The 137,184-nt window shown below is 45.6% G+C and overlaps 4 protein-coding genes, 1 non-coding gene and 1 pseudogene across 7 annotated transcripts; 2 read left to right on the plus strand and 4 right to left on the minus strand.

Annotated features, from left to right (window-relative positions):
• Positions 1 to 353: 353 nt before the first annotated feature.
• FAHD1 (fumarylacetoacetate hydrolase domain containing 1) lies at positions 354 to 1,769 on the plus strand (the record flags this gene model as incomplete). Its single annotated transcript, XM_024553421.4, is given in 1 exon segment — positions 354 to 1,769. A coding segment is annotated over 1 exon segment (666 nt). The 3' UTR covers positions 1,063 to 1,769.
• A 12,995-nt stretch (positions 1,770 to 14,764) lies between these two features.
• MEIOB (meiosis specific with OB-fold) lies at positions 14,765 to 55,408 on the minus strand. 2 transcript variants are annotated; one of them, XM_053927877.2, is made up of 14 exons: positions 54,710 to 55,406; positions 48,092 to 48,165; positions 45,996 to 46,053; positions 39,650 to 39,781; positions 37,405 to 37,477; positions 35,425 to 35,620; positions 32,961 to 33,061; positions 31,557 to 31,609; positions 31,375 to 31,470; positions 26,849 to 26,950; positions 23,423 to 23,576; positions 20,754 to 20,937; positions 19,911 to 19,997; positions 14,765 to 15,150 (listed from the first exon to the last, which is right to left on the minus strand). In XM_053927877.2, the coding sequence occupies exons 2-14, from the start codon at positions 48,155 to 48,157 to the stop codon at positions 15,040 to 15,042; spliced, it is 1,413 nt and encodes a 470-aa protein (XP_053783852.1). In that variant the 5' UTR covers positions 48,158 to 48,165; positions 54,710 to 55,406; the 3' UTR covers positions 14,765 to 15,039. The 2 variants fall into 2 exon arrangements, with proteins under 2 accessions (XP_053783852.1, XP_053783856.1); XM_053927881.2 differs by lacking the exon at positions 14,765 to 15,150 and adding an exon at positions 16,526 to 18,482 and having other exon boundaries at positions 54,710 to 55,408.
• A 10,734-nt stretch (positions 55,409 to 66,142) lies between these two features.
• On the minus strand, positions 66,143 to 66,300 carry LOC112298522 (U1 spliceosomal RNA). The gene has a single exon (XR_008425901.1). It is a non-coding gene; the product is annotated as a U1 spliceosomal RNA (small nuclear RNA).
• Positions 66,301 to 98,653: 32,353 nt separating this feature from the next.
• LOC112298243 (transcription elongation factor A protein-like 8) lies at positions 98,654 to 99,019 on the plus strand (annotated as a pseudogene).
• Positions 99,020 to 115,578: 16,559 nt separating this feature from the next.
• HS3ST6 (heparan sulfate-glucosamine 3-sulfotransferase 6) lies at positions 115,579 to 122,511 on the minus strand. The gene is made up of 2 exons (XM_053927887.2): positions 121,684 to 122,511; positions 115,579 to 116,275 (listed from the first exon to the last, which is right to left on the minus strand). The coding sequence occupies exons 1-2, from the start codon at positions 122,094 to 122,096 to the stop codon at positions 115,660 to 115,662; spliced, it is 1,029 nt and encodes a 342-aa protein (XP_053783862.1). The 5' UTR covers positions 122,097 to 122,511; the 3' UTR covers positions 115,579 to 115,659.
• A 10,435-nt stretch (positions 122,512 to 132,946) lies between these two features.
• Positions 132,947 to 137,172, minus strand: MSRB1 (methionine sulfoxide reductase B1). Of its 2 annotated transcripts, XM_024553425.4 has the most exons (4): positions 137,022 to 137,172; positions 135,211 to 135,359; positions 134,769 to 134,883; positions 133,673 to 133,843 (listed from the first exon to the last, which is right to left on the minus strand). In XM_024553425.4, exons 1-4 carry the CDS (start codon positions 137,074 to 137,076, stop codon positions 133,812 to 133,814), a joined length of 351 nt encoding a protein of 116 aa, XP_024409193.1. In that variant the 5' UTR covers positions 137,077 to 137,172; the 3' UTR covers positions 133,673 to 133,811. The 2 variants fall into 2 exon arrangements, with proteins under 2 accessions (XP_045045828.2, XP_024409193.1); XM_045189893.2 differs by lacking the exon at positions 134,769 to 134,883 and having other exon boundaries at positions 132,947 to 133,843.
• Positions 137,173 to 137,184: the final 12 nt, after the last annotated feature.

The following is a 137,184-nucleotide window of genomic DNA, read 5'->3' on the forward strand; positions in this document are numbered from 1 at the left end:
CAGGGGAGGCGGACCGCAAGGCGCGGGCGGGCTTAGCGTCACCTCCCCGCCCACCTCCCGACCAATCAGCGCTCGCGCCCGAAGCCGCGCCCCTTCCCCCCTCGCAGGTTGGAAGCAAGGAATTGGCTGCAGTCGGAGAACAACACTAGAGCCTCCGCCTCTTTCCCGGGACCTGACGGGCGTCCTAGTGCCGGGTCCCCCAGACGCAGCCGCTAGAGGGCGGCTCCCAGGCGGCTGTGCGCTGCGACCCCGGCGCACCGCCGGGAGCACCAGCGGAGCGGGCGGTCGCGGTCGGGATTGAGCTCTGAGATAGTTCGTCCTCTCGGGGTAGCCGTAGGCATCAGGGGATCAGCCCGGACCGAATCCACGTGACTCTAGGGGCAGTCGGCTGGAGCCATGGCGGCTTCCAGGCAGCTGTCTCGCTTCTGGGAGTGGGGGAAGAACATCGTCTGTGTGGGCAGGAACTACGCGGACCACGCCAGGGAGATGCAGAGCGCGGTGCTCAGCGAGCCGGTGCTCTTCCTGAAACCGTCCACCGCCTATGCCCCCGAGGGCTCGCCCATTCTCATGCCAGCCTACACCCGGAACTTGCACCACGAGCTCGAGCTGGGCGTGGTGCTGGGCAAGCGCTGCTGCGCCGTCCCGGAGGCAGGGGCCATGGACTACGTGGCCGGTTATGCCCTGTGCCTGGACATGACCGCAAGGGACGTACAGGAAGAGTGCAAGAAGAAGGGGCTGCCCTGGACGCTGGCCAAGAGCTTCACAACCTCCTGCCCTGTCAGCGCGTTCGTACCCAAAGAGAAGGTCCCAGACCCTCACAACCTGAAGCTCTGGCTCAAGGTCAATGGCGAACTCCGGCAGGAGGGTGAGACATCCGCCATGATCTTTACCATCCCCTACATCATCAGCTACGTTTCTAGGATAATAGCCTTGGAAGAAGGAGATATTATCCTGACCGGGACGCCAAAGGGAGTTGGCCCTGTGAAAGTAAACGATGAGATCCAGGCTGGCATACACGGGGTCGTCAGTATGAAATTTAAGGTGGAAAGGCCAGAATATTGATTCTAGACAAAACACTGTAACATCTTACTTTTCAGAAGAGAAGGGAGCTGGACAGAAACAAGCCAAGGTTATTAAAAGTGATAATCTTTTAATAAGGAACCGATTTTTAAAGATGATTTGATTGGATTGCTATACCTCAACTCAGGAAAGATGGAAACTCCAAGAAAAACATAACCTAGAAGAGCTGGGTCAGAAATGGAAAGGAGAAAAGAGTCCCTGTCTTCGGAAACCAACAGAATAAAGCATTTGTGATGTCTCCAGTGAAGAGAATTTATCAAACCAAATGTCCAGAAGACTTACTTTTGTTTCCTAAAATTGAACTGGTTAAGATTTTTCAGCGAGTCATTCTGGGATCAGTAGTTCAAGAATTGAAATACGCAAAGGAAGTTGAAAAAGCATGCTTCAAATCAATGTGTCTGGAATTTCCTCGGTCATGGTAATCAGCTGGAGGTGTTTGTAAAAAGATATTTCCAAATTGCTGGTCCATACAAGGCCCACTGTATTATTAGCAGAATTAATCTCCAGCACTCCCAGTGATTCTTATGAAGTGTAGAAAAATATTACTCCACATAATCAGTTAATTTAAAATTTTCTTTAATAAGTTAACAATCAATGATGACCTCACTTGTTTGTACCCTGGCTCATAGATTCTGAATTTAAGAGATAATTTTGAAACTATTGTTTCCAAATAAATACGCTGTATTTTGTGTGGCTTAAGAGTGTGCTTCTCCCCCCACCTCCCCCCAATAGCGGCTAGGAGGGATATTTCCTTATTAAGCAGCTTCAGAACTTGGTCACTGACCTTTGGTCTGGTGAGCACTGTGCTTTATTAACATAGTTAATCAGCATCTCTACCTTCTGACCAGAACGAGGCTTTAGGGAAGTTGAGTGGCCTGGGAGTAATACTTTTGCTTTCACCTACTTCCCCCTCTAAAAAAAAGGCTAGGCAATCCCTGGCCAGGTCACTCACTTGGTTGGTGCCTCATCCCCGTTACAGGTTCAATCTCCAGTCAGGACACATACCTAGGTTTTGGGTTCCATTCCCTGTCAGGGCGTGTATGGGAGGCAACTGTTCGATATTTCTCTCATAATGATATTTCTCCCTTTCCCTCCCTCCCTCTCTCTCTCTCTCTTTCCTCCCCCTCCTTGCTCTCTCTCTTAATTCAATGAGCATGGACCCTTGGGTGAGATTTTTTTTTTAAAAAAAAAGGCTGGGGAAGCTGCAGAGCTCCCAGGCTGCTGTATGGAGTCCTTTAGGCTTGGGCAGGGACCCCTGCCATTAGTGGAAACAGAAGACATTTGCTGACTCTTGAAAGCTTCTGTAAGGTAATAACAGCTGACATTAAGCCCCTAGTACTGCTAGGTACTGTCCCAAGAGTTTTCCATGTGTTATTTAACCCTCAACAAGGCTGTGAGGTTGGTATTGCTACCTTCTCTGTTACACAGATGAAGGTGTAGATTTAGAGGCTAGCCAGCCAGGCTCCCCAGCCACTCAGCTGAGTGACAGAGCCAAGATGTAACCCCAAAATCCCAAGACCAGAACCTGAAGTCTTGACCACAATGCTGGCTGTATCTTTCAAGTAGACATATAAAAAGACGCAAATGTTTAGATATTATGCAACCCCCATATTTAAATTATAATTTCCTATGAGGCACTCCCAAGGTTGCATTGATTAAATGTTGTGCTATCTTAATATTTTTATCTTTTAATCAAGTTTCTTTTTTTAATTGCTTAAGTAATACATGTTTATTATAGAAGAGTTAAAAATTACAGATAAGCAAAAAACAAAAACAAAATTTCATCTACCCAGAGATAGCCAAAGTTAAGCATGTGATGTATATTCTTCCAAATATGGATGTAATTGTAATTTTTTGCACATCCCTTGCTCATGTAACTTTATAACCTAGTTTTTTCACCATATATTGTGACTATGTTAGTCTGCACATTTCTATAGCACTATTTTCAGTGATTGCATAAGACTCTGAAGTCAGTCCATGTTTGGTATAGAGATTGTTTCTACTTACTGGCTAGTAGAATCAGCCCACTGTTACTTCCTTTGGCTAGGTTCCCAGAAGTAGAAGAGTTGAATCAAGGGTGTACTCATATTGAAAGTGTATTAGTCCAGTTAGCAGGTACAAGATTCAGCTGAGATAAGTCTGCCAAACCGACAGAGTTGAAAACAGGCTAAAGGTAAAGGCACATAGCTCCTTGGGTGGCAGAAGCCAGCACCCAGGGAGTGTACAGTGCCCCTGAGGTCAATGTTCACCACAGTGGTTCACAAGCTTTGTCACAAACAGCTGACCACAGCATTTCAGGCGTAGCACACAAAGTCCTTGGCTGCAAGAATAAAAAACCGAGAGAATCACCAATTCCCACGAATCCTGACGTCCCTAAAACACATTAATGCTAGCACCTGGGACGTACATTCCCCCCTTTTTATTTCTAATAAATTTAAACTTACTTAAAAAGTTGAAAGAATAATAGCACAAACTCCATGTACCCTTCACTACACACACACACACAGATGGGCAAAAGCAGGTTTACAGTTGTAAGTACCCGAAACAATTTATCCTTGTTTTACTACGTATTAATTATTGTATTATTTTCCGTGTGAACAACTGTAACCCCAGAGCCTTCCTAAAAGCTTAGTTAAACCGTCATTTCCAATGTGGTCCTGTGTTACAAAAAGATCTCGATGGACAAGGAAGAGCTTTCAGTATTAAACAAATGAAAGTTAACTTACACAGCCCTCCCTGCCGTATCAGACGTTCCTCAAGTTGAGTAAAGGTGTCTGAGGGGAAAGTGACTGACCGCCAGCACAGCCAGTAAAGTTAGTCTGCTTTCAAGTTTTTCTTTCCTTTAGATGGGGAGGTTGGCCTCTTTGAGACTATTGAATTTAAAATTTTTCCTTTATAGGTTACAGAAATTGTAAGAAATGTTATGACTCGGAAATTAAGTCTATTTTTATCTGTAGCAAGCCTTGCATTTTCTTTTTAGTGTGCGAGTACGGCATTTTCTGCGTAGGCATCATCTTGGGCAGGCTAACAGTTTGAGGGTGAAATTAGTATGAAATAACTTAAATTTTTCATTGAAGATAAGTATATCAACCTCTGAGAATCTACCTTTGATACTGGATAACTTAAGGTTTTGTATGAATTTTCAGGCATCTCGGGGGGGGGTGCTGTAACAGCATTAAATTATTGCTTATGGCATAAACATGAGGTTAGTTAATTATGAAATGTTCTACTTCATTGTCTAGAATTTGCCTTCATGTCAGAATACAACCTTCTAACGGAATAGGACGCATTTAATTTCCTGTCCAATTTTACCCCCACCAGACTTTTTCTTTGCTGGTCACTAGAGAGTTTGAACTGTTAGAAACTTCTGATACAAGTGGCAGGAACAGCCTTCCAGGGCAGAGGTGGTTTGGCTGTAAGTGTGTGTGTTACCGATTATCCCGTCTATCCCTTATTATAACCGTCAGTGGTGCTCAAACCTTTTGGCCTCAGGACCTTGCTATCGTCTTCGAAGTTATTGGGATCCCAAAGAGCTTTTGCGTACGTGCGTTGAACCTACCTATACTGACCTTAATAGAAATTAAACTGGGAAATTAAAAAAACTTACTTGTGATTCATTTTTTAAAAACCTATTTGTTAATCTAAATAACATTTCTTATGAAAATAACTATTCTCCAAAAGAATGAAAAGCTTGGTGGGAAGAGCGGCGTTGCTTTACATTTTTGCAACTCTCTTTGACATCTGGCTTCATAAACGACAGTGGGCTTCTTAGCGATTCTGCATTCAGTCTATTACGGTGTTACACACACAGCCTCTGGAAAACATAGTAAGTGAAAAAGACAAATAACCTTTAAAATTATTATGAAAATAGTTTTGACCTGGCAAGGTCCTTTTAGGGGATTAGGGCCTCAGGTGCCCCTGGACCGCACTATGAGAATCGCCGCGTTAATCGTCCCTACACATGGAATGTCCGAGACTTTCTTTTGTCAATAGTCAGTTACAAGTTTGTGAAATAAGACAAACGCTTCAGTATTTCTTTCCTAGTACTATAACGATGCCTTGTTATTTAGTTTAGTTTGATTTGGTTTCTCTTTTTAAAATCCTATCATTTCAAATTTTGAAGGCCAAGTATAGAATGCATACACATACAAGTTTATAAACCATGATTTCCCTTAATCTGATGATCTATTTTGAACAGTGAAGGTACAGAATTTCTGTACATTGAACATTTTGTGTTAGTAAATATTTTTTTTCTCAAAGTCCCTTAATGGATCCCCACCCCAGCCCTCTTTGATTTATAGAGTTCTTATCTGAGTTTTGATTCAATTTACAATTAGTTTTTATAATTATTTATTTCTTAAGTTGCTATAACTATCTAGAGAATTCTTATGCATAAGGTTTTGTATTTTTTCTTTTTGTATTCTTACAGTTTCCTTTTTCTAGCTATCTTTTTATTTGCTTATAGGTGCGTTTTTGTGTTATTTTAACTTAAGCTTCACTTTCTTTTCTTTGTCGCTCCCGGGGTGTGTACTGTGAGCAAGCTGGCTTTGGGTCTTACGTTCATTTACCAGTTCGGTTGTCTGACATCTCAAACGTCGGCGTGAGAGATCCGTGCTGTCCCATAGAATACAGTGCAAGCCACACATGTAATTGAAAATTTTCTCATAGCCACAGTTTTAAAAAAGTAAAAAAGTGATTCATTTTAATATATTTTATTTAACCTAGTATGTCCAAAATATTATTTCAACATGTGTTCAGTATAAACGTTTGTAGAATGAGATAATTTCACATTTTTCGGGACGGGGACTAAGTCTTCAAGACCCGTTGCCCGTTTTCCACTGACAGCGCATTTCAACTTGGACAGGCTACACTGGCCTCCGTGCTGACAGCGCTGATGCAGAGGGGAGCAGCACTCTGGTTAGGGCAAAAAAGCCCAGAAAAGCTAGAAAATTGTGCTTGTGCAGTGAGAAAAATGGAAAACGATGTCACTGCAAAATGAGGCTGTATTCTGACTACCAGCACCCCTGATGTCTGACAGAATTGCTTTGTGATAAACCCTGGGAGGTGTGGTTCCTGTAGAGGAGAGCAGGAGGGGTGTCGGGTTCCTGTCCTCTTGTGTGTGAGAAGCAGCATCGGGCAAGGGTTGGACAGCACTGACTGACCTCTGGTGGGTAGACATTTCACTTAGTGTTAATTCATTTAATCACCTCCCCAGCTCAAGGTGATGATTATTATTCCTAATATACACATGGAAACTGAGGTCAGGAAGTTAAATTTCTCCAGGTTACACAGGTAGTAAGAACTAGCAACCTCTCTGACTTCAAAGGTTTTGCTCTAACCACAGTATTGTGGGGGTTTTTGCAAATCAAATTCTAGTTGTAACTCTATTGCTAACTACTTGTATGACCCGGAAGAAAAATTTCACCTGTGGACCTTAGTATCTTCGTTAGATACTAAGTTTCTTCTGGTTAGATTTGACCTGGGTCCCGAGAGACTTTTCTGAGAAGGTGGGCTAGGGTTCTAAAGCTGTTGCTAGGGAAAAGTGTTTCTGCAGAGTTTGCTGAACTGTTAAAGGGTTAGGTTTATTATATTGGTTCCAGTAGCACCATGAAGGGGTTGAAAAATAAGCCCTGATGTTATGGTGTACTTCAGGGCTGTGTTCTGTTCTAAGTCTTTCTATGTATTAACTCACTTAATCCTCACAGTCACCTATGAAGTAGATTCTATTCATATTAATACTTCCTTTTCATAGATGAGGGCAGCAGAACACAGGGAGGCAAAATACCTTGTCCCAAGGTCACAAAGTTAGGAAGAAGTAGAACCAGGATTCAAACGCGGGTATCTGACTGACTCCAGGCCTGTACTGTTATCTCACTACTTGCATTTAGGGACTTATATCGTGTTGGTCAGTTAATCGCTGAGCATTTTATCACTTTCTGCTTGAACATCTGCTTCCCATAAAAGTTTAAAATACTGCGGCTGCTCTAAATCTCTTAGTGCTATTGATAGACGCACCGCGCTTTTTCACGTAGAGAAGTCACTGCGTGTGTCCCGGCTACCACAAATTAGTTTTGGAAATCAATTCGGATCACATACACTTCACAAATGCATTGCTCAGACTTGAAAATAGCCATAGTTCATTTATTCTGTGTATCTCTATAAGTGCACTATACATCTGTAAAACCATATAAGAATAGAACAAATGAGAATTTTATGATTAAAAAATTTTAAAGATCATGCTGAATGCTCTCATTTTACAGACGCAGAGAGAAGACCAAGAAAGTTCAAATAACTTAAAGTATAGCCATTTCAGTCCTAAAACTATTAGTTAGGGACCTTGCTTATACGCAGGGAAAACCTACCTAAGGTAGTAAAAAGGGAGAACTTATACTAGGAATGTAAGGATTTCTCTCAGAACCCAAGGGCAGGAGTAGAGCTAGGCCTAGGAACTGGAAAAATGAAGGGCTTAACGAGCGCTCCCTACCCTCTCAACCTGGCTTTACTCTTCTTTCTCAGTTGACTGACTTTCTTTTTTTTTTCCTTCTTTCTTTTCTTTTTTTTGGGGGGGGCTATTAAAATTATTTTATTAACTCAACAGAAAGAAAACTAACAACCCATTTTTAAATGGGCATTCTTACCACACACACATAAACCCATACACAGATGGTCTCCAACTTACGATGAGTTGATGTATGATTTTTCAGTTTTATGATGGTGCGAAGTGATGTCACCCAGATCTTGGTTTCTAATACCACTCCCCAATAAAAAGAACTAGGGCTCTTGGGGAATGGGGAAGAAGTAGGCACCTTGGGACCTCACACAGTTCTGCCAATAGACATCAGCTGCCCCATCATATTTTCCTTAATCTCTTCAACACTGTGAAATCTCTTTCCTCTCAAAGATGTTTTTAATTTTGCGAAAAGCCAGAAGTCGTAGGGGGCCAAGTCTGGGCTATAGGGATCTGAGTCACCTGGGTGGTTTGAGGTTTCACCAAAGAACTCTGCACAAGACATGATGCATGAGCGGGCACATTGTCATGACGAAGCTGCCAATCACCAGCTGCCCACAGCTGCGGCCTTCTGAATCACCCGAACAGTTTCTTCAGAGGAATGTTCAAGCTTAATTTGATGCAGATTCGTTGCTCTACTCATTCAGTCATTTTGAATGTGACAGCCACACAGTACACAGGCTCACTCAATGGCATCTACCGCCCTCACTGACTAGTACAGTGAAGTCGCCATTGTTCACACATGTGCATTCCAGTCCACCTGCCTTGGCCGCCAGGTTACATCAATGGTGTGCAAACTGTTCTCATATTAGCAAAGGCTGGACTTTTTCCAGACAGACCTCATGTAAGTAAAGGGGATCTGGATGGGGCCCAACATTCCCGTGGAGGTTGCACAGGTTTCAAATGTTTTTCTATTAGAAGCAGTGATGTAAGGAACATCCTCCATACACACCATTTGGCATTTGTTTCCTTAGGGAAGATCTTAGAAGTGAAATTAATGACATGGTTTGGCCTCTACAATTTTAATACATTTCTGGGGCCAAATTGTGGAGGAAAAAATATAATAATTTGCGCCTGACAAGGGTGTCTAAGAACACCTTTTAGTCATACCCTCGCCAACACTGGGTATCCAGCTATGGGTCATTTTGATTTGCATTTTGATGTCGTGAGGCTGACATCTTTTCATATGTTTATACCCACTTTCTTTTTTGTTTTTTTTTTTTTAGGAAGACTACTGGACACATTTGTGGTATAAATGTTGGTGTAGTATCTTTGGTTTCAGGTTTTACACTTCTTTTCAATACAATTAATTCAAATATGCTAAAACCATATATTTTAAAGGAAAACAGTAAAGAAATTATATGTGATATAATGTACTGGAAAATTCAAACTATAAAAGCAGAATAGAATTCATACAACAAAAATATTAATAGCCAAGTATGAGTGCCAATGAAACTGCTATACGTCAACATTGACAATAACTGATAATTATTGATCACGTACTAAGTGCAGGAATCTAAGCACTTTATATGTGTTAAGTTGTCATGTAGTCTCCAGGAGAAGTGGCCAGGAGAAGTTGGCATCGTTTTCACCATAAACAAAGGGGAAACTGCAAAGGAAGAAGCTCAGAGCTGGAGACCGTTCTGGGAGCAGCAGGTGGGTTAGAGCTTGCGGCCACGGAGCCTGCCCGCGCAACCATCTCCAACCCCACCTCCTCCAGCCGGGCCGTCACGTCCCACCTGTGCGGCGGCCACACTGGCAGGACTTAGATAAACCAGACGCCGTAATAAAGTACTTATTACAGCGTCTGTCACATAAGAAGCGCTTAATACGGTTAGCTGTTACTGCCTAGAAACTTATCCCGAGGAAATAAAAATGTGGACAAAAATTTAGCTACAGCTGTTGTTTATAATAGCAAAAAGTGGGAGACATCTTAACTCTGTAACAATACTGGATTGAGTATATTCACTACCCTATACTCATATAATGGCATGTAGCCATTAAAGTTATGTGGAATGTTTAATGATGTGAAAAAGCTCGTTACAAATTAAGCGTAAAAGCAGATTATAGTATAACCTGTACTTGTAAATTGTATATTTTACCACTGAGAGATGGATAGGTAGACGGCAGAGAGTCAGCAAAGACATGAAAAAGTGTGGGATGCTTGTGCATGCACATTCATAGCAGCTCTGATGGCTAATCACAGCAGCCAAAAGGTAGATACAGCCAAGGGTCATTAACAGATGAGTGGATGATGACGTGGTCCACACATACAATGGGACAGTACTCAGTCACAAGACGGACTGAAATTCTGTCCCACACTGTAACATGTGTGGACCTTGAAAACATTATGCTCAAAGAAATGAGCCAGACACAAAAAGGACAGACACCTTTATTGTATGATTCCACTTACATGAAGTGCGTAGAGCAGTCAGCAGAGAGTACTCATAGAGAGGAAGGACATCGCAGGTTGCCGGGGACTGGAGGAGTGGCAATGGGGAGCTGCCTAATAGGTACGGAGTTTCCATTTGGAAGGATGAAAAAGTTCTGGAAGTAGAGGTGATGGTTGCACAACAGAGTGTACTTATGCCACTCAATTGTACGCTTCAAAATAGTTAAAATGGTAAACTTTATGTGATGTATGTTTTACCACAAGAAAAAGCCACAAAACAACAACAAAAACATATACAAGAAAAGGATATATTAGCTGTCAGGTAGAAAAACTGAGATGGGAGATTATGAGCTTTCCTTTTTATTTGTTATCTATTATTTTCTAGTTTTTCTATAATGAACATGTAATATTTTATAATAAAATATTTAAAAAGCAAAAATAACCCCAGTGTTTCTCAAGATTAATAATGAATGGACAGAAGAAACAAGATGGCTGCGTAGGTAGACACACTGCGCCTCCTCGCACAACCAGAACTGACAGAAAATCAAACGACAAGGAAGTCTGACACCAAGGAGATAAAAAAAGAAACACATCCAGACCGGTAGGAGGGGCGGAGACCGGCATCGGGGCGGAGAGGACTCGCGTGGCCGTGGCGGGACCGAGACTGGTGGAGTGGGACGAACGGGGCAGTCTGACCACTAGCAGACCCTGCAGCCCCGCACTCGCGCACAGATAAACCTGGATGAACGGCAGGGAGTGAGGCAGACCACGCAACCCAGGGCTCCAGCGCGGGGAAATAAAGCCTCAAACCTCTGATTGAAAATGCCCGTGGGGGTTGGGGCAGCAGCAGGAGAGACTCCCAGCCTCACAGGAGAGGTCGTTGGAGAGACCCACGGGGGCCTGGAGTTTGCACAAGCCCACCCACTGGGGAACCAGCACCAGAGGGGCCCAATTTGATTGTGGGTAGCAGAGGGAGTGGCTGAAATCCGGAGGAGAGTGGAGTGGGCGCCATTGCTCCCTCTCGGCCCCTCCCCCACATACAGTGTCAAAGCGCAGCGACCAGCATTACTCCGCCCCAGGGAACACCTAAGGCTCCTCCCCATTAAGTAACAGATGCGCCAAGACAAAAAAAAAAAAAATGACCCAAATGACAGAACACTTCAAAGCTCCAGAAAAAATACAACTAAGCGAGGAAGAGATAGCCAACCTATCAGATGCACAGTTCAAAACACTGGTTATTAAGACGCTCACAGAATTGCTTGAATTTCATCGAAAACTAGATGAAAAAATGAAGGCTATGCTAAGAGAAACAAAGGAAAATGTACAGGGAACCAATAGTGATGTGAAGGAAACTGGGACTCAAATCAATGGTGTGGACCAGAAGGAAGAAAGAAACATCCACCAGAAAAGAATGAAGCAACAAGAATTCAGAAAAATGAGGAGAGGCTTAGGAACCTCCAGGACATCTTGAAACGTTCCAACAACCGAATTATAGGGGTGCCAGAAGGAGAAGAGGAAGAGCAACAAATTGAAAACTTATTTGAACAAATAATGAAGGAGAACTTCCCCAATCTGGCAAAGAAAATAGACTTCCAGGAAGTCCAGGAAGCTCAGAGAGTCCCAAAGAAGCTGGACCCAAGGAGGAACACACCAAGGCACATCATAATTACATTACCCAAGATGAAAAGAAGGAGAGAATCTTAGAAGCAGCAAGAGAAAAGGACACAGTTACCTACAAAGGGGTTCCCATAAGACTGTCAGCTGATTTCTCCAAAGAGACCTTACAGGCAAGAAGGGACTGGCAAGAAGTATTCCAAGTCATGAAAGGCAAGGGCCTACATCCAACATTACTGTATCCAGCAAAGCTATCATTTAGAATGAAAGGGCAGATAAAGTGCTTCTCAGATAAGGTCAAGTTAAAGGAGTTCATCATCACCAAGCCCTTATTATATGAAATGTTAAAGGGACTTATCTAAGAAAAAGAAGATAAAAAATATGAACAGTAAAAATGACAGCAAACTCACAGTTATTAACAACCACACCTAAAACCAAAAACAAAAGAAAACTAAGCAAACAACTAGAACAGAAACAGAACCACAGAAATGGAGATCACATGGAGAGTTATCAACAGGGGAGTGGGAGGGGGAGAAAGGGGGGAAAGGTACAGAAAATAAATAGCATAAATGATAGGTGGAAAATAGGGGGAGGGTAAGAATAGTGTAGGAAATGTAGAAGCCAAAGAACTTATAAGTATGACCCATGGACATGAACTATAGGGGGGAATGTGGGAGGGAGGGGGTGGGCAGGATGGAGTTGAGTGAAGGGGTGGAAATGGGACAACTGTAATAGCATAATCAATAAATATATCAAACAAAAAAATGTTTATGTGGAAACAGTAATTATAAAAGTGTACAGAATGTATGATAGGGAAAATATTCTGTGATTGTTTTAAATGTTTCCATTGTTCCAAATATGTAGTTCATGGGAAATTGTTAATGGGATTTATAATATATGTCTACTTTGAATTGAGTACTCTTGCTATTACTAAATGCATGTCCCTTTAGTGCTTTGAATGACAAATGTTTGTGGTCTTTGACCAACATCAAATTAAATACTGGATTTTTATCATTAAGATTTGCTATGATAATAAAATTTGTTTTATACTTTCAAAAAAATAATGAATGGACAAATATACATATACATATATATACATATATTTGTATAGTGTTTCTGCCATGTGCAGTGTGTTGAATGGAAAAACTCACCGAAGCAGAATCAGGAAAGGAAAATAATATTGAAATGAACCACTATTATGAAAATTATATAGCACCAAAACATTGATATAAAGTAGTATAAAAATTGTATATCTACATACACTAGGACCAGGCAAAACAGCTCCCAGAGAATCACAGGGAAATGGAGATCCCACACAGGGGGTTGTATATTTTGTATTTTTAAAATTTTATTTATTTTTAGAGAGAGAAGAAGGGAGGGAGAGAGGGAGAGAAACATGGATGTGAGAGAGAAACGTCAATTGGTTGCCTCTCACACGCCCCCATCCAAGGACCTGGCCTGCAGCACCACTATGTGCCCTGACTGGGAATCAAACCGGTGGCCTTTCAGTTTGTGGGTCGACACCCAAGTCCCTGAACCCCACCAGTCAGGGCATGGGAGGTTGCATATTTTTCATTGATAGGGGGGATGCTTCTTTTTTTTTTTTTATCTCTCTGAGTGCCTGCCTCTGACTAATCTACAACCAAATTTTATGTTTAAATCAATTTGTAATCATTTTGTAAATGTGTAATTTAGATTTTGAATTGGCATCTCTGATTCAGTGTGGCCTGACACCTACCCCTGTAGATTCCTGTGTCACCAGATGAAATAAGCAATTGGGTGTCCCTACAGTGACAGGCAAGGGGTCTCCTCCTAGTTAAATGTCACACTGAGAGGTCACCAGGGTAGCAGTAAGGAGGTCAGTCCGAGCCCCCTGCCACCCCACTAGGGCTCTGTGGTTGGGGAACACCGGTCACTGCATATGCACCTACTTCAAGGGCACCGGTATTGCGCACCAGTATCATGCAGGTAAAACTACTTGTGGAAGAGCCAGAGCAGCTGCGGCCCGTGGACTGTAGGAGCCCGAACAGTTGGTTCTGGAACTCCTAGCCCAAACACTCGTACTCTGAGGCCTGTGGCCAGAGGTCAGGGCACCAGGAGGCCTGGCACAGCAGCTCCTGCCACACCCTCTGGGCCAGGCCTCCTTGTCTCCCGTGCTCTTGAACACCCGCTCTTGCTTAACTAACAGGGGATGGGAATGTGGCTGCCAGTAGGTGCCCTCACTTCTTTCGCCTCCCCAACCTGACCACTCCCCACTCCCAATGGGAAGAGCATTGTCCTCAAACCTCCACCACTTTCCCTCCTTCCTTCCCTGTCCATCCTCCTTGCTTAACATACCCATTCCCCAACACAAGGGAGAAAGAAACGAAGCTCTTCATTGGGCACATTTGCTGTTTGCAGTAAAATCCTTTACTACCTTGCTCATAACCACAATTTGGACACACTAGAGGTCATCTCATACCCTTCCTCCATGGCTTCCTATGGTAAAAGCCAGAGAAAGCATTACTGACAAGGTAAGTTTATCTCCCAACACCAGCTGTATAAAGAGTTTCACATGCTTTTCTTTTTCACTCCTGCAGTGGGTGAAGTGCCACCTTCTGAAGCGCCAGCCCCAAAATATGTCTGCCAAACCTCCCAGACTATGGATCAAGGCTGACGGTGTAGGTGGGTCGTGGCCTCAAGTAAATAACTCAGAATGGGGGGAGCTGAGGAGAGTGCTTTGGGGCTCCTGCAGGGATGACTGAGGTAGAAGGGAGGGTGTTGTCCTTCTGTCCAAGCAGACCTCTCATGGTGCCAAGTTCCTGAGACTCGGCGTCGTTCATATAACTTTTGAAGTTGGTCCCCTCCCAGTTGATTTAGACTCATAAATGTCAGCCCTGAGTCAGCAAGTCTTCAAAAGCACTGGGTAACTCCAATGCATTAGGTATCATTGGAGGAGGCAAGGGATTCACAAAGCTCTAGGGCGTTCAAAGCAGTTGCACACTGCCCACAGAACCCCGCTGCTCCCACCTGGCGCTGAGCGAGCCTCTCGTTGGGGCCCTTTCAGCTACAGGAAAGCAGAGTGAGCCATTGCCAAGCTCTAGTTAAGCTGGTTTTAGAGGTTCAGATCTTTCACAGAGAAGTAAGACAAAGAGGAAAGGGGCTTATAAAAGAAACCAATCTGTGGGAAATTTTAAATTTGTTTATTGTTCACACAAATATTTTCCAACTTGGGAAGAGAGAGGGCAAAGCCAGCAGAAATGGCCCTCCAAGAATTGAGCTCGGGTGAGATAGCAATTTAAGACTCACCCCCAAACCAACACTAAGAGAAAACATAACAATTTATAAAAACATTTCTACCATATTTGAACAAAATACAATTTTATCAATAGTTTTCAAACTCATTTTCCACTTTAAAGGTAGTTAAAGCTCATATTCTTTTCCAGAGTTTACACTGATATCTGGTTTAGATATTTCCTTGTGCAGACAAGTTCCTACTTGCTTCAAAAGGATCTGCAGGCTGACATGAGAGCACACTGATTCTCAGTCCACCCCTTGCTCTGTCTGACAAAAAGAACTGTAGGGAGAGAAAGAGTGAATTAGTTTTAAAAATCTCCATGTATACAAAGTTGAAAGCCAATGACCAGGACAGAGAACACGACAGAGAACGGCAGTGAGTTTTGCTTACAGATGTTAACATGTCAATTAAAGCTCTAAGACAAAAAGAGTGCAAGTCTCAGGCAGAGTTCAAAAGAGAAATTACAAATCTGGCTTTTGTAAAAATCCGTCATTTTTCTCCAGTAGGAAAGTTGGGATTTCAAATCCAACACGTAGAAAAAAAGCGCTTAATATGTGTTTAAACTACCGGTTGAACAGAAGTTAACCTGTAGTAGTAACATAATCTATTAGGCTCTAAGAATACGATGAAGTTTATTAATAATGATATCTTAATTTTTACAATTAACAAAGCACTTTCATCAACACTTTATTTAATATACAGTGGAAGGACACATTAGCCAGCCATTTGAATTTCAAAGACTAATAGGAAAAGTGTACTAATGTCAGGAAACACTCTGAAAGACCGAAATGGGCAGCCAAGATCAGCGGGCAGTGTTCCGTGGAGTGCTCCTCCACGGTCTCACGTCGGCTAGCGCACCGTCCTAGCTGCCTGAGTCCGCAATGGTCTGCACCTCTCATTGCATTGGCTGCACATTGTAAAAAAACACCCAAACTGATAGTGATACAGATGATGTTGCTCATAGAAATCCAAATGAATTTGGTCTGGGTGAAGATGCAAGTGATTTTGTACAATAGAAGAGGCCAGTTTTACATCTATAAGCAAACTCATTTCAGCATTTCCGATTGTCTGCCTGCGTCTATTCTTCCAATTCTCCTTTGAACTCATTTTTAAAAAACACCTGATTGATTCCTTTATTAATTAATGAATTAACTTAAATCTTTGACATGTTCATTTTACTTTTCTATGAGAGTCATGGTTTTACCCTTTTTTTGGAAACATTTCTTAACACAAATAGTGGACTTACAAGTCTACTATTGTGTAAGTCTAATAACACAATACGTTTGAAACATTAAAATACCTCACTTTGAAATCCATCCAACAGAATTTTAAGTAGCCATTTAAAAAATTGAAATATGATAAATATAGTGTCCAATCTATATAGAATATTTTGTTTTTGTAATATTAGCATAGTAATGTTATTATTTTTAAAATTAACTTTTATTTTAACTAATTTATAACTGAAATTGTGTTTGATTCTCATGATCTTTACTATTTTCTGATATATCATTTATATCTGACAAATCTTTTTATTTTTATTAAATATATTTTATTGATTATGCTACTACAGTTGTCCCATTTTTCCCCCGTCATTCCCCTCCACCCTGCACACCCCCTCCCACCCACATTCCCCCCTTTAGTTCATGTCCATGGATCATACATACAAGTTCTTTGGCTTCTACATTTCCTACACTATTCTAAACTACCTCCCTGTCTATTTTCTACCTACCATTTATGCTACTTATTCTCTGTACCTTTCCCCCCTCTCTCCCCCTCCCACTCCCCTGCTGATAACCCTCCATGTGATCTCCATTTCTGTGATTCTGTTCTTGTTCTAGTTGTTTGCTTCGTTTATTTTTGTTTTAGGCTTGGTTGTTAATAACTGTGAGTTTGTTGTCATTTTACTGTTCATATTTTTTATCTTCTTGTTCTTAGGTAAGTCCCTTTAACATTTCATATAAGGGCTTGGTGATGATGAACTCCTTTAACTTGACCTTATCTGGGAAGCACTTTATCTGCCCTTCCATTCTAAATGATAGCTTTGCTGGATACAGCAATCTTGGATGTAGGTCCTTGCCTTTCATGACTTGGAATACTTCTTTCCAGCCCATTCTTGCCTGTAAGGTCTCTTTTGAGAAATCAGTGGACAGTCTTATGGGAACTCCTTTGTAGGTAACTGTCTCCTTTTTTTCTTGCTGTTTTTAAGATTCTCTCCTTATCTTTAATCTTGGCTAATGTGATTATGATGTGCCTTGATGTGTTCCTCCTTGGGTCCAACTTCTTGGGGACTCTCTGAGCTTCCTGGACTTCCTGGAAGTCTATTTTCTTTGCCAGATTGGGGAAGTTCTCCTTCATTATTTGTTCAAATAAGTTTTCAATTTTTTGTTCTTCCTCTTCTCCTTCTGGCACCTGTATGATTTGGATGTTGGAACATTTAAAGAAGTCCTGGAAGTTCCTAAGCCTCTCCTCATTTTTTTTGAATTCTCATTTCTTCATTCTATTCTGGTTGAATGTTTCTTTCTTCCTTCTGGTCCACACCATTGATTTGAGTCCTGGTTTTCTTCCCTTCACTGTTGGTTCCTTGTACATTTTCCTTTATTTCACTTAGCATAGCCTTCATTTTTTTCCTCTAATTTGCGACTATATTCAACCAATTCTGTGAGCATCCTGTTTACCAGTGTTTTGAACTGTGCATCTGATACATTGGCTCTTTGTCTCTTAGTTGTATATTTTCTGGAGCTTTGATCTGTTCTTTCATTTGGGCCTTTTTTTTTTTTTTGTCTCGTGTGCCTGTTATGTAGTAAGGGGTGGAACCTTAGGTGTTCACCAGGGTGGGGCAACCCACGTGCTGCTGCGTTGTGACACTGCATGTGGGGGAGGGTTCAGAGAGGGAACAATGCTGCTTGCTCTGCTCTCTGCCAGTTTCCAGTCACTCTTGCTGCTACCCACAATAAAATTGGGCCCTTCTGGTGCTGATTCCCAGGTGGGTGGGTTTGTGTACGTACAAGGACCCTGGCTGTGGGTCTCTCCAATGAACTCTTCCTGTGAGGCTGGGAGGTTCTCCCACTGCTGCCTCAACCCCTACGGGTGTTTTCAGTCAGAGACTTTGAGGCTTTATTTCCCCATGCTGGAACCCTGGGTTTCGAGGTCTGTCTTTCTCCCCAGTTGTTCCTCTTGGTTTATCTGCAGGCAAATGTGGGACCGCCCACTTTGCCAGCTGCCACCTCAGTGGGTCCTCTAGCCACTGCCTTGCTGCAAGTCCTCTCCACCAGGCTGCCTATCTCCACCCCTCCTACCAGTCTGGATGAAAGTTTCTTCAACTCCTTGGTGGTCGGACTTTCATACAGTTCAATTTTCTGTCAGTTCTGGTTGTTTTTTTGTTTTTAAATTTGTTGTTGTCCTTCTTTTGGTTGTGCGAGGAGGCACAGTGTATCTACCTATGCCTCCATCTTGGCCAGAAGTCCTGACTTAAATATCTTTTAACATTGTCTTTGGGAAGGTACAATGTCCTTTTACTTGAGAGAAATTTGTTGTTACATTTGAGTTAAGTTTGGAAAACTCTCAGTTGCCATATACGTAAATTGATCAAGCTCATTAGCAAGTTGTATCTCCTGTTTGGAGGAAAAATGAAATTGGTCAATGATCTGAGTACATTATGATTTGGGAATAGATAGTAGTTATGTCTAATGGTGGAAGAGAAACAGGGTATTACTGTAATTTCCCTCCTTCAGCCTAGTAATGAAGAACCTCAAACCAAGGTCCTAGAAATATTGGTGAAGCCACTGGTGACTCCATGTCTGAAACCTATTCAGATATACTAGAAGCCACAAGGAAGGAAGACACTGGAAAATGGAAAAACCTACTTATGAGGCTGAGATGGAGTGACGCAGTATTCATGAAGACTCTCTCAGGTATCCATGAAATCACAACTCCAGGGTCAAATAATAACTACAGGGGCACAAATAATGCCCCTTTTTATTACAAAATCTTTTATTAAAAATCATAAGCATTTAATTCTGTAATATAACAATATCACACTCAAGAATACCATATGACACTTTAGGTGAAATGTTCAAATTAAAACTATAAATTATTACACCCATATTATTACCCTATGAACCACACTCAAGCAGGCCTTACTTCTGCCGGACCCTGTATTTTCCTAATAATACTAAGACACTATTTGCCTTTTTTATTCTCATTCTTTCATCAGAATGCACTGTAGTTTTATTGAGGCTACGTGACATGGGATGATATCACCACAGCTAATAAAATGCATGATCAGAAATATATTTTACATTTTTCTCAATGTTAAGTTCTAGTATAGTAAATATAACCGGATTTAACTCACTTAAACAAGAGCTTCCAACTGTTAAAGAGTGTAAAGGAGAAAACATCTGAGAACAATTAGAGGAGAGAAATCTCACCTGTGACTTGAGGCTAGTGGCAACATTTCTCTGTCTCATTTTCCTCATTTGCAAAACAAGGGAAGTTTGTCTCTCTCCCCTTTTTACACCTTTAACACTAAGGTTCTATGATCCTCCAAAACTGTAATGTTACTGGTGCTGCAGGAGGATCACAGAATTTTAGAGGCTTAGAGAAGTTAATTAACCTCCCCAGGATCACATAGGCAGAGGAATGGTGGAGTCGAGATTCTTACCTGAGTCTGTCTTACCCCAGCAACTAGGCATTTATATGCTTTTGTATCCTGCTCACTGAAGTGAGGAGAGCACTTCATGGGTTGCCACATGGGTTGTGGGGGTGGGGAGACCCAGCTTGACTCTAAAGCCAGATGCCTAGTCTTGGAGTTAAGACTACTGGATATTTTCTTTGTATTTCTGTGGTATCATTTGTGACTACTTTATGCTATATGAAAAAACCCGATTACTTCCATTGTTTGTACAGTAGCCAGATCCTTCTGCACACCTGGGAATTGGGCATTAGTAAAAATAACAAATTCCCTAATTTATTATGTTACACTGTAGGACTTTATTTTGTTTGAATATATAGAAAAACATAGTACTGTAAAACACACTAACTTTTAAATAAATTTTGCTTCTTTCCAAAAGAAACTGCCACTTCAATGCTGTCTTCTGTTCATCGGTCATTGCAAGGAACTCATTTACCTGGTTAAAGCAAACAAACAAACAAACAAACAAAGATTTCCCAAGTACATATAGATAATTCATCTTGACAACAAGGTGAAATTTCAATTTGCTCACTAGAAGCAGAATTTTATTTACAGTAATTACAGCTCATTTCTCTTGATGGAGGAGATAAGGCCAGAGACCTGCTCGAAACTGAATCTCTGAAGCTAATCAGGTGGCTTGGCACAGAACACTCCCCTTGACAAACTGGGAATCACTTGGAACTGAGGTTTAATGGTAAACGTCAGAAGCTGGTTTTAACAATAAAAAACAAATGCTCATCAACAAGTGCATAACCTAATCTCTAAGTATCTGCTTCTGTCCTATGGCGCAGAAGGAGGAGAATACTCGTGGCTGACTTTATACAGCTGGATAGGTGAAATATTGCCAAATCCTCCTTTTGGAAGAGCCGCCTCATAGCTGATCAACACCTCCAATGTGTTGTTTTACCCATTGTTACTTGACTATAGAAATGTCTTGTTTATTCTTCATTATGGTCCAGGACCTCTGTCATTATCCCTAATAGTTAATATTAGCTATGATTTCAGTATACATATATGTAATTTTCTGTTCATTAAAGAAAGCAATGTATATTTAAATCACGATTGATTTTTCACAGACCTCTTTATTAATAAATTAATGTCTATCAAATGTTTACCAAAATCACCTATATTTTGGAGGAAGAGAATCCAATTTGGAAATATTTCTAAACATGGTTTCCTTTTTGCTATTTACCGTGCAGCCCAAAGTCTCCTCAGCGACACTTCCGGTGAGACTACAGGAATGGAGGGTCCCTGTGTGATCTGTAAGATCAATTAGCATATCGAAGCTGAGAAAACCAGATTTAAACTCTGAAGAGTCTTTATTGCAAGTTGTACAAACGCCGGATGCTTCATGTATATTGTAGCCACAGGCTGAACTGAAAAGAAACAAAGGGCAATGATAGAATGTGAAGGCCCTAAATGACAAATCTGCTTTCTAGCAGGATTGCCACTTAAAATTCCAAATCAAAGTAAGTAATTTCAGAGTGCTCAGCACTGAGCCGTATACAAGACAAATATACAAAATTACCAGGAATAATGAAACGTGTGTTCCCAGTCAGTCTTATTTTCAGTATTTGCAATTCATCTAAAAATGGCGTAAGCTCACTATCCTGCTTCCACTGTGCGGGATCCTGCCCAGGCTCATTTCCCTACTGGGGCCTTCCTTTCCTGCACCCCAGCCTTCACCCTTCCTTTCTCTGAACAGTTGCATAACTTATATTTCAGCACTGACTGTATCCAGTCACATGCTCTTCCTTGTTACTGCAGGTATGTCCATACTAGCTCCCCGGCTCAGTGTTCCTAAGGCAGGAACTGTGTCTTGCCTAGAAAGCCTAGGTTCCACAAACGCTCACTTGGTGGTACTGCAGTAGGTCATGTGCACACCTACAGAAAACCCGCGGGCTGGGCAGGTTCACACCCTAAATGTTAGAACTGCTAGTGACAGATTCTCCTCTCTTTAAGTGGTAATTACATGCTATTCCATATTTTTAAGCAGGTCTTATTTTAGCCAATTTGAAAAGAACTAATTCAAATTCCTCAGAAAGAAGGGGGTGATCTGAGGATAGTGAGTTCTTATCTAGCTACAAATCACTTTTAAAGTAAATTTTAGATGCTTTTCTTCACATATCAGTATTAAAAATGTAGAAAAATGAGACAAAAATTATTTAAATTTGTGAAAAATATTTTTCAAAAAACAAACAAACAAACCTGCGTTACCAGCAGCCTTCACATTAGTTTTTTTCAACTTTAATACCAAATCATAAAGTGCTTAAAAACCCATAGGTCAGCCCTGGCCAGGTGGCTCAGTTAGTTGGTTGGAGCATCTTCTTTACACCAGAAAGTTTGCAGGCTTGATTCCCGGTCAGGACACATACCTAGGTTGTGAGTTCAGTCCCTGGTTGGGGCATGTGCAGGAGGCAACCAATTAATATTTCTCTCTCATATGGATGTTTTTCTCTCTCTCCCTTCCTTTCTTTCTAAAAAAATCAATAAGCATATCCTCAGGTAAGGATTAAAAAATTCCATAGGTCACTGTCTTGCCTGTGGTGGTAGGTACACAAACCTACATATGTGATAAAACTATATAGAACTTAATACACGCATATGTACACAATGCACACAAATGACTGCATGTCAATCTGGGAAAATAAGTGAATTGCATTAATATCAATATGGCTATGTTGTGATATTACAGATTTTTAAAATGTCACCAATGGAGGATACTGGACAAAGTGCCCATGGGCTCTCTCTGGTTATTTCTTAAATTCCATGTTAATCTAGAACTATCCCAATAAAAACTTCAATAACAAAAACCCATAGGGAAATTTTCACAATAAAATTTTAGATGTTTCTTTTGAATAAGATTATTAAAACTATTGGGGTCTACTTTTCTATGCAAGTAGATATTTTGAACTATAAGTGGTTGAAAATCATTTATCATGCAGTTGAAAATAATTTTTTATTTTTTTAAAGATTTTATTTATTTATTTTAGCCAGAGGGGACAGTAGGGAGAAAGAGAGGGAGAGAAACGTCAGTGTGTGGTTGCCATTTGTGTACCCACTACTGGGGACCTGATCTGGCCTGCAACCCAGGCATGCGCCCTAACTTGGAATAGAACGGCGGCGACCCTTTGGTTCTCAGGCTGGCATTCAATCCACTGAGCCACACCAGCCAGGGCCTGAAAATAATTTTTTAAAATGCTGTTACTTGCTATATAGAATGTGGCAACCAAAATAATTTTCTAATACAATATAAAACAACGGTTTCTCATTCCAGTTAAAAGTTTCTGGCAAGAACAGACTCATAGATAGCAAGCTGAGAGCTGTGGGGGATGGGGTGGGGTTGGGGTGAGGGGCTTGATGGGGGTGGAGGAATTAAGCAAAAAAGAAAAAAAGTCATGGACATGGACAACAGTGTGGTGACTACCTGGGTGGTAGTGGGGAGGAGGGTAGGTGGAGGAGAGTGTGGGGGAGATAAATGGTGATGGACAAAGACTTGACTTGGGGGGATGAGAAGATGTGTTGTAGAACTGTGCACCTGAAACCTGTATAATTTTGTTAACCAGTGTCACCCAATAAATTCAATAAAAAGGAAAAAAAGTTTCAAGTAGTATCATATCTTTATAGGACTGCAGAAACAGTAAATTAAATGTTGCTTTAAAAGGCAACTGTAATCTCTGAATCTAAATAGCTTGCCATGGAAACTTCAGAATAGGTTATTTACTTATACATTCCTCTCAAATGCAAAACCACTGTGATGTCCAAGAATAGCTTAAACTTTTTTGGAACTTAAAATTTATTAACAATAATTTTTTAATTTCTTACAAGAATGAATTTGCTAAGAGTAATTTGGCTACTTACCATTTATTTCGAACTACTTTTGTGGTGCCATCATCAATGTTCAGTGTGGAAATGTAGGCATAGAGAATGCCATAGAAAGGGTCAGCTTTTCCTTCACTCTTCGAAGCTTTTACCTTTAATTGTCCAACCGTATAGACATCAACTATTGTATTTACTAAAAATAAGAAGAAGTTATTAGAGCTCTCTCTGTACATATTCTAAGAAGTCCAAAGAATTATATCCAAATAGAAAAGCTACAATATTCAAATAAGAACATGCAGAAGTTTCAGTTAAGTAACAAAAAAATGTTATATTTGCTATATTAAAACTGATTATATAAATGGACATAAAAGCAAAAATTAATGAAAAATAGGAAAGAATGAGAAATTAGTCTTCATTAAAATGAAGAATTTGTGATCAGAAGATGCCATTAGAAGAGTGAAAAGGCAAGCTACAGAGTGGGAGACACTAGCACTCTATGAAGAGAGAAAGGGTTCATATCCAGTATATCTAAAGAATTCTTAAAAATCAATGAGTGGGCCTTGGGCTTGTGGTGCATGTTCCCTGAGAGGCATGATGTAGAAGCTGGTGGTGCCATTGTACCTCCAGACCCGGGGGCCGGGATTACCTCCAAGATGGTGGCCTAGGTAAATGTGGCTCACCTCCTCCCACAACCATATCAAAATTACAACTAAACTATAGAACAACTATCACTCAGAACCAGCAGAAATCAAGTTGAATGGAGGTCCTGCAACCACAGAATTAAAAAAAACACATCCATCCAGACTGGCAAGAGGGCGGAGATGTGGAGATGAAAAATGGGCTGGCCCCACACCCATGTGTGGCAGATAAAAAGCAGGAGGGATATCTTGGGAACAAGGGATCCCAGCCCCACATCAGGCCCCCCGGCCCAGGGTTCCAGTGCTGGGAAAATAAGTCCCCATGGCTTCTGGCTGTAAAAACCAGTGGAGATGGAGTCAGTGGAAGAAACTGCTGGATTCCCAGGCAGTTCCTCTTAAAGGGCCCACACACAGACTTACTCAGACTCACTCCTGCTGAGCTCCAGCGCCAGGGCAGCAGCTTGAAAGTCACCACTGGCATATGGTAGGGAACTGAAGTGTCTGGCTTCAGGGTGAGAGCAGGGGGACAGCTTTCTCCCAGACAGAACTGCTGGCAGAGGCCATTGCTCCTCTTCTGAGCCCTCCCCTCACAGAGCCACAAAGTGCTGAGGATACCTTATCAGAGACTCCATCAACCTGGCTCACACTGTTTGCCCCACCCTGATGATTCCCTGCCTCCGTCCCACCCAATTTACAGGCCCACCCAAGCAGTTAACAGTGGCTTTTCCATATAAATGACTTATCTGGGCACATGCTTCTGATCTTCCTAAATCCTCTCAAACAAGCAGCAGCTGGCCTCAGCAAGCCCCAGTACCTTGTTAGTTGGCCCAGGCCCAGCACTAGCAACAGCTGGCCTTGGTTCATAGCCTGGCCTATCCAGGGCACCTCCAGGCCTAGCACAAGAAGCAGCCAGCTACCAGTCACTTTATAGCTTATACCAAGTGGCCCCAGACAGAACACAAGTGGGCACCAGAGCCCAGAAGAAGTAAGCCCTGCTCTGTGGAGTGGGCCCCTGCATAGCCGATCCTCCACAGACAGCAGAGGTGGTGGTCAGTGGTCATAGCCAGTCCTTGCAGTTGACTGGCCTGGGTAAATCCCTCCCATTGACCTGCAACAGCAACCAAGGATCAACTACAAGAGGAGGGTGTACTCTGTCCACGTGGAGGGTGTACCTTGAATACCCAGCTTGGGTGATAGGGGAGGCCGTGCCACTGGACCCCATAGGGCACCTACTATATTGGGCACAGAGTCAAAGCAGCTTTACCTAATACATAGAAACAAACACAGGGAGGCGGCCAAAATGAAGAGACAAAGAAACATGGCCTAAATGAAAGAATAGATTAAAACACCAGAAAAAGAACTAAACAAAATGGAGATAAGCAATCTATTAAATACAGAGTTCAAAACACTAGTCACAAGGATGCTCAAGGAGCTTAGTGAGGGCCTCAAAAGCATAGAAAAGATCTAGTCAGAAATGAAGGATACACTAATTGAAATAAAGAACAATTTACAGGGAATCAATAGCAGAGTGGATGAAGCTGAGAATTAAATCAATGTTTTGGAAGCAACATTGATTTGGAAGGAAGCATTTGATAAGGAAGCAAAAAACAACCACACAGAACAGCAAGAAGAAAAAAGAATTAAAAAAAAAAAAAACGTAAACAAAAAAATAAAACCAAGGATAGTATAAGGAGCCTCTAGAACTTCAAGTGTATCAACATTTGCACCATAGGGGTGCCAGAAGGAGAAGAGAAAGAGCAAGAAATTGGAAATATATTTGAAAAAATAATGAAAGAAAACTTCCCTAAATTTGGTGAAGGAAATTGACATACAAGTCCCGGAAGCACCAAGAGTCCCAAACAAGATGGATGCAAAGAGGCCCACACCCAGACACATCAGAATCAAAATGCCAAAGGTTAAAGGTAAAGAGAGACTTTTAAAAGCAACAAGAGAAAAGAAGTTAGTTAGTCTTATGAGGACAGTCTTCCCATGAGACTGTCAGCTGATTTCTCAAAAGAAACTTTGCAGGCTAGAAGGGATTGGCAAGGAATATTCAAAGTGATGAAAAGCAAGGACCTACAATCTAGATTACTCTATCCAGCAAACCTATCATTTAGAAGGGCGGACAAAGAGTTTCCCAGACAAGTAAAAGCTAAAGGAGTTCATCATCAAACCATTATTATATGAAATGTTAGAGATTTATTTAAGAAAAAGAAGATCAAAACTATGAACAACAAAATGGCAATAAATACATATCTATCAACAATTGAATCTAAAAACCAAACTGAGCAAATAAGCAGAACAGAAACATATTCATAGATACAGAGAACAGGTTGATGGCAGCCAGAAGGGAGGAGGGATTGGGGGAAAAGGTGCAAAGGTAAAGGTATTAAAAAGCACGCATTGGTAGTTACAGAATAGTCATGGTGATGTAAAGTACAGTGTAGGAAATGGAGAAGCCAAAGAACTTATATGCATGACCCATGGACGTGAACAAAGGCTTGGGAACTGCCTGAGGGCGTGGGGGATGCTGGGTGGAGGGAGGCCAAGGGGGAAAAAATTGGGACCATTGTAAGAGCATAATCAATAAAATATAATTTAAAAAACAAAAATGTCAATGAGAAAAATACAGTCAATTTGATTTTTTAGCTCTCCTCGGATTGGCAAAAGGTAATAGAAATGCTCCAAAAGTTTTAAACTACTTTGAAAAGTGGAAATATAGCAGGTACAGAATAAGACTACAGTATCTATCACTATGTAAAACAAAACGTCACAGGCCCCAATTTTGGCCTTTTAAAAATTCAAATAATATTTAAAGGTCACTTACAATTTATGGATTCTTTCAAGTAACTGTTAACTTCATCATCCAGAAGACCGGTTTCTTTATTTTCTCTTATAAAATTCAATAAGATGTTAGCTTCTGGTGTGTCTTAAATTGAAAATATATAATAATTAAAAATCAAACTGATTGCTTTTTAAATAACTGTGAATGATCTGAAATTATTTTTAATGGTAAAAAAGTGAAGACATAAAAGAACGCAATCAAATAGAATATTAGGCAGACATTAACAATGTGAAGTAGCTTCTATTGACTTGGAGACGCACACAGCTATTGTTAGTATAATGAGCAGCCTACACAACTGCAGAACAATTGCCTTTTCATTAAAAAATACATATATATATATATACGCAAAATTATCTCAAAGAATATATATTAAAGAAATGATTCTCTGTCATAAGACGGTAGATTATAGGTGATCTTTGTTTTTCTTTTTATGATTTTGTTATTTTCTGAATTTCATGTTATTTCTTTTCTAATCAGAAAAAAATAATTTTTTAAAAAAGATTATTTGAAAGTTTGCCCCTCAACTTGGGATGTGAGTGCCTCAGGAATAGTCAGATGGGGAGCCAGAAGGCAAGAATGTGATTTTACAAAAGGGCTCTCATGTGACTGTGACACGCCAACCTCTGCTCCGATACCTGATTCTTTCAGTCTCCCTCGTCCACCAACATCCTACCAATCATCCTGACGATGCTTGGACCTTGACCTACTAGGCAGTCAGGTGTTTCTTCTTCCGTGCTCCTGTAACACCACAAGTCTTACCGCTGTTCTTTCTCAGAACTAGACTGAAATTCTTTGTGAGCAGTTTTTCCTTTTCATCTCTGTATTTCCAGTATCCAATGCATATAGTGACTATCTTTCCACTCATCTGACTACCCATCACTCATGTCCTGCCTTATTCCAGAAAAGATTTATCTTAGCATTTGGCAAATAAAAGACATTCAATAAATATTTATAAATTAATGAGTAGATGAATGAATGTTTTTAAAACGCTGAGAATTACTACACACCAGATGAAAGCAGATGCTGAAGTGGTGCCACAGAAATCAAACCAGTGAGTTTCCTGGGATGAAAGAGGACGGAAAGAGTGTGGTGCAGGCACTGCCATAAAGACCCCTACTGACAACTGGGTTACCTGGGTCTGTGAGGAGTTCTGCCTTCCTTACCTGATGAGCGCTCTGAGGGCAGAGAAAAAGGAAGCCTGGATATCCTGGCTAGGATACAGGCTTAAGCCATTAGAAGTTTTATTTTCTACATGGGAAGTGTATAAAATTAGAAGTAAGACTGATTTGAACAAGCACATTGAAATTCATGCACCCTTATAAGCACTCTCCTTTAAATTGTCTCCTTGAGAAACAGGTATTTATTCTAATGTTGGCACTGCTCAAAACACTTTGGCATTTTAATGTTTTTAGAGCCAAATGTAAAACATCCATTAAATGTCTGTCTCATTAACTTAGTCTTGAATTTTTGATACAATTAGTCCTATCAATAACCTTGATAACCTTTTTCAAAAGATAAGTCCAACTGTCTTTTAGATATTTTCCCAGGCTGAATCCACCCTTAAAACATGGAGATTTTCCATCACTGATGTTACCAAAGATAATAATAATAAATTAATTAATTAATGTATTAATAAATGACTAAAATAATAAACCATGGTATGTATACCCCTCAAAAAAAGGGGGAACTAAAGAATAAGACTATGGTTGTATCACCACCAATTTACTACAAAGCAGCCTTTCTACAGTGTAAAAAGCCAGCAACATTTTTTTATCGGCCTGTAAGGTCCTCTTCTTTTTTTTTTTTTTTAAGATTTGATTTATTTTTCTTTTCAGAGAGAGTAAGGAGAGAGGGAGAGAAACATCTATACATGGCTGCCTCTCGCACACCTCTACTGGGGACCAGCCTGCAACACAGGTATGTGCCCTGACTGGGAATTGAACCGGTAACCCTTTGGTTCGCAGTCTGGCACTCAATCCATTGAGCCACACCAACCAGGGCAGCCTGTAAGGCTTTCTTGATCATCACCATTTCGTCTCTGAACTTGAACTTCTCTGCCCCCACTTTATCAGCTCCAGCCACTCTGGTCACCTTGCTGTTCTGCCCATAGGCGGCCACATTCCAACCTCACTGGCTGTTCCCTCTGCCTGGCACTTTTTGCTGTGGTTAAGCCTCTAACTGCCTCAACACATCCTTGCTCAAATTTTGTCCCCTGCCCCAAAGAAGCCTATCGGACTACCCTCTGTAAACAACCACCATACCACAGCACTCTGGACCCTCCTGACTCTGCTCCTCTTTTCCTTCTTAAATATTCCGTAATTCACAGGTGTGTTACGTTTATTGTTTATTATCTGCCTCTACCTGTTAGAATGTGAGCTCTGTGAAAGTGGAGATATTTGAGTCTTGTCCCTGGGCCCCAGAACAGTGCCCAGCACACAGCATGTGCTCAGTAGATGAGAGTTCGGCAAAGAACAAATCACTGAGTCCCATCATCTCCCATGATGCTGCTTTCAAGGAGACAACATTCTACGGTGGGTGTGAAGATCCAGGGTACTGATGTAAAAAACAGAGTCTTGTTTTTTTCCATCACATATAGTAATTCTACTTTTAAAAATTCTGATAATGGTTTGGTCAAAGATATAAAATTGCTTTGTATCCCCTGATGTTTTGTTGCTGACCAGTAGAGTGAGCTTATGTTTAAAATGACATGCTATTATATTTATATCTTCTTGAGACTGTGAAGGATGATTCCATTTTGGGGCATTCCGCACTCTTCTTTAGTGTTGGGCTGACCTCTCTCTGCACCACAAAGCACTTTGAAGATGCTTACACACACCAATCCCCTATCTCTCCAGGTCCTATTCCTCCGATTTCATGCTCAAATAAGCTACAGGTCCTTCCAACAACCGCTCCAGTGGGCCTGCTGAACATTTAATTACAGTTATGAGCTGATAATACTACATATATGTTCTCAATGCTCTAGCACTATATTATTTAAATGTAGTAAAACTGAATTTATTTTAAATAGTCAATAATTTAGGTTTTCTAAGCTACAGCACTGACCTTTCAAAGTCCATCACAAGGGATGATGCTTTAAAAATGAGTCTGGCTCTGACTGGAGTGGCTCAGTTTGTTGAGCATCATCCTGCAGGGCGAAGGGTCACTGGTTTGATTCCTGGTCAGGGCGTATGCCCGGGTTGTGGGTTCAGTCCCTGGTCGGGGCGTGTACGAGAAGCAATTGATCTATGTTTCTCTCTCACATTAATGTTTCTCTCCTTCTCCTTCTCCCTCCCTTCCCCTCTTTCTAAAAATAAATAAAATCTTTGAAATATAAAATAAAATAATATAAAAATGAGTCTGGTTTTTCATATTTCTTTAGTAAAGATATTAAAGACATAGCTTATGGTACATTTTTAAAAGTCATTTATTTTTATTTGTTTATTTATTTTTAGAAGGGGGGGAGGGAGGGAGAGAGGGAGAGAAACATTGATGCGCAAGAGACACATGGGAATCGAACCAGTGACCTTTCAGTTCGCAGGCCAGCACTCAGTCCACTGAGCCACGCCAGCCAGGGCAATAATCATTCATTTTTAATTTAAATGAAATCCAAGCTTTGTTTTCATTCTTTTATTTATTTATTTATTTTATATATATTTATTGATTATGCTATTACAGTTGTCCCATTTCCCCCCCCACTCCAATCCATCCTGCCCACCCCCTCCCTCCCACATTCCCCCCTATAGTTCATGTCCAGAGGTCACACTTATAAGTTCTTTGGCTTCCACATTTCCTACACTATTCTTACCCTCCCCCTGTCTATTTTCCACCTATCATCTATGCTACTTATTCTCTGTACCTTTCCCCCCCTCTCCCTCTCCCACTCCCCTATTGACACCCCTCCATGTGATCTCCATCTCTATGGTTCTGTTCCTGTTCTAGTTGTTTGCCTAGGTTGCTCTCGTTTTTGTTTTAGGTGTGGTCGTTAATAACTGTGAGTTTGCTGTCATTTTTACTGTTCCTATTTTTGATCTTCTTTTTCTTAGGTAACTCCCTTTAACATTTCATATAATAAGGGCTTGGTGATGATGAGCTTCTTTAACTTGACCTTATCTGAGAAGCACTTTATCTTCCCTTCCATTCTAAATGATAGCTTTGCTGGATACAGTAATCTTGGATGTAGGTCCTTGCGTTTAATCTTGGGTAATGTAATTATGATGTGCCTTGGTGTGTTCCTCCTTGGCTCCAGCTTCTTTGGGACTCTCTGAGCTTCCTGGACTTCCTGGAAGTCTATTTCCTTTGCCATATTAGGGAAGTTCTCCTTCATTATTTGTTCAAATAAGTTTTCAATTTTTTGTTCTTCCTCTTCTCCTTCTGGCACCCCTATAATTCAGATGTTGGAACGTTTCGAGATGTCCTGGAGGTTCCTGTTTTCATTCTTAAACACACAAATATTGGAATATCTAACACAGTCATTTACAAAAGGATAAAAAAATTCAGATAACCTTTACCTGGATTAGTTGTAATAATGGTTTTTGAGATCACAGTTGCTGTCATGCAGTTCCGAAATTTGTCAAAACTTATTCTTACATCTGAGGCAAATATTACTGTTTGGGGGAAAAAGGCATTTTAAATTACTATATCGGGGAATAAAAAATGACAAATATTGAACACATTCATTGAAGGATGATACCTGTTTCTCGCGGCATCCAGCTCTGTGCAAGTAGAATGGATTCATTATCCCAACTGCACATTTTTTAAAAAGAAGTGATAAAAATGAAATACATTAGAAAAAAACTGGTAGTAGACATTATTTACCAGAAAGAAAAGAATGTCTTAAGGGCTGGGGTTAATTATCCCCCATGTGATCAAGGGCACAAGTTAAAAATATTGGTTTTTCCTGCATTCTGCAGGGCTACACTGCTTCACAGGGCATTTAACATTTACATGAGCAAAGGTTCCTCCAATACCATTAATCTCTGACAACTTCTGCCCCATCAGTTCTTTCTTTTCCCACCACTCAGATCACTTGAAGCTACTTGCAACTGAGTGACTACAGGTCTAAAGACTAAAGTCACTCTTTCAGACTATTAAGTAAGGGCCCCCACAATGGATACATTGCTCAGAGAACTTGATGGATTGAAGGCTCATTTCAAATTAAGTGCCTTCTTTGGTATCCAGATAACTGGAGTCTAAACAACACCATGTAGTACCCTGCAGCACTTCAGAATGTAGCCCTGCCCCACATCCGACACACCAGGAGACCCAAAGAGCCCAGCCTGTGATAACACTTGCTTTTCTATCACCTTTCCATGGCCTGGCTCCAGGGTACTACACAAGGAATCATGGAAAGTCTCGCATGTTCATTATCGATGGGACCTAATAAATCATATTATTAACAAAAGAGAATACAATAATACAGAAGTTACAGTGAGTCCACCTAAGCCACAGGTGGCGAACACAAGGCCCTCCACCTTCTTTTATTCTGCCCGGCACCTTGTTTCTACCAGGCGGCAGCGCCCAGCTCCTTGCCTCTAGTTAAGGAGCAGCTACATTTAGACAGTCCTAAAATTACATTCAGCCCTTTGAAGGCAACTGCGAGGCTGATGTAGCTCCCAGTGAAAATGAGTTTGACACCCCTGCCCTAAGCAATCCCATGTCATCTAAAGATCTCATTTTAAGGCAATCTTTTTTTTTTTAAGATTTTATTTATTTATTTTTAGACAGAGGGGAAGGGAGGAAGAGAGGGAGAGAAACATCAACGTGTGGTTGCCTCTCTCACACCTCCTACAAGGGACCTGGCCTGCAACACAGGCATGTGCCCTGACTAGGAACTGAACTGGTGACCCTTTGGTTCCCAGGCCAGCACTCGATCCACTGAGCCACACTGGCCAAGGCTCATTTTAAGACAATCTTATAGCATAGACTGTAACAATTTAAAATACAAGAGAGCAAGTTTTTTTTAAAAATATCATTTCCCTCCAATCATTACTCCTCTCCTGATATTAAATCCATCATCTTTCTGATAAAATAAAAATGTTCTGTCGTGGTGATGACAACAGGGATTTCACAGTTTGGGTCAGACATGGGAGGTTACCATATCATTGAAAAAGAAGACTCCATCTCATCATAGAGTTTAACTTCACACCTCTGGCCTTTTCTTCGGTCTGAAGTTGTAAAGTATTTTGGCTCTCCAACCTTAGAAATTGAAGGAAATTGTTATTCTTCACCTACAGTTGCAGATGTATCTAAACATTTGTTGACAGAAATACTCAGACATTTACTCTTTAAACACCAAATGAGAAATATCAAAATAACAAGCATCACTAATATATATTTGATGATTCAAAAGCATCTTCTATCTTAAACTAGGTATATTTAGCTGATGTTATTTACACAGTGTGATTGAAAAGAAGTACAAAAACATATATTTTAAGACTGTGGGGTCTTTTCAACATATCAGAACAATGTTCCATGACAAGCCCATGGGTGGTATCTGTGTGGACTCATTGAGGTTGAAAGTATATTTTCAACAACTGTATATCCCCATGGCTTAGTACAGAGCCGGACACGGAGTTCACGGGACTGGATGAACTCAGTCTCTCTGAGCCTCAGTGTCCTTATCTTTCTAGTGCAAGTACGAATATCAATACCTCTTTTGTCCCTTCCTAAGAATAAGGTGAGGACCAAATGAGAGATGTATGGGAAAATGCTTTGACATGGCCTGATTCAATCCACACTGTGGGGTAAGAAGACCATAGCAATGAAGGTGAACTCAGGGGTCCTTCTGTGCCCCCAGGGGTTCTCGCATGGAATAGCAGGCACCTCTGACAGCTACACAGCAACTGCTCAAGCATAGACAATCGGCTGGCTGCCCCCTATGACACTGTCACCACTGTATCTATTGGCAGGGCTGAGCTCCATGGGAAGTTGCTGAAGAAAGACTCACAGCTACCAGCAGAAGAGTAGTATCTAGAAAGAGAGTTGGAGGAAAGGACAGCCAGAGTATGAGAGTGGTCTGCCATTTCACAGTATATAAGACAATTATACAAAAAGGAGTTTTTGAGTAGAGACCTAAGCAGAGGTAAGAAGGAGAGAGCAGGTTACCTAAAGATGTGAAGAAAGGAAATGTAAGAGGGATGGAAGCAAAATGGGAGAAGGAAGGCAGTGAGAAAAAGAAGTAATGTAATCCCATGGAAGAAGGTACTGGACCCATGGGGTGGAGGTGGCAGGGGTGGGGGAGGTATGGAAACAGCTGGTGCAGGTTTTTGCTTGCATTCACACTGAGAGCTAGAAAGTTTTTACTACACTGTAATATGACATCATTTAGGATTGCAGGGAAATTAAGAGATCATATCCTGCCTTTAAGTAAGAAAAACTAAATTGCCGAGAAAATGATTTCTCCTATTTTTCATGGTTGTCATGTAGGGTGTTTGTGTCTCCATCCTCAGTTACACTGAGTCCCCCCTGTATGGCTGTATGGCTGTATCAACTAGATTGATGAGCAAAGCAGACATGCATCTGCCACCAAGGGCCTGTCATCAGGTAGAGCTGACACACTTACTGGTCAGTCATTTAATACAGAAAAGCAATTTCATTTTTTTTTGTCTTTTGACTACCACCATTTCATACATTGAGGAACTGGTCTTGCCCCTTTAATTTTCTTTGTGTACTTTATTTTGTGAAACTTTAATTTTGAGGTCCACATCTTAGTACCTACCGAGTGGCTCTAGTCTGTCCAATGGAGTTCAAAACTTGGGGCAATAATTAAGTAAGAGGGAGATGCTGCTGCAACAAATGGCGAAACGCCCCCAGAGCTGCATGGAGTGTCATCCTTCCCTAGTTTTCACCACAGGAGGCTGTGCAGAAGGTCGTCGGGCCCCTTCTACAGTACAGTGGGTATCCTCACTCCCTCCCCCAGCTCAGGACCACTCTGAGAACAGGCACAGAATCGACTCCTTGATTTACACAGCTTATACCCCTTTAAGTAACTTCATGGAAATATTCAAGTCAATGAATTTACCCTTTCTACTTTCATCTTTGTTTTTTTCCTTTTTCCTTTTTTTCCTAAAGATTTTATTTACTTATTTTTAGAGAGAGGAGAGGGAGGGAGAATGAGAGGGAAAGAAACATCAGTGTGTGGTTGCCTTCCACACTCCCCCACTGGGGACCAGGCCTACAACCCAGGCATGTGCCCTGACTGGGAATCAAACCTGCAACCCTTTGGTTTGCAGGCTGGCACTCAATCCATTGAGCCACACCAGCCAGGGCTCCATTTGCATCTTTGTTTAACCAAAGTATGAAAAGCTCTCATATAGTCAGTGGATCATTTATGAATGTGTGTTGATTTTAACATTTGAATACAATTTTATTTTGCTACTCATTTACAAATAAAATGCTTTCCCATTAATGAGAAGGGATACCATTTTCTTAATTCAACTGACTACGGATCAAGATACAAAGGAATATTTACTCCAGCTGGTTACTGCTTTCCAAACACAAATTAAGTGATAGAACTTCACCACCAAACTGAACTTTGCTTTGCTGAGGTTTTGACTTACCGACCTCACGGCTGCAAGCACATTAATAATTCTCCCATCAAGACTGTGTCCATTTGCAACAATATCACCCAATGAATAATAATCCCGAGACTCTTTAACAGGTAAGTGTATCAAAGAAAGTAACTTGGTGTCCACTTCGTAACTGGAACAAACTTTTACTGTTGAGTGATCTTCACTGAGCAATAGTTTACAGTCACTAAATTGCAAAAACACACACAAAAAGTTAATATCAAATGACTTTTCAATAGAAAAATACTTCTAGGTTCACAGTTAAACTATTTTTATTGTAATTTAGATGATTTAAGAAAATTTTTTAAGAAAAATTTTTAAATTTACTCTTAGAAACATTGAAAAATAGAGTAAAATATTTTTTGTCTAAAATACATTTTCATTAAGAAAATGCTTTGAGGCCCAATTTGTGCCTGAGGGCTAAGCATACTAGTTGTGTAACCTTACTCAAGACTCCGAGCTTTGGTTCCCTTCCCTGTGAAATAAAGGAGTAAAAGGACTCTAGACCACGTTTGTTATCTCTATAAAGGTGCAGCTTGATATGGGGATCTCTATAACGCTGACCACCCTGCGAACAGGCTTGAAATCAGGGACTGTGCTCACTTACTCCTGCGATGCTGTGTAGGAATAGATGCACAATATTAACCACTGAACTTGAATTGAGGCACTGTTCCCCCTCCAGCCAATCAACTCCCAAGTCCCCTTCATGGGATTGCTTTCAAGTCCTCTAATGCAGGCCCTCCTCTGCCTCCTCCTCCTACTACTACTTTAGGTATTTATATCACTTCTCACCCCAAATATTGCCCTGTCTCCTCCTACAGTATCCTCCTAAGGTAACCAAAGTGATCTTCCTAACCCCCCAATATGAGTATATTATTTTCCAACTCAAAGACCTTAGAGGCTAGCCATCACCAAAGAATGAAGTTGGTACAATGGGCAAAACCCTCTCTGGAATGTTTCCACTTCTCTCTTAAGCTTTTCCTCCTGCTGCTCCCCTGCCCTGGCCCTACATCAGCCATATCAGACTACTAGCTATGAAATTGACATTTTTAGACAAAAAGAAATAGTCAAACATCATCAGCTTAATGTGGTTCAACCTACTATTTACTGTTCTGGAAAAGGCCAGGAGGTTTCATGTTTGTCCCCCTTTCAAGAATGCCCTTCCCTCTACTCATTCGTCCAGTCATTCATTCATTCCATAAATATATACTGAGAGCCTATTCTATTGAATAACTCAGTTCTAGGAATTGGGGACACAGTGTTGAAGAAGACAGATAAGACCTTGCATCTCACGGAGTTCACACGTGTGAGGAGACAAGACAATTAATAGAATAATCTCAGATAGTAATTGGGGTTGCGATGATAAGAAACAGCACATGGCGAAGTCCTAGTAATTAAGTGTAAGGTCTACTACAGACTTAGTAGATGGGAAAGGTTTAAAGAGGCCACATTCAAGCTGACACTTCAAGGAGGAGAAGGAGCAAATGAGTCAGGCTGAGACTGGCATGCAGCTTCCCCACCTCCACCCCCCATGTACCCTTACAGGCTGCTCCTGAGAGCTCCCTTCAACAAATCATTTGCACAAAAATCCTCCTCCAGGCTCTGCTTCCAGAGAACCTGAACTAAGGTGGTAAGGCATATAAGTAGGGTTACAGCTTGATATGAAAATATACATATGTGAATTTCAAGATTCATCTTTTCTTCTCATTGTTCAGTTTTAATGTGACTACAGTCAAATTTTTATAAATTTAAGAATGACAATCAAAGGACTAAAAACAAAGCCATATTTCATATGATCCTAAATCAAAATAAATTATCTCATAATAAAAAAATGTGAGGAAGAATTAAAGTCCTAATTTTCAAATTGAAGTATATATCTTTTGTAAGTTCTTTGCTAATTTGACACACAAAAGCTTATTATTAATGATCATTTTAGCACAAAGCTTGTTGATCTCTGTGCTAGATATTTACCTAGGAGTTGCAGGGCTGAATTTTTCTTCTCTTTCTAATTCCTTTCTTTGGATCAGGGGATTTTCAATTGTCACTAAAACAGAGGGAAAAGTGTGATGCTATTACAAAAAAGTAATAGGATAAATAAATGTTATTTCTAATTCTGCACTGGCGTCATATATCCCTCCCACTCATTTTCTTGTGTCACTATGTGAAACAGAATCCTGGAGTATGACCATCAACTTGATCCCTGATGACATTTTTGTTTTTTGCTTTGTGTTAAAATCCCAACATATGACCCACCTTAACACTATTTTATTGATTAGTTACCCTGAATATTTCATTTGAGTACAAGATGCCCATCTATATTTGATTTGATTACATGCCCTTTTATAAACACTTAATTGATCTTCACCCAATTCGCAGCTGCCCTCGGAAGTAATAGTAGTGGGGCAGAAAGTAATGCAAAATCTGGGTCCTGACTGGAGTTCCGGAACTTAATAAGCTTATGAGTTAACATTTCAGGGTTTCCATTTCCTTATGGCCTATGTTAGACCTTTTTGTGCTCTATTTTGCTAATTATTCACACAATCATTCCCTTTTTACAAAAGAAAAATTGAAGCTCACAGAGGTTAAACAACTTTCTTGAGATTTTATAGCTAGAAAGTTGTAGAGATAGAACTGTTCTGATTTAAAATTCTGTAATCTTTTTACTCTACCACACTAATGTCCTATTTAGATCTATAATCATCAACTTTATGCTTTTAAAGTCCCTTATCCTATTCATCCTCACAACCACCATCAACATATAACGTATTTTAATACCGAAATATACCTTTAGCTCTATACAACTAATGTTCTGCATTTATCCGAGGAATGTTTCTAACTGTACTGGGCCCTGTGAAGTCTGCAAAGTTTTCTGCCTTCAAGTCCATATGTTCAATTACTTTATTATTCAGTTGGAGAGATACTAATATAACTGTGAAAATTACTAATACAAGGCAATAAATGATTCGGTGCTAAATAACTGGTATGGGTAATAGCTTGCTTCATACTGAGGTACTGGAGAAGAGTAGTTTAATGACCAGTATTACTCTTTACCTTCTTTTTTCTACCACGCTAGGAAGCTGGTATATGTGCTTCCTGTTCCTGGCATGAGGCTAGATATGTCATCTATTGAGTGACTAAGTTCTATACTTTTTAAAAATAAATGTCCTTATATTCTTATTAATTTATTTTTAGAGGGGAAAGGAGAGAGAAAAAAAGGGAGAGGAACATCGATGCCCCATTGGGGACCTGGCCCACAACTCAGGCATGTGCCAACTGGGAATGGAATCTGTGACCTTTCGGTTCACAGGCTGGCACCAACCCACTGAGCCACACCAGCCAGGGCTGAGTCCTGTACTTTATACCAGACACACTCTCTCACTTCACATTCACTAGAGTCTATCGTGAATTAATTTGTAGGGTAGTAATTTGTAGTTGAGGCCAAAGGAGATTAAGAAACTTTCTCAAAGGCCCCTTGTGAAATAAATGTTGGAACTAGGATCTATCTGCTTTCGAAATCCTTGTTCTTTTTGTTACACTGCTCTGTACTTCAGAGGGAGGTTGGGGTGGGGAGAGAATGCAGAAGATTTGGTATTTTAGACCAAAAGTAGAGTTTCTTAAAATCCATTAAAATTCAAATATCAGCTTTTATCAAAATCTACTTAGCAGCCCTATTATGTTACATGATTATAGCAACAACAGAGATTGATATTAACTGAAATACGAAATAAACCAAAGATATAAAGCTACCTAGTAAAAATATGTGACCGTCATGTTGTATGTTTCAAGTACTAATGCTGAATGCCTTGTATTATGCTATTAAATTTTGACTTTTTCCTGATAAGGTTCTTGAGAATTGTGCCTTACAGTAAGTCCCCTCATCCATGGTTTCACTTTCCACAGTTTCAGTCCAAAAATATTAAATGAAAAGTTCCAGAAATAAATTTATGTAATTATTCTGCTTTATTAGTTATTGTTGATCCCTTACTATGCCTAATTTACAAATTAAATTTTATAGAAAGAAGACACTGTATGTATAAATATGGTCTGGTAGTATCTGCAGTTTCAGGCATCCATCCACTGTGGGTCTTGGAACGTCTCCCCTGTGTATAAGGGGGGACTACTGCATTGCATTTTGACTGCTTCGATGTAGTCACCACAAGCGTACCAAAGGAATACTACTATAATAACAACAGTTGAAGAATCAGTGCCAACTTACCACACTCGCCAACCCGAAAGCTGTCAGAAAGTGATCTGATATAGTCTTTGTTGCCCCATGATGTTGCATTTACAAAATGGGTCGGTGAGTCCCGAATGGTGAAACTGAAAGTGTACCTTTCTGATCCAATATCTAAGGGAAAACCAATGCTTTTATTTTTCAAGTGAAGTGTCTTATTATACTTCTGAACAATATTATTATGATAGTAAAAATATTCAAAAACATGGTATAAAATATTATTTCAGATAAAAGTTCTGTAATAATTTATGCTTGCTTTTATGGATTTCAAAGCTGACAAAGTAGATAACCACCTGATTACTACCTCCTGTGTCCCCTTTCCCCAGTTACCTGTATATTTGGAAGAAAATGGCGTATAGGCTTGAACCATCCAGATATTAGCATAGAGTCTCCATTTCTTTCTTACTGTTACTGTCTAAGCCTAAGTCTAGTTCAGACCTAAATTATTTGAAAACAAATAAGCATGTGCTACTAAATAACACCACTAGAGGTCAGCAAGTACATTTTTTCCCAATAAAATTTCTTTAAGGTTTTGCTACTTAAAAAAGTAACCCAGGTACTTCCAGTCAAGATGGCAGCATAGGTAAACACAGCTGGCCTCCTCACAACACTATGTCAAAATTACAACTAAAATGCAGAACAACCATCACTCAGAGTGGTCAGAAATCCAGTTGAATTGAAGTCGAACAATTATGGAATTAAAGAAACCACATCCATCCAGATTGGCAGGAGGGGTGTAGATGTGGAACAGGCTGCTCCCACATCCACGTGTGGTGGATAAAAATTTGGGAGGGATATCTCATGAGCAAGGAGTCCCAGTCCCACATCAGGACCCCAGCCCAGGGTTCCAGTGCCAGGAAAACAAGCCTCCATAACTTCTGGCTGCAAAAACCAATGTTGGTGGAAGAAACTTTGGAGTGACAAGCAGTTCCTCATAAAGAATCTACACAAGGACTTAATCAGACTCATTCACTTTGAGCTTCAGCACCAGGATAGCAGCTTGAAAGGCACCAGTAGCATATAGGGAGAAACTGAAGTATCTAGCATCAAGGTGAGAGCAAGGGGACAGCTTTCTCCCAGACATAAAGGTGGGCAGAGGCGATTGTCCTTTTTCTAAACCCTCCCACCACAGAGCCACAGTGCCTGCAGGCTGGTGCCAATCTGAGACTCCATTAACCTGGTTAACACTGTTTGCCCCACCTTGGAGATCCGAGAGAATCTGTCCCACCCAACTTATAGGCCTACCCAAGCTGTTTTTTCATATGAATGGCAGGTCTTCTCTCATGTATCACAACTTCCTAAATCCTATAAAACAAGCAACAGCTGGCCTCAGTGAGCCCCCAGCCCCTGTACCTTTTGCTAAGTGGCCCCATGCATGGCACTAACAGCAGCCAGCCTAGATTTACAGCATGGCTTCCTCTGGGAATCTCCAAGCCCAGCATGAGGAGCAGCCATCTCAGGTTGCTTTACAGCTCAGGCAGGGTGCCCTGAGCAAAACACAGGTGGGGGCTGACCTTGGCCTACACCACCTGGGCAACCCCAGAGCCTGTAGACAGTTACAGACCACATTGGAGCACCACCACCCTGCCTCTGGACAGCTGATCCTCCACGGAAGGTGGAGGTTGGTGGTCCATAGTCATAGCCAGTCCATGCAGCTGACTGGCCTGGATATATCCCTCCCATTGATCTGCCAGCAGTAATGAAGGTTCAACTACAAGAGGAGGGTGTACTAAGCCCACACAAAGAGCACACCTCAAGTACCCAGCTTGGGTGATAGGGAAGGCTATGCCACTTGACCCTCTAGGACACCCACTACATTAGGCCACACTACAAGGACATGGAGTCAATGCAGCTCTACCTAATACATAGAAACAAACACAGGGAGGCTGCCAATAGAGGAGACAAAGAAACAGCTCAAATGAAAGAACAGATTAAAACTCTAGAAAAAGAACTAAATAACATGAAGATAAGCAATTTCTCAGATGCAGAGTTCAAAACACTGGTTATAAGATGCTCAAGGAACTTAATGAGGATTTCAACAGCATAAAAAAAGATCCAATCAGAAATGAAGGATACAATAATAAAAATAAAGAGCAATTTACAGGGAATCAATAGCAGAGTAGATGAAGCCAACAATCAAATCAATGATTTGGAACATAAGGAAGCAAAAAACCAAAAAACAAAACACACACACACACCCAAAAAACCAATCAGAACTCTAAGAAGAAAAAAGAGTCCAAAAAAATGAGAACAGTGTAAGCAGCCTTTGGGACAACTTCAAGGGATCCAACATTTGCATCATAGGGGGGCCAGAGGTAGAAGAGAAAATAAGAAATTGGAAATCTATTTGAAAAAATAGAAAGAAAACTTCCCTAATTTGTTGAAGGAAATAGACATGCAAGTCCAGGAAGCACTGAGTCCCCCCAAAAAATAGATGCAAAGAGGCCCACTCCAAGACACATCATAATTAAAATGCCAAAGGTTAAAGATGAAGAGACAATCTTAAAAGAGAAAAGAAGTTAGTTACCTACAGGGGAATTCCCATAAGACTGTCAGCTGATTTCTCAAAAGAAACTTTGCAAACTAGAAGGGATTGGCAAGAAATTTTTAAAGGCAAGATTGCTCTACCCAGTAAAGATATTTAGAATCAAAGGGCAGATAAGGAGCTTCCCAGAAAAGAAAAAAACTAAAGGACTTCATAATCCAAACCACTATTATATGAGATGTTAAAGGGACTTAAGAAAAAAATCAAAACTATGAACAATAAAATGACAATAAATACATATCTATCAACAATTGAGTCTAAAAACCAAACTAAGCAAACAAGAAGAGCAGAGACAGAATCATGGATACAGAGAGCGTTTTGATGGTTGCCAGATGGGAGGGGTGTGGAAGAATGGGTGAAGAGATGAGGGGATTAAGAAGTACAAATAGGCAATTACAGAATAGCCATGGGGATTTAAAATATAGCATAGGAAATGGAGTAGCCAAAGAACCTATGCATGACCCATGGACATGAACAATGGTGTAGGGATTGCCTGATGGAGTGGGGGGTGCTGGGTGGAGGAAAGCAAATGGGGGGACATCGGGACAACTGTAATAGTATAATCAATAAAATACAATTTTAAAAAAGTAACACAGCTTAACATACCTACATAAATTATAGATATCTACCAAACTATAATTAGTGTTTTTAGGGCAGGGACTGGGATGGGAAGAGTTGGGTGTTAAATGAAGGATTTTACTTTTCAACTCTAGACCTTCTGTACTGCTTGAATTTTTAATGAAAATATACTAATTATATTTTATATGTATATGTGTGATTTTTTTTAAAAACCAAGAAGCACATTTTCTCCAAAAAAGGAATGCTGTACATATAATAATAAAAAGTAGTCAAACACTACAGAAGTGGTTCTCTACTCTCACAGTCTGATAGGTGAAAATGTTCTCTCGTTGTAATTTTAGCTAATATTTAATTTTTTTCTAATTCGTGTATTTTTTAATTTTATTCTTGTTTGTTCTATTACAGTTGTCCCAATTTTTTCCCTTTTGCCCTCCTCCATCGCACCCCATCCCCACTCCTACAGTCCATCCCGTCCCACTGTCCATGTCCATAGGTTCATACATGTTCTTTGACTACTCCCTTCCCCTTCTTTCCACCATTCCCCACTGCCCCCTTTCCTCCAGCAGTTGTTAGTCTGTTCCTTGTTTCCATGTCTCTGGTTCTGTTTTGCTCATTAGTTTATTTTGTTCATTAGATTCCTTTTATAAGTAGTATCATATGGTATTTGTCTTTTACCACCTGGCTTATTTCACTTAGCATAATAGTCTCCAGTTCCATCCATGCTGTCGCAAAAGGTAGGAATTCTTTCTTCTTTCTTTCTGCTGCATAATATTCCATTATGTAAATGTACCACGGTTTTTTAATCCATTCATCTACTGATGGGCACATACCCTGTTTCCAGCACTTGGCTATTGTAAATAGTGCTGCTATGAACATCAGGGTGCATAGGTTCTTTTGAATTGGTGTTTCGGGATTCTTAGGGTATATTCCCAGCAGTGGAATTGCTGCATAATAAGGCAAGTAATAAGGCAAGTAATTGCTGCATAATAACTTCCATTTTTAATATTTTGAGGAAATTCCATATTGTTTTCCACAGTGGCTGTACCAGTCTGCATTCCCAGTAGTAAGTTTCCCTTTTCTCCACAAGTGCCAGCACTTGTTTTGTGATTTATTAATGATGGCCATTCTGACAGGTGCGAGATGATATCTCATTGTGGTTTGAATTTGGATCTCTCTTATGGCTAGTGATGTTGAGCATTTTTTCATATGTCTATTGGCCATCTGTATGTCTTCCTTGGAGAAGTGTCTATTCAGATCCTCTGCTCAATTTTTGATTGGATTATTTGTCTTCCTGGTGTTGAGTAGTGTGAGTCCTTTATATATTTTGGACATTAAACCCTTGTCCTATGTATCTTTATTCTCCTATACAGTCAGTTCCCATTCATTTTGATGGTTTCTTTAGCTTTTTAATTTGATGTAGTCCTATTTGTTTATTTTTTCCTTTATTTCCCTTGCCCTAGGAGATATATCGTAAAAATATTGCTACATGGGATATCTGAAATTTTACTGCCTGTTTTCCTCTAGGACTTTTATGGTGTCATGGCCTATATTTAAGTCTTTCATCCATTTTGAGTTTATTCAGGTGCATGGTGGAAGTTGGTGGTCTAGTTTCATTGTTTTTTGCACGTACCATTACAGTTCTCCTGGCATTATTTATTGAAGAGACTATTTTTACTCCATTATATGTTCATGCCCCCTTTGTCAATATTAACTGACCATAGAGACATGGGTTTATATCTGGGCTCTCCATTCTGTTCCATGATCTATGTGTCTCTTCTCGTGCCCGTATCAGCCGGTTTGATTACAGTGGACTTGTAGTATCGTTTGATATCAGGTATTGTGATCCCTCCAACTTTGTTCTTCTTTCTCAAGGTTGCTGTGGCTATTCAGGGTCTTTTTTGGTTAATTCATGTATTTTAAGTTACCCTCCTTTTAGAGTTTATAAGACAGACATACTGACTTCCTCAAATTATTCAAATGGTACTCCTGATCTAATTAATTATAATGAAGTAAAGTGAAGACAAACAAGTTTGGGTGGGAGATGACATCTTTGTTATTTATCTCAAAAAATAACAGAATATTACATGAAACAAAAATAAAAATAAAGGTACCTGTAACTATACCATGAGTCAAATAATACAGTCACAATTACTCAGATGATTCAAGCAAAATTAATGTTTTCTTCTGCCAAAATTATTAGATGGCTAACTAGAGCTCTCAATCCCTCAAGATGTATAAAAGCACTCATACTGTAACCTTTAATAAACACCTTTGACACTTTTAAAGCTAAAAGCAGTGAGTTGCTGGATTTGACATTCTATCTTTGCGTGTTAACTACAATAGTTTGAAGGTGAGTTGATTTTGAAAATTCAATTTTTGTCTTGGATTATGTTTTCATAGTCCCAAAACTCCTGCACTGTTCAAGCAACTCAATAAGAACCACTAAAGCCAAAATTAACTGTATTTTCCACAGAAGAAAGATGAATTTTTTTTACTGAATTGTCTGGTTGTTTGAGTAAATATGTAGATACTGTTGACAGAGCTCTTTCCCTCAACACTACCATGACATATCCCTGCTCGAAAACCTTCCTCCTTTGCTCTTTCTGTCTTATTTGAGTTTTACCTGTGTACCTGCATCTCTTAGGTTGAAAGTGACAGTTAACGTGGAGTTCTTATTACAGGTCATTTCATTCTCACACAACTTCTATTTATCCTGATTTCACAGCTGTACATAGGACAGATTTCAGATCACTCAGTGACTAAGTGAGGACAATTTCATATCACTTAGTGACTGAGTGAGCTCAGTCAATCCTGCTCTAAGTCCATACGCTCATACACTATGATATCTGAAGATGACATGGGACTACATACAGTTGCCCTCTGCTATCTTTATGCAGGGCTTACACAGTAGAAGTACTTAATAAATACACATTAATGAGTTAACAAGTTAAACTAGCTATTTTGGCATTGCACACACAAGCCTTTAAAATTGTTTGAGAAACATCAGATAAAATCAATAAAAATGATTTTCATGTCCTTACACATATAGCCTTAAATTGAGTACTTTACCATACAATAGAGAACACGGCCATTGCTCTTCAGGAGTTAAACAGGCATGAGAAATTTAATCACTTAAATATATTTTTTTGTAGTCACAAGCCACATGTGATGAAAAATGAAGCAAAGAATTAAACACAACTCAGCTTTTTCTGTCTGGAAAGCCTTTGACATCTGTTTTCCCAATAACTATACCGATTATTTTCTGAAAAAACAAAAAGGTTATAGAAGATATATTAAACACAGATGTAGGTGATAAATTTAATTTCATGAACTTGTCCCTTTATATTTTACTGGCTCTAACAAACATTTTTGACAAGGCACCACTTAAATGTATTTATTCCAGAAAAACATCTAAAATAACTGCATAAATCATCAATTCCATGAAGAATAGTACAAAGTAATAGAAACTGCTATTACAAATATAATCATTTAATGCTTTGTATGTTTTTACTTTATTTTCTTTTTTAAAAAGATTTTACTTACTTATTTTTTGAGAGAGAGGAAGGGAAGGAGAAAGAGAGAGAGAAATATCAATGTGTGGTTGCCTCTCACATGCCCCCTACTGGAGATCTGGCCCGAAACCCAGGCATGTGCCCTGACTGAGAATCGAACTGCAACCCTTTGGTTCACAGCCCACACTCAATCCACTGAGCTACACCAGCCCGGGATCTACTTTATTTTCAATCATTAGATAAAGCACAGTAACTGCCCTATTATATCAATCCTCACTGAATTTATTCAAAGCACATGTATAATGCAATTTAATTTGCCATGGTTTTCAAAGCTTTCTTTTATATAGAGTTTTCTAACAATCCACATAAAATTGCTTAGCTTTTAATCCAAACATGCTGGACAGTAATATAAATTAAATTGCAAAGAACTTGTATATTACTTCTAATAAATTTAAGCTCTAAAGTCCTAGATCTTAAACTTTAAAGATATTAACATCTCAGATTTTTAATGTTCTCTTTAGTGCCTACCAAATAAAAATTAAATGTTAAAAAGTGCTTTGAGAAGTAAAAATAATTACCTTTTTCTGAAAGGATAAACCTAAATTTATTAATCTAGCAACCGATTTAACCTTAAAATAATCTATTATATTTAAAATACATTCAAGTTTCTCAGATTGCTATATCCTAGCTGAGCTATTAGCTGGTGTTACTACATTTAGACCAGGGGTGTCAAACTCATTTTCACCTGGGGCCACATCAGCCTCCGCAGCTGTCTTCAAAGGGCCAAAATAGTTTTGGGACTGTATAAATGTAACTGCTCCTTAACTGTTAAGGAATTGAAATTACATTCAGCCCTTTGAAGGCAACTGCGAGGCTGCTGTGGCCCCCAGTGAAAAAGTTTGACATGCCTGAATGAGACTCAGTGTTATTATTTCTTAAATTCCATATGCTCACAGATCTCACTGAATTTTGTTGGGAAACACAACTAATGAAAGTATTGAGTAAAACTTTCTTACTGGAGGCAATCAACAAATAGTTTACTATTCAAGGAAAACTATAACAGCAATAATTATTTTTCACAGTAATAAATCTTTAATCACAAACTATTGTAGTTAAATGTAAATTTATCCTATTTTAAGAAATCTGATTTGCAAATGCCAAATCTAAACAGCTGATTGCTCTGAAGCAGAAAAGGTAAGGGACTGTAACTGCTTTACAATAAGTACTTCACCTTATAAGATGATTCTATCTAGATTTCTTTTAAATAAATAAATATGGGTCTTGTTATATTTGAAATGACTGAATTCCCCCAAAACCCTTCCCCTTAAAATGAATTTTCACATGATCATTTCAGGAGTACACCTGTTCTATACCTTTGCGTCATAAAAGCAGCATATTCACAAGTATTCAAGCCTGTAACCTCAATAATTTGATTAGAGAATAGATACTGAACAAAAACATTTTAACTTTACAATGATAAATTTGAGTGGTTATTAAATATTTAATTAAAATAATACAAATAAACTTTGGATCAGTTTGAACAATCACTAGTCATATCTACAATCTCCTCCTCTGTAGAGAAAAGAAAGACTAATTTTCATTTAGCTGGCATAAATACAAAGACATTCAGGGGTACTTAATATAAAATAATTATACAAATGCCATGAGTACCTACATACTTTTCAGTTATAAAGGCTTGTGTCAAAAGAATCAATGTTGATGTAACATAATATTACCACATAAAATTTCATTATAGAACAACCAAACCACTACATCGTCGAAGCGTACCAGATTTGCCATATTTGGATGCAGATCTGAAAGTGCAGTGAAGTTCTTCGATGCAAAGTTTGCCATTCTTTTAACTGCATTTTAGAAAATACAATTTAGATGCATAAGTTAAATAAATGAAATAAACCATAAAAATTACAAGATTAAAAAAAAATTTTTTACAAAAGCACCGGAGAGTTTACTGATTCTTTAGGAAAGGTTTTATTATAACTGTGAAATATAAGTTAATACAGGTTCCACCTGCAAAAAACATGTTTCAAACATCCTTTAATAGTTTTGAATGATATAGGTTAGTTTCAATTTTAAATTCACTTTCCAAAATGCATATAATTTATAATTTTTGAGCACCCTGCAAATGGAGAGTTTCAGATGAGAGATGATTCAATGGGATATTTGTGGATTTAAATATTGAGGGGGAAAAGCCATCTTTTAAAAATATTGCAAAATTCTGTTGTAAATACCTCAAATCATGCATTTGGTTACACTGTGTGTGGGGATAGGTAGTAACTCTAACCTCACCTCTAGATGGTACGCTCCATAACGTCAGAGGTGGCATCTAACGTACTTTTTAAAAGATTTTATTTATTTATTTTCAGAGAAAGGGGGAGGAAGGGGGAAAGAGGGGGAGAGAAACATCGATGTGTGAGAGAAACATCAATTGGTTGCCTCTCGCATGCCCCCAACTGACCTGGCCTGCAACTCAGGCATGTGCCCTGACAGAGTATCGAACCTGTGGCCCCGTGATTCAGTACTCAATCCACTGAGCCACACCAGTCAGGGCCTGGCATATTTTTTATGTGTGTATTTCAATGCTACCTTGTGCATTAAAAACACTCGATAAATATCAAATGAATGAAATGGTGGCTTGTCCCTCGTTATTATCACTATAAAAGGTTTTAGTGTAGTAACAATTGTCAACTACACCGAACTAGCACATTTACTCAACTTCACTGCCTGATACAACACATGGGCTCTTTAACTGTGCATGCCCTCACTTACGGCTTCACTTTCAGGACATGCCCATACACATGAGTTTCAGGGAGCCTGTGAAGTTAGTCAAATATGATTTTGAATTCCAGTGCCCGTAGTTTGTAGTCAAGTGTTTTGATATTACTGAGCTTTAATATCCTCATCCCTAAAATGTGGATTATATCTACCCTACATGTTTAGTGTGAGAATTTGAAATAATGTACATGAGGTGCCTAGAAGTTCACAGACTCTCAACAGATAAGAACACTGCTTTTCATTCTTACCCAATGTAACAATTTCTGTATTCAAGGCCTTTGGTGCTAGCAAAAACAACTGAAAACTAAGCAGTGTCAAGTTTCCCACTCATTCTTAGGCCTGGTTGGATCTGGCTCACTGTGCAATTTCAGTCTGTGAAATACTTGCAAATCTTGACAGATTCATGCATTCATCCATCTACTCAACGAGCATTTACTGAGAGTCTGTGAAGTTCCAGACACTTGAAATTGGAGAGGATGAACTATTCAGTGACTGGATTATATGTAAATATTACCCACCTACATACTAAATTGAGTTTTCCAAATCTTTACCCCTTAATATTACTTAGTGGATTGGTCACTGACTTATGTGATATCCCATGAACTCTTTGAAGTTCCTCCAATTTCTACTTTATTCAAAATATGTGGTGATACACTCTAGTGTCTGTCTACAGAAAAAAAACAACTTGCTTCTCTAAGTGGACATTTTGAGAAATACAAAGATAACATCAAGTAAAGAACTCACTATGGTAATCCAGAAATTACACCATTTATCAGCAACTACTGTCCCTTCTATTGGGTTAGCCAAAAAATCTGTTTACCTTTTTTCCATAAAAAAGACACATTTTTCATTTTCACCAATAACTTCATTGATTTGAATGGTTTGAGTATGTCGGCTATCTCCCGATATCAGCATCTAAAGGGTAGAGGCCAGGGGTGCTGCTAAACATCTTCCAATGCATAAGACAGCCCCACAGAAAAGAATTATTTTGTCAAAATGTCAATAGTACCAAGAAATTTCACAAACCAGTTTTGACACATTCAATCAGCCACAGCACTTTCTCCATACACTACACAAATCTCGTTTTCCATTTCAGTTGCATTTTTAGCTCTTTTGAAATAACAAAGCACAATATGCTGAAAATGTTGCATATTTTCTTCCATCTTCAATATTAAAATGGCTGCACAAAAATTCACCAATTTTGATACGTTTTTTAAAAATGCACACTGATATGACAGCTGTCACAATACAATGTAACAAAATTGTTTCAAATGAAGTTAAAGACAACCAAGAAGTACTAGAGTGATCGGATGGAAAAAACTAAACCAACTTTTTGGCCAACCCAATACTTTCTAATATACTTTCTAATATATTTTAAATGTCTCCTTTTCTCTATCTCCAATGCCATCTCCTTAGCCCAAAACTCAGTCATTCCTCACCTAGAGTACTGCGATCACCTGGTTTATACCTGTTTTATTCAATCAACACGTGTGGGTTGAGTGTCTGATGTGTATGAGGCCTTGAGTCAGGACAGAATAGGGCTGGGGTTGGTCTGGGATTGATCTTCCACCCAGGAGCCTCAGAGAGGAGCAACGAAAGCAATGAAAACTGAGGGCCAGATGCGGGACCAGATGTGTACAGCCTAAAAGCCACTGATCCAGTTCCTTGACAAGGGTGGAGGGAAAGAGGAGTGTTGTTAGAACTAGTCCAGTTAAAGTAACATGATATCCCATGGTGGTGGCAATGTCACAGGCAATACTTTCTGGAGTGCCTGCTATGAGGCTGGCCCTACATTACAGACACTAGATACACTGTGATGATCTCTGACAGTCCCCACCCCCGGCTCTCCCAAATTCTCCTCCCTGAGCTCTAAGCCCTCCTACTTTTTTAAAAGTATATTTTATGGGTTATGCTATTACAGTTGTACCAATTTTTCCCCTTTGCCCCACTCAACCTGGTACCCTCCTTGCCTCCAGCAATCCCCTCCTTAATTCATGTACATGGGTCGTGCATATAAATTCTTTCGCTTCTCCATTTCCTATACTATTCTTAACATCCCCTTGTCTGTTTCGTACCTACCAATTATGTCTCTTAATCCCTGTACCTTTCCCCCGCTCCCCTTCCCCGCTGATAACCCTCTATGTGATCTCCAGTCTATGATTCTGTTCCTGTTCTAGTTGTTTGCTTAGTTTGTTTTTCTTGTTTTTGTTTTTGCTTTAGATTCAGTTGGTGATACTTGTGAGTTTGTTGTCATTTTACTGTTCATAGTTCTAATCTTCTTTTTCTTAAATAAGTCCCTTTAATATTTCATTTAATAAGGGCTTGGTGATGATGAATTCCTTTAGCTTTACCTTATCTGAGAAGCAGTTTATCTTCCCTTCCATTCTAAATGATAGCTTTGCTGGATAGAGCAATCTTGGTTGTAGGTCCTTGCTTTTCATGACTTTGAATACTTCTTGCCAGTCCCTTCTTGCCTGTAAGGTTTCTTTTGAGAAATCAGCTGATAGTCTTATGGGAACTCCATTGTAGGTAACTGTCTCCTTTTCTCTTGTTGCTTTTAAGATTCTCTCCTTATCTTTAATTTTGGGTAACGTCATTATTATGTGCTTTGGTGTGTGCTTCCTTGGGTCCAACGTATTTGGGACTCTCTGAGCTTCCTGGGTTTACATGTCTATTTCCTTCTCCAGATTGGAAAAGTTTTTCTTCATTATTTTTCCAAATAATACATTTGGAAAAATGTATTTATGGTTTGCATACATTCTAGGATTGTGTGTGTCCTTTAAATGGACTCTCCTAGAGACTGGCAGTTTCTTTTGCCACCCCAACCCCCACTGGTTTTTACAGCCAGAAGTTATGAGGCTTTATTTTCCCAGCTTTGAAACCCTGATCTGTGTGGTCTGGCCTGGGGCTGGGATCACTCATTCCCCAGGGGTCCCTCCTGGTTTTTATCTGCCACACATGAATATGGGACCGCTCATTCTGCTGGCCACCGCCACTCTGTGTCCTCTTTGGCCAGGCTCCCCATCTCTGCCACTCCTACTCATCTGGATGAATAATTCTTCATTAAATCCTTGGTTGTCGGACTTCCATACAGTTTGATTTTCTGGTAGATCTGGTTGTTTTTTGTCTTGAGGTTAGTTGAGCTCCTTCTAATGGTTGTGTGAGGAGACGAAGTGTGTCTCCTTCTTGGACCTATACCTCCATCTTGGCTGGAAGTGAGCCCTCCTTCTACTTTTTGAAAGGTGACCTCCTGTCTCAACCAGAGCCCAGTCTGTCCTGGTCCATTCCTCCCATGATCTTCCAGGTCCCTTATTTTAGGTTTTATGAGGGTGCGGCAGGGCCAGACCTCTTATGCTCTTCCTTGCTGGAGCTCTCCTCCACAGGAGAAAGCTGTATGGCTTAGTTTTTACTCCCGCTGGTGTTCTGCCACAGGATAAGGGGACTCCAAACCCACAGGAGGAAGGGACACTCTTAACTACTGACTCTGAGAAGTCTCTGGCCCACATGTCAGCCAAGGTTGTAGGTCAGACCCTTAGAACAAAGCCCATCAACTTTTCGGTTTTGAGATCATGGTGTCAAATTCTGAGCGGGCCAGAGTTAGTCAGTGTGAGGCCTTGGCCTAGGAAGGAGGAGTTGTGAGCAGAGACATAGACAGGAGACTTAACATAAATGTTGCTGACTTTTTCTTCTAGGGCCAGGAAGGGTTGTATGTGTTTGTGCCTCCTCTGTGTGCTTTTCATTCCTGTCAATGCAACAATTATTCATGGAGGCCTGTGTGCCAAGTACTATGCTGGTGCCCCAGACTCTCCCAACAGAAAATTCCATTACCAGCTACCCTGTCATCATTGACACTCCCTTTCCTTGACTGCCCAGATCCAGAAACAATCCTCACCAAGTCCTGCTAATTTTCCCTCCTAATTATCTCTTGAATCTGACCATCTCCCCCCACCTCCCAAGTCCCTACTACTCCCTGATTCTACTTTTGCTTCCTCCATCTCTTCTCCACAACAGAGAACTCTTTAAAACCTTAGATCGTCTTTCCCTTGCTTAAAACTATTCCCAAATGCACACTGAATTAAATCCAAACTCCTTGCTACTCCTTGTAATGCCCAGCTGATCTGCCCTCTGCCCATCTCTTCCTCATTTACTATCACCTTCCGGTGGAAAACCACTCTCCAGTCACCCTGGCTGCTCTCCTTTCCTCAAATATGACCAGGAGCCTTGGCATAGGCAATTCCCTCTCCCTTGAGCACCCTACTCAACCTCGCCCTTAGATCTTCCCAAGGCAGGCTCCTTGGCATCCTTTGGGTCTCAAAGAGAAGCCTTTCCTACCACCCTACCTCAAGTATTCCCCAGGCTCTATTTCCCCTCTCAGCATTTCTAATTCATAATTGTTGCTTGTGTACTACTGCCTATCTTTTTCCCTTATTGGAAGGTCGGTTCCATGATGACAGAGCTGAGTCTTACCTCGTCTCCTAACTATGTCCTGCAGTGCCTAGTTTGGTGCCTTGTGCATAGTAGCTGCCAGTTATTGTCAATTAGTAGCTGCCAGTTATCGTTGACAAAATTAATGAATGAGTCCTAAAATCAATCTAATTTGTAATTTGAGAATATTGCTATAATTAGCTTTTTAGGTAGAATTTTAGTCAACAGCTAATCTTACATGTATATCAAGTATTTAAATTATGGAAACAAGTACGATTTACATCTTGCTATTCTAGCCAAGCGGAGCTTCTAAAGAGCTCAGTGATGCTGTTCCTGTAACTTCCTATTTTATCCCGTAGTCTGGTGGGGAGTTCAGCTACTGCGCAGAAGTCCTCTTTATAGGGTCATTTCTGAACATGGAAATCTCCCCAAACTCTCATCATGAAACACAAATTTAGTGACAAACTGGTAAAATTGAAAATTCTCTCTCATAGAGGGGAACAATTTTATTCAACTCTCTCTATAAATCCAATTCAAAAAGGTTACTTTTGCTCCTGCTGCTTCAAGAGACAGGAAAAGAAAACTGCGCGACTAGAGCTGCAGCCCGAAACTACAGCCCCTTAAAGCCCCGCAGCGACAGGCGGCACCCGCGCGCTCAGTGTTGGAGGGTGTGGCTTGCTCATTCCCACCCGGTGCCACCCCGGACCAGGCGCGACGGGAGCTGCCGCCGACGCGGGGTTCTCCGGGGGCGGGAGCGGGAGCGTCCGGGGCGGGGAAACTGCTCTGCGGGCCTCACACCGCGGACGCGCGGCCGCACTCACCGGTCAGCCGCCCAGAACGTCCGGCCCGAGAGTCCGCCCTACCGCCAGCGTCCCAGCACCTGGAACGCGTGTGCGACGCGTGTGTTCTGCACCGACGACACAGACGCGAGTGTCGGCGCGTGTCGTTCCACGCGCACCGCCGCGTTCCACGGACGCTGTCCCTCCGCTCGGACCCGGAGGTGAGAGATCGCCGTCCGTCGGCCTCACAGACGCAGCGCCCCACACACCCCAACCCGCCCGCTTCCGACAGTGCGGGGCCACCGGAGAGCCCCCCGCCCGCCACCGCCCCGACGGGGCCGCCACGCCCTCAGGAGCGGCCGGGAGCCCCCTCACCCGCCCTGCGCCGCCCGCCGCCTCAGGCCCTCACCTCAGCGGTCCGCGCCGCCGCTCCCGGCCTCTCGGCACTCCGCCAAGGCTGCGGGCGGCTGGCTAGCCACGCCCGTGGCCTCGCGTGCCAGGCCCGAGGACCGGTCGGCAGCTCCTCCACAGAAGGCTCCACCCGCAGCCCCGCCACTCGACGACCGAGGACCACTCGGCTGGGCCCCCACTGGAACGTTAGCGCTGGCCCCGCCCCTCGCACCCGCCTCCGGCTCCGCCCACATCCAGGCTCAGTGCAGGCCCCGCCCCTCGGACTGGGCCCTGATCCCGCCCCCCCAGCCCTGGCTCCGCCCTCTTCTCACCCACCACGACCCCGTTCCCTCCGGCTGTTCCATGGGCCGCCCGTCCCAGTGGTGAAAAGGAGAGACTGGGAGAGTAGGTGTGCGTAGTTCCCATTTCTTTCCTTCTCGAGCGTGTCCTCCAGACTGGAAGGCTGTATGGGGTGCTGAGAGCCAGTGGCCCAGTAAGATGTTAATGTTATAGGTCCTTTTTGCTGAAACACATCAGGAGGTGTTATACTACAGGAAGTATAGCAGCTGAACACACACACAAATGCGTGCAGGTGAAACCCGGGAAATCTGGACAAGGCGGTGGGCTGTGTCACCTCAGTCACCCAGTTGTGATCTTGCAAAATGTTCCGATGGGGAAAAGTAGGTCAAATGTATCAGGGATCTCTCTGAATTCTTTCTTATACTGCATGTGACTCTGTAATTATCTCAATTAAAAGAAGAAAGTGCACAGGATGAGGACTGCTGATTTGGTTTTAGAAAGGGGCAGGTGCTGTATGTAAACCCTGGTGACTTGCTGGCGGAGTGTCAGGGAAGGCCAGGCTACTAGACCAATAAGACATTTTCCTGATGATACCATTTATATCATTTCAGATATAAATATAGACTGCACATCTAATTAGATGTGCTAACTATTGGACTTAGGTGAACCTGACAATACATTTGCCAGCTCTTCATTTTTAAAAAATTACAGTTGATATACAATATTAAATTACTTTTAGATGTACAACATAGTGATTAGACATTCATATACCTTACAAAGTGATCACCCTGCTAAGTCTAGTACTCATCTGACACTATACATAGTTATTACAATATCATTGACTATATTCCCATGCTCCTGTGACTGTTTACACTCCTGTTTTTGTAACTGGCAATTTGTACATCTTAATACCTCCCCATTCTAACTCACCTCTCAACCCCCTCCCACCTGGCAATCATCAAAATATTCTCTATATCTGAGTTTGTTTCTGTTTTGTTTGTTTATTTTGTTTTTAGATTCCACATATAAGTGAAATCGTATGGTATTTGTCTTTCTCTGTATGACTTAGTTTAGCATAATACCCTCTAGGTTCATCTATGTTGTCACAACTGGCAAGAGCTCTTCATTTTTTTTTAAATCCTCACCTGAGGATATTTTATTGACTTTAGAGAGAGCAGAAGGGAGAGAGAGAAACAACTGGTTGCCTCCCACACATGCCCCAACCTGGGATCAGACCTGCAATCGAGATATGTGTGCCCTGACCAGGAATCAAACTCCCAGCCTTTTGGTGGGTACGGGTTGAAGCTCCAATCAACTGAGCCACCTGGCCAGGGTAGCTCTTCCTGTTTTTAATCATTACTATTTGGACATCTTTTTGATCTAATAACTTATAAACTAATTCCTGTTAATAGAGTATTACTCAGGGGCAAATAAGATCCAATAACTAAATGCATGAAATTTATCGCCAGCTGTCCATCCATTTAAATAATTTAAATAATTATTTAAATTATTGAGCTTCTAATACTACTCAATCACAAAAAAACAAACAATCCAATCAAATAGAAATGGGCAGAGGCTATGAAAATATATTTCTTCAAAGAAGACATAAGATGGCCAACAGACGTGAAAAGATGCTCAACATCGCTATTCATCAAGGAAATGCAAATCAAAACCACAACGAGGTACCACCTCATTCCTGTCAAAATGGCTACTATGAAAAAGTCAACAAAGTGTTGGCAAGGATGTGGAAAAAAAAGAATGCTTTGCACTGTTGGTGGGACTGCAAATCAGCGCAGCCACTGTGGAAAACAGTGTGGGGATTCCTCCAGAAACTAACAATAGAGCTGCCATATGACCCAGCATGTCTGGGTATTTCTCTGAAGAAGACAAAAACACTAATCTAAATGGATAAAGATGTGGTATATATACAATGGAAGATTATTCAGCAATAAAAAAGAACGAAATCTTGCCATTTGTGAAAACATGGATGGACCTAGGGGGTATTATGCGAAGTGAAATAAGTCAGACAGAGAAAGACAAATACCATATGATTTAACTTTTATGTGAAATCTAAAATAAATCCCAGCAAGTGAACAAACAAAACAAAACAAAACCACTCATAGAAATAGACATCAAACTGGTGGTTTCCAGATAGGAGGAGGTGGAGGGGGTGGGGGAAACGGGTGAAGGAATATGGTCAATAGTATTGTGATGTTCGCATGGTGACAGGTGATAACCAGATGTAATGCGTTGATCACATTGTAGGGTATATAAATGAGGAACCACTATAGTGTACTCCCGAAACTCATGCAATATTGTATGCCAACTATATTTAAGTGTTTTAAATAATAAATAAAAATAAATTATTGAGCTTTTCCCTTAAAAAGAAAAGATAACATTGGTACTTATTATATAGCCATATATTACAAAAGAAAAATACATCTGAGGCAAGTTTTATGTTATTATCAAAACATGGTTTTTATTTTTCCTCATTTGTTACTTTTTCATTTCCCAAATAATAATGGAAAGCAAAATAACGTATCTGCATTTCTACCATTTCAAATTTAATAGGGAAAGCTTTAAAATTATTTCCATATCCCCTTCAAGTACTTGTGTTTAAAAACAACCAGCATTTTAAATCAATTTTAAAGACAAAAAATGAAGGTATAAAAATAGTTTACATGCATTTTTCACTGAGCTTCAGTGGGGGGATATAATCTTAAATTTTTGTTTGTATTTTTTCATATTTTAGTAATTCTTGCTGAAAGCCGTCTTAAGATTGAACAAGCACAGTCAGCCTTGCCAGGACGTAACAGGTTTTCCATAAGACATGTTGCTTTGAAACACTGCCCTAAAAGAGTGGGATTGTTGATAGGAACATGGAGGTCGGAACCCCCTTACTGTGTAAAGAATTCTTTTGTTTCATTATTTATAATAATTCTGTGAGCTTGTTTTGTTCTTAACAGTAGAATTGACTTGTCAGCACATGCTGGGTGAATGTGAACGGAAACAAGGACAAGGAATGCCCAGCCTCGATACTTGATGTAGAAGTCAAGGGTGAGTGAACAAAGGTCAGAGCTGAAATAGCTTGTGTGTCTGGCTAAAGAAATACTATGAGGCTATACCTGTCACCTCCCTGGAGCATGCCAGCTGTCAAGCCATCTGGGAAGCATGTCACAAAAGGGTGACAGGGAAAATATATAGTAAGCAACTTCACACTTACTAATCAGTAGGAAAAATTTACAATTCTATTAATGAATTATATGACCACTTTTTATTTGACAATAAAACAACTTTTCTAAAGTTGCTCCTGTTATTACAATATTCCTACCAGGAGCTGAAACACCTCCCCACTCCTCTGTTAGTGAAGAACCAGCCAACATTTAAATACACTGTAGGCCCTGGCCAGGTAGCTCACTTGGTTGGAGCATTGTTCTGATTCGCCAAGGTTGTGGGTTCTATCTCTGGTCAGGGCACATACAAGAAGCAACCAATAAATACACAAATAAGTGGAAAAACAAATCAATCTTTCTCTCTCCCCCTCCCTCTTCTCCTCTCTCTCTAAAATCAAAAAGTTTAAAAAAATTTTAATAAGTAAATAAAATGTAGGCATGCTAACTTTTACAGATACCCGTGTGAAAGTTTGCAAAACTATGTCTGGAGAAAAGGAGTAAGGTAACCTGTGAGTAGGGTTGAAAGAACTAGACGTGGAGATTGGGTTTATGTGCTAATCAAAGTAATTTAAGAGCTATTGGAGCAAGTGAGAGGCAACAAGAGACAGAGCAAAAAGGGCACTTGAGGGAGCTGGATTCAGGAACGTTTGAAGAAGCGTTGGAAAAGAGAGAGTTCATGAAAAACAACAGTGGCAACCCTGCAGCAGCCTAAGGATAGAGTGTCCAGCAATGTTCTGGAAAATCCTGGAGGAGAATCCACGCAAACTGCTGACTCAGGATTTAGGGAGTTGTGGGATGAACAGATTCTTTCTCAAGTCTGGATGGCTCAAGCGAAAAAGAACCTGATTGGTTCCACAAGCAAAGCAACTAAGAGGAGAAACGAAAACATTGGCATTTGACTGGAAGTAGCAAGAATCGAGGTCTAACTACACAGTGAAACTGGAAAACCTATTAAGAGCCCGATGTACAAGTTGGTGTACGGTAAAATGAGTAATGAGCAGGGACTGGAACTGTTCAGTACCTGCTGTTTATGCACAGGGACTGCTATGTGTGGCAGTGTGTTCTTTTTATGCTCTACATGCCTGATGTACACTCTACCGAAGCCAATGTGTGGAAGGAGAGAGCAGGAGCAGAAGGTCATGAGCACACAAAGCACGGGGTTTGGTCTTTGGAGGAGAATCTGGCTGCCCCACCGGCTGGGCCCACTGGAGAGTTACTCATGCAACAATAGGAGGGGCCCATTTTTTTGGAGGCTTGCCATGGGCCATGTTTCATCACAATTTATATTAGACCTATATAATTTTTAAAAACCTTTGTAAATTTTATTGCAACATATCTTTACCAGCTACAAAGCAATTAACCATATCACTGACCTCTCAAGTTCCAGCTCCACATTGCCAATCATCTGTGGGCATTTCTACCCATTTGAGACACCAGGTATATGGAAGCTCAGTATATCTAAAACCAAACTCAGAAGCCCACCGCAAGCCGGCTCCTCTTCCTCTAGTTCTGACATAAACATACGTCTGGTAACCCGAGCTCAGAGCCTCAAATGTAGCCTTGAATCCTCTTCTGCTCCACTTCATCTAATCAGGGGTCAGGTTCTATTTTTCTTTGAAATATTTCTTTCTCCTGCCCTTGTCTCCCCATTTCTATTGCTACCAACTTCATTTAGGCCCTGGTGGCATTATACTGGAAGACTGCAGGGGCATGCTGCAGGCGCTTACTCTTCCCTGCTCCAGCCCATCTTACACTCTCCTGCCAGATTAAGCTTCTCATTGCTTCTACCACAGCATTCCCCTGGTCTGGAACCTTCAACACTGTCTGTCATAGGAGCCCAGTTTGTTTGTTTTTTTTCTGTAAGAGGTCATATACAAAGGGCTTTGTGGGCCACATGGTCTGTCGAAATCACTCAAAACTACCTTATAGTGCAGAAAGCACCCACAGACAATACCTGAACAAATCACAATAAAACTTTATAAAACAGTCAGTGAGCCAGATTTGCCCTGTGAGCCATAGTTTATAACCCCCCGGATTAAATTAACAATATTTTTAGTTTGGCACTCATCACTTTCTAGAATTTGTACTCAGTTTTAAACTATAGCCTTCTTTCCCACCATTCCTCTAAAATATGCCCATTTCCAAAGCCTCCTGACTGAAAACACCTGTGGGGGTTGGGGCGGCAGTGGGAGAAACTCCCAGCCTCACAGGAGAGTTCACTGGAGAGACCCACAGGGTCCTAGAACATACACAAACCCACCCACCCAGGAAACAGCACCAGAAGGGCCCAATTTGATTGTGGGTAGGGGGGGAAGTGACTGAAAACCAGCATAAAGTGGAGCAAGCGTCAATGTTCCCTCTCAGACCCCTCCCCCACATACAGCACCACAACACAGCAATGTGGGTTGCCCCACCCTGGTGAACACCTAAGACTCCGCTCCTTACTACGTAACAGGTGCACCAAGACAAACAAAATGGCCCAAATGAACAGATCAAAACTCCACAAAAAATACAACTAAGCAACGAAGAAACAGCCAACCTATCAGACGCACAGTTCAAAACACTGGTAATCAGGATGGTCACAGAATTGCTTGAATATGGTTGCAAATTAGAGGAAAAAATGAAGGCTATGCTAAGTGAAATAAAGGAAAATGTACAGGGAACCAACACTGAAGGGAAGGAAACTGGGACTCAAAGGTGTGGACCAGAAGGAAGAAAGAAACATTCAACCAAAACAGAATGAAGAAAGAATTCAGAAAAAGTGAGGAGAGGCTTAGGAACCTCCAGGACATCTTTAAATGTTCCAACAGCCGAATCATAGGGGTGCCAGAAGGAGAAGAGAAAGAGCAAGAAATTGAAAACTTATTTGAACAAATAATGAAGGAGAATTTCCCCAATCTGATGAAGGAAATAGACTTCCAGGAAGCTCAGGGAGTTCCAAAGAGGTTGGACCCAAGGAAGAACACACCAAGGTACATCATAATTACATTAGCCAAGATTAAAGAGAAGGGGAGAATCTTAAAAGCAGCAAGAGAAAAGGAGACAGTTACCTACAAAGGAGTTCCCATAATATTATCAGCTGATTTCTCAAAAGAAACCTTGCAGGCAAGAAGGGGCTGGAGAGAAGTATTCCAAATCATGAAAGGCAAGGACCTACATCCAAGATTGCTCTATCCAGCAAAGCTATCATTTAGAATGGAAGGGCAGATAAAGTGCTTCTCAGGTAAGGTCAAGTTAAAGGAGTTCATCATCACCAAGCCATTATTACATGAAATGTTAAAGAGACTTATGTAAGAAAAGAACAAAACTATGAACAGTAAAATGACAGCAAACTCACAGTTAGTAACAACCGAACCTAAAACAAAAACGAAAACAAACTAAGCAAACAACTAGAACAGGAACAGAACCACAGAAATGGAGATCACATGGAGGGTTATCAGCAGGGGAGTAGGAGGGGGAGAGGAGGAAAAGATACAGAGAATAAGTAGCATAAATGGTAGGCAGAGAATAGACGGGGGGGGGGGTTAAGAATAGTATAGGAAATGTAGAAGCCAAAGAATTTATATGTATGCCCCATGGACATGAAATAAAGTCGGGGGATGCGGGTGGGAGGGGGTGTGCAGGGTGGAGGAGAATAAAGGGAGGAAAATGGGACAATCGTAATAGCATAATCAAAAAATATATTTAATTTAAAAATGCCCATTTCCTCAAGACTTTTTTTGTACTTTTAAAAAATGTTTATTGATTTATAGAGAGGAAAGGAGGGAGAAAGAGAAACATTAATTTGTTGTTCCACTTATTTATACATTCATTGGTTGGTTCTTGTATGTGTACTGACCAGGGATTGACCCCACAACCTTGGCGTATCAGAATGATGTTCTAACCAACTGAGCTACCTGGCCGGGGCACCTCAAGACTTTTACATACATAACAAATTTATGTTTAAGAATGAATTTCCCACACTGCAAATATACACATATTTTTAAAGATATGTAACAATGACTGATACTGTGACAAAAATGTCTTTTTTTCTATGCGCTTCTCCACTTCATTGTCTGTGGGGATGATGCTCATCACTTCATTATTACTTCTAGAAAATATATTTTTTAAGATTTTATTTATTTATTTGTAGAGAGAGGGGAAGGGAAGGAGAAAGAGAGGGAGAGAAACATCACTGTGTGGTTGCCTCTCATGCCCCCCTACTGGGGACCTGGCCCACAACCCAGGCATGTTCCCTGACCGGGAATTGAACCAGCAACCCTTTGGTTCTCAGGCCTGCACTCAATACACTGAGCCACACCAGCCAGGGCTCAGAAAATATTTTTAAGAGGTACCTGGACACCTGAGGCCACTATACCATTTTGAACAACTACTACTTATCTTACCATTCAATATTACTGCACAGGAAAAATATGAATGCTTAAGAAAAGCAGAGATTTCCTCCTGCTGCACTGTGCTTTCCTCCCCTGGGGTTCAAATCCCAGGCTTTGTTCTTTGTTAAGTTTAGTGACACACTTAGGGAATTGCTCAGATGATGGTAGCCTGTCTACATGGTTCGCATATTTGGCGTGTGCCAAAGGAAGCAGGAGAAAACCTCACTCTGAGAAATGGACAATAGTATTTCTCAACATGCTTAATTTCAGTACAGTCAGAGTTCTCTAATCTGAGCAGCTTTACCACACAGTTGTCTAAAGTAAGAAAATAAATGGGGTTTAGGAAGAGCTACCATGAATTAGAAACTAAAAGTCAAGTTCAGCTTCGCCACTAATAAGTTGTGTCGGTCAAACAAAGCTCTCCGAGCTTCGCTTTCCCTATCTGTCAAATAAAAGGTTTGAACAGCCCCAGTGGGACAAAGATAAATATAAAAGTACAAACCCTGTGGGAAAACGCAATAGATTTATTTGTATATATGTCAGTCTCTTCTAGACTGAAACTCTTGGAAAAGTTGTTCGCCTCAGAATCCCCCCACTGCTAATGTAGTGCTTGCTGTTTGCTGAGCGCATTATCTGATGATCATGAGTAATATCAGCCTCTAATATGTGGCAAAGCTGCAAAAACAGGGGAGAGGGCATTGCATTCATTTAGGGAGCAGAGAGGCTGCTTTGAGCCAGGATGGGGAGGTCAGATTTGTGTTGTAGAGCTTATTTCTAGTTCTAGACCTTAATTTGCCGTGTAATCTTAGAAGAGTTCCTCAACTTTTCTGGACCCTAAAATAACATGTAAAATGTAAATAAACATGACTGCCCCCATTTTTAAACTCATAAGGTTCATAGTGCAGCCGTCCCTATGAAATGATGGCTGGGAAAACACAGAAGGCCACGTTCCACTGGTAACCGTTATAAATAGGTGGCATAATAACTGTGACTGGTAGTTCTGCTTCAGAGTATCTTTGCCTAGGCAGGCCATGAAAACAGGTCGAAATGGCTCTACTATTCTCCTTTTTTAAATCTCATTTTCCTCTAAATTAACCATAGATTCGATGACACAAAAGAAGCAGACAACTGCCACAAGTTTCCAGGGAGTGTCAATTTATCCTTCCACTTTCCTGCTCAGAGCTCAGACGGAAAGAGCCACAGAGGGCCCTGCAGCCTTAGCGCTCCGTGGGTGTCACCAAGTTCCATGCAGGGGATGCCCACAGGTCACCAAGCAGGAAAACCTCTCCCTCGTGATGGTGTTTGTTCTCTTATGCTCTTCATATCACTTTTTTTGGGGGGGAGGGGATGGGTCTTGACTGTTAAAAACAAGAGAGTCAACTACAAAGTTTTACTAGTCAATTTTTTAAAAAAATATTCTTTTTTTAACGAAAATGATTTTATTTAGAGAGAGGGGAAGGGAAGGAGAAAGAGGGAGAGAAACATCAGTATGTGGTTGCCTCTCACATGCCCCCAACTGGGGACCTGGCCCGCAACCCAGGCATGTGTCCTGACTGGGAACCGGTGACCCTTATTGATCTCAGGCCGGCACTCAGTCCACTGAGCCACACCAGCCAGGGCTAGGCGATTGTTTTTCTTTTAAGACTATTGACACATTTATGAAATCCCTGATGACTCTGATGAGTCAGTAGATTAGTAAAAGGTGACAATTATTCTTTTCATTTATTTAACATTTATACTCATCTATCTCCAAAATGGTATACGGTTCTGCACTGGGTTGAATAGTGTCTCCCTCAAATTCATATCCGCCAGAACCTCAGATGTAATCTCTTTTTGGAAATAGAGTCTTTGCAAATGTAATTAGTTAAAAGGAGGTCACACTGGATTGGGGTGGGCCTCAATCTAATGGCTGCTGTTTTTATAAGAATTGGAGAGGGTGCACAGAGACATGCAGGGAGACGGCCGTGTGACCATGGAAGGTGACGTGTCTACGTGCCAAAGCACGCCGAGAACTGCCGGCAGCCACCAGAGCTAGCAGGGAAGCCAGCATGGAAAAGATTGTCCCTCGGGGCTTCTAGAAGGAACCAAACCTGCCAACACTTTCCTTTTGGACTTCTAGTCTCCAAAACTGTGAGAGAGTAAATTTCTTTTTTTTTTTTAAATCCTCACTCAAGGACAATTTTTCATTGCTTTTAGAGAGAGGGGAAGGGCAGGGAGGTAGAGAGAGAAACAAAGATGTGAGAAGAAACATCAATTTGTAACCTTCTTGTACAAACCCTGACCAGGAATGAACCTGAAACCCAGCTATGTGCCCAGACCTGGAATCAAACCCACAACATTCCAGTACATGGGATGACACTCCAGCCAAGTGAGCCACACTGGGCAGGGCAAGAGAGAATGAAATTCTGTTGTTTTAAACCACCCAGTCTGTGGTAATTTGTTACAACAGTCCTAGGAAACTGATACAGGTGGTTCACAAATTAATCATAATACACAATAGAATGATTAAGAAAGCAACAAAAGAATCTGTAGTAAACAATGAAAAATAAATAAAAAAGAAAGGAAACAACAAAACAGCCACCAAATACCGAATTGTATGGTGGACAACTGATCCATGTCTCTCACAAGCAGCAGAGGGAATAAATGTGTGCAGGCATCCCAGATGAGCAGATTCAGGCTGTTCTTCTGGCTGCGGGATCGCAAAAGAAAACACATTGGATTAAATAGTTTTGATTCCCCGACAAAGAGAACATCCAAGTGAATCTAAGGAGACAGCCCTATGTGTTCTCCTGTGGGATAAAAAAAGGAATTTACTACAGAGTTCCCTGTACGGAGACATTAAGGAACATGATAAACAACAACTTTTAAAAAGTTTCACCACATACTGTCAGACCTCCCCCAAACCTACACCCCATCTAGTCATGAGAAAATCTTGAGACAAATCCCAATAGAGGAGCATTCTACCAAACGCCTGACCAGTCCTCCTCAAACCTGTCCAAATATCAAAAACAGCCTCAAAGAGGCCGTGGCTGGGGGGGCTCAGTGGATTGAGCGCCCACCTGCAACCCCAGAGGTCGCAGGTCCATCGCTGATGAGCGCACATGCCTGGGCGTCAGGCCACGTCCCTGTTGGGGGTGTGTGGTAGACAACTGATCAATGTCTCTCACATCGATGTTCCTCTCCTCTTTCTCCCTCCCTTCCCCTCTCTCTAGAAGTAAATAAATAAAATCCTTAGAAAAAAAGAACAGTCTGAAAGATAGTCACAGCCAAGATGAGCCCAAGAGATGAGACAACTAAATGTAATGGTGGATCCTGGGGCAGAAAAGGACGTAAGGGGAAAAGTAAGGAAATTGGAGTAAACTATGGACTTTGGTTGATTATAATGTACCAATACAGTTTATTAATTGTAACAAATATACCATCTAATGTAAGCTGTTAATAATGTGAAAACTGGGTATAGAGTGTAAGGAACTGAATGAGATGCTCAATTTTTCCTTAAACTTTAAACTGTTTTACAAAATAAAATCTATTTTTAAAAATTCTGATAGACGGACAATTCTCACATCAACTTTTACTCTGTAAAAGACTAGCAGAGATTTCTATACCCTATGCGTGAACGCAGTCCCCCACTACCACAAATTACGCAGTCAGGTTTCCCACATTTGGGGAGATCGCAGGGGTCAGCACATCCGGAGCGCAATGGATGAGCCTCGCCCTGGGAAGACCACCTTTGTGATCGTGGTATCCCCCCTGCCGGGTAATATACCCTATGCTTTTACATCTAAAAACCTATTGAATGTAACATAAAGAGAAGTGCGCAGATTTTAAGTGTACAGCTCAATGCATTTTCTACAAAGGGGACCATTCCCCACCCACAGCAAGAAACAGAAGGTAAGCAGGAATCCAGAACCCCTCCCACCTCTTCCTGTCCCCGCCCGCTCCCCACCAGCAACCATCTGGACTTCTGAAGCCATGAACTAGTTGTGCTAAGTTTTGAACTTCGTATAAATAAATCATAAACTATCTCACACTGTTTTTTAGTAGACAACACTATTCTAACCTCTAGAGCTTTTTAGCATTTCTCAAATCTTATAAATTGTCAAAAAAAATATATCATTCTTTTACACCCCACCATGTCAGACATTCTAAACAAAGTTTCCAAATCCAGTAAAGTCATGAATGGTCTGCAACGTATTGTAACTCAGCCGACCTCCATCAGGATCGGCCACGCCAGCCTCTTCACCCAGGAGAACGAGTCGCTTGAAGATGATGAAAGACCAATCACAAATATCACCTTGTATTTGCGAATGACCATTCCTAGTCGTTTTGAGTAGGCTATTAGAATATGAGGGTGTAGAAAGTATTCATTTTTATTATTAAAAACTTCACTATGAATAAAATCTCATCAATATGCTAAGTGTTATAAATTCTTTACAGAAATATGCTCCTTAGAGAATGCTTAAAATTCAAGACTGAACTGCTTCAATGAGGTCGGAGGCATGGAAATGAAACTAAGTAGTGAATGTTTCAACTTGTTGTCACAGTCAGAGTGGAAGTCCTGAAGGAATTGTGACCACCTTCAATGTGGCTTAGGATACTGTGCTTAATGGGGGAAATGAGTCTTTATGAGGCATTAAAATAGGCATAACCCTAAAATTAACTATGGGAGTTGTGGGAAGGGCTGAGGAGTGGTATGGTGAATGGAGAAGAAATGTTTAGTCCAAAGACAGTTGTTAGGGTGGCCAGTGGCTCAGGCTGTGAAAGAATTCACAAAGAGAAGAAAGAGTAGAGAATAAAGTGTTTATTCACTCTCCAGGAGAGGAGAGGGGCACAGTGTGAGACACACACCAGCATTGAGGGAAGGGGCTCTGGGCTTTTACTGGATTATAACTGGATAAAAAAGAGGGGGGTGCTGTTGTGAGGCCCCTGGGCTGTTGGGGCGCTGTAACAGAGGCTGCAGTTTGTTCCAAGGTTATCTTCTGCCTGTGGCTGTAGGGAGCGGTTAGTTCTGCTCTTGCTTTCCAGGAATTTCCAGTCCTGGGGACAAGCTCAGAAGAGTAAAATGACAGTCATGTTTAACAAGGTCACAGGCCTGCTCAGCAAATGGTGCCACGACAGCAAATGGCTCCAGCTTTACCGGTTCAACAATGGAATAATTCATATTGAAGAGTGAGCTTCACCCTAGCTGGTGTGGCTCAGTGGACTGGTTGGATTCCCAGTCAGGGCACATGCCTGGGTTGCGGGCTGGGTCCCCAGCTGGGGGTGTGTGAGAGGCAACCAAATGATGTATCTCTCACATATCAACATTTCTCTCCCTCTCTCCCTCCCTTCCCCTCTCTCTAAAAATGAATAAATAAAATTTTTTTTTTTAAGTGAGCTTCAACAATAAGATGCCACTTCATACCTATAATTAAAGAGACAGACAGCCCTGGCTGGTGTGGCTCTGTGGATTGAGCGTCGGCCTGCCGAAAGAAAGGTTGCTGGTTCATTCCTGGTCAGGGCACACGCCTGGGTTGTGGGTTCCCAGTTGGGGGTGTGCAAGAGGCAACCAGTCGATGTTTCTCTCACACACTGATGTTTCTCTCTCTTTCTCTCTTCATTCCCTCCCTTTAAAAATAAATAAATAAATAAATAAATCTTAAAAAAAAAGGACAATAACAAGTGTTAGTGGGAATTCAGGAAGTACGAACCCTATACACTGCTGATAGGTATGTAAGAAGGTGCAGCCACTATAAATAAGAGTCTGGCAGCTCCCCAAACAGTTACTGTATACCCCAGTGTCTTGCAGCCTTTCAAGGCCAGGCAGGTTCACTCAAGATTCACGCAGGCAGAAGAAAATTTGTGGAGCTGTGGGAATACCTGACATGCCTTTATTCAAGGGTGGGGCTATCCACACATGCCACAAGCCCATGTCACACCACAGGAAGTCCCAACTCCCTTATATACTAAATGCGCACAAAGCCGGCAGAATGCCAAGAATTGTATAACATAGCACGACTCTGCGCATGCAGGCCCAATCTCAAGGCTATGGGAATCTGCTCATCTTAGTTGCCCAGATGTCTGGGTGAGGAAGCCTGACTGATTCCATTTACCCTACACCCAGCAATTCCACTCCTAGGTATCTCTCTAAGAAAATTGAAAAATACGTCGGGGCTTCCAGTAAAGATGGTGGCGTAAACAGACATGGCTCACCTCCTCACACAACCATATCAAAATTACAACTAAAATCTAGAACAACCATCACTTAGAACATCAGAAATTGAGCTGAATGAAAGTATGACAACTACAGAATAAAGAAACCACATCCATCCAGACTGGTGGGAAGGGCACAGACCCAGAACAGGCTGGTCCCACACCCAGGTGGATAAAAATGCGGGAGGGACATCTTGGGAGACAGGAGTCCCAGACTCACACCAGGCCCCCCAGCCCAGGAGCCCTGGGGCCAGGAAGATAAGCCCCTACAACTTCTGGCTGCAAAAACCAGTGGGGATGGAGTCTGGGGGCGGGGGGAGACTTCTATAACCCCAAGCAGTTCCTCTTAAGAAACCGACAAATGGACTCACCTATTCAGACTCACTCTCTCTGAGCTCCAGCACCAAGGTAGCACCTTGAAAGGCACCACTGGCATACAGGGAGTAACTGAAGTGTCTGGCATCAAGTGGAGCAGAGGCCATCGTCCCTTTGCTAAACTTCCCCCCACAGAACCAGTAAACTTATGCCATATCTGAGACTCCATCAACACGGCTAGCACTGTTTGATGCACCTTAGAGATTCCCCAGAGGCTCTGCCCCACCCAACTTACAGGCCTACCCAAGCTACTTTTCCAAAAGAATGGCTGGTCTTAGCTCCCAAATCCTATCAAACTAGGGCTTCAGTGAGTACTAGTGGCAGCCAGACTAGACCCACAGCTTGGCTTCACCTGGGAATCTCCAAGCCCAGCACAAGTAGCAGCCATCTCAGATTGCATTACAGCTCAGGCAGGGTGCACTGGGAAAAGCACAGGTGGGGGCTGACCTTGGCCTGCACCACCCGGAAAACCCCAAGGCTAGCACACTCTGTGGACAGCTACAGACCACATCAGAGACCCACCACCCTGCCCCTGCACAGCTGACGCTCCACGGATGATGGAGGTTGGTGGTCAGTGGTCACAGCCAGTCCTTGCAGCTGACTGGCCTGGGGAAATCCCTCCCACTGACCTGCCAGCAGCAGCCAAGGCTCAACTACAAGAGGAGGGTGTACTCAGCCCACACAAAGGGCGCACCTGGGGTACCCATCTTGACACATCATAATTAAAATGCCGAAGTTTAAAGATAAAGAGAGAATTTTAAAAGCAGCGAGAGAAAAGAAGTTAGCTACGTACAGGGAAGTTCCCATAAGACTGTCAGCTGATGTCTCAAAAGGAACTTCGCAGGCTTGGCAAAGAAATAAGGGATTGGCAAGAAATATTCAAAGTCATGAAAAGCAGGGACCTACAGCCAAGACTGCTCTACCCAGCAAAGCTATCATTTAGAATCAAAGGGCAGATAAAGAGCTCCCCAGACAAGAAGAAACTAATGGAGTTCATCATCACCAAATCATTATTATATGAAATGTTAAAGGGACTTATTTAAGAAAAAGAAGATCAAAACTATGAACAATAAAATGGCAATAAATACACATCTATCAATAATTGGATCTTAAAAACAATCTAAGCCAACAAGAACAGAGAATCGTGGATACAGAGTGTTTTGATGGTTGGCAGGTGGAAGGGGGTTGTGGAGGAATGGGTGAGGAGGTTAAGAAGTACAAATAGGTAGTTACGGAATAGCCATGGGGGTATAAAGTTCAGTATAGGAAGTGGAGTAGCCGAAGCACTTATATGCGTGACCCATGGGCATGACCAATGTGTGAGGATGGCTTGAGGGAGTGGAGGTGCTGGGTGGAGGGGGACAAAGGGGGAAAAATCAGGACAACTGTAATAGCATAATCAATAGAATATAAGTTTTAAAGGTGCACTGTAAAAAAATAGAAGTAAGCCCTGGCTGGTGTGGCTCAGTGGATTGAGCGCTGGCCTGCGAACTGAAAAAAATAGAAGTATAAATTTTTGTACTTAGAAAATAGTCATGGGGATGTAAAGTACAGCATAGGGAATATAGTCAGTGATAGAGTAATTATTATGAATTGTGCCAGGTGGGTAATGGGAATGTCAGGGGGAACACTTTGTAAGGTATATGATTGTTTAACCACTATGCTGTGCACCTTAAATTAATACAAAATAATATTGAATGTAAACTGTAATTGAAAAAAATAAATACTTTTTAAAAAAAGAAAGAAAAGAAAACATATGTCCACACAAAATGTTGTATAGGAATGTTCATAATTCAAAATAACAAAAAGTGGGAACAACCCCATGTCCCTAAACTGATAGATGGCTTTACTTAGAAATGGAGTAGACCATCCATACGGTGGAATGCTCTTTGGCCGTGAGACGGAACAAAGTACTGCCCTCACCAGTGTGGCTCAATTGCTTGGGTGTTGTCCCACAGAGCAAAGGATCACTGGTTCAATTCCCGGTCAGGGCACATGCCTTGGAGGCAGGCTCAGTCCCCCATCAGCGCGTGTGCAAGAGGCAACTGATCGATGTTCCTCTCCCTCTCTTTCTCCCTCCCTTCCCCTCTCTCTAAACATACATAAATAAAATTCTTATGTTTAAAAAAGGAATGAAGTACTGATACGTGTTACAGCACGGAGGAGCCTTGAGACCATTATGCTAAGTGAAAAAGCTGGTCACCAAAAGACACCTATCATATGACTGCATTTATATGAACGGGTGGGAATAGGCAAACCCATAGAGACAGAAAGTAAGTTGGCAGCTGCCTGCGTTTGCGGGGTTGCGGGGTGGGGGAGTTGGGGAGTGACTGCCTGATGGACATGAGGTTTCTTTCCAGAGTGGTGAAGTGCTCTGCAACTAGATAGTGGTGATGGGTGCACAACTCTGTGGACATACTAAAAACCATTCGGTTATATACTTTTAAAAAAATCCTCACCTGAGGATACGTTTATTGATTTGAGAGAGAGAGAATCATCACTGTGAGAGAGAAACATCGATTAATTGCCTCCCACAGGAGCTCTGTCCGGCGATGGAACCCACAACCTAGATATGCGCGCTCACTGGGAACCGAAACTGTAACCTTTTTTGAGGAACAGGAGGACGCTCCAACCGACTGAGCCGCCTGGCCAGGGCCGGTTACACACTTTAAGAGGGTGGATTGTATCTCATAAAGCTGTTATACATTTTTTAACGAGCCTCAACTTCCTTCCTTGTTCCTGTCAAAACTATGAGCTGCACAACCGTGAAATTCTTGACACTGGAAAACCCAACACTTCAAGTCTGCAGAACTTCTAGAAATTTCTAAACCATCATAAAAGTTCTGGTTTATAGAGAAGGTTGAGGAAAAAAAGTGCCCATTTATAACAAACCTTTAATGTGTTTAAGTTCAGGTCTTCCCAGCATTACTTCAGCTTAACATAAGCACACAGCAACCAAAGGCTTCTCTGCCAAACACGTCTCGCCCTTACCGCGGCTGTAACGGGGGCGCAACGAGTGCCGGGCCGCGCCTGCAGCCCGAAGTTCTGTTCCACTGGCAGAGCTACAGCGGTCAGCTTGCTTTTCAAGAGATCCTCGGAATTTGCACAACTATTTATGTTTTGCCCTAAATTAAATATTATTTTGATATTTACATCTTGATTGGTATGAGAAAAAATATTATCTCTAACATGGTCTCAATTCCTGTTTTGAAAAAATCACTGATGGTTTTTCTTCATGTTTTGGTGTTTACGCACGTTGACATGGGTTTCAAAAGGCCATGTAGTCAAATTCCAGGAGCTTGCACTTTTTTTCAGTATTCTTAAAATAAAAACGACCATATTTTATTATTTAATGAGAGCTTCTGATTTCCCACTCAGCTCTAGGCTACATGGCGGGGAAGTGGTCACTCTCACCTGTGGCTTTTTTTTTAATTATTTTTTTATTGTTATTCTGTTACAGTTGTCCCAATTTTTTGCCCTTTGCCCTCCTTTGCCCATTCACCTTTGGCATTACAACTAAGAATAAAATAAGTCAATATAGTCATTTCTATATTATAAAAATTTCCTCCTCTTGATTAGTCATTTTATGACCCCAAGGTCACAGCTATTGCAAAATTTATTGTGGCTTGACAAATTCTCCGTGTCAACTCCGAACTATGAGATCTTTCATTTCTTCAATTAAACAGCTTGAAATGGATACCACCTGTGCTCTTGTATTTACTACATCAATAAAGTCCATTACATTTACAGCGCAGTGCTGAGAAATGGTGCGCCAGCGAACTAACAGACCGTTGTGTGGTCATCATTTAACATAATACCAGCCACTGGCCAAGTTGTTTTAAAGGATTTAAGCCATGGATTACTAGAAAAAAAGACCTCTCATGTCCTGTCTTTTCATTTATATTTTGCAAGTCTCTTAAAGAAGATATGTTTATTATATCAGTCTCATGTAGTATTTGGGACATACTGTATTTATACTAAAAAGAGTTTTATTTTGCTGAATCTGACATTCACCCCCAAATGTGGCCTGCACACTCTCCCAGCCAACTAAGTTAGCACAGTGAGTCAGGTGGAGGGGCGTTTGCCATGTCTGGGGATGGTCGATTGTCACATCTGGGGCCATGGGTGCTACTGGCACCTACTGGGAGAGGACAGGGATGTTTCTGAACATCCCACAGTGCACAGGACGGCCCCCATAATAAAGCATTTGACCTCACATCAATAGTGTTTTACACAGAGTCTCTGGGACCCAGCCCACAAACTACTGCTCCTACTCCTCGCCAACCTCAGTGAGGAGAGGGAGGATGCTGAGAAAAGTCCTGAAAACGGTTACCAGGTGGGAGGGAAGGTGGGGGATGTCAGCAGATTCCCTCCACAAAGCAGCTTAGGTCTCCAAGGCCAGCTTGGCCCAACCCCCTCAGCAACCGCACTCTTAAATGTTCACTGTGAGCTCCCACTTGCTTCTCTTCAACCACTTTACGTAAGGGTGGGAGCAAATCTGCAGCAGCTACAAGGCTTTGCAAATAGAAAATGATTAAAGGGACCTGGCAGACAATATAATTACTTTTTTCTTTTTTTAATTAATAAAGAGATTTTACTAATACCCCTGTCCAGAACATTCTACTGTGGTTAATATTCTCCAAGATAATCAATTCAAAACTTACTGATAACACAAATGAAGGGGGGGAGGGAGGTCCCAGCAGCATCTACTAGTTCACAAAGTAATTATTTCAAGACTGACACCGTTTTCCTATGCGGGCTCACATTGCTTTCATCCATACCGGATGCGTGATCAGCAAGAATTTTATTCACTTATTTCTTTTGCCTCTTTAAAAAATCTATTACAACTCTTTAAGTAAGTTTACCAAGTAATTTAATATCACTTGGTGAGAGTAGTGGCAATAAAAATAGGAAGCTGCAAATGCATTTATTATTTTTCCTTTGTCCAATGGCTGCATTTGCTGGGAAGAGACTGTTGAGTAAGTAATAGAGACATTTAAAAACAGTAAGAATGCAAGTGCTAATGCAAAGAAACAGATGTTAGATATACTCGGCAATACTTAATCTAAATTTTCACTGTGCACTTTATTACATCATTGTTAACTTCACCCACTTTCTGCTGTAGGGTTCACAGGTGTGTGAATTATTGAGGTGTTTGAAGGTCTTTTGAAAGAATGCAGTGCATATTTAATAAAGAAAATTACTAATAATTTAGTAACTTAGGACTTTGACAATTGAAGGTCATTTTCCTCCACTTGAACCCCAATAACCTCTCAAACCAAAGTGATTTTTATTTTACAAATTTGGGCTTGATTTTATTTGCATCGGGGCAGGGCAGACAACAGAAGTCCAGCCTGCATCGAGCAGGTTGGCATGTGGTCTGGTCATTCTGGCAGAGCTGGAATGGAGGATAGGATGGCTGTGTCCCCTTGGGCAAGTTGCTTAACCTTTTTGTGTCGTAGTTCGCACAACTATAAAAAGGAGATAAAAGTAGAGCCTATTTCACGGAGTTCTTATGAACAGTCAATGAGCCCATTCCTGAAAGCATGTTGCCCAGTATCCAACACAGTAGTCAGTTCTCATCAGTTGTTAATGAATAATTTTATTATTCTTCAGGCCCAGGGTGTGTTCAGTTGTGCGCATTGCTGGTGAGTACCCCTACAAAAGTTGTTTTTCGCTTTCAGTACAGCAGTCAATAAATTACACGAGCCATTCAACACTGTATTATAAAAGAGGCTTTGTGTTAGATGATTCTGCCCATCCATACGCTAACGGAGGTGTTCTGAGCACAGGAAAGATAGGCTAGGCTAAATTGCGATGTTTGGGAGGTTAGGTGTATTAAATGCATTTTTAAACTTACTGTGTTTTATCAGGACATAACCCCACTGTAAGTCAAGGAGCATCTGTATTTACAGGACCCTGTCAGAACTGCTGCCCAAGGTCAAGGGAAAGGCCTCGGGACCCTGGCACGCCCTCTTCAGTGGCCTTCCCAAGAGCTCCTACCTCTGAAAGTATCCCTGCCGTGCCATAGCTAGAACTCACTCATTCCCCTTCTAGTCCCATTAAACGTGGCCAAGCTTCATTTACAGGACACTGGATTATGCTGGCCATTTCCGAGATCAGTCTCTATTGCATTCTTAAAATTAAAGTATGTTCTAATTATCTTTTCTTAGACATCCAGAACCTTCCTACATGAATGCATTGTAAGAGAAATGCCTAAATATTATCATTGGCAATCTCCTGTTTTATAAAGGTGGCATTGCAGTTACAGTCTTAGAGTTAAAAAAAAAAGTGTCATCCCTAGCCAGCCCTGAAATCACTGTAGAACACATAGATTCTGTCTACGACAGCCTCATTGATGGAGCTATCTTTCAAAGTCAGAGCTGCCTGGACAGGTTTCAAGTCCGAAATTCCCAAGGGCAATCTGTATGTGTACAAGCTAGAGATACTCGTGTGTAGCAGCATATACTTTGTATATAATTTGTATCAACTGGAGAGGTTGCGATTTGTAAATGTGTGCCCTCTCTTATGGGCCCAGGACCCTGCCCCCTTTCCAGGGATCTATAAACAGATGTTAATAAAGAGACTAGAATGAAAAGAACAAGGAATGGTACTAATTCCAAAAAAAAAGTGCCATATGTGCCCTCAAAACCCTCAAGTAACTTCCATTGTGAGAATGAACCTTTGACCTGGTTAGTCATACCTGGGGGACAGGTACCATGGGGCATTGTGATGGTCTATCCTTTAAGCTTATATTTCCTCATTAATGCTTCTATTTTGGAATCTTTTTTATGGTTTAACTTCATCATAGGTAGTAACAACATCTGCTGTGGACACTTTTAGCCTTAATTTTGCAGCTTTTTGTTAGAAATCCTTCTCAGTCTTACTGAATTATAAACTCAGTTCTTTTGTGGCGAGTAGATGGAGCTAACTAAATTCCTGAAGAAAAGCTCAACCCAGCCTCAAGGGCTCTCGCTCCTCGCGAAGAGTGGATCCCAGAGGGGAAAGCCACGCTTGCTCTTTGGGTCCCGCACAGACACTCAGCTCTCCCGGCGGCAGTGGAGGGGTGTGGTCTGTGGAATTGCCCCCGAGTCCCTGCATCTGGTGGGTGCCTGATGAAGCACCTGCATTTACTCACGGTCTTGATGCTGATGCTTTTAGAGGGGCAGGGAATAATCAACTGGGAGTGATTATAAATAGACATTAAAATGACAGAAAATCTTCAGTTGTATTGTACCATCACGCTTCAAAAACATTAGTGCCTCCTCTAGATGACAAAATAATTCCAGTGTATCTTGGGAGCATCTGGCTGTGTCTCCTTTCGAGGCTGTGCACAGAACTGTACCGTTTTGAACATTAGACGCTTGTATCAGATTTTAGAATAATCAACCTCCTGCTCCCTCAGACATCGGGTTTCAGAGAAAGGGCTCATGAAACCCAACGCACTTCATTCTATTCTAGGGACACGGTCCAGGAGGAGAGTACCTGTGGGAGGTTTTCTTTTCCTTGACTTTAAAAAAAATTTTTTGTTGGAATTCTTCCACTAGTAGGAAAACCGATACCCATGTAGACAGGTTATCTGTGCTCATTCATAAATGTATTCATTTGTCACCTGCTTTTTGAAGCCTTTCCACCAGCCAACCGGCATTGTCCTGATCTTGAGGGACTCTTGATGGGGTGGGAGGGGAGTGCCCACCAGGGTGGGTGGGCACTGAGCTGCCTTCCTTATTTCTGGTTAGGAAGCAGCAACAGAGCAAAGTGGGGCTTGTCCAGGCTCTATTCCCAACCTGCTGACATTTCTTCTCTCAAATCATCCTTTAAAAAAAAAAGAGAAGAGGAATCAGTCTTCCAAAATTATTCAGCATTCAAATTCCAGACTTACTCTCAGTTGAAATTAACAATAGTAAAAACACTTCTTTTTCCCAAGTATGGACAGTCGGTTTTCATTATTCTCAGATTCCATATTTGCAAATTTGCCTACTTGCTAAAATTTGTTTGTAACCTTCAAAAGCAATCTTCAACATTTTTACGGTCATTCATAGACATGTGCGGAACAGGGAGTCCTCCTACCCAGCTGAGGTGGAACGAGATGCCTCTCTGCCTTCTTGTTTCAGCGCTCATATGGTAAACAACTGTGCTTTTTGAAGTTATTTAATGTCACCGTTTTTCTTATTTTTGTGCTTTTTGTTGTTGTTGATGATGATTTCGCACTTTAAAATGGCACTTCACCCCCGACTGGTGTAGCTTAGTGGGTTGGGCATCATCCCACACACTGAAAGGTCACCAGTTCAATTCTCAGTCAGGGCATGTGTCTGAGTTGAGGGCCAGATCCCCCATATCAATGTTTCTCTCCCTTTCTTTCTCCTTCCCTTCCTCTCTCTTTAAAACAAAGAAATGAGATATTTAAAATACAACAAAATGGACTTCCAGCCAAGATGGAGGCACAGGTAGATAAACTTAACTTCCTTGCGCAACCAAAAGAAGGAGGGCAACAACCAAATTAAAAACAAAAAACAACCAGAACTGCCAGAAACTCGAACTGTGTGGAAGCCCAACAACCGAGGAGTTAAAGAAGAAACGTTCATCCAGCCCTGGCTGGTGCGGCTCCATGGATTGAGGGCCAGCCTGAGAACCAGAGGGTCACTGATCTGATTCCCAGTCTAGGGCACATGACTGGGTTGTGGGCCAGGTCCCCAGTGAGTGGCGCATGAGAGGCAACCACATACTGATGTTTCCCTCTCTTACTCCCTCCCTTCCCCTCTCTAAAAGTAAATAAATAAAATCTTCTTTTAAAAAAAGAAAAGAAACATTCATCCAGACTGGTAGGAGGGGCTGAGACAGGCAGCCAGGGCAGCGAGGGTGCGCAGCAAGGCAGCAGCTGGCAGACTGGCAGACTAGGCAGTCCCACATTTGCATGCAGATAAACCAGCAAGAACAACTGGGAAGCAAGACAGACCAAGCGACCCAGGGTTCCAGTGCAGGAAACTGGAGCCTCAAAACCTCTGGCTGTAAAAATCTGTGGGGGGGGGTTGCAGCAGTGGAAGAAACTCCCAGGCTTGCAGGGGAGTCCATTGAAGGGAGCCACAGAGTCCTAGAAAGTACATAAATCCACCCACACAGGAATCAGCACCAGAAAGGCCCAATTCGCTTGCAGGTAGTGGGGGAAGTATCTGAAAGTGGGGCGAGACCCAGGCAAGCAGCATTGTTCCCTCTCAGACACCTCCCCCACATGCAGCGCCCTACTGCCAAGAAGTGGGTTTCACTGCCTTGGCAAATACCTAAGGCTCCACCCCTTACAATATAACAGGTGCTCCAAGACAAAGAAATATGACCCAAATGAAAGAACAGATCAAAACTCCAGGAAAAGAACTAAGTGACTAGGAAATAGCCAACCTATCAGATGCAGAGTTCAAAACACTGGTAATCAGGATGCTCACAGTAATGATTGAGTATGGATGCAAAATAAAGGAAGAAGTGAAGGCTATGCAAAGTGAAATAAAGAAAAATATCCAGGGGACCAACAGTAAAGGGAAGGAAACCAGGACTCAAATCAACAATTTGGAACAGAAGGAAGATATAAACATTCAACCAGAACAGAATGAAGAAACAAGAATTCAAAAAAATGAGGAGAGGCTTAGGAACCTCTGGGACAACTTTAAGCTTTACAACATCCAAATCATAGGGGTGCCAGAAGGAGAAGAGGAAGAGCAAGAAATTGAAAACTTATTTGAAAGAATAATGAAGGATAACTGTCCCAATCTGGTGAAGGAAATGGACATGCAAGTCCAGGAAGCTCAGAGAGTCCCAAAGAAGTTGGACCCAAGGAGGAACACACCAAGATACATCATAATTAAATTACCCAAGATTAATGATAAGGAGAGACTCTTAAAAGCAACAAGAGAAAAGCAGAGTTACCTACAAAGGAGTTCCCATAAGATTATCAGCTGATTTCTCAAAAGAAACCTTATAGGCAAGCAGGGGCTGGAAAGAAGTATTCAAAGTCATGAAAGGCAAGGACCTACATCCAAGATTACTCTATCTAGCAAAGCTATCATTTAGAATTGAAGGGAAGATAAAGTGCTTCCCAGATAAGAAAATCATTATTACCAAGCCCTTATAATATGAAATATTAAAGGCACTTATTTAAGAAAAAGAAGATCAAAACTATGAACAGTAAAATGACAACAAACTCACAACTACCAACAACTGAACCTAAAAAATAAAAACAAAAACAAACTAAGCAAACAACTAGAACAGGAACAGAATCACAGAAATGGAGATCACATGGAGGGTTATCAGTGGGAGGAGGGGGGGAGAGATGGCAAAAAGGTACATGGAATAAGTAGCATAAATGATAGGTGGAAAATAGACAGGGGGAGGGTAAGAATTGTATAGGAAATGGAGAAGCCAAAGAAGTATGTGTATGACCCATGGACATGAACTAAGGGGGATAACACTGGAGGGAGGGGTGTGCAGGGCAGAAGGGAGGAAAGAGGAGAAAAAAATGGGACAACTGTAATAACATAATAAAATATACTTAAAAAACAAACAAAATAAAATGGCATTCGCATGCAGAAGTGCCGTCCAGTGTTCCTCATGCACAGAGGCCTTGCAGAAGAAATACCAGTGTCATGTAAGTTCACTCAGGCGTGAGTTTCAGTGCTGCCGGCCATGAGTTCAATCAATCAACAATATATATTAAATAAGGCGTTTTTAAACAGAAGCACTCATGAAACAAGGTCACGTATTGATTGGTTGACAAAATGTTGTGACCAGAGGCTGGCAGGAACGTAGCCCTGTGTATTTCCAGAAGCATGGTCCGTTGTTCGCTCAGCGTTTGTGGTAACTTCATAGAACGTAACTACTGTAAGTAGCAAGAAGTGACCATATCTTTAAGGTACATGGAATGGATATTCATCACACTTCTTATCTTGGAGGAAATGAGCACAGAAGCCGATATGGAAATAAATGTGTGATCAGTTAAGAACTGATTCTCTTTTTATAATGTTTAGCTCAGCTTCTCCCAGGATTTAAACACCCCTGCAACACATTATGCTGAGATACAAAGATGAGTAAGGCAATGTTACTATTGGAGGATGAATTTGAGAAAATCCGGGGTGTCAGCCTGGTCTGCAACCCAGGCATGTGCCCTGCCTAGGAATTGAACCAGAGACCTCCTGCTTTGCAGGACTACACCCAACCAACTGAGACACACCAGTCAGGGCACCCTTTCTGTTCTAAAAAACTGACACAAATACATAAGTCAGCACATGACTGGGTTGCGGGTCCCGTCCCCGGTTGGGGATGCAAACAAGAGGCAACTGATAGATGTTTGTCTCTCTCATCGATGTTTCTCTCCCATTCTTCCCCCATCCCTTCCCTGCTCTCTAAAAATAAATAAATAAGATCTTTTTTTTTTAAGGCACAGAGAGTCCCAGTTAAGATGGCGCTGTAGGCAGACATGGCTTGATCTTCACATAACCGCATCAGCATTACAACTAAAATATCACCAGGAACATCAAAAATTGAGGTGAATGGATGTCTGACAACTATGGAACTAAAGAAACCACATCCAACCAGACTGGTAGGAGGGTGAGAGAGGCAGAGAGGCAGAATGGGCTGGCCCAACACCCACATGAATAAAAATTCAGGAAAGATATCAGGAGCAAGGAGTCCCGGACCCACACCAGGTCTCCCAGCCCAGGATTCCAGTGCCAGGAAGATAAGTCCTCACAACTTCTGGCTGCAAAAATCAGTGGGGGTTGAGTTGGGGGAAGAAACTGCTGGAACCCCAAGTATTTCCTCTTAAAGAACCCATACATAGAATCACCTACTCAGACTCACTCCCTCTGAGCTCCAGTACCAGGGTAGCAGTTTGGAAGGCACCACTGGCATACAGGGAGAAACTGAAGGATCTGGCATCGAGGCGAGAAGAGGCCATTGTCCCTTTGCTTAACCTTCCCCCCACAGAGCCAGTAAACTCATGCCACGTCTGAGACTCCATCAACCTGGCCAACACTCTTTGACACACCTTGGAGATCCCCAGAGGCTCTGCCCCACCCAACTTACAGGCCCACCCAAGCTGCTTTTCCATATAAATGGCTGGTTTTAGCTCCCAAATCCTATCAAATAAGCAACAATTGGCTTCAGTGAGTACTAGTGGCAGCCAGATTAGACTCACAGCTTGGCTTTACCTGGGAATCTCCAAACCCAGCACAAGCAGCAGCCTTCTCAGATTGCTTTACAGCTCAGGCAGGGTGCCCTGAGCAAAGCACATGTGAGGGCTGACCTTGGCCTGCACCACCTGGGAAACCCTATGGCCAGTGCACCCTGTGGACAGCTACAGACCACATCAGAGAACCACCACCCTGCCCCTGCACAGCTGATCCTCCACAGATGGTGGAGGTTGGTGGACAGTGGTCACAGCCAATCCTTGCAGCTGACTGGCCTGGGTAAATCCCTCCCATTGACCTGCCAGCAGCAGCCAAGGCTAAACTACAAGAGGAGGGTGTAGTCTGCCCACATGAAGGGCACACCTTGAGTAAACAGCTTGGGTGATAGGGGAGGCTGTGCCACTGGACCCTACAGGACACCTACTACATTAGGCCACACTACCAAGACAGGAAGTCAAAGCAGCTCTACTTAATACATAGAAACAAACACAGGGAGGCTGCCAAAATGAGGAGACAAAGAAACATGGCCCACATGAAAGAACAGATCAAAGCCCAGAAAAAGAGCTAAAGGAAATGGAGATAAGCAATCTGTCAGATGCAGAGTTCAAAACACTGGTTATAAGGATACTCAGGGAACTTAGTGAGGACCTCAGCAGCATAAAAAAGACCCAGTTAGAAATGAAGGATTCACTAATTGAAAATAAAGAACAATTTACAGGGAAACAACTGTAATGGATGAAGCTGAGAATCAAATCAATTTTGATTTTGAACATAAGGAAGAAAAACAAAAACTAAAACTAAACAAAACATGCATAACAACGAGGAGGAAAAAAAATCCAAAAAAATGAAGATAGTATAAACAGTCTCTGGTACAACTTGAAGAGGTCCAACATTCATATCATAGGGGTGCCAGAAGGAGAAGAGAGAGAGCAAGACATTGGAAATCTATCTGAAAAAAATAGTGAAAGAAAACTTTCCTAATTTGGTGAAGGAAATAGACATGCAACTCCAGGAAGCATAGAGTCCCAATTATGATGGAAGCAAAGAAGCTCACTTCAAGACACATCATAATTAAAAGGCCAAAGGTTAAAGATGAAGAGAAACTCTTAAAAGCAGCAAGAGAAAAGTAATTACCAGTTGGTTGCCAGATGAGAGAGGGGAAGGGGAGAATGGGTGAAGAGGTTAGTGGATTAAGAAACACAAACAGGCTCTGGCTGGTGTGGCTCAGTGGATTGAGTGCCATCCTGCAAACTGAAAGGTCGCCGGTTCGAATACCAGTCAGGGCACATGCCTGGGTTGTGGGCCAGGTCCCCAGTTGGGGGTGTGCCAGAGGCTACCAATCAATGTATCTGTCACACATCCATGTTTCTCTTCCTCTCTTTCTCCCTCCTTTCCCCTCTCTCTAAAAATAAAAATAAATAAGGTCTTTTTTTAAAAAAGAAGTACAAATAGGTAGTTCCAGAATAGCCATGGGGATGTAAAGTACAGTATAGAAAATGGAGTAGCCGAAGAACTTATCTGCATGACCCATGGGCATGAACAATGGTTGTGGGATTGCCTGAGGGAGTTGGGGGCATTGCGTGGCGGGGGGCAAAGGGGAAAACTCAATAGCATAATCAATAAAATATAATTTTTTTAAAAGGCACAGAAAGGGCAAACAAAATTATTGTTGAATTAACTACAGTTTATCTCCATCACGTGGTATGCTGCAGCTGAGAAAAAGACAAAGAAGCTCTCTAGGAACAGATATGGAGTCATTTCCAAGTATATGATTAAATGATAAAAGCAAGTCACAAAAGAGTATTTAGAGTTTGCTACCATTTGCCTAAGGAAGGAGAGAGATGAAAAACTGTGTATGTGTGCATGTGTAAGGGAGGTTATCTTTAAAAACAGATAAACCAGACAATAATGAACTTGGTTACCTACAAGCAGTGGGGGGATGTGGGGAGAAAGGCTATGGGAAGGGGTGATACTCCTCAAAGTGTACCTGTTTGTATGGTTTCACATTTTTGAAGCATCCTCTACATATTCAAAATAAAAGCAAGTTAATGAGGATGAGAAGATAAAAACCCTAATACTAAAGAAAACTGAAACCAATGAACCCACCTGTAGTACCAATGGATATCATTATCCCCACTGAAGGGATGGAGGAGAAATACCCCAGGCATTTATACATAAGAATTTCACTATGTGCTCTCGGCTTTGGTGGGGAGGAGCAGGGAGGTCAGCACAGCAGGGAAAACTGCAAACAGATCCTGACCTCTTTCTGAGAGTTGTTTACAGTGAAAGGATCCTGGAGCTATTGCAGATCTACTATGGAATTGAGCAAATGAGCAAAAGTGTTAGTGGTACAGAAGGAAAATACGAGTGTGGAGTAGAGGATGGGTTGGAAGTGGAGCCGTCAGTTGGACACATGACCTCTACAGCAGGCACACGCAGGAATGTAAGCACGTGAGGGTGTACATATGTAGCTGCATGGATGTGACGTGTCTTTATTTTCTGGCTCCGCCTACTGGAAAAGTCTCAAAACAAAATGCCCCAGCAGAAACGAGCACAGCCAGCGCTCAGGTCTTTCCTCTGACACCATTCCTCACCAGCAGGAGCCAGGGCTCCACGGGAAAATGGCTGATTCCAGCACTGGGGCCGGAAAGACAAAGAGGAGCCTGAAATACCTTGGTATGTATACAGGAAGTAAAGAAGTATTAAAAAAAGGAATGGGGACATGTCTAAAGGACCCAGGAGCCAGCTTGATGGGGCTCCCACTGGTCACGATGGGGACAATCTGAGCACCAAGACAATTAAGAAATTGTAATGAATTTGTTTTTAAAAATCATGAGTCCACACCAAAAATAAACACATAAATAAATAAATGGGGGAGAAAGCAGAGCCCTTGCTTGCAGGAAAATGCGAGTACCAACTGGAATGTGTGCGGGGCTGCGGAATAGTGGAAAATTGTCATTTCACAATCATCATAGTAAAGATTGGTATAGGCAAGAACATTAATGGATGTCAAGTCTCCGGGAGCAATTTCCTTGTGGAACACGATATTTGCGTGGCATCTTCTCACAGGTTGCCTATTGGTTGCAAGGGGAAAATGGCAACTACAGAGCTTCTCTCTCAGACATATCTTAACATGAGTGATCAGAACTCACACCCCCAGCAAGGGACAGCTAGAACTGTGGTCCCACACATGTGATCCCCTTGAAGGCCACAGCATCACTTACCTGGAATTTCAGCTATGGATTCCCTAGGAATCTAACCATGAGGAAATATCAGAAACCCCCGAATGAAAACATTCTATTTCTTTTCATGAGGGTGGGGTTGCAGTCTAAGAAAATGTCAACATCATTAAAAGACGAGAAAAGTAGATGAGCTGTGTCAGATTAAAGGAATTAAAGAGCCCTGGCTGGTGTGGCTCACTGGATTGAGCGCCAGCCTGCAAACCAAAAGGTTGCCAGTTCAAGTCCCAGTCAGAGCACATGCCTGGTTTGCTGGCAGGTCCCCTGTTGGGGGCATGTGAGAGGCAACCTATCGAGAGGCACATCGATGTTTCTCTACTTCTCTTTCTCCCTCCCTTCCATCCTCTCTAAAAATAAATAAATAAAATCTTCAAAGGACATTACAGAGAAGTAACAATTAAATGTAATAGGAGACCCTGGGTTGGAAAAAAATATGCTAGAAAGGACATGATCAAATGACATTTCTAAAATGTGTTTTGCTTCATTCGAAGATAACTTGATGAATGCACGTGTTAACATAAATAATGTGTCCGTGTTATCATGAAATTTGTTTTAACCTCAGGGACCCCCTGAAGGAGAAGTGTTGCCCTAAAATAAGAGTTGGTTTGCCCCAGCATTTGAAAGAGCAGAATAAAAGATAAAACTTGAAAAGTGAATTGTATTTGCCTTGGTTTGCAATAGTTTGGATAGAAGTTACGAAACAATAAAATTTTGGGGAAGTTTGTTCAACCCTACTGGGCTTCCATCTTAGTTTACTGATTGTCTCCTCCTAAAACTTGAAGATTATTCCTTAGCTCTGCCTGTTAGCAGAGATTCTAGGTCTTGCCAGAATAAATGTCTTGCTCTGTGCCAACTTTATTGATTATTTATGGGGAAATCCAAAACCCAAAGGCACTTTGCCTAAAAAAGAGCTAAGATGTTTTATAATGACATCACACCTATGTTTATTATTAAATTTTTTATTTCCACTTGGATTAAATAGGTAACCAAGGATTAAACTGGTATCCACTCCTGATCCCATTTTAATCAAATGTCTGAATCTCCACTGACATCTTTTTGATCTTTACTTTCCCCAAATTGACAGCCAAATGTAGACAAAACAAAACAAAATCAAACTCTCAGAATATTTCAAAATAGCTTTTTCATCTAAAACCATCTTTATGATTTCCCACTGGGCTCCCCTTAAAAAGTCGCAAAGGTTTGTTCTTTCCCCTCGTAAAGACGGCGCTAGAAATAGTTAAGTTTGTTCCTTGTGTTGTTAGCGCAAGAGTTGCGTGGGCAGAGACCCTCCACTCCCCCGGGTTACGTTTGCACAGGCCAATGTTGTTAACGTGAGTATTTCAGAAATGGGGAGCTGTGGGGAAGTCTCCCTGGATCCTTTGTTTTCTATAACACTTCTTACATCAGTGAAAATACCAACCAGAACTCTTTCGAGAGAATTCTGCCACGTTGCCTGTATTTGTCGGTGCCCTGGGCGTACTCTGCCTATGTTCAGGGGAGTCAAGTTATCGATCACCATCTCGGTTACTATTTAGAATGTTTACTTGCTCTCAACCTAACTTCTTTCATTTGAGTGTAGGGTTTTGAAGCCAGCGACTTCAGTGGGAGATGCACATGAAGTCGGAGCAGAAAACAGATGCCTACTCCAGACTTTCTTGATGTTGTTGGTTAGAAATATTGTCTCAAGATAATGATATTTTCTATATGGAGATTTTTTCCCTCTCTAAAAATGACACCCATTTACTTGTATAAATCAGATCTAATATTCAGCGACTTCTTTGGAAATAGGCTTAATCATTAGCCTTAGAGACATTTTGTCTAAATTGTTTCTGGGACTGGTTTTATCATCCTGTTTTACATGCCCTAGAAACAACCAGATTTCCTCAGCAATTGCATTATTCTTATTATGAACTCTCATCAGACCTGTCAGAGTTGAAAATCATCCGTCACAAATTCACCAGAGCCACTAAGTCTCCGCGGCTACAGACAGCTGTGATTGCACTCTGAGGCTTGTGCGGCTACCAGCTGCAGGCCAGGGCTGCGTCTTCTATAAGACTCGGACTCCAGGAAATGAACTGTAGAGATTCTTCTAAATGATTGGCATGTCACAGAACAAACTCTTGAGAACAGGCTTCTGAGCTGAGACGGTTCCAAGAGCTTCAGATGCTGATGGTAATGGTCTGAGTCGGAATTTCCAGAACTCTCATTCTTGAGAAACAGAAGGCTTCCTGAGACCTTCAGTCCAGCGGAATAAGAATGAATCACATAGGATGAACAGCGTTTACAGGGAAATGTTATTGTAGTTATTTGTTTGGAATATGGTGGATGTATTTCTAATGTTCTATTTTCTAGATATGTAAGGAAGCCTTTTTTTGTAAGGAATCTGTAATCCACAGAAATCTAGTAAAACTCTGTTTTGGTAAGCTGGAATAAAATATTTTTAAATGATATATAATTTCCACCGATCACCCAGAATTCAGAAACTCTTAGTTTTCTTGGCAAGATATGTAATTGCACAGGTTCAATAAGAATCTGCCTTATTTTTTGCCAGGATATAATTGATACATTAATTGTGCATTCGCTGCCGTGCTAGAGGCTCATATTGGAGACAGTGTTTGTTTTACTTCTAAATTCATGTCCACAAAGCCCTCCCAGGAAAACGGCCCTGGTACCAGGCCTATAGCGGCACTGAAGGGCACCAGGGAATCTTGGGAAATTTGGGGGGCCTTGGGAAGACAGGAAGTCACCCAAATTTATAGGTTCTACAGATGAAAATTGATGGAGAGGGCTTGGTTTTGCACAGTTCAGGAAACAGAAGCTTTTGAAAATCCAACCTGAGTTTCCTTATGGAGGCTTTCAACCAAGCAAATTCAAGAAGGCCTATACGGTGAATTAATGCTCTGTGCAAATAACCAGGCTAAATCCAAAAGACCACCCTAGTTTGTGATGAAGAACAATCTTTCTTTGAGATTATTAGGGTCTGAAGAAAAGGGGGAGACTGTGAGTAAAAACTGTGAGACCAAAATACACAAAATGATTACTCGAAGTCCTGACTGAGGCCTCGCTGGGATCTCTCAGCTTTTCTTTGTCTTTGAGCGGCAGTATTTTAAAACTCTGTTAAGCTGTAGAAACCGATAAGAATACAAATTCATTATGTCTGATGGGCACTTGGTCACTGCCTAGTAGACAGACACACCTGCGTCTATGTGTAAATCCCTCCCAGCAGTAATCGGCCCAGGACTTGGGAGATGTGGGCACTTCTGCCAGGCTCCTCCCATTGTGGAGAGCCCGAGATGTTTGGGAGCCTGGGCGACACAGTCTCCATTGCCCCCCGGCCCCCCAGAACTCTCCGGATTTTCCTGTGGTATTCAAACACCGAGGCCTGCGGAGAAGTGCCTGCCTTGTTTCCCACGCAGCACACAGCCTTACCAACCAACCCGAAATCCAGAACAATTTCTGATCCACTTTCATCTACCTCACAGAAAACCAGAGCTACGTTTGCATTATGCTACTTTAGAATCTTATTTTCTGAAATGTGTGCCTTTCATTCCCTCAGTGAGCATCTAGGTTGCAGAAGGCACTGAATAAGAAAGAATTATAAAGAACGGGGACTCTCCTATCTCCTATTAACTTGAGAAAACTAAGCAACCCTTCTAAGACTAAATTGCTTTGTATTGTAAGAACCCTTTGAGCCAGCAGATAAATACAAAAACCCTGAAGTCCAGAATTCTTGTGCCATCTGACTGGTCCGGAGTGTCAAATTGTCAAGGGCAGAGACATCATGGCCATGTGCCAGAATGTTCTGTTCATCCTTGCAACCTGCTGACCAACTTGGAAAGTCTTTTCTCTGACCCAAATGCTCCTGGAGAGTGGGCCAGGCCTCCTGGACACCCAGGGACTCAACCACCAAGGAATTAAAGTACTTTATTTCCGTGTGACAGCTGAGGAGAACCAGCAGTGCCCCAGTGCTGGCACAGATGTCTGAGCAGACATTTTGTCCTGCTTTTAGACACAGAGTTCCAGAGAGACGGTGTTGCAATGGAAGTAGCCCCCTATTCACCCAACCTTGAGCTTGGCCCATGAGCTCCAGCCGGCACTGTGGTTTGGGGTAGGCCCCTGACAAAACAGACAGGATTCAGACACTGTGTGGATTCTGGCTTGGAGCCCACCTGGCCGCCTGTCTGCCGCTCACCCGACTTGTGTGGATGGATCACAAAGCCCACTCTTCTTCAAGCTCTGCCAGCCCATGCAAACAAGGGGTACAGCTGCTCCCCATCCCCACCCCAGCAAGGACAAGTAATTCAAAGCACATTCGGCCCCTCACCTGAAAACCCTGTAGAAGAGGGTTTGCAGTTTTCTCTAATGACATGCAAGTGTTCTCATCCCTGGAATAACTGTAAGGTTCTCCTTTAACGTCTGCAGGGGAGACCCCCCCTGCTAGCTGCAGCTTCCCTCCCCACCACTCCGGGCTTGCCTTTGGGCCGCCCTGCTCACTAGTACATCACCCCTCCCCTTCCCTCCCAGGGCCAGTGCTGAGCCAAAAACCTAATCAATGCAGAACACCGTTAAGCAATGCTGAACCCCCACATGCAACATCAGGTGCTGAGCACATGCGATGTTCTGTTGGAGAACCTTCTGGAGCTTCCAGAGGTCTATACAGTTTCGGAGCTTGAGCCTCTTCTCTGGCTTTACTGAGCAGAGGCTCCTGGTTGGGCCCTGCCAGGTTCCGGGGATGAAAGACACACTATCCCTCCCTTCAGGTCACTGCTGTGGGGACTTGTTCTCTCACGACTCAAGGGGATGGAACCCTGGCAGCTGGAAGGAGGAATTTCAGGAATTGGGCTCAGTGCAGCAGTGTAATGGGCCATCTTGGAAAGCTCTGGTGTGAGGGTCCCATCACAGACGGTGTGCTGGCAGCCAGCAGGCTTTTGCCCACCCGGCCAGGGAGGCAGCAAACGCATTCCCATCAGATGACCAGCAGCTGAGACAGTGGGATCCTGCTCTCCTGCGGGTGCAAACCAGCCTCTGAACCCAGGGGTTCCATCTCCCCAGCCCCGTGGAGCACAGTCGATTGGTGAATGCCATCACTTAATCTCCATGTTCTGCCTTGTGGGTTTCACTTCTTCATATACTTTTCTTTTAAGCCTTACACTACACCTGAGAAGACGCAGAACAAAGCGAATAGCCGCAAGAAATGCCCTCGCCTGACTGGGCTGCTGTTGTTTCCAGCGTCGTTCTGTACACCGAAAAGGCTGCAGTTTCAATCCCCTGGCTGGCCACACACCCAGGTGGTGGTTCAGTCCCCAGTCAGGGCGCACATGGGAGGCAGCCAATCGATGTTTCTCTCACGTAGATGTTTCTCTCTCTCTCTCCCCCACCCCTTTCTCTCTCTAAAATTAATAAACATATCCTTGGGTGAGGATTCAAAGAGAGAGAGAGAGAGAGAGAAAGAGGGAAAAAAAGAAATGCCCTCTTAGTTTTCTGCATACATAACCCAGGCGTATCGCAAAACACACACCAAAGAACATGTTCAGAAAGGCCCGAAAACTGGCATTTTACAACAGTCCCTAAAGGTTTGAAAAACAGGGCCAAGGGGCATCGGTGCCGAAGATGATTGGCGTCGATCCATAGGAAGCTGGCCTGTGTTGTGCTGTGGACACCTGGTGTGTTTGTTGTAATTGGTTTCCCAGCTGGCTCTGCCGCCTTTGTTAATTGCGTGCGTTCCTCTTGACAAAAGTGACACGCTGGTGGCAATGACGTGCGTTTGAGCTAATCCTAAAGCCACACTCCTGACCAGAACCTAAGGCAGGGGCAGAGCCCACAGGTCATTTCTGTCACAGGACTATGGGCGGGGTGACTTGAAGGGACCACTCATAATCGTGTCACCTCAATGTGCCCAGTTAGTGACAGCTTTCCTGGGCCCACTGACCCATGATGTTCTTTATCAAGACTTGGTCTGAAGATCCTCAGCTACTTGATTTTGACTCTGCAGAGCAGAGGAGACGCTGCTCAGGGAATTTCTGGAACTCAGACTAAATGCTCAGCGCACAAACGAATGCTGAACTCGGTGAGCGAGAATGTACAGCGCAATAGAATACACGCAAAATACCAAAGTATCTCCCTCCCAATACTTACTAATAATGAAGAGAAAAATAGCCCTGGCTGGTGTGGCTCAGTGGATTGAGTGCTGGACTGCGAACCAGGGGTCGCCAGTTCGATTCCATGTCGGGGTGCATGCCTAGGTTGCAGGCCAGGTCCCCAGTGGGGGGTGCATGAGAAGCAACCACATATATATGTTTGTCTCCAAAAAATAAATTAATTAATAAAAATAATAAAGAGAAAAATAGATCTTAGACGCTCCGGGCTGCAGAGGTCAGGCCACAAGGAGGTCGGTGTGCCGCTGTAGACCCTCCCAGGCGCAGACTTCGAATGAGAGCAGCCTGGATAAACTCCCCAGGAGAAAACACATTCTGAGGTCAATGAGCCCAGACCCTTTTATCATATGGATGGCGTTGCCCAGCAGCCTTACCCAAGTTTCCCATACCTATATTCTGCCTATAATCCGCTCTCTGTTCCTGGGGCAGAATTCAGAAGTGGAAATCTGCATTTCCTGTTTGGTGGTGCTGAATGAGGATCCGGGTCTCCTTGCACCCCAATCCCCTTGGCCCACTAACCTGACCAGAGACCTAAATTCCCTGGGTGTCGTAACCCAGCATGGTTCCAGCACAACCATGGCTACGGGGAAAAACAAGGGACTCAAACCGAACTTCAGCAGGTGCAGCACAGTGGGATTTCACAGAGTTCCTGCGGAAGCAGGGATGTGCTCGATAACCCTCAGGAGGGGCAAGATTCCTCCCTGGATAAAAGCTATGAAGAGGAAGTGGGACAGTGGGACAGCTATCCGCAGGGGCCTGTTCCCTCTGCTGCCTGGTTGGCCCAATGTAATAGTCTCGGGAGCCATCCAGTGTGAGGTGAGTTGGCGGCCGATGCAGAGCTGGAGAGGTCCCCTGAGCAAATGCCCCTGATAAACGAAGAGTCGCCACCCGACTGCACAGCAAAGGGAGAGAGGGGAAGTCCAGGGATAGGAAATTAAAGCAGGCCAGGGGCATATTTTTAAACCCAAAGGTGATGTATTTGAACAAAAATGCTACCTTAAACATTGCGCTTTCTGACGATTCAGACGATGGCGAGTCGGAAGACAAAACATGTGAGGTAGAATGACTGTTGGAAGAAATTAGTAGTCCAAGTTCTAAAGAAAGTTTTATCGGAGTCATGCAGGGCAACCAGGTTGTCAGAGAGCTCTTTCAACCCACAAGTCGTCTGGCCCGGCGGCGATAAGCAAGCTGCATATGAGAACTCCCCTCCAATTAGCATGCTGACAGGAAACCAGGACGTTGACAGCAATGACAGCCAGCGTCAAACAGAGCATGTGACCACCCAGGAGGGATTGGAGCCCATGACGTTGTCTCAGGAATCATCGGAATGCAATGAAACAAATTTCTGAATTCCAACTACAAAGGAGAGCTAAACGTGGCATCGTCGTGGTGGGCTAGAACGTGAGATGTCTTGATTTGAACTAACAAAGCTGTTATATCAACAAAAAAAAAAGAATGATAATATAATAAAGGGAAAATAAGTAACTTTAGGTAGCAGACACCGCCTTAATCAGGTGATAAAAATTAACATCGCCAGGAACGAGACATATCAACAGCATGTACCCATGATGTGAGACACTGAAGGATACCTCACCTCGGTGGGATTCTTCCCCCAAATCTATAACCTCAATCTAATCATGAAGTTGTGCACCTGAAATTTCTATACTGTTATTAACCAATGTCAGTTACTCCGATAAATATAATTTTTAAAAAGAATGCATCAGAAAGTCCAATTTGAGGAATATTCTACAAAACCCATAAACATACTGTTCTTCAGAAGGTTCAAGGTCATAAAGGAAAAGGAGAGACTGCAAAACTGTCACAGACCGGAGACTAAGGAGACATGATAACTAAATGTAACGTGGGGTCCCAGGACAGGAAAAGGACACCAGAAGAAAAGCCAATGGCATCCAAATGAAGTCCGCGGTTAGTTACCAGCACGGCGCCGGCGCACTGCGGCCACCAGGAGGAAAAAGCTGGCTAAAATGCTGCATGGGACCTCTCTCCAAACTCTCCCTGCAACTACTCTGTATGTCTACACTTATTTCAGAATGCAAAGTTTTTCCTGGAAAAACAGAAGGTGAGATCTCCTCCCACCTAAGCTGCCACACTTCAGGGGGGCCACCTCTGGAGAAAGCAGGCTACCTCCAGCCGTCATTCGTCTTCCTGCATTTCGTTCGTATGACTGTTAAATCAATAGCTACATCTTCGAAGTAAATAATTGTGTCAGTGGTACGTTAATGGCCTCCTGCATTCAAGTTGTCAGGAGTGTGTTTGTCAGCAGAACAAAATGATTGATTTCCTGCCCACCCGCCCACGGCACAAACGGAGGAGCTGCCTGCAGCCGAGAATGGAAGCTACAGGGACAAACCTGCTACCCAGAACCCCTCCCGGTGCTGGCACCTACAAGCAGTGGGTGAAATGTTTCCTCTCCAGTGAATCATGGTTTACTACAGGTTAACTTCTAGGGGAGAAAGGGTTAAGCACCTTCAGTCCTAAGAGCAACTGGGAGAATCCCAGAAAGGTATGGTTTGCCATTTTTTCTTGGGTCTGAGCCTTGGAAGCAGGTGAGCCTCATCACAGAGAGGACGCAGAGTCAGCCAGTAGGTGACGGCGTTGCTGGGCTGATGGCTCAGCCAGCTCTGCACCCTGGGCACTGATCCGCAAACCTGCATGGCAGACGCAAGCGTTTTTGGGACTGACTGAATTGTAGCTTCCAATGATGATATCACCGTGATTCACAGTGATGGTGGTCCTGGTCCCTTTTAAAGTAGGACCTGTGTGCGCATGTTGTGTAGCTGAAAATAAACGATGCATGTCCTCAGGGAGAGGAAAGGACTGAACAAGCCGTGTTCGTGAGGCATAGACTCTCCTCCGAAACGCAGTTCGATACCAGCAGCAACCACAGGCAGTTAGGAAGGACCAGGAAGCAGGCAGAGCTGACCACAAATATTTGCACAGTTTAGGAAAGGAAATCAATTGAAGCATTAAAGGGAGAGGGGAGGAAAGAAGTGGTTCACTGAGCTCCACATCCTGGGCAGCTGAAGGGAAGCAACCGCAGCCGGTGCTCACGCACCAACGCAGCAGCGATGACCCCTTAACCCTCCTTATCCAGCGGTGCTCAGCTCTGCCGTCCCTCTGAGCAGCGGGCGTCAGCAGCCCGCCATCCATGGATTATTCACACAAGCGTACCACACCCTCCCGCAGAAAGCAGGGGCCACCCTGCCCTCTCATTACCGTGCCCCACAGCCCCTGCTGGTTCACTGCGTCGCAAGTACAACCCTTCTGTGACCCTGCGTGACTTGCCAGCACCCTCCTCCTTCCTGGCTTGTCAGTGTATGTGACTGATAAACTACTGTCGATCTCCCCTGAGTCAGCTGTTCTGCCACCCCGCTAAGCCTTGGGCAGGCTTCCCTCCTCCATCACCAACAGGTGCTTAAGGCAGGCCTCCATGTTCCTAAATCCATCTGACTTTGGGGTTCTCAACTGGAGTGATATGTATCCCCAACCTCCCGGAGGCTTCGTAATGTCTGGGGACATTTTTGGTTGTCACAATTCGGGAATGCTACTGGCATCTAGTGAGTAGGGGCCAGGGATGCTGCTCGACATCCTACAATGCCCAGGACAACCCCCCACAACGAAGGTCCAGCCCCAGATGTCAACAGTCTGAAGCTGAGGCAAGCCGCCCTGACACCCCCCGTTGCTGATTGATCAGCAACGCTTGGGACAACTGATTACTCCTTGAAAGACTTTCTTCCGGCACAGCACACTCCCCAGCTACTCCTGTGTCAGTAGCTGCTACTTTTCATCCTGCGGCTGGATCCCCCTTATCCCCAACTCTAAATGTTGGGGGTGGGGGGCCCAGGGCTCAGTCCTCTTCTCTTTTCTGTCCCCTGCTTACCATTACTCCCTGGGTCAGTGAAAATAATCTCATGGCTTAACCTACCCTCCACACACTGGCACACCCAAATGAGCATCTTCAGCTGGAAGTTCAACTGGACACTTCCACTTGGATGTCTAAGCAGGATCTCAAACTTAACATGCCAAAAATGTAATTGATCCCTCCCCCAGAAAGCCTCCAAATCCACTTCTTCCAGTCTCTCTACCTTAGTCAATGGCAGCCCATCCTCCCAGGTGCTCAGGCCTAACCCATGGAGTCCTCCCTGACATCTTTTACACCCTAAAGGCAGTCTATTAACCAAGCTCACATGTCCTACCATCCCTGACTTTTCCCCACCTCCTCCACCTCCCCCTTGCCAGTCTTGCCGTGATTATTGTAGTAGCCTCCTGCCCAGTCTCCCCCTTCCACACTTGCCACCCCTGGTCTCTCCTCCACACAACAGGCAGGTGCATCAAACCCTCCAGCATCTCCTCACCGCACCGGAAGGGGAAGTCTAAGTCGCACTTCCCCACGCAACCTCCCCTCCCTCTCTCCATCTGATGACCTCACCTCCACAGTCTGCTCCTCCTGCCTTAGGACCCGTGCACTTGATACACTCCCTATCTGGAATGCTCTTTCCCCGGATACCAACACCACTTAATTCCTTCAAGTTTTTGTTCAGTGAAACCTTCCTCAGTCACACCTCTTAAAAATGCAGCTCTTGCTCTGGCCAGTGTGGCTCAGTTGGTTGGAGCATCATTCCAGAACCAAAAGGTTGTGGGTTCTGTTTCCAGTTGGAGCCCAAGATACCTAGGTTGCGGGTTCACTCCTGGTCCAGGTGTTTGTAGGAGGCAACCAACCAATGCTTCTCTCTCACCCTTCTCTCTCCCTCTCTCTCTAAAAGCAATGAAAAAATGTCCTCAGGAGAAAATAGTTTTTAATAATAAATAAATAAATAAAATGAAATAAAAGTGCAGCTTTTCCCAATTCATTCTGTAAGGCCAATATTACCCTGATATCAAAACCAGACAAAGACATCACAAAAAAACTGTAATTCAGTATGTCTTATGAATATAAAAGAAAAGTCCTCAACAAATTACTAACAAACAGAATTCAGCAATATATAAAAAGAATTATATAGCATGACCCAGTGTAATTTATCCCAGGAATTCAAGGCTGGTTTATCATTCAAAAAATCAATTCATGTGTCCTGGCCAGGTGGCTCAGCTGGTTGGAGCATCGTTGTCTGTACCAAAAGTTTGCAGGTTTGATTCCCAGCCAGGACACATATGTAGGTTGTGCATTCAGTCCCCAGTTGGGGAGTGTCTGGGAGAAAATCAATTAGTGCAAAACACCATATCAATACATAAATGACAAAAAAACACATTATCATTTCAATAGACACAGAAAAAAAGCATTCAATAAAATCTAACAATCCTTCCAATAAAACACTTGCAAACAATAATATAAACAGAACCACTTTAAAATAAAGCTGAAGCCTCCCTGGCCATGTGGCTCAGTTGGTTGGAGTGTCATCCCACAGACCAAAAGTTTGTGGGTTCAATTCCTGGTCAGGGCACATACCCAGGTTGTGGATTTCGGTTCCCAGTCGGGGCATGTATGAGAAGGTAACTAATTGATGTTTCTCTCTCTCTCCCCCCGCCCACACACACCTTCTTCTCTCTCTAAAAAAAAAAAATGTAATCAAAAATTGTCCTCGGGTGAGGACAAAACGAAGCTGAAGCTGTCATGCCAGAGGAACTAACTGCCTTGCACATGTTACAGCTCAAACCTTGGAACGTCAAAAACAGGGGAAAATCACCTTAGGACTGGACATAAACAGCCTTGTTTCCCAAAACACTATTTGTAAAGATAAAAAGAAAATAATTACTATCACTACTGCACTGATGCCTAGTGGACCAAAAATTTAAAACATTATTTAAAATTAACGTCACTATGTTATATTATCTGTAACAATACAAATGCCTTCCATCTACTGAAGTCATTGTTCCCCTCCCCTTTCTCATAAATACTTTGTCTCTTATAACATCATTTTGGCTTCTGCCTGAATTAAGGATTCCTGAATAGCTATCCTTTTAAAATATTTTTAAATTTATTTTTAGAGAGGGGGTGGGAGAGAGAAAGAGAGGGAGAGAAACATCAGCTTGTGGTTGCCTCTCGCATGCCCCCCACCAAGGACATTTGCACCAACTGAGAATCGAATCAGCGATCCTTTGGTTTGCAGTCCGGGGCTCAATCCACTGAGCCACACCAGCCAGGGCCTGAATAGCTGTTCTAATTGGTCTCAGATAAATGCCTGCCTGCCTCTCACTTTGAAAGGCCTTTTTATTTTTAGGTTAAAACACTCAATAAGCAGGAATAGAAGGGAACTTTCTCAACATAATAAAGAGCATCTATTAAAAACCAACAACAAACATCATACTCAATGATGGAAGACTAAATGCTTCCCCCCTAAGATCAGGAACAAGGCAAAGACATCCACTCTTGCCATTCAGCATGCTATTCAGCATTGCACTGGAGTTTCTAGGCTGTGCAAATAGGCAAAAGAATGAAATAAAAAGTATCTAGACTGGAAAGAAAGAACTAAGACGATCTTTATTTGCAAATGACAGGGTCTTGTACACAGAAAATTCTAAAGAATATACTCAAAACTATCAGAAGTGACAAGTGAATTCAGCAAGGTTAAAAAATATAAAGTTAATAAGTAAAACCCTATTGTATTTCTATATACTTGCAATGAGCAAACAAAAAATGAAATTAAGAAAACAATTCCATTTACAATAACATGAAAAAGAACAAAATATTTTTTATAAAATTTTAACACGGAAGTTCAAAACTTACACTCTGAAAGCTATAAAATGTTGAAAGAAATTTTAAAAATAGAAAGACATTTCATGTCCATAGATTGAGAAAGTAAATATTACTAAGATGACAATACTCCTCAAATTGATCTGCAAATTCAATGAAATACCTTTCAAAATCCCATCTGGCTTCTTTGCAGAAATTGATAAACTGATCCTAAAATTCATATGGAAAATGTAAGGAGCCCAGAATAGCCAAAGCAATCTCGAAAAAAGAGCAAAGTTAGAGCAGCCACACTTCCTGATTTCAAAATTTTAGTACAAAGCTACAGTAACTAAGACAACGTAGTATTGGTGTAAAGATATAAATAGAGCCCTGGCTGGTGTGGCTCAGTGGATTGAGCAGTGGCCTGCAAGCCAAAAGGTCATTGGTTCGATTCCTGGTCAGGGAACATGGCTGGGTGGCGGGCCAGGTCCCCAGTTGGGGGCATGTAAGAGGCAATGGATTGATGTACCTCTCACACATTGATGTTTCTCTCCCTCTCTCCCTTCCCTCCCCTCTCTCTAAAAAATAAATAAATAAATAAAATATTTTTTTAAAGCATTATAAAAAGAAATGGTGCTGGGGAAACTGGATATCCAGATGCAAATGAATAAAGTTGGACCCCTACCTCACACCAAATGCAAAATTTAACTTAAAATGGAACCTAAATGTAAATGTAAGACCCAAGTGTGAGATCTAAAACTGTAAAACTCTAAGCAACGAATTTTGATATAAATCTTCATGACCTTGGATTAGGCAATTATTATTTTTTTATATTTTCTTATTTATTTTTAGAAAGAGATGAAGAGAGGGAGAGAGGGAGAGAAATATCAACGTGTGGTTGATTTTCACACGCCCCCTACTGCGAACCTAGCCTGCAACCCAGGCATGTGCCCTGACTGGAAATTGAACCAGCAACACTTTGGTTCACAGGTCAGCACTCAGTCCACTGAGCCACACCAGCCAGGGCGTGATTATTTTAGCTATGACACCAAAAGCACAAGCAACAAAAAAAACCCATAAATTAGACTTTATTAAAGTTAGAAAACTTTGTGCTTCAAAGGATACCATCGAGAAAGTGAGAGCCTTCTATTGCTGGAGGGGAAAAATGCCCCGGATCCTTGCAGGAACCTTGGTGTGCAGGGCAGGACACAAATCGAGTGAGGGAAGGAGAGGAATTCCCTGGATCACTGCGGGATTAATTTATTTAAAAAGGAAATAACAGAAAAATACTCAACATGCACAAGTCTTGTGAGGAAAATGAAGGAAAACCACCACCCCAAAGGCCGAGGAAGACCGCCCTTCGGAAGATGTACCCCAGGAGGCAGAAGGAAATCCTCCACCTTCCAAAAAGGTATAAGCCCGGGAGCAGAAGGAAACCTTAGAAGCAGGCTGACTCAACCTGCCCAGGGATTTAAAGAGGACCATTAGGTATTTCTTCAGGATCCAAATACCACTAGGTATTTGAAGAAGTACCAAGAGCAGTAGATGAGTTGGAAAGGCTTAGGGAAGAAATAGGAAGAGTAAGAGACAAGTTTGTGATCATGCATTGGAAGCAAAGGCGCTCACACAGCCTTTCTCATCCTGTGTGCTTCGGGCCTTAAATTCTTTTTTTTTTTTGGCAGGGGGCATGGTCTGATGGTAAAATCTGGCCCCTGCTTTGCTTCTGTTAGCATTTTTTAATATATATTTATTGATTATGCTATTACAGTTGTCCCATTTCCCCCCTACTCCACTCCATCCTGCCCTCCCCCTCCCTCCCACATTCCCCCCCTATAGTTCATGTCCATGGGTCATACTTATAAGTTCTTTGGCTTCTACATTTCCTACACTATTCTTACCCTCCCCCTGTCTATTTTCCACCTATCATCTATGCTACTTATTCTCTGTACCTTTACCCCCCTCTCCCCCTCCCACTCCCCTACTGACAACCCTCATGTGATCTCCATCTCTATGGTTCTGTTCCTGTTCTAGTTGTTTGCCTAGGTTGCTCTCGTTTTTGTTTTAGGTGTGGTCGTTAATAACTGTGAGTTTGCTGTCATTTTTACTGTTCCTATTTTTGATCTTCTTTTTCTTAGGTAACTCCCTTTAACATTTCATATAATAAGGGCTTGGTGATGATGAGCTTCTTTAACTTGACCTTATCTGAGAAGCACTTTATCTTCCCTTCCATTCTAAATGATAGCTTTGCTGGATACAGTAATCTTGGATGTAGGTCCTTGCGTTTAATCTTGGGTAATGTAATTATGATGTGCCTTGGTGTGTTCCTCCTTGGGTCCAGCTTCTTTGGGACTCTCTGAGCTTCCTGGACTTCCTGGAAGTCTATTTCCTTTGCCATATTAGGGAAGTTCTCCTTCATTATTTGTTCAAATAAGTTTTCAATTTTTTGTTCTTCCTCTTCTCCTTCTGGCACCCCTGTAATTCGGATGTTGGAACGTTTCAAGATGTCCTGGAGGTTCCTAAGCCTCTCCTCATTTTTCTGAGTTCTTGTTTCTTCATTCTTTTCTGGTTGGATGTTTCTTTCTTCCTTCTGGTCCACACCGTTGATTTGAGTCCCAGTTTCCTTCTCATCACTATTGGTTCCCTGTACATTTTCCTTTGTTTCTCTTAGCATAGGCTTCATTTTTTCATCTGGTTTTCGAACAGATTCAACCAACTCTGTGAGCATCTTGATAACCAGTGTTTTGAACTGTGCATCCGATAGGTTGGCTATCTCTTCCTCGCTTAGTTGTATTTTTTCTGGAGCTTTGAAGTGTTCTGTCATTTGGGCCTTTTTTTTTTTTTTTTGTCTTGGTGCGTCTGTTACTTTAAGGGACGGAGCCTTAGGTGTTCACCTGGGCGGAGTAATGCTGGTCCCTGCGCTGTGACGCTGTACGTGGGGGAGGGGCCAAGAGGGAGCAATGGCGCCGGCCTCACTCTCCACCGGATTTCAATCTTTCACTCCGCTACCCACAATCAAACTGGGCCCCTCTGGTGCTGGTTCCCGAGTGGGTGGGCCTGTGCACACTCTAGGCCCCCGTGGGTCTCTCCAACAACCTCTCCTGTGAGGCTGGAAGTCTCTCCTGCTGTTGCCCCAACCCCCACGGGCGTTTTCAATCAGAGGTTTGAGGCTTTATTTCCCCGAGCTGGAGCCCTGGGTTGCAGGGTCTGCTTTGCTACCCGCCGTTGGTCCGGTTTATCTATGCGCGAATGTGGGGCCGCAGGGTCTGCTTGTGCTCAGACTGCCTGCGCTGTTGGTCCCACACTCCGCCAGTCTCAGTCCCTCCACAGCCACGTGAGTCCTCTCTACCCCGGTGCCCATCTCCGCCCCTCCTACTGGTCTGGATGAATGTTTATTTTTTATTTCCTTGGTGTCAGACCCCCTTGCCTTTCGATTCTCTGTCAGTTCTGGTTGTGCGAGGAGGCGCAGTGTGTCTACCTACGCCGCCATCTTGGTTCTCCTGTTAGCATTTTTCTGACATAGGCTTTACCTTCATTTTACTTTTAATCATCTGGTGGAATTTTGTTTTAGGTGGTTTCCTTGTTACCAGCATCTTACTGGATTTTGCATTTTGACCCGTTCTCCGGGTCTATTTTTCAATTGGGAAATTTCACACATATGCATGAAAATATGTTCATTCCATACTGTAAAGTAAAACATACCAAGTTACAAAGCAGGGCATTTAGAATCAGCTCACAGATGTGGATAAAAACCCCCAGTTGTGTGTGTGCGTGGATACACCCACGCACACGCACATCAACAACTTAACTGCTTTGTCTGTGTGGAGCGAGTTTTCGTTTTGCTTCTAGGTATTTTTTAATGAACACATCCCACAGACAGAATTAAAATATTTTTAATAAGTAAGGGCATCACAGGAACTACTATAAAGGACACATGGACAAAATCAAGGGGGAGGGTGGAGGTGGGGGAGGGAGGTGGGTTCTGCTGGGGTGGGGTGGAGGGATGGGGAGAAAAGGCAGACAACTGTAATTGAATAACAATAAAAATTTTTTAAAAGTAAGTAAGGGAATCAAATAATTTGCAACCAGCTTATAAAGGCAATGGGGGTACCCAAATTCTTGATGAAATAATTATTTAAATGTAAACTTCAAATCACCTCTGGATCTCTTAGCCAGAAGAATGAAACTGGCAATTATTATTCTTTTAAACATGAAAAGACAATCCACAGACTGGGAGAAAATATTTGTAAATCAGATATCTGGCAAGAGACTCATATCTAGACTTTATTTAAAAATTATTACAATTCTTTAAAAACAGAAAAATCATTCTAAAAGTAAGCAAAATATCTCAATAGAAATTTCCCTAAAGAAGACTTAAAAATGACCGATAAGCACGTGAAAACATGAAGGAAACGTAGATTAAAACCACAGTAAGATGCCAGCTCACACCCACTATGAAGGCTCTAATCAAAATGCCGGTAAGACAAGTGTTGATGGGCATGTGGAGAGAGTGGAACCGCTGTACACGTCCAGTGGGAATGTAAAACGGCACAGCCACTTCAGAAAACAGTCTGACAGTTCCTTTCATGATTTAACATAATTCCCGTGTGATTCAGCAATTCCACGCCCAGGAATATATGCAAGAAACGTGGAAATGATTACGTATACAAAAACTTGTACACAAATGTTCAGAGCAACATAATGGCCAAAAAGTAGAAGCAATCTCAATTCCTTCACCTGAGGAATGGGTAGACAAAATGCGGTCTACCCACACAATGGATTTTATTTAGCCATAAAAAGGAATGAAACGCTGTTACATGCTATAACATGGATAAATCGTGAAGACATCATGCCAAGTGAAAGAAGGCAGACACACCCACCCCGGGGTGGACAGGGAGGACCCTGCTGGCTGGAGCGTGTATGCATGCATGGATGAGTCACCTGGCCCCCAGGCGCCTGTTTGGGTCCTCAGTCACCCCACAAGGGTCCTTAGCCCAGGAGGCGCTGCCTGGGAGCCAGGTGGCTCATTCCTCTCTTCCTCCTTCCAAACTTCCCAACACTGGCCTGCTCAAGGGATCCCCTGGAAACAACAAAAAAATACAAATTGTGTAATTTCAGTGGTTAGCAGTCATTTCAGTGCATAGCAGTAAAATGCTCGCATATTTGTATTTGAACTGTCAACACAATATAAAGATGGATGGTAAAATCCATGCTAATATTTTAATTTTTCCTCTCTTAGAATGACATTGAATAGCAAATAAAACCACCATAACAAATCAAGAGAAAGAAAGAGAGACACACACAGAGAGAGAGAGAGAGAGAGAGAGAGATTGTGGGGAAAAGCAAAAAAACTTTCTATTTTAGTATTTTACCAGCAATTTTTTCCTACTTTTTGAAAAAGAGGTCCTGGATTTTCATCTAACACTGGACCCTGAAAATTATGTAGCTGCCCTGGATTTAATCCACATGAATACAAGCTGGTCTTCAAGAATTCTTAAGTGTGTAAAAGGGATCCTGAGGCCAAAAATTTTGAGAACTACAGTCCTAAGAGCCCATCTTAGCTCAGGACCTTTGCACATGCTATTCCCTCTGCCAGGAAAACACTGTGCCTGCCCACATTCCTTGGCTTGTGGCCCCTACTTTGCATCACTCAGATCATTGCTTCCATTCTCATAGTGCCTTTGACTTTGACTGTCCTGCCTCCTCTCATAAGGATGCTGTGATTTCTCTGGAACAATCCAGGATAATTTCCTCCTAAGGTCTCAATCTCCCCATCCTCTTAACTGAATTCCACCTGCAAAGCCCCTTTTACCCTGTAAAGTATGTATTCACAGGTTCTGGGGATTAGACACAGCCAACCTTGGGGGCCATTATGGAGCCTACTACAGCCCCCCATCTGAAGCCTTCCCCCTTCCTGGCACCTATCAAGTTGAGTGTTCATGGGGTGACTATTTGTTTATTGTCTGTCTCCCTCCCTCCCAAAGAGATGCAGTGCTCTGCCAGGCAGGGACCACTTCTACTCTGTCCACAAGGTACCTCCAAAGCCTGGCACGACGCTGGGTACGTTGGTGCATGCTGGGAGCATACTTGTGGAATGATTAAGATAAAAGTTAGTTGTGGAAACAGCCAATAGGCCCCCCTCAGTCCAAGTGACAGATGAAGAAGCTTGGGAGGCAGGGTTTCTAGGGTCACATGAACATGTCCTGTCTGATGGGCCAGTGCACCTATCAGGGCGAGCACCTTCCCTCCGCTTCCCAGGGCCAAATTCCCAGTCCCCGCCCTTTGCCCTTCTTTCCTACAGACCAGATGACAAAGGGAAGCAATGTTGGCTGTGCAGCCCGTTTGGGAAACAAAATAAACCCACTCTTTGCACGGGCTGCAGAAATGCAGAGGGTGCTGGCCCAGTATCAGTGGGAGGGCCAGCCTTGCCCTGGTCTATCAGTTGGCTTTCTTCAAGAGCTCTCTCGCCTGGCAGGGTTGGAGCAGAAGTCCCGCATCTAAGGAGAAGCCAGTGTCCAGAAACCTTGAGAGCAAAACCGCACCAGAAAGGAGGCCTCGGCAGCACATGGGGCGGGCACGGCGTTTTGGCCCAGTTTGTGCACATTGGGGAAGACAGGCACTCAATCTCCCTGCCAACATTAGCACCCTTGACACATAGAAAATGTGGTCAGCCTGTGCACTTCGTTCTTTCTCCAGGAGAAGGAGGTGCCCTGGAGAGAGAGCCCTGGAGGGGAAGTGGAGTCGCGGCAGAGGGGCTCTGGATTGCATTATAAATACCCGCATCTGGTCCCTGGCAAGACTTGCTGCTTTTTATGAAATTACGTCTTTCGTTCTCTCTCAGAACTAGGATGTGGCTTTGATTTTTTTTCTGGTATGAGGGGAAGGGGTGCTGGAGCCATTTGGGCTATCCTGGTATCCCTTAGCTATGGCAGGGGACAGACACACAAATCGTTCCATGATGTGAATGCAGGAGAGGTCACAGGTGAGTTCCAGCTGAGCGCTGGCCAGCCATGCCCAGAGCCACCCCACCCCCCACCCTCACGCTGGCTGGCCTCCCAGCACCAAACAATCCTCTCTGGAGGCTGGGCACTGCCCATCTTACTTCCAAAAAGTCTAGATCCCACCTCCTCCTGAAAGCCTTTGTCATTGTGACCCCTGCCTTCACCCTCCGCCTCCCTGGGCCTCACGCACCCTGTTAGCATCCTGACAGGGTATGGACTGGGCCCTGGGGCAGGCAGATCTGGGCTGATGTTCTGGCTGGGGCTTTTCTCAGTGACACGACCTTCATCGAGTCACTTAGCCCCTCAGAGCCTCGGTGTTCTCATCTGTAAAATGGAAATATGGTTACACCCACCTCATGAAGTCATTTAAGGCTGCAGAGACAAGTCGGGCGTCCTGCAGGAGTGATGGGATGTGGTGAGGATTCAGTAAACCTGCACCACGGTCAGTACCGTGGTGACGTTATCACACCACGGGCCGTGCCAGCTTTCTCCCCTGAGTTCAGAATGGAAGGAGGCTAACCAGCCTGGCCCTGGGGGCTGGTGTGAGGCTTTCCCTGGAGGAGAGGGTGAGCAGAATAAGCTCTGGGAAGGTGTTGATGACGTTAGGCCAATTACACCAAGACAGAGAGCCAGGCTTCCAACATCCCTGTGGGTCTCGATTTTTTTTGAGGGACCACTCGAATCAGCAACACTTGGGAGGAAGTCCAGCCCAGGAGGGCTGCTCCTCTGCCCATGGAGCCCACAGAGAGAGGGCTTCTTATAGCAACTGCACGGCCAACCTATAGCTGTCCCCCTGGGGTCTTATTCTCCAGGTCTGGCTCCCTGCCTGTCAGCCTTTTCTTCCCTCTTTACAGGAGGGAAATGCAGGCCACAGGTCCACAGGGTATCTACTATGCCAGCATCTATGGGGGCATACCCAGGGGACAGGGCACATGTGGAGACAGAATGAGACGCTGCATCTCCCTTGAGGTCTCACCTTCCACTGGGAAAAAGACACACACAGTACAGGGGCTGCAGGTAAGGGGCCATGGGTGAGGAGCCTGACTTGGCATTAAGGAGAAGACCAAGTTCAATCCTCTGTGCCAGCCAGGGGGCACAGGAGTGGGGGAGGCAATAGCCCCCAGCCCAGCATCAGGACCACCTAACAGCTTGCTAGGGAGAAACCCATGGCCCCTTGGACATGCTGAATCTCAGTGCCTGAAGGGGGCCCGAGATCCCCAGGTATGCATTATGTAGCCGGCTTGGAAAACCTGGGCCACATTACCTGGCAGCAGCTGGGGACCAGGTCCCAAATAGAGAAAGCCTAGTAGGTGGAAACAGGGCCAGCCAAGGGTGCTGCTGAGGCACTGCTTCCCCGGACACCAGCCTGAACCTTATAGCCCGCCAGCGAAGGCAGGTCCTGGATCATTGCTTCGGCAAAATCATGCCCCCTCACAAGGTGTCCACATTCTGATCCCCAGAACCTGTAAATATGTCCCTCATATGGAGGGCAAAAGGGGCTCCAAGTTAAGGATTTTGAGATGGGAGATTATCCAGGTGGGCCCAACGTCATCACAAGAGTCTTAACAAGTGGAGAGCTTCTCCCAGCTGCAGTCAGAAGAAATGGGAGAGCGTAAGAAAAGTCAGTGGGATCTGAAGCATAAGAAGGACTCTACTCATTGTTTCGGGCTTCGATAATGGAGGAAGGGACCAGGAGCCAAGGAACGCAGGCAGCCTCCAGAAGCAATGGCCCTCAGCTGACAGCCAGCAGGAAAGTGGGAACCTTGGTCCTACAACCGCAAGGAGCTGAATTTTGCAAAGAGTCTGAGCAGGAAACAGACTCTCCCCTGGATCCTCCAGAAGGGGTGCTGCCCTGCCAGCACCGTGATTTTATCCTGATGAGACCCACGCTGCACTCTGGCTTCTGGCACTATAAGATAGCACATTGGTGTTGCTTTAAGACACGAGGTTGTGATGATCTGTTAAGGCAGCAATAGAAGGTGAAGATAAAGCTCCTTCTTGCAATGCTAACAAGCTACTTCAGATTGTCAGCTGCCCTCAGAGGGAATCCCCTGCCTCTCTCCCACATTCAGGACAGCCGTAGTTACTGAGGCCCTGCCGTGTCCCCCACACACACAGGCAGCCCCCGCCCAGGACTGGCCTGCTTCCAGGAGCCACACACGGGAAGGCAAGCTTCAGTTCTTTTTCTGCAACCCTGTGTTGGTTTCCTGGAGCTGCTGTAACAAAGAACCACAAGCTGAGTGGCTTTAAAAAAATAAAAAAGGCCCTGGCTGGTGTGGCTCAGTGCATTGAGTGCCGACCGGTGAACCAAGGGGTTGCTGGTTCGATTCCCAGTCAGGCACGTGCCTGGGTTGTGGGCCAGGTCCCAGTAGGGAGCGCAGGAGAGGCAACCACGCATTGATGTTTCTCTCCCTCTCTCTAAAAATAAATTAATAAAATATTTTTTTAAAAATAAGATTTAGCCCTGACCAGTGTGTCCCAGTCAGTTGGGCATCATCCTGCAAAGTGAAAGTTCGCTGCTTCGGTTCCCAGTCAGAGCACATGCCAGGGTTGTGGGTTTGGTTTCCAGTCGGGGCAGGTACAAGAGGCAACCGATCAATGTTTCTCTCTCACATTGATGTTTTTCTCCCTCTCCTTCTCCCTTTCTTCCCCTCTCTCTAAAAATAAATTTAAAAAAATTAAACTGCATCACTGAATGCGAAAAAAAAGGTGCACTGTGAAGAAAAAAAAAAAATTCTTCTCTGACAGTTCTGGAGGCCAGAAGCATGAAATCAAGGTATCACAGGCTAGGCTCACTCTGAAAACTGTAGGGTCTCTCCCTGCCCCCTCCGGCTTCCGGCGTTGCCAGCAATCCTTGGAGTCTGCCGGCATCACTCCGGTCCCTGTGTCCATCAGCACGTGGCCTCCTCTCCATGTGTCTGTGTCCTCACTTCTTCTTAGAAGGACACCAATCATTGGATTTAGGACCCACCGTGCACCAGGATGCTCTCACCCCAAAATCCTTAACTAATTGCATCTATAAAGACCCTATTTCCAAACAAGGTCAGTCACAGGTTCTGGGTGGGCATAAATTTGGGGGGACATTACTCAAGCCACCACAGACCCCTTTGGAAGGTAAGCTGCTGTGGCCTCACCACCTGTCTGCTGGGGCAGGAGCCTCCTGTAGCAGGTCCCAGTTCCAGCCCAGGTTTCCATCTCTACTCACAGGCGGGGCTTTGAGGGGGTCCCCCACAGAGGAAAGGAGCTCAGTGAGTTCTGCCTCAATCATGCCGGAACTAGAAAAGTCCCCAGAAAAGCTCCTGGTGACAGCATGTACCCTTACAGAACCCCTCCTAGTGGGTGCTTGGATGAAGACACAGGCCACCCTCACCACGGTTTGCCAGCCCTGACTTGGTGTTACCACGGAAAGCAGCAGCGGGCATTGCCATCAGGTTCGGCGTTCCTCCCCTCCCCCACGCTGTCCTGCAGGCCACTGGCTCTACCATATGGACCGCGGGCTTCTGAAGCACCATGCACATCTCCCCCACGGCCCAGGACTTGCGTCTTAAAGCGTTTGTGTTTACAACAGGACAATGACTAAACATTTGTTTCTGGCAAGAATTAATTCTGAGCTTATGATACTTAATGAGAACCAGACTGCACCCACAGGGTCCCATCCGGAGTGGCGCCAGCCTTCCCAGTACTTCTGAAGAGGAGCGGTGGGGTAGGTGACCTGGGAGAGCTGCCCACCCACAGGGGCCCATGGGTGGAAACCCCTGGTATAAACCAAATCACCATTTTGTAGCTTCTGGATTTTTCTCCACATCTCACCATCTAGAAAGTGAAGGTGGCATGAACCTTGTCTGAGCCCTGCCCCTCACTTCCAGAAGTTCTTCCTGGCTGGCCCACCCTGTTGTATTAGTTTTCTGTTCTGCATAACAAATGACCACCAATTTAGCAACTTAAAACAGCCCCCATTTATTTCATCCCAGCTTCTGTGAGTCAGGAGTTGGGCACGCATAGCTCAGGGTCTCACAGCAGGCGAGGTCCAGGGGCCCCACCCAAGCTCACGTACTTGTTGCGTTTGTAAGACTGAAGTCCCTGTTTTCTTGCTAGCTGTTGGTCAGGACCGCCCTCAGCTCTTACAGGCAGTCTCTGGCTCCTTCCCACCGGGCCCCCATAGTCCCTCTGACTTCTTCTGTCTCTGCATTGTAGACTCTCTGTGGACTGAACATTTGTGTCCCCTGCAAATCTCTATGTTGAAATCCCCACTGCCCCCAGGTGATGGTATTAGGAAGCAGAGCCTTTGGGAGGTGAGTAGGTCGTGAGGATGGAGCCTCATAAATGTGTAAGAAGAGACTCAGAAGCTAGCTTCCTGTGTCTGCTGTCCACCTGCGTGAGGACTCAATGAGAAAACAGCCATCTGCAAGCCAGGAAGCAGACCCCACCGGACACCAGAGGTGCCAGCACCCTCATCCAGAACTATGAGAAACCAATGTTTGTTTGTTTAAGGTTTTGTTTATTTATTTTCAGGGAGTCAGGAAGGGAGGGAGAAAGAGAGGGAGAGAAACAGCAGTGTGTGGTTGCCTCTTGTGCACCCCTCACTGGGGACCTGGCCTGCAACCCAGGCATGTACCCTGACTGAGAATCAAACTGGCGACCCTTTGGTCCGAAGGCCGGCACTCAATCCCCTGAGCCACACCAGCCAGGGCCAATGCTTGTTGCTTAAGTCACCCAGTCTATGGTATTTGTCATAGCAGTCCATGCTAAGAACTCCCTTTATATTTGTTTTTATTGAGGTGAAATTCACATAGCATAGAATTAACCATTTTAAAATGAACAGTTCAGTGGCATTTAGTACATTCACAATGGTGTGCCACCACTCTATCTAGTTCCACAACATCTCATTGCCCCTGTACCCAGTAAACGAGACCCCCTTTGAAGAGCCCACCTGATCAGACCAGGCCCACCCAGGATGCTCTCTCTCCCCTATGACGAACTCAAAGTCAGCTGGTTAGCAACTGAATCATAAGAGTGACATCCATCACATTCACACTCCAGGAGAGGGATTTTGCAGGACATGCACACCAAGGACGAGAAATTTTGAGGGCCACCTCGGAATTCTGCCTACCATACCCATCTACCCAAGGGCCAACCCGGAGGAAACACGTCCCCCTTCTGCCCTGTGCTGGCGGCTGCTTGAGCAGCCTCACATTGCAGCACAGACGCTCAGGCGCTGAGCGTCTGAGCCATAGGCAGACAAACCTGGATGTATGTGTTCTGCCAGTTGCTGGTGACACAGGGCCCTTCTCGGCCTCGATTTACTCATCCGTTGAATGGGAATAATAACATAGCTACCTAATAAATAAAATAACATTGTTTGAGCATTTGCCCGAAGCCAGCACTGTGCTAAATACTCCAAATACATTCTTCTGTGCCCAAGAAATGCTAGCTGTCACTATTATAACTGGCACCTGCCTCCTTTCCTTCTTTCCCATTCTTTCCACCTCCATAAGCTCCTGGGCTCTTTCTGGGCCGACCGTGAGGTGGTGAACTCCCTGAGGACAAAGGAATGCTGGGCTTGTTTCTTCTCGCTCTCCTGGGCCATGCCTGCAGCTCTGCACCACCAGCAAGGCTCTTCCTAGCCTGTGTGAAATCTCCCCTTTCTGCACCCCGACAAGACCAGCCAGTGATGGCAGCACTAGACCCCCTGCACAACGCCTCCATGAGGAAGCTCCCCAACCGGAGTCCCGACAGTGAAACCAGGAGTCAGACAGTTTCCAGATGATTCTCAAAAAAAAAAAAAAACCTGGTGTGTTTGGCAGAGGAGTTCCCTTGCTGCACAGCCCCTCGATCCTCCATCCGTGTAGGAGAGAGGCTTTCCCTGCGGCAGTCAAAGCATTCATCTCTGGACTGGCTTTCCATCAGATATCCTGTCCCGTCTCATAGAAGAGTAAGGGAGTGATAAGATCTGACCTGAGGGCAGCTGTCAGGCTGGACCGCTCTTCCCCCAGCGCTTGTGGCCATCAGGGAGAGCTGGGGTCAGAGAGACAGGGAGAACAAGATCTCCGATTGTTCTCTAATGCCCAGTGCAGTTCCCGTTTCCCTCTTAATCAGAATCCTGTTGTATGAAATCCTCCTGGCAACAGTTTTGCATTAACTGTCTTGGTTGGCTGACTTTTCATATGGCTCTTCCAGGGAAAAAGTGAATGCAATGTGGCTCAGATTAAGCAGAATGAAAGGAATTCCTTGGCCTCAAAGCCGGAGATTTGGCTCTGAGCCAGAGCAGAGTCCCTGGCCTCTTGTCTCATGTCCCCGAAGCGTGGGCAGTGCCCGTGCTGGAAGTCTCATTATTTCTGAAAGATGGAGCTCAATGTCCAGGGCAGCAGGGCTCAGGGACAGGGACATCACCTGAAGCTGCTGTGCATGCTCACCTGGAGGGTCTCCTCTGCTCCCGTGGCCTGCTGTCCATTGGGGCACTATGGTGGCCACCACAGACAGAATCTCCAGCCAACCAGGCCTTCGGGTGTTCTCAACCAGGCTTTGCCCTCAGCCTATCTGGAGATGCAGCCCTGGTAACCTAGTCCAGAGTGTGGGCCCTGCCTCTGGACCCCAACAGGCTAGCCAGCCTCTAGGAGCCACCCCATGCCTACCCTCTAACCCACCTGGGATTTTGTTCAAACCTCTTCTTCCAGGCCAGCTTGCCTAACCCAGACTGCCCCCAGCTTGTCCCACGGACCCCCAGACTCACCACCCCTGCCCTGGGAGCAGATCAAAGAGTCTCCCCAAACCTATGACCCATGGAAGGGCTGCTGCACCCAGCCATTGGGCCCTGTGCCATGGACAGACGCCCAGCCCAGGGCCCCGGCAGCCTGGAACCCAGAGTGTCCCAGAGCGCAGCTCATGTCTGAGACAAATCCCCAGGGTGGGGGCTGTGATTCACAGCTTAAGGGACCAAGGCTCCAAAGAGAACAGCTTCTGCCATGGAAGGACCTGAAGCTGGTGTTCTCTAACTCTTGTTTCTTAGATTCGCTATCTATTTGACATCCATTAATCACAGAGCCAAACTATTAGCCATAGGTGTTTGTTTACATCTCCCAGAGCCCGTGCTCCACACCGCACCATATTCCCCGCCCTACGTCACCCGGGGCCAGGCACCAGACAACGAGGGACAGCCCCTGCCCCCCAGCATCACTGGGATGATTCAAAGCGGCCAATCCTAAGCCGTCCACGCTGCCCTGCCCTGTTTGTCATTTCTTTCTCTCTGATGTGAAACTCTCCACTTCAGGCCAAGATAGAGTAACAGGGACTGGATTTACCCATTTGCCTGCAACAAAGTGGAAAATGAGGCAAACCCAACAAAGCAAAAACAGTGGTTTGCAGACACTGGACAGCAGGCAGCAGAGGACAGTGCCACTGAGACCCAGGAAATAAGGAGCGGAGTCCTCCAATCGCCCTGACTTGCTGCCCAGGCACGGCTTCTAGGTTCAAGGAGGAGAACTCCAGGGGAACAAGGTATCTAGAATCTGCCCTGGATGGAGTCCTGGAGAACTGAGCCACTCATAGACTGAGCCCAGATACCTGCGGAGGGTCCCCTCGAATCTTCAACTGAGGACTGAGTGGTGTGGGTGTGGGTGGGGGAGGAAACTGAGCCTGGGGCAGGATGGCTCCCCTCCTGGGGACAGGAGCAGAAGAACCAACCTCTGGTGTCACCTGGGGCTGGGAACAGCGCAGCTTTCAGCAGGGGAGCCAACTCCCTGTACAGCTTCCCTTCACCCTTCTCATTGTTTGCCGCCAGGCTATTCCTCCCTGTAGCCTCGTCCTGTTACACTGTGGCCCATGCATCCGTTAATGAACCCTTCACACCCCTGGAGAACAAATAAAGATCCCCCAGAACCTTGCCTCCCTAACCAATCCCTTTACTTAAAGGCTGGCTCGACTTCCACTTGTCACTGAAGCCCCTCTCTCATCCGTGGCCTGGCCCCCTCCTGGAAGGGACCATCTAAAGCTTGGAAGGGCTTCTGGATCTGGCTGGGGGGATAGGTCCCACATGGAACCACAGGGAGGATGGCCCAGCCCTGGGCGGAGGAGCCGCCTCAGAGGAGGATAGGAAGCACTGCGCACAGGATGGTAAGGAGGAGGACGTGCAAGCTGGCACTTCCTGGGTCTTCTCTAGAATGAAGACTCACTCTAGGAAAGTACTTTGGGGCCAGTTAGGTGGGTGGGTCCAGGTCCGGATGCCTCCTCTGTCTCCAGCTTGTTACAAGGGTCTTAGGGAAGGGGTCTTCTGGGGTTTCCAGGCCTGCAGGGTACACAGCGCACAGGAGAGAACACCGTGCTCACCCAGACGCACCTGCCTGTCCTGGTGGCAGGGAGGAAGGGACCCGTGGGCCCCAGCCCATACCAACCACAGCCAGAAGACAGGGGTGGGGTGAGGATCCCCCAAGGTAGAGGCAGTCACCTCCCAGGCTTCTCCAAGCCCCTTCCTGGATGCCCAGGCTGTGAGGACCCCCGCCCTCACCCACTCCATCCCAGTCTGACTGGAGTAGGAGGGGTGGAGAAGGGGTTCTTGGCCTTCTCCTCCACTGGGCGGAACAGGAAGAGGGTGATTGAATCAGAACTTCTCACTCCTTCTGGAACATTCCAACATGGAAAACCCACTAAGCAGCTGGGGAAGCAATTTAGGGACTTTAATTAAAGGCTGATGACTCTCCTGCAGAGCCCCACCCCCACACACAGCTGGGAGGACATACCACAGCTGCCCTCAACGTGTTCTGAGGCCCAGGCTCCAGAGTTGGCGGTTAGGCCCAGTTTCCACTGGGAGGGGTGTGAGCAGAACAAACCAGTTTACCCTTTCTCCTCATGGCTTCCAGAGCTTGCCTTCTGAGCTCGGCCTGGGCCCGAAGCCAGGTGAACTAGCGGCCCCCACAGCTCTGTACCCAAGAAGCTTCAGGAAGGGAAAAGTGGGTTGTGTCAGCAGACCAAGAAAAGGGGCTCAGTATAAGGAGGAAATAAGCCCGGAGTAAGAACACAGCTGCCCTGTTCCAAGGCTGCCTCCATCTCAGTGTGCACCTTCAGCAGGAAAGGCATTCCAGGCAGAGGGAACAGCATGTGCAAAGGCTATGAGGTCAGAAAGATCATAGAAGGTAGAAAGAGCGGACAGGGCAGAAGCGTAGGGGTGAGGAAAGCACACAGGCGGGGGCGGGGGCACACCTCAGAGGGTTTGATGGCTGCCATCAGGAGTCTGGTCTTCATTCTAGAAGCAATGGGGGTGGGGGAGAAGATTAGAGTCCTTTAAAATAATGGTATCGGTTTACTCTAAAGACGCCCCTCTGGACCCCATGCCTGCAGACCGCTCACTGCAGGAGAATAGAAGAGGCGCCAGGGCAACAGTGAGAGGCCCCGAGGCCATCCAGGCATGATGTGTCAGAAGTTTGGACAAGCGTGTGTCCAGGGAGAAGGACCATGCATGGATCAGGCGGGGAACCAGGACGGAGCCAGGGGCCGTCCTGCCTTCCCTCCTGCCCCTGCCAACCAAGGCAGGCTGCCGTGCCATCCCTAAATGGGGCCCCAGCACAGGGAAAGGGAACAAAGCTGCCAGTGACAAATGCTTGCCGTCAAGCAGGGATTTCAAAACAAAGCACTCTCATTACTGTAAATTAAGCCAGCTCTCCCCTCCACCCACATCAGCAGTCCGTGTTGGGGAGGAGGCTATGGGTACATCTCACCCACATCTGTCCACTTCTCTACCACATTTCCACCAAGGTGGCTTGGGCCCACCCCCGGCCCCGCCCCTGGCTTGCCCCAGGTGGTGGGCCTGGAAACCATTGCTGCCCCTGAGGGCAGCTCCTGACTGGAGTGTCCTCTGGGACCAGAACTACAAGGGCAAGGGGCAGGTTTCCTGGCTGCTAGAGACGAATGTCTGCATCTTTCTCCCCACCACCTGCTGAGCCTCTTCTCATACACCAACATCAGCTGACCCCAAGTCTCCTCCACAGGTGGGTCACGTGACAAAGACAGTGGCCTAGGTGATTGGTGGGACCACCGGCTCACAGTCAGCCGAGGAGGAGAGTAGTGACTAACAAACTGCTACTCCCGGGAAAATGCCCCCTATTCTGACCCTGGGGCCCAGGGTAGGATGTGGCCCCACGTAGCCCAGGGTGCAAAGGCCACATCACGGTCAAGGACCCAAGGCCTGGGATGCAGAGGCCACCACCACTAGATCTTACAAGGGCCCAGAGCAGCCTGGGCATGCCAGGCCTGGACATAAGGAGCCCTGGAGGGCATGGTCAGTGCCACTGGTGGAAGATGGCACTGTGACCAGGAGCAGGTAAGAGATGGACACGTCCTCTGGCCTGCCTCCATCTGGCCTCACTAGGGTAGGAGCTGGGCAGGCAGCTGGGCTACAGATGAGCCTCTTTTCTGCCCATCCCCAACCCTCCAGAGAGCCAGGTAAACACAGAGAATTGGAACAATGAGGGCCTTGGTGCGTGCCCTGTGGTGTGGTGGGCGGGACCTGTGGGCTAGGCCAGTGGTGGGCAGTGAAGTGCCCTGCGGGGAGCTGATCGAAAACTGTCAGAGGCACCACCCCCTGCACCCAGAAGTCACTTCACTCTCGCTGCGCAGCAATTCCACCAGGTTTCCAAGAGGGAGTGCCCACTGCGCAGTAGGGTGCCAAATTAGCTGAAGTCCTGGGTGAAGCCCGAACAGATGGGCAGACCCAGCTTTCATCCTGCGCCTCCATTCAGGTGGGTAACCTGGGACCTCTGTTACCTCATCAAGAACATGGGACAACCCTGTGCAGGGTCTCAGGGCCGGGACGAGAGCGCTAGGATGGCCTCCAGAGTCGCCAAGACCATGCTGTGTGTCCCTGGGCAGGCCCCAAACCTCTCCGAGCCTTGGTTTCTCATCTGTGACATGTGGCCAAGCTCATTTTACACCTCAAGGCGTGTATTAAGGATCAAGTTTAGACCTCCCCTGGCAGTCCAACAGTGCCCATTAGAGTTAGCTGGTATGTGACTTCCGTTCAAGACAGAGGCGTACGTAAGCAGGCCTTGCCTTCCCACACAGCCATAGCAAAAAATACAGCTAGACTACAGGACAGACTTCACCCAGAGTTGTTAGAGTTAGCTGGTATGACCATCATTTCTCTGGGCAGTGGCACCTCCAACCCCCACCCTACAACTCTCAAGGTCATGTAAAAGAACACAGATCCAAACTTTATTTCTTAAATAGTTCCTGCTCTGCTCTGCTCTGAGACTGGGAGAAAGGCTTACATTAAGTTTACTAAACATCCGCGGCAGGCCCTGAGCTGGCCTGGCCTCTCAGTCCCAGCCAAAGTCCTGACCCGTCATCTGGTAGAACTTTCGGTTGAAGGGCTGGTAGAAGTCCCGCAGCCGCTGGACGACTGCCTCAGGCACCCGGGGGTGGGGCCGGCCCTTGGACTTGCCCAGGCAGCGGGGGCGGCCGCTCCCCTGGGCCTTCTTGAGACAGGGGAAGCCCTTGGTGGCATTGAAGTAGAAGTGCTTGTCTGTGACGACCCTTTTCAGGCCCAGAAAGTCTTGCACACGGCCAACTTCTCCAGCTGGGTCACTGACCAGGCGCTCACCGCTGACAAACAGGAAATGGGACAGGGGAAAGTATCGCAGCCAGTTGTCCAGGTGCTGGGCGTAGAGGCCAATGCGCACAGCACTCCAGGCTGTGTCCACAGGGCCCAGGCCGTGGCGGAAGGCCAGGGCTCGGAAGCTGGGCAGGCTCGGGGTCTTGGAGAGCATCTGGGTGTAGTCAGAGATGGCCCGAGTCACGGGGTTCCGAACCACCACTATCAGCTTCATGTCCGGGGACAGGTTGTGGATGCGGTGCGGGGCCTCGAGAGTCACGAAGTAGCTGGGAGTCTTCTCCATGGTGATCTGCCCATCCAAGGTGGGTGGCATCAGGCTCCTGCAGGTCGTGCGGAAGGAGAAGTGGCCGTGAGAGGGTGCTGGTCCCCCTCAAGCTCTCCCATTATAGACCAGTCCCAGGCACCCGAGACTTACCACTCCTTCCCCCAGGGAAGCTCCAAACCTCCAAGGTAGGTGAGCCTTCCCTCTCACCTAGACCCACCCACCCTGAAGTGCCAGGGTGGGCAGCCTGGGATGGGGCTGAGAGGATCTCTCAGCCGTCTTGTCGCACCCTGGCTAGCATGGGCCCCGGCCCCAACACTGCCCTGCCTCTCACCCCACACCAGCACCAGGAAGGTCAGTGGCCCGGACTTGCCATCCACAGGGCTTCGCCCCCCACCCCCCACGCCAAAGACCCTGACACTGTAATTACCTCAGGTCACACTTTCATTAAGTGGCTGAAGGTATCTCCTAAATTAGGCCATTAATGACTCACAAGTGTCGCGACAAAGGACAGCTGCTCTTTTTCTCACTCCCTCCCCTGCATAGACTCCCCACCCCACCCTTTGATTACCACTCTGCTAATTCTCACTGACCTGGGCCCAGTTCAAATGCCAAAAGCCTCCAGCACAGCCCAGGACAGCCAGGACAGCCCGGCATAGCCCAGCACACTGGAGAACTGTGAGTGAGGTGGCCTGAGGACCCACCCCCAGGTCTCAGCAGCTGGGCCTCTCAGGCCTGGCTCAGACCCCCAGGTGCAAGGCTGTGACTGCAACATTTCTGATGGTTCCTCTCATTCTGACCAGGGGAGGGGGCCCTGACCCCATGTCACAGTTCTTGATGAATTGTCTGATAACAGCCTCCTGACGCCCCAAACTTGGGGAAGCCCCTCCTGAACACCCCGCTGGGCAGGCCAGTTACCCTGAGCAGTTTCCCAAAGTTAAGCCTCACCTGCCAGCCAGGTAGTGCAGGGAGAGGCGGGGCAGGGCGCTGCAGGGCCAGCTGAGCAAACAGCTCTGTGGGAGGACCTGAGAGAGGGCTGGAAACTAGGTCAGAGGAGGCAGAGGCTGTGGGACCTGTGCCTTCGGAGGGGGCGGTCTCCGCCCAAGGCCCGCCCTGCCTCCAGGCCCTTCTTGGCTTGGAGGGTGCTTGGGGGTATGAGTCCCAGGTGCACCAGTGGCTTCCCGGAAACCACCCATGGACTCAGAGGAGAGGGGTGACCTGCATGATCTTCTGGCTCTGGGAGCTTCACCCCCTCCCTCAAAACAAGGCCCTGGGCACAGCTGATCTACAGAAGTCACAGGGAAGTGGGGATGACAATTGTTTACCCATTATGGTGACAAAGTGAGCTGGAAATCTCCCTCTAGCTCACTCACTGCCCCATTTTATAGGCTGGCACGCTGAGGCTAGGAGACAAGTGAGACGTCTGTGGGTGGGGGGCGGACACTGACCCACAGCCCTCCCACCCCCGGGCTGCGGCTGCTGGAAGATGGGGAGTCAGCTGGGCTTCTGCTCTCAGAGCCCCTGCACCCATGCCCTGCTTGTGACCTGGGAACACAGGTGGGAACAGCACCCAGCCCTCCTGGGATAAGTTTGGTGAGACCTCAGGTGTTAACAAGGACCGAGAGCAGGACTGCAGCCTGGGGTGGCCAGCTCAGGCGATCCCCCTTTCCAGAAGAGGATATCAGGAGAAGGGGAGTCTCCCATGCTGGACCTCACTGCTTAGACCCCCTAAGAAAAGCCTGTGCAGGGCCCTGGCTGGTATGGCTCAGTGGTTGAGTGTCGGGCAAGTGAGAGGCAACCACACATTGATGTTTCCCTCCCTCTCTTTCTCCCTCCCTCCCTTCCACACTCTAAAAAATAAAACAAAGAAAATCTTTTTTAAAAAGCCGGTGCTGGGACAGACAGACTGCCAGGTGGGTCGGAAGTCTTTGTCCCTCCCTTCATTGCCCTCCTCAGGAAAGGACCCGGCCCTCCTGTTTTTGACACCCCCTTCCTGTCCCTTTCTCCCTCCAGGCACCAAGTGACCCCAGAAGCACCCTCTCTTTTCCCTCCCAGATCGGGCACTTTGGGTTTTGAACATCCCCCCACCCAACACTCTGGGCAGGGTGGAGAGGGCTGCAAGGAAGCACAGCACCCAGCACCTAGGAGCCAAGGTGTGGGCATGGGGAGGGGCTGCAAGCGTTCTAGACCCACTGTTGCTACAAACCAGCTTTGAGATCTGAGCACTTTGGGATCAATTACTTGTCCTCACCTGCCCTCAGAAGCCTGTCCTGGCCAGGGCATGGAGGAGGGTGGGGATGGGAGTTTGGGGAGGGTGGGGGGAGGCGGGGGGGGGGGGGACGGGGGAGGGATGAGAGGAACAGCACTGACTCTCACACAGCAAACATCTGACAAGATATTCCCCAGACCCTCCCTCCCTCTCCATCTGGTCTGCATTTCCCTGCAGCTTCCACCCAGCCTCAGGCCACTCCCCTCCTAGGTCTCATCCCCCCTCATGTCCCACACCTCCTCTGGGCCTCAGCCAGCCAGCCTGGGACCCAGCAGAAACCATTTAGGGTTCCTGTGTGGGTCGATAGGAGGCTGGGAGTGGGGCATTGGTCCCCAATCACAGGAACCTCTCCCCAGGTTAACACCAGGAGAAAAGTCTCGCAGAAACCTGGGTTCCTCCCCCAACTTACTCAGGCCCCCCACTCCCTGTATGAGTGCCAGGAGCCAAAGGGGTTCCCCCACCTGCACCCCTCCTGTCTCCTCTCATTTTTCCCAAATACTAAGGTCAAAATATAGACCCAGCTGCCCCCAGACAGGAGAGCACTCCTGTTGAGACCCTGGGGTGCTGCCGAACAGGTGCTCAGTGAGTGAATGAACAGATGAGCAAATGCTGACTGAATTTGGGGCTACTTGGAGGTCACAGTCCCCAAGACAGAACATCTGAGAGATAGGCTAACTGAGGCCCAGAGAGGGGGAACAGTTTGGCCAAGGTCAACCTAGGGCACCCCCAGGACCCACCTGCCAAGGCCCATGGGAAGGGCTAGGGTCACTGCCTGGAATGAGGTCAGTCACAGCCCAGTGGGAATGGGTGTCTCAGAAACTCAGTTGGGGGCCCTGGCTGCTCCTCCTGTGCTTACTACCCTAACCCTCCACCCAAAACAGGGCTCTGTACTCCTGAGGCTCAGCCCAGGGTCCCGAGAGCAAACAAGACCACCAGACCGTGGCCAGGGGCTGGGCCCCCCTTTGCAGCTGATGAAGGGGTAGGCATTTTCAGAGGTTCACTGCACACTCAGAGCAGGTTGAAAGAAAAAAAGGGCCAGAGGTACAGGACACTTGTGAGCACACAAAGTTCACAGTTGTGCCCTGGCTGGTGGAGCTCAGTAGACTGAGCACAGGCCTGCAAACCATAGGGTTGTCGGTTCGATTCCCAGTCAGGGCACATGCCTGAGTTGCTGGCCAGGACCCCAATAGGGGGCACATGAGAAGCAACCACACATTGATGTTTCCCTCTTTCTCCTTCCCTTCCCCTTTCTCTAAAAATAAATAAATAAAATCTTTATTAAAAAAAAGTTCACAGTTGTACACGTCAGCTCACAGTTGTACACGTCAGCACACGGCCACATGTGCCAGGCACTCTACCCCCAGAGCCCCTGCTCCCACACCCTAATTCATGCCCTGATAATTCAGGTGGAAACAGCACCCAGCCCCCCTGGGATAAGTTCAGTGAGACAGACCCCTTTGTGGGCATTCCAGAAGCTCAGCAAGCCCAGCTCCCACTCACTGTGCAACGGCCAATGAGGGGCAGTGCTAGCCACACCAGAGGCACAGCTCTGGATTAATGGGGCAAGGCCACCATGACCTGGCCCTCTGCATCCCCTGCACCCACCCCTTCCCCCAGTGGAGGTAGCTCTAAAAATGAGAAAGGAGAAAGTCCCTTCTCTACCACAGCCAAACTCACTCCTGAATCCCCGGCTCTGACCTTGGGCACCCCAGTGTCCCAGGAACTCCTCCCCAGAGCTGAGGGTCTGACAGGCAGTCTGGGTGCAGGGCCTGTAGCCTCTCAGGCCCTCATCCTCCCCAGACCTGTCCCTCAGAGCTAGAGCATGTGCTCAGGGAAGCCTGCAGGGGGTCTCAGGATCGCTGGCTCTTTGAGAACCCTTTGAAGGCTGAACCCATACTAGCCTCCCCTGCAGCCCCCCATTAGCCCAGCCCAGGGTCTCCCCTCAGCTCCTTGTAGTCAAGGTTCTTGGGATCAGTGTGGTCTCTGCAGTTCGCACTACCATTAACAGTGTGTCCCCCACCCTCCCTCACCCTTCCCCTCACTTCACCGCCCCCCCCACTCCCCTTCTGTCTCCTCTCCACAGCAGTGAGGGAACAGAGATGCTTTGGGGTGCCAGTGGCTCTGTGAAGGTGGGTAGCAGTCTCTCTGAGCTCTGAGGATGCAGCCAGTGGGTTGAAAGATGGACTCACCTCCCTCCCATCACCACTCAACTTCCCTAGTATCCCCTGATAGCAGCAACCTTCAGAGCTCAGGAGCCAGAACCCCTGTTTTCACTGGGGCTCCCCCAAACCTGTGAGTGGTTTTAAGGCAAAAGACAAAGAAAGCAAATGGGGGTGGGTGGGGTGGGGTAAGGAATCTGGAAACAGAGAAACTGGTGCACCTGGAGGTGAAGAGTCTGGGTCCTGCCACCCCTGACTCCCCACTAGTTCACCAGGTGACCTTGGGCAGGGCTCTCTCTGCCCTACAGGGGCTGGTCCCAAGCCAGGGGCTGAGGTGAGAGCTTTCAGGGAGTGAAGTGACTCACTGTCCATCTGTAAGCCTTCATTTCCCCCACAAGAAGGGACAGTGCAGGTGACAGGCTAGCATGCAACTAACTGAGGCAGCAGGTAGGGTCTCATACTCAGGCCTTCAGTGCCAACCTCAGCAGGGAGCGGCTGGAGTCCCCCCAGCCCCTAGGACAGGCTGTTTCATGTGGGGATAGGCGCTCCCTCCCCCGCATTCCACATCACGCCCCAAGGCCATCCCGGGTAGGGGCAGGGCAGCTATAGAGCCCCGTGACAAGAAACTGGAGTCCCAATCCTCACCCTTGGGAGTCAGACACTAAGAGACTGCGGATCCTGGAGGCCACTTCCTAGGGAAACTGGCCAGCAGGGGAGGGTGACTGAGTCTGATGAATTTCTAAAGATCCTCAAATCCCACCAGCTTGAAACTATCGTACTTCTCCGCTGGGATCGCAGCCCCTCCCCCCAGTCTTGCTGAGACCCCTCAGCAGCCCCGAACCAGGGCTTTCCCTGGAGTTTTCAAAGTTTCTCGGAGTCCCCGGCCAGTGACCAAGCCTCAGGCCCCTACCCACCCAGGCTGGGCTCTGCCCGTGATGCCTGAGACCTCTCCCCGCCGCGTACCCACTCTGTTGCCGGGAAGGCTCAGGCCAGGGAGTGCACAGAAGCCTATGTGACGCGAGGACCCGGGGCACTCACCGGTACCAGGCGAGGCCGCGCTCGTACCACCTGTCGAAGAAGTGGGGCTCGGAGCCCAGCGCGCGGACGTCGGGGTGCAGACGCAGGAACTCCAGGAGGGCGCGCGTGCCACCCTTCTTCACACCCACAATAAGTGCCTGCGGGAATCGCTGGCGTCCGGGGCCGCTGGCCACCGGCAGAACCGGCGCCCCCGGGCTGCATGCGGCGCTGGGAGGCACCGCGGGTGCGGGGGCCGGCACCGGGACGCGGGCGGCCGGCGGGCAGCATCCCGGGAGGGTGCAGAGGCAGTACGCTGCCAGCACCAGCGCCGCGAGCAGCAGAGGCGCACGGGGCGCACGCAGCGCTACCCCGGGACCTGCCCCGGCGCCCTGGCTACACCCGGCCCCGCCGCCCAGGCCACCGCTACCTGCCATCCGGCCGCACCGCGCCCTGGCCCGGGAGCTTAGACTGCAAGAGGGTGCTCATCCCGGTCCGCGATGCTGCGTTCAGCCCGCTGAGCCGGGATTATGCTCTGCGTCCAGCTACCCCACAGCCCTGGAGCCGGCGCGGGGCGGAGCCGGGGCAGTACGCCCCGCCCCTACTGGGCCACCGCTCCGCCAGGTTACGCCCGCACCCACAGGCGCCGCGGCGCAACTCGAAGCCTCAGAGAATCCTCAAACCCCACTAGCTTGGACGCGCCCCCTGGGCGACCCTGGGCTCCAGACCTCTGGGCTCCAGACCTCTGGGCTCCAGGTCTTCACCCTTGCGCTCCGGGACGCGGCAGCGGAGGGTCAGGACGCAGGGCAGTGACAGGGCTGCGACGCAGAACCCGGCACTAGCTCTTAGGAGTCGGATCCCGCCCCTCGCGGACCTGGTGCTCTGGCGGAGCAAGTAAACCGAAGACGCGCGTAGACCTGGGCCTTACCTAGTGTACAGAGGGGTTCCCGGAAAATCTGCAGCAGGAACGGGGCGCGCCTCGCTGACAGTCGGCTTGTCATTCATCAAATTCACAACGCTGGTGGTTGGAAATGGCTAGCCAATTGCGATTACCATTACAGAGTCAGGCAGACAGGTCCAGGGAGGACTGTCGTCTTGCCCAAGAGCCCGGTGAAACTCAGACTTCAGTTTCCTGAGCCTTCTACAGTGTCACGTGATCTGCTTGTGCCGCCTAGCCCACCTGGCATTCCCACGGCATGTCAGTGGCCCATCTCTGACGCTGGCAAAGTGGCTTCTGTTGGAGATCTGAAAGATTCAGAAGACCTGTGCTGGGGAAACCAGAAGGAGGAGCCCAGACGCTGTCCTAGGATCTTGCTTCCTCTAAGGAGCAGTGGGGTTCGGGGGTTACTCACAATTATAGAACCTGCTGGGTGCTGGACACTCTGCAGAAGTTTTATACACCCCTAAGTTCACTGAACCCTCAGGACAGCACAGAGAAAGAAGGCAGAGAGGACAGCCAGGTTCTGAGAGACGGAGCAAGCCCAGGTAGAGATGAGCTTGGACACATGTCCTCTCTCCACCTCTGCCCCAGCCCAGCCTTCCCGGCGACACAGTCGGCCAGTCTCTCCAGCTGATACCCAGAGGCCTCTGTCCTGGGTTTTTCTCATTAATGGCACCTGAGCCTAATGGCATCTGGGCAAGTCCCAGCAGCCTGTGGAGCCTCTGAGGGACAGGGAGCCTCCACGACCCACGAACATTTCCAGAGCTCCCACACAGAGGAAGCCCTGTCTAGAAGGGGCTATGCAGAGCCAATGGGGTAAAGACCATTGACTGAGGCCCCAGCACAGGTTCCAGCTGCCAGGCTTGCACCTGCTTGTCAGGGCAAGACTCAGCCAGGAACCCAGCCAGGAACCCTGTAGGAGGGTTGTTGGCACAACAGTGTCTGGGGTGCATGCTGGCACACGCACGGTCAAAGGACATTCTTCTTCAGGTCTAGCTTAAAACGGGATTTGTTCTAGACAGGCTGGTTCTTCTTAGAGCTATCCTGGTAGCGTCCCACTCCACCTGCAGCACCCACCTGCAGTCCCAACAGCCACCACTGGGGGCTCCAAATTCCAGCCTTAAACCCTGATGGCCCCTCCATCGCCCTGCCCCAACACAGGCATGGTCGCTTTCCCCTTCTATCCTTTGCTCATACTGTTCCCCTTATTGAGAATGTCTTTTCCTTAGGCCCCCACACGTGCTTGAAACCATTCCAGAAGGAATTCACTGAGAAAAACAGGACACCAAAAGCACTGGGGGCAAGGGAGTGACATACAGGGACAAGGAGTATTGGCTTGGACAGTTTGGCAGCTAATCCCCTCCCTCCAGGTAAGGCAGAGGTGGGTGCAAATATGGTGACACCCAGGAGGACAGCCTTGGGACATTTATTCACCTGTGTTGCCCCAGCAACTGAAAGAGCCGGGCACCCAGTAGGCACTCTAATAATGGACGCTGGTGGAAGGATACGAATGGAGAGATCGAGAAAGGCTTCCTTGAGGAGGTGGTGGTCATGCAATGAGCAGGAGGACAGCATCCCAGGTGGCGTGGGAAACGCTCAGCAGAGGGGGAGATGGGTAGCAGTGGGGTAGAGTCAAAGGCCCATCCTGGTGCAGGAGGGAACAGCCTCAGAGCCCAGGAGGCTGGTCCCAGCCCCACCTTCATCTAGCCCTTAGCCTCAGGCTCTCACCACCCTGGGGCCTCCAGTTCCTTCTTTGTAAGATGGGGAGCCCTCAGTCCCAACTCAGAAGTAACAAGCTTCATTGAAATGGAATTCCCACACCGTGTAATTCAGTCACTTAATGAGTAGAAATCAGAAGTTTTTAATGTACTCACAATGTTGTGCAACCATCACCACCATCTGTTTTAGAACATATTCATAACCCTGAAAAGAAGCTTTAGCTCTGGCTGGTGTGGCTCAGTGGATTGAGTGACTGCCTGCAAACCAAACTGTCACTGGTTCGATTCCCAGTCAGGACACATGCCTGGGTTGTGGCCTGGGTCCCCAGTTGGGGGGGGGTATGTGAGAGGCAACCACACATTGATGTTTCTCTCCCACCCTTTCTCCCTCCCTTCCCCTCTCTAAAAATAAATAAATAAAATCTTTTTAAAAAAGTTTCATACACATTAGGAGTCAATTTTCTTTCTCTCCTCCCCCAACCCCCAGCAACAACTAACCTACTTCCTGTTTCTCTGGCTTCGCCTGTTCTCCCCATTTCACATCAGTGGAATCATTGAACGTGAGGCCTTTCGTGTCTGGCTCCTTTCACTTAGCATGGTCTTTCTGAGGTTTATCCACATCGAGCATGCGTCAGGGCTTCGTTCCTTTTTGTGGCTAACATTCCACTGTATGAATGAACCACATTCTGTTCATGTATCCATCAGCTGATGCACCGTTGGGTTGTTAACACCCTTTGGTAATTGTGAACAATGCTGCCATGAACATTCACTTACAAGTCCTTACGTGAACATATATTTCATTTTTCTTGGGTATATGCCTAAGAGTGGAAATGATGGGGTGACTCAAGAGCTGGAAAATTTTAGTTCAGGTAGAGGCTGATAAGCTTAGTAATCAATGTACGTAAAATGCTACTGTTTCAGGACCTGAAGGTAGGACCCACCCTGACTCCAGGAGACCAGAAGCAGTTCCACCTTTGTGCCCCAGGAGGACCGCAAGCCGTCAAGACGGAATCTGAGCCCTTGTGCTCCAGGGGGAGATGTCCACCGCCCAGGACACAGATGAAAGAATGCTGCCTGATTTATCTGATTAACTTTTCCCCGAATTCCAAATCCCTTACCTACATTTTTCTTCTCCTTATAAAAAAGGGCCAGTTTAAAACGGAATTTAAGACAGTCTGTTAGGGTACAAACCCAGCATCTTCTCAGATTGCAGCCGTCTGAATAAAGCGCCATAAAGATTCAATCCCTGTCTCTGCGAGCCGGTTCTGGTGGTGGCAGGCGGCACAAACACCGGCTTTTCCGGTCTCAGAATTCCTGGGTCAGATGGTAACTCTCTGTTTAGCCGTCTATGAAAGTCTTTCTGAAGGTCACAGTTGGGAATTTCAGAAACTGCCTCTCTCCAAGCTCCGCATACACAGGGTGGCCCCTCCCCCGCCCCAGGGTGTCCGAGGGCCCCTTCACTCTGCCTCTGCCCTGCCTGGCCATCAGGGTCCAGCCTCAGCTCCTCACTGGCTCCCTCCTATGTGACCTAGAGACAGTGGATTCTCCTCTCTGAGTCACAGGATCAAAAGTGACTTTCGGGGCCCCAAAAGAGACCAGGCCATGGGGACATACTAAGAAAGTCACCCACATCCTGCCCTGAAGGGCCAGGGCAGGGAACGGGTCAGCAAGTCCCTTCTGCCCTACTGGGTCTCCCCAGGGGCCCTCTGCTTTGAGGGTCTAGAATGGCCAGAGCTCAATCCCCTTTCACCTTATTTGGACCCCCTCCCCACACAGGATGGCCAGGGAGGGGTCCATCTGTCCATCCTCTTTGAGCCAGGCATCAGACAGGCAAATAGTCAGGTTTGATGCGGTGGCCTTCTGGCCAGGAGGAGGGAAAATTTGGGAGGGGGATGCGCTGAGCTGCTCAAGTCACGAGGCCAAGTAAACAGCATCCCTGGGGGAGAAGACAAGGAGGGCCAGAGCCGAAGGGGACAGAGTGGGCAAGTCTAGGGAGGGAGTCCTGGGGAGCAAGGTCACGGTAGGAGGACGGCTCAGCCTGACCTCCCAGATTCACGACCCTGCTGCCCTGCCCCCCTGTGCATTCCTTCCACAGACTGTAACTATTTATTTGTGGGCGATTGGAACCCCCGTCTGTCTCCTCCATCTACTCTGCAAGGGCAGGGACAGGGTCAGTCTTGGTCCCCTCTCCATGCCTAACCGTGATGAGTGCTCATGGATATTTGCTGAGTGACTGAGCAACCGTGTGTGAGTGTGAGTGTGTCTGAAAGAGTCTACGTGCAAGCTCCTCCCCCCTACCCCTCTCTACCTTTTTACTGGCCTGTCCCCAGGATGGCCACTCCAAGCTGGCTGGATGTGCAAGAAGCTGCCCCCACTCTGGAAAGTAATTAATAACCCCCTCCATGGGGACAGCTGGGGGAGATTTCACACTTGAGGGGCTTCCAGGAACTCCCTCCACTAGAACCACACCCTCACCTCCCAGACCCACTCCCAGAGCATGCTGGAATTCCAAGGGGAGGGGACTGTAGCCAAGGGCAGGCCCAGCTGTCCTTGATTTATGTGGGGTTTTTCCACTTTGGGTGCCTGATTCGCCTGAGCGTATAGAGGATGTGGTTTCCTCCCAGGGAGGGGCCCCTAAGAGACGCCTAACCCACCTATCCCACCCATCCCACCCAGCCCCAGAACCCACCGTTCCTAGTTATGTAGGAAACAAAGTAGGGGGTCAGGAGCCCGTCCCTGGGAGGGGGGGTGGCAGCAGCATAGTACAATGCTCACTGACCCAAGCAGGTGACCTTGGCAGGTATCCAGGCTCTGACGCTCACCTTCCTACTTTATAACACAAAAGTAATATGGCCTCCACCTCTCTGGGTGCCCAGCTCCTGAGCTCTTCGTGAGAAAGAGGCATGGACATGTGGCAGGGACCCCGGCACAAGAAGGGGCGCCGTGAGGCTGCTCCTCCCTGAGTGTTCCATAGTTGGCCCTGCTTGGAGACAAGACTGGAAAGGAAAGACTTCTCTGGTCTCAAGGTGGCAGCCAGCCTGGCCTGCCAGAACCCAGGTCTTATGCCTCGTGACCAGCTAGACCTGGGGACACCGTGGCACAGAAGGGTTTGCCAAGGAAGACACTATTCCCAGTGTCAGGAGGTACACATGAAAAGGCTCCCCTGGCCAGGAGTTAGGAGAAGGGAGGCCTTTTCCAGCTCAGCAGCCACCCGGAGCAGCCACACACGTGCAGGAAGCCTGCCTAGGGCTGCAGGGTTTGCAGAAAAAAACAGACCTCTTTTCTGTGCAGGGATGGGCCCTAAGCTGTACCCTTACTCTTTTCCCTTGGGTCTTCCTGGAGAGATCAGCGCAGACAGAAGGCCATTTGCCACTGGCCCCCGCTGCTCCCGGAGAGGGCAGTGATCCAGTTTCCCAGGGTGCATAGCTGGGCCCTGCAAATTGCTTCTTGCCCACCAGCCTTGCCCCGCTCAATTTATTGCAGTGTGGAAACCCTTCTAGGCTGGCAGTCCCCACTCTGCAAGACAGGAGGGCTGTTAAGAGCCTTTATCCCCAAGGTGAGTCTAGAGGGGCAAGAGAAGAGGGTCCCACAGAAACAGGACTCTATCAAACCCCACCCCAGCTCCCCTCCCCTAGCTTCACAGCCCCAAGCCAGGCCTCTGAAAGTGGAAGCCCCTGAGCATCATGGAAAAGGCTGGGTATCATCCAAGTGACCCCACATCAGGCCACTAGGGCTCTGTGGCCAGGTCTGTTTGTCTGTACCCTGGTGAGGGGCCCCATGGACTAGAAGGGGACAGTGAGCACACTCCTTCAGGAACAAGGGACCTGATGCAGGCTCGGGAACCCCATGCCCCACAGAGGACATAGGACCACGTGTATGCTGTGTGTGTGTGTGTGTGTGTGTGTGTGTACAGGCAGGAAAAGGGAGGTTCAGAGGCCTGCCACCAGGCTCCAACCACTGTCCCCTCAGTGTGGAAAGCCCTAAGTTTGAATCTCCCCATATGCCTACTTCCAGGAATAAGTCCAGCCTGGCCAGCAGATGAGACACCTAGGGAAAGCTGCACCCCATCCTCTTCACTTCCAGGGAAGCACCCCACCCCTACAGTTGGTCAGACAGACATACAGACAAGCGTAGCTCAGTGCTCTGGAAGACCCAGAACCCAGAGCCTGGAGCCCAGCATCTTGGAGCAAGTGCCTCAAACTCCTCACCCCTCCCCAGCTGGGCGCTCCCGAAGCTGAAGCTTTCTGCTCTGACAATGGCACCCTCAACATTGACCCCCACTCTCCCCTCAGAAAACAATGGCCCCACTTGTGTTCCCTGTACAAGTCATTGTTGTCCCCCCTCTGACTGTAGCTTCCCTGCCCTCCCCCACCACGTCCAGACACACACCAGGGGCTCTGGGCTCAGAGATGGGGGCACAGAGGGAAAAAACCACACTCGGAGACTAAGGAAGCAAAAAGACACTGTAGTTACAGGTGGAAGAGAAATCCCAGAGCAACAGGCAGCTTGCACTTCGGGGAACAGACCCCACAGGACCCCATCTCCTCTCTGCTCTGTCTCTCTTCCCTCTGGCAATGCGGCCGCCAAGCTCTTTGAAGCCAAAAGTAGCTTGTAAACGTCCTGGTAGAAGGTGAAACATGATAAAACGTGAAGCTAGGGGCTGAACCATGCCTAGTCTCTGGAGTTTCACAAAGAACGAACAAATCACGCCTGGAAGCAGGTGCTGGGGGTGGTGGGTGAGGGGTTGGGGAGGAAGGAGCTTATCTGCAGGTAACCAACTGTCTTCCCTGTGCTTCTTGCCTCCAGGCTCCATTAAGCAGAGTCCTAGTACCCAGGGCCAGGGCAGGGTGATAGGTGGTCCTAGGGTCCCTTCATGCCCCAAACCAGGGACACACTCATGCAGATGGGATGCAGAGGGAGTGGACAAAAGGCTGTACAATTGGCTGTACATTCATCTGATACTACTACACTCAGCCTCCCAAGGGCTCAACAACTGGGAAAGGAAATGAGATAAATACACCCTAGTCACAGGTGTTGAGGAACTGTTGGCCTGGGGTAGGGTGGAACCTGCAAGGGGATAGTAAGAACCCAGTCTGTGCGCCAGTATGGGAGACCTCCCCAGGACCCCTACAGTGTGGGGGATGGAGAGAGACACTGGGGCAGAGCCCTCAGGAAAGGCTTCTCGGAGGATTCTGGCACATGGGGAGTAGGAGCTGAGAAAGAAGAAAGAGCAAATCTAGAAGGCAGGGGCACAGGGACATGTTTCTAGAATGGAATCCGTCTTGTCTAGAAGCCCAGCTGCTGAAGGTGCAGGGGGTGTGGGTCCTAAAAACCACACAGTTATGACCAATAACGCTGCTGTCATCTATGGAGTGGGAAATCAAGCTGGAGAGCCGGGGTCTGCAGACCCCAGCAAGCCGAGTCTGTGGCTACCACTGAGGAGCTACCTGATCTGATGACTCTTTGCAAAGACCACACTGATTGGAGGAGGCCAGCTAGGAGCTGTCACTGTTGTGGGGAAGACAAACAGGCAAAGATGCATGGGAAGTGGAACCTCAGAACCTAGTGCCCCCCAGTGGGTCAGGATGGCAATTGGAGCAATTCGAGGGCATGGGAGGGCCGCTGGGAGAGGAGGCCGGAGCATCAGTGCAGGTAAGCCCCTGCACCCAGCTGCCCTGGAGAATGGACTGGGCCAGGAGCGTCCTGCCTCCACCCGGTTCCATTCCCATTCCCCACTGCCTGTTCCTCCCCACCATCCATCTCTGTCCCTCTTCAGCTGACACAGGAAGGGCCACCCGGTACTTTATTGAAACTCACCAAATGGAGCCCCGACTCCACTGGCCCCGCACCCTGGGAAGTCAGGAGGCCTCAGCCTGCGTCCCCGGCACCTCACCTTTGGCCTCTTGGCCGCTGCGCCCCGGGGCGCTTCAGGGAACAGGAGCCGGCGAGCGCTCCCCCTGCCGGTCCCTCCTGCTCACAGTCTCTGAGCCCACTCCCCCGAGGGGACCTTGAGAACCCTAGAACCTGGAAGAAAATTCATCACGCTGGGCTCCCCCCAGGACCTCATACGGGGGTGGGCGCACGGTGGCCCACATCTGCTTTGGCGACTCCCCCGGGCGCATTCGCCCCCTTACCTGCCCTACCCTCAGGCACAGTCAGCGGCTTCCGTCTCGACCTGCCCCGAGCCACACCCCACCAGGGTCACGGCTCTCCCTGGCACTTGTCATTCAGAAGAAAAGAAAGCTGTGGGTGAGCTAAAGTCCCAAGCATTGTCAATTCACTCATCCACTCCGTAAGCGTTTACTGAGTGATTCTCTGAGCTAACGAACAGGGCCCAGGCAGATTTATTCTTTCTTCCGGTCATAGCTTTGCTTGGGGTACACTGGCCGCGGTGCGCGGTCCTCCCGGCTGCTACTGGCCAGTGATGGTAGAACACCAGGAGCTGTCTGCCACTGAATGCAGCCTGTGGTTTGCAAGGCTGTGCCTGGTGGCGCAGGAGGGTGCGTTAGAGTGGAAGGGGCTGGGCTCTCAAAGAGCCTTTTGTTTCTCAAGGAGGAATGGGGGCTGCAGGCCAAGGTTATGGTGTAACTCACTGGAGGAGGGAGCGGGGAATAATGTATGATTCCACAAGAGATACGCATCCCCCACCAGGCCCCTGGCAGACAGACCCTACCCATGGCTATCCATCTCTGGGCTCCCATGAGAGGGGACTTCATAATCCCTTCATCTTTGTTGCCCCCTACACATCCCCCATGCCTCTCCTGTCTCCAGCAAGGAGACAGACTGGGATCCGAAGACAGAGGAAGGTTAAAGGCTCTGCCTGAGGTTGCACAGTGAGCTGAGGCCACCAGGGCCCAGCAAGTAAGCCAGCAGCCCCCCGCACAGGCCTGTGACCTCACTCCTGAGTCGGGGTTCCTGGCCTGTGGTTAGGAATTGGGGGAGCGAAGAGTCCCATCATTGAGGAATTAACCAGGCTTAACAGGCCAGTAACACAGGGGCCTCCCTCCCCAGCCACTCCTACCTCAACACCTTTGCCCTCACACCTGCGAGCGCAGATCCTTTCTTCCCTACGCAGGGGTGCTTCCAGCTGGAGTGTGTCTATTCCAGTTATGCATTCAGAACTGGGGAAATACCACAGGATGGGTTTGGGGACCCACTGTGAAATGGGCCTGAGCTGAAACTCCACAGGCCTCCACAGGCCCCTACTCAGACACAGTGAGGTTTGTGTCTCCTGGACGCTATCAGTTTAGAGCCACTGTTCAGAAGTCCTCGAAAGGTCTGATTACTTTCTTTTTCCCACACAGGCACTCTGGGAAAAGGCTGTAGGTCCCTTTAAGAAAGGCTGGAAGAAAGACTAATGGTATACATTTTGGCAGCATATCAGGGTTCTTCCTGAAGGGGTCCCGGCCTCCCCTTTATTCAGGGAGTTCTGGGTCTGTAAACCGGCTCAAGTCTGGAACTGTTTTATGATTCAAGTTAGACTTTCGTTCCCTTGACCTAGAATGCTCTGCCTATACAGATCAAGTGAAAATTCAGTAGACTTCCCATCTATTTCACTCCCAGGGACACCACGACCAACCGGCCAGTGCCATTGCTGCTTTGACCGTGCTGTCTATTAGGGCAACTGCACCCCGTGTCTTTGGCCATTAGGTGCACCCCCACTTGGACCCTGACATGTCAGGACCCAGTGACCCTGCTGCTTACGTTTCCCAGCTCCTAGGCAGCAGTCCTCCGGTCAGTTCTGGCCTACGCTGAAGGGTGCTCACAGAGCTCTTCTGGGATGCCGGGGCTCCCCTCACAGTGGCAGCGAAAGGTGTGTCCCCCGGACGCTCCCAGGGTGGGTCTTCAACGACAAATCCGCTGTGGCACTCGTCTCCCTAAGCCTCCGGACACCTTTCTGGAGAGTGGGCTAAGACAGGTCTGGCATTTCAACTGCATTTAGTGTGGGCCACCTTGGGCCATGTCTCGGCCAACTAAACAAACTGTTAGAACGCTTGCTAACCTCAACTTGAAATCCGGAGTCTCTGCTCAGGGAGCCCCTATCAATAAATTCAGCCTGATCCAAGTTCATGTTCTTTCCACCATTATCCCAGCCCTTACTATTTATCCCCACACACGTTCCCCAGGTTTGTCAATATAAACTGCAAAAACCATGCAGTTCTTGGGAGTATAGCACACCTCCTCATAGGTCACATTTGCACCGCCCCCTACAGGGCCTGGGGCATGCCAAGCTTGCCTTCGCGTGTGCCGCGCCTCTGCCTGGGGAGCTCTTCTCTCTACTTCTCTCACCTGTCACTGCTGAGTTGTGATGACCCCTCCTCAGCATCCCCCCCCCCACACTACTGGAGGCAAAACAACCGCCCTCTAATCCTCCCCTCAAATCCGGCATCATTACTCTGTTACAGTCGCTCACAGCCCTTCTCATAATCTGACATGGATTTACTCTCTCCACTGTGCCCTAAGACCTTGACGGTGCCTTCTGGCTTGTACGCGGCTGCATCCCCAGCACTGAGGCTAGAACCTGGCATGAAGCAGATGCTCAACAAATATTTGTGAAACAAATGAAACTGTGCAAAGCCTGACCCTTGTATCCTGGCATCTCTGATGTTGTTAATAAGCAGAGCAGGACTGGGTTTCATTGGTTTATTTGTCTCCTCGTAACTACTCCAGAGAGGATTCCAGATGGGAAGGAGGGCTTCGGCATCACCCGCCCTCCCAGACTGCGAGAGCTTCAGCACGTATATGCTGAAAAGTGTGGTCGCTGTGCCCTGGGACAGTGTGGGCTGTCGGCTGTGAGCTCCACGGCCTCCAGCCTTGTACAGTCAAGGTTGTGAAGCAATAGCTGCTTTCCTAAGCCCAAGTGAGGCAAGCAGCAGCCACACAGATTGTGAAACAGAGTTCAGGGTTTCTCTTCTCGTAACTAAGAGACCAGGGGTCTGTCCCCTCAGCCCGCTCCTGCCACAGGTCACAGGTCATCAACACTCTGGCTGCCTAGAAGGGTTTAACCAGAATGAATCATGCAGTGGCTGAGGCTGGAGCAGTCAGCTGGGAGCTCCTCCGTTTGCATTCTGTCTCCTAGCACAGCCTGAGGGAGACAGGCACCAGCTTTAGTGGGGGCAGAGTTCGTCTTAGAATTGGGCCTCGCAGGGGTGAGTCCCGACAGGCAAGGAGGGGGCACTGGATTAAGGAGAAGTAAAGGTGGGGCGCACCATCACTCACAGATGAGCCAGGCTTAGGGCCCACCTCCCTGAAGCCAAGAGGAGCTAAAAGCTGGGCCCTGCAGGCCCATCCCGGCAGCAGGAGATGGGCCATAGGCGGCCCGCTCGCACTTTTCCCAAGGAGAACCAGTGCAGAGCCAAGGCCTTGCGAGCCTTCCTGATGCTTCAGCTGGCCCCCCTGCCCTGTCTGAACGTCTGGGGTTCCAATTCCAAGTTAGGGTGGCCAGTGTGTGGCCACCATGCAGGACTCTTCTGGGGTGACTGAGGGCTGTCCACCTACTTCCCCTGGGAGGCAGAAGTTTCTTTGCCTGAAAGAAAAAGAGGGGAGAGAAAAATCAATCCTTGCTCAATTGTGTTGCAGACACCACCCCCTGAGCCAACCCCCTCCGCTGCAGGCTGTAAGCCGGGGGGACTAGGAGGGCCCAGACACCCAGCTCAGGGCCGTCTGTGTGCCCGTCACAACCCAGAGCCTCTTCTTCCTGCACGCGGACAGAGGATGAATAACCACAACAGGACAAAAGCACCATCGCACCTTGTCATGCGTGAGCCCCCACGGACACCCTGGTTTAACCCCCGGCGACGGCAGCAAACAGGCGCTGTCAGCAGCCCCGTTTAACGGAGGATGAAACAAACTAGGGACTGGCCACAGTCTCGCAGGTGGCAAGCGAGGTGCTGGGATTTGAGCTACAAAGATCTGGGAGGAGCCCTGAGGCTGGCTGGGTGTGCAAACAGTCGTGCGGTGATTTGTGACCATTGGTGTGAGCAGGAGAACAAAGGCCAGAGAGGAGGCTGAGCTCAGACAAAATGCAGGAAGATGAAATACAGCTCCCAAAACAAGCTATGAGTAATAACACTGCCAACAGGAGCGCATATTTGAGCTATTACTACGGGCCAGGCCGCAGGTGCACAGCCCTGGCCCTCAGCCTCCACCCAACCCAGCCTCCCACTCCAGTCAGGGGAAGAGCCAGGCTTCTGGAGAAAATCCTTTGCCACATCCACCCTCAGATGTCCCTTTGGGGATGCATGTAATCAACCAGGCACAGGGAGCCAGACATCTGCTCCCCCGTCCCTATCCTGCGCCTGTCTTTTGGGGTGGTTCTGGGCAGTCCTGGGCAGCATGCTTTGGTGCCCCCATGCTTTGTCACTGTAAATGGATGAAAAGAGTGTGCCCCTTGCCCAGGGCCTCTAAAATGTGAGACAGACCTGTGTCCAGCTGCCTGATGGCAAGCTTACCTTTAGGGACAAACTTCAGCGAGCTGCTGAATATTCAGAAACGTGACTGCCCCTGCTTGGGGCCATCATTCAGGAACTCATGGCCCAATCCATTGCCACACCTGCCACAGGAGACCTTGGGAGAGCACAAGACAGCCACATGAGCTTCTAGCCAAAAAAATAGCCACAGCGATGGCCCCTCCTGCCACCCCAAGCCCATTTCCCAAGGTTAACTGCTGGCAGGAGAGGCTGACCTCCCCTCCTGGAGCCTGCACAGGGAAGTCGTCCTATTTCCCTGTTCCCACCAGGACCCCAAGCTCTCCCAACAATCTGGGGTGGCAGCTTCCCTGGCTGAGGCCAGATGCCTGGGATAGACAGACTCTAAGCCCCTAGAGCTGTGGGGGGAACAGAGGAAGGAAGGGGTGGCCAACATCCCTTCCCCCCTCCTGCTGCTACCACCCACCTTTAAGGCTTCGGGCCGGTTGTGCTCTGGACGCTTGGCCACACTGTTAGGATGGATAGTCTCGGTGAAGGCTGGCCATGGGGAGGAGTGAGCATACTTTGCACGGCTGGAGAAAAGCTCGTAGCCACACTTAGCACACACATAGACACCTGGGGGCAGAACAAGAGGCAGAAGCAGAGACGTTGCTTCTTTGGCATGAATCCTTGGACCCAGTATAACACAGCACTCACAGGGTGGGCTGCGCACCCTCCCACACCCCCACCTGGGTATCGGCTTTGTGGGGGAGACACACCACTGAGCTCACATTTGGGGGTTCTTGGTATGTGCCAGAGACCAGGAGAGTCACTTTTCACAATTATCTCACTGACTCTTCTCAACAACCTGTGATGCAGACCTACCCACTGAACAGAGGAGGAAGCTGCAGCCCTGTGATACAAACCACTCAGCTAGGAGTGCAAGCAGAAAGGAACCCAGGGAGGCTGATGAGGACACAGCACTCCCACCCGTCACAGGCCCCACACAGTGGGGGCTCTGACACGGCCAGCACCGCCACCTAGCGCCGCCCCCCCTTCCAAAGTGGCTGTCCTGCTGCCCTGCGAAGCCCTGAGTTAGATTCCCATCCACTGGCCTGCTCTCCCTGCCTGAAGAGAATGGTTGCAGGGAAAAGGCCTCCAGACCAGACAGGGGGCGTGGGAAGACAGAGGACCAGGGAGAACAGGTTTTAACCTGTCCTGAAAATATCACTTTGAAAGCTGAAAAAAAAGTTGTGCAGAACTGGACGCAGGTACCCCCACCCACTGCCTGGCCTGGGGAGAGCCTCCCGTGGGGTTCCCGAACTACTCAGCCTTTACCAGTAACTGGGGGAGGAAGCAAAGAGGAACCGGGAGCTGCTGTGGGAGTGGAGTTGCCACTGCCGTCTTGGCAGAGCAGAGGGTCTCAGGGGAGGGCTTTGCCCAGAGTGTCCTATGTCACAGCTGATATCCACAGATGCTCAGTGTCGGAGCCTCGCCCCCTAGAGAGCCGGTACCCAACAGATCCCACCCTAAGTAAGTCACTGCCCTAGACTTGCCTGTGGCATGTTTTACCAAATTAGTCCATTACCAGGCAGCACAGACCAGAAGGAGACTCCTCAGGACTTCTTAAAGCCTGGGGCCAGGACTGAGGGCTGCCAAGCCACGAACCGCCCCCAACCCTATTCCTCCCACCCCACCCAGGCTGCCGGGTCAAACTTCACCACACTGGCCACTGGTGGCCTAGTGGCACTCCCTGTTTCCCAACCCCAGGGCTCTGGGCAGGGTGGGAAAATCACCTAGTCTAACCCGAACAGGACGTTCAGTGCTTGACGGCTTACCCCGGTGGTCCCAGAAAGAGGGGAGGGGAAAGGGCAGGGGTCACACCAGAGCAAGGGAGCAGCCACGAGGACCGGCAGCCCTATCATAGATAGGAGTTGCCCCTGGACAAGACCTTCTTCCACTGAAGTCGAGATCCTGACCCGGGGCTCCCACCACCCCCGTGTACTCTGACCCCACAGATTCCTCCCGGAAACGGCCATGCTCACACTCAAAGTCTTTCCTCCTTGAGGAGAGTCAACTCCTCTCTCTTTGTCCTTCTCTCCGCGGGTACCCCTACTCTCCGAGCCCCCTATACTCCTCCCTCCTCCGTGATGCCCTTTACATGCGCTCCTCACCACGTGGTCACACTTGCCCCCGCTACTCCCGGGGCTCCAGGGCTCCATCACCACCCAAGGGTAGTAACACCCTGTCTATGTGCGCACCCTCCCCGCTGCTCTCCCGGGAGGTCACAAGTTGTACCCGTATCAAAGTGGTTCTGGAAAACTTCGCCCCCGAAGAAGCTGCAGAACGACATGGCGCCAACGGGACCGCTGCACTACCGCTGTCACTTCAGACAGATCTGAAGCCACCGACCGGCGACCTCCCAGCCTGCGCTCGGCTCCCCACGCCCCGAGGCACCGCC

The sequence above is a fragment of the Desmodus rotundus genome, chromosome 1 (genome assembly GCF_022682495.2).
Source record: "Desmodus rotundus isolate HL8 chromosome 1, HLdesRot8A.1, whole genome shotgun sequence".
Classification (NCBI taxonomy): domain Eukaryota; kingdom Metazoa; phylum Chordata; class Mammalia; order Chiroptera; family Phyllostomidae; genus Desmodus; species Desmodus rotundus.

Excerpts from the sequence above, each read along its gene's own strand:
- MEIOB (XM_053927877.2), bottom strand. The coding sequence starts at position 48,157 with ATGGCAAACTTTGCATCGAAGAACTTCACTGCACTTTCAGATCTGCAT. Across the intron at positions 37,478-39,649 it reads CTTTCGGGTTGGCGAGTGTG|TGACAATTGAAAATCCCCTG; the intron begins GTAAGTTGGCAC and ends CCTCTGTTTTAG. Across the intron at positions 15,151-19,910 it reads GAAGCAAAATTTATTTAAAA|TTCTTTTTGTCAGACAGAGC; the intron begins GTTAGTGTGTTT and ends CTCTCCCTACAG.
- MSRB1 (XM_045189893.2), bottom strand. The coding sequence starts at position 137,076 with ATGTCGTTCTGCAGCTTCTTCGGGGGCGAAGTTTTCCAGAACCACTTT. Across the intron at positions 135,360-137,021 it reads CCAGAACCACTTTGATACGG|GTGTCTATGTGTGTGCTAAG; the intron begins GTACAACTTGTG and ends TTCTGCCCCCAG. Across the intron at positions 133,844-135,210 it reads ACCGGCCCGAAGCCTTAAAG|GCAAAGAAACTTCTGCCTCC; the intron begins GTGGGTGGTAGC and ends TTTTTCTTTCAG.
- HS3ST6 (XM_053927887.2), bottom strand. The coding sequence starts at position 122,096 with ATGGCAGGTAGCGGTGGCCTGGGCGGCGGGGCCGGGTGTAGCCAGGGC. Across the intron at positions 116,276-121,683 it reads CGCGGCCTCGCCTGGTACCG|GAGCCTGATGCCACCCACCT; the intron begins GTGAGTGCCCCG and ends CACGACCTGCAG.